The sequence below is a fragment of the Trachemys scripta genome, chromosome 14 (assembly GCF_013100865.1).
Source record: "Trachemys scripta elegans isolate TJP31775 chromosome 14, CAS_Tse_1.0, whole genome shotgun sequence".
NCBI classification, from domain to species: domain Eukaryota; kingdom Metazoa; phylum Chordata; order Testudines; family Emydidae; genus Trachemys; species Trachemys scripta.
The window spans coordinates 19,074,630-19,216,170 of NC_048311.1; the positions used below are offsets into that span (position 1 = coordinate 19,074,630).

Sequence of the window (141,541 nt, forward strand, 5' to 3'; positions counted from 1 at the left end):
GCCTTCTCTGCGGTGAGCAGCCGAGGCATGCTGGAAACAGGCTTAGCAAAGACATAGGGGGCACAGTGAGTTTAGGGGTGGGAGGGGCTCTCATTCCTGTTTGGGCACCACAATAAATATCCAGCCATTGACACAATCAACAGGGCTGGTGCAGGCCCCGCCTGAGACCCCAGTTCTGGAGCAGCAGGGCGGGTGCTGCATACCTGGATTAAGGTGAACAAGCAGCTGTCCAGGGGAAGCTTCCACAGTATCTGCCCAGCCTGAAGCCAGTGCAGTCGGCCCATCATTGTACCCGCAGACCTTTAAAATAGGTGTGCACAAATGCAGCTGGGGTCGGGCCCAGGCAGCAAATGTTGGCGTGCACCTTGATCACTATAAGCTGCAGTCTGAGGACTGTCACCTCCCTTGTTTTCTGTGTTAAATGCTGACCAGAACGGATGCTGCTTTCACTGTTGCTCGTGACAAGCTGTCCGTGATAACTTGTATGTGTGTTCCAGGGCACAGAACGGTGGACCAGCAAATCCAGCCTTCTCCAGGTGCTCATCTCTATCCAAGGTAAATGCAGCTGCAGAGCGGGTGGGGGGTGGAGGGACACTGAGAGACCCCCCTGCCTTGCTGGGCTGTGTGAAGGAGCACACTTTCCCATCTCAGAGCAGCAGGGGCAAGCTGTTACCCATCCCTCTGTCTTTGGCTGCCTTCCAGCCCTGTAACTTTCCCTCACCCTGTTCCCCTCTGCAAGAGCAGGCCTCGCTAGCCCTTCGCTTGTTGCCCTGTGCCTGGGAAGGTGAACCACAGCCGCCTCCAGCCAGCTGCTAATGCCTAAAAAAGCTCCTAAGAGGCAGGTCCGGAGGTTGCTGCTGAGCCTGGGTCCTTCTCTTTATAGGCAGTGAGTCACCAGCCTCACCAGCATCTGGTTTATTTTTGCCCACGTCAGTTGTGTTTACACTGGTTCCTAAACTGCTCTGTGGGCTTTTGAAAGGAAGCACAGGTATGCCCAAGCCCTGCACCACTGACTTGCCTGACCAAGACAGCGGGTAATGCTAAACCCTGCTTGGAAACTCTCTAGCAAGCAGTCTGCTGTCCAGAAAGGCGAGGGCCTGACTTGGGAGTATTTAGTCTATGGTATTTGATCTCTCAGCCCTCTGGGTGTCTCTTCCCAGAACAGAGAGGCTGTTTCTTGTCTACAGAGCCGATAATCCCCCAACTTCTTCTTGCAAACTTCTCTGGATTACCAGAGAGATTTGTTAACGCTGCGAGCTCAGCCTCAGAGCTCTCCTTTCTGTTGCCTGGTCGTGGGAGAAATGTCATGACCCCACCGTCAGGAGCATTAAAGCAGTCGGGGGCATTGCCAGCAGGGTAGCGCTGGCCGAGTCATCACCACACCCAGGCAGAACAACCAGCCTAAAATGTCAACCGGAGAGAACTCGGTGTGGGTGACTTGCCCGCGGCTGTGCCAGAGACAGTGGCTGGAAAGGAAAAGGACAAAAGTAAATGTGGCCCAGTCGGCGCTAAAAGCAGCTTTGGGTGTCACTTTAAGGAATGGTTTGATTGTTACAACACTTTTTTTCATGCGTTTGGCCCTGAAAAGTGGGGAGCTAAACACAGCGCAGGCAAGGCCTGTGAAATATTTCCCCCTTCACCAACTCTTCCGGTGCCCCTCTGTCCTGGCAGTGCACCATGTCCCTCACCCATGCTGAGCTAGCATCTGTACCTGTTACTAGTCCAGTCATGGACTTCTCCCAAGCGGAGGCCATTCACGGTAGGTGTTCCTGTAGTCTGAAAAATGACCACCAGCCCCTGCCAGGAGGCCACCAGACCTGTTCTCCCAAGTGTCCCAAGCAGCGTCCGAGGCCGGATGAAATGCTGGCACAGCAGCTAGACATGCACCTGCCCGGATTGCCACACGTTACCAGTCCAGCATGGCAACCTTGCTCTGCTGCTCCCTCTGCCTGCACCCCTGCTTGCCATCTTTGTGCTGCAGGGGTCGAGATGGCAGCAGCCGAAGCTGGAGGGAGCTTCCTGGTGGGGAGGGCAGTGGTAGATTGAGGCCTCGGCACCCTTCAGCAAAGGCAGACCCCAGCAGCTCTCCCTTTAGGTCAGAGGTCAGCGTGAGGTTTCCGTTTAACTCTTCAGTCTCCCTCTCTCCTGACAGGACTGATCCTAGTGAATGAGCCCTATTACAACGAGGCAGGGTTCGACAGCGACCGGGGCCTTCAGGAGGGCTACGAGAACAGCCGCTGCTACAACGAGATGGCCTTGATCCGCGTGGTCCAGTCCATGATGCAGATGCTGCGCAAGCCGGTGGAGGTCTTCGAGCACGAGATCCGCGAGCACTTCCGCTGCAACGGCTGGCGCCTGGTCTACCGGATAGAGTCCTGGCTAGAAACTAACGAGCTGGTGGAAAGGAGCCACGAGCAGCCCAATGGGGCTGATTCCTCCTCTCTCCTTTCTGTTTGTGGCACCCTGGCCGAGAGCCCGGTTGACAGTATGGGATTTCAGGGCGAGTACAGCAGCCCCTTGGAGCAGGAGCTGGGGGCAGCGGCGGCGGCCGAATTTTCCGACTTGGCGCTAGAAGGGAAGGAGGAGCTGGAAGACTCTGGATGTGGAGCCTCGACGCTCGCGCCCAGCGACGGCCATCAGTATTCAGACTCCGAGAGCACGGGCCACGCCAGAGGGCTCACCCTGGCGAGAGACCTAACGGACGAGTGTAAAGCCGCCCAGGACTCTGCCTCGCAGCCGAGTGTGAAACCAAAGAAAAGGAGAAAGAGCTACAGGAGCTTCCTCCCTGAGAAGAGTGGTTACCCTGACATCGGCTTTCCCCTCTTCCCCCTGTCCAAGGGGTTCATTAAAAGCATCCGTGGTGTCTTGCAGCAGTACCGGGCTGCCTTAGTAGAGGCCAATATCCCTGAGTGGAGAGAGGACAAGTGAAACGTCGGGTTAGGGGCAGACAGATGCAGAAGAGAAGGGGAAAGCAGCAAACGCTGTTCCCAATAAACTGGCATTGCTCGTTCCCGGCTCTCTTCCCCAGTTGGGCGTCTTTATAAAGAAGGCAGTAGCCCAAATAGCTCATTCCTGGCTCTTTACTTCCCCCAACCCCTCCCCCATTCCTCATGTTCATTTGATCCTGAAGTGTAAGGAGTTGTGAGCCTACCAAAGCAGACTTGCAGCTGGGCCCCTCTGTGCACAGTGGGCTCCCCGGGCACCTCTCTGTGCACAACATGTCAAAAACACTGGCTGCTGTGTCTGACCCCAGTTGGGATTCAGCCCTAAAGGTATGGTTACTGTGGTATCCGGTGCTGAGAGGCCGTGTCCTCCCAGTCCTTCCATTTCCCTTCACTACCACGTCTTGTGGCTTTCATGAAGTCTGTTCCAGCTTCAGAATACTTTGACATTAGACTCTGGTTGCATCAAAGTCTCCTGCTCCCTACAGGGGTGCCTTCCCATAGCTGGTCACTGGCCGATTCTCAGCTCACCCACTCCTTTGTTTGGTACTTAGGGTGCAGAGATGAAGTGCTCCACAGGCTCCTGGTCAGCCCTGGGCAATACCCTGGGGTTTCCCTGTGGTCCTAGCCCTCTGATCTCTCGCCTGGAAGTAACTTCTCCAAAACAGTAAACACATTTCCACTCCCTGTTCTCGCCAGACCTGCTTGCACTTTGCAAACGTACACGAGTCAGCTTCCTGCTGGCACTATTGCATCCAGCAGGAGCCTGGGAGCCCCATGTGCACTGCTTCAGCTCATGTCCAGTTGATCAGCAGCAAAGGTGGATTTAGGGTAGATGATGTAGCTTCTGTGTGGATGTTAAACCTAGTGCCGCTGATGCTTCTGCACCACTTCAGCTGTTACATTTCTCAGGCTACAGCTGTTCCTGAGGCTAGATCACAAGTATAGACCTGTACCTGTGGGGGTGTGACTTCACTCCTGCTGTGGCAGCACGGGCTGCAGTAGGACACCGCATCTTTAACAATCACAGCTTTCACTGTGCGAGCCACTACTCATCCCCAGCCCTGGAGCCAGCAGCATTGGAGACCTTGCATGTACATCCGTAATGCCATCTACGGTGCTGCCGGGTAACTATAGGAAACGGCTAGTGGGACATGTGTGCGATAGCGGAGAGGGGTTTACACTGAGTACTTTGAAGGGGGTATGATGAAAGCAGTGACTATCTGGGGGCATCCTATTCAGGGTGTCTGCAGCTTGCTTTTAGTGCTTTCTGTGCACTGCCGGAGACCCCCGATCAAGCCCGGCTAGATTTGTCAGGAGTCGAGCCTGACAACAAGCTCCCATCCGCCGTAGATGAGAGAAGCCTGTTTTCTGCCACAGAGGTGGGCCAGCTGTGTCCTTCCCAGCCGATGCTAGGCTTCTCATTCAGCGTGGCTAGTAAAGATGGGAAATAAGGCTAATTCCTCCTTGCCGGCTCTCCCGCCACTGTTACCCCTGCCAAAGCCAGGGGCTGTCAGGCTTCTGAATTCAAAGCTGAGGGCGGAAGCGTCAGCAGGCTGTCTCGCTGCGTTTGCAAAGTGCTCCCAGCTGCCTGGATGGGTTTAGAGCTCGATTGCCCATTATCCACTGGAAGAAGTTTGATAAGGGCCATCTCCCGGTCCCATTGAGTACATCCAGCCTGGGGTCGGACTTCCCCGCTGGAGCAGTGTGCCACTGGGACTGGGTCTCTCACACTCTGGTCTCCACCTCAGCACTGCAGAGTCCTCCGCACGAGCTGCCACGATGGATGAGGGAGCTGTGGGGGTGGCTGCATGTTAGGCTTGAGCAGCAGTAGCATGGCGGGGGTGGGGGTCTGATGCAGTAGTTCCTGGCTGTTCTCCAGGCTAGCCAGCATTTCATGAGCAAGAAAACGGACTCCAGTGGCAAAGGGCAGGGGTGGGACGCTAACTGACGTTGTCCTTTGGGGGTGAGTGAGGCATCGGGTGCAGGGGGTTGTTCCACACATTGCTAGACGTCTTACTCATTGTACTGAAGGCCAGACTACGACTTACAGACTCATTTCCTTCGGTGTGTCACTGCATTCCTCTCTCTGCAAAGGGACGGGGGAGGAGGAGTTGACAAGCTGCTTATTAGAAAGACACAAGTAGAGAACAGAATCTGCTCACGTGCCTGGGGGTCTCTAGCCTTGCCCACCCACACAACACACACACTCGCTAGTTGTTTCTCTTTATCTTCTCCTGGAAGGGTGGAGGGGACTAGAGTAGCCATAGCAAATGCCAGCTGTAGGAGCTGATCTTTTTGGAGGAAGGTGGTGGGAGAAGAGGTGCCATTTGTGAGAGCCAGCCTGACTATGCCAGATGAGTCCTTCCCCCTCCCAAGAAGTCTGCCTCTAATCATAACCAAGAGCTTTGCACAGGATGCTGGAGTTTTCAGCTGGGAAAGCTCTTGCTTATTGGCCTTGGGGAGGTGGGGGGTAGGGGGGAGCCTCTCCTGTCCCTTCATAGCATTGCTGGAGTTTTCCTAGCTCTTCGGAGCTGTCTGTCCCTAACTGAGATGCGCACAGAGGTTTACAAGTTTTCTACGCTTTTGATCATGTGAAGCTCCGGGGCCGAGATTGCTGTTGAGCACACTGCAGCGATGTAATTTTTTTGGGTGTACGTATGTAATATTTAAAGGTTAAAAACAAAATTTAAAAAGGCAAAACCTTAAAAAAAAAAAATTAAAAAAAAACACACACAAAGCCAAAGCATGATGCATATTGTTAGCCTTAAAACTGGCTACCTGACACTGCGATGTACAAATAACAACAGCCTGTAACTGTTTGAAGTGCTGGGGAGGGGCGGGGAAGAAATATTACAAAATCAGTTTGTAGCCTTGATTCTGTACAGTATTTAAAAACAAACAATGGAACTGCCTATTACCGAGGCCATGCTTAGAGGTGTGTTGTTCACGTGCAGATGTGAATGCCGGGTTGCTTACCATATATGTATAAAGTGCTGTGTGACTTACTTTTTTTTTTTTACCTGCAAAATTTTTTTTGGTTTGGCTAATTAAGATGTAATAAAGGAGAAAAAGGTGATTTGCCATTAAATTTTGCCTCTGTGAATACTCTGGTTGTGCTTTTTTTTTTTCTTCCCTGTGTGGTGAGTATATCGCATGCAACAGAACTAAAGATCCTGCCACCTTTATTCAGACTGAGGAGGTTCTTCTTCTGCTCTCGAAATCACCACCCCTGAACTGGGACTCGGGAGACCTGAGTTCTGCTGGCTCGCTCACTGGCCTGCTTGGGTGACTTCGGGCAAGTCATTTCCCCTCCTTGTACCTCAGTGTCTCCATCTGTGAAGTGATTTGAAATCTACTGATGAAAAGTGCTCTCTAAGAGCTGGGTTTTTACTATCCTTGGTGGAGCCAGTGTGAGGAAAGGTGGCAGACTCTAGCCCTGAGGAAGCTCTGTAGCTGACTGGTGCACCTAGGGGCCGATGGAAAGCCCCCTGAGGACAATGGGCGTCTTTCGATGGGCTTTGGATAAGGCTCTTCATTTATACAAGGTTCAGGAAGAGCCACTTTTCTGTCCAGTAGTTAAGGTAACACCAGGATCCAGCAGCCTCACACAAGTTCAGCTAGTCTGGTGATGGGGTCTGAGATGCCAGCTTGTTACCCCTACCTAGCTTGTTCAGATCTAACTTAAACTTGCAGTAACCTGAAAGCTACCACGTCAGCTGTTTATGGACTGATGTGAAATGAGTAGGTTTGCCCAGCTGCCAGTGGACACATGCCCACATCCTAAGCTACCATTGTGGATAGGCCCTTAGCTGGCAACCTTATCAGAGAGGCCAAGGACAGAATGTCCATAGAGCGTGAGGAGGCCCTTCAGAGCAGTGAGATCAGGAAGCAGTCGGTGGAAGCTTGCACCTTTTTGGAAAGAAGGTTTCAGCCGCCAGTGCTGCTGTTGCAACCCTTTCATGACCCCAACAATCAACTTGCCCTTGCCGAGCTTATCTTTCAGTCCCTAGGACAATGTAGGAGCTGTGTTTAGAGACCTTGGTACTGCTTGGGCACAGTGCGGTGAACTGAGGCTGAACGACTCAAACCTTCTGACCGAATGGAATGGGGTGACGTCTTGGCTCCCACCACCAAAAAAGGGAAGCTGAGAGGGGCTCGTGGGTGGTGCCCAGGCCTGGAATTTAGGAAGTCCCAGGTTCTAATCCTGGCTCTTCTGTTGATTCTGTGACTTTGGGCGCAAATCCCTGAATCTCACAAGGCTTCAGTTTCCCCCATGCTGCAGAATGGGAATATGGCGTTCTGCTCTGGGACGATGACGGACTTAAGTGTTCTGTGTAAGTACTGTTTTTTAAAGGGCGATGACTGAACAGGTGTGCTTAGAAAGATTTAAAGGGACAGTCAGGCAGCAGGGACAAGTGTCAAGGACGTGAGGAGAAACCAAAGCAGAAATGAAGTACGTGTGAACCTTAATGACTGCCATGAGAGTTCCGAGCACCCTTTAACAGCTCTGCAGTCTGCTCAGATCACCTCAAGTGTAGGATGCTATGGCAGGAGCTGGACTGCTGTGGTTTAATGGCACTTACTGTAGGCTGTAACTGCGGTAGCAAGACTAGTTTAGTTTTTATATAGTCATCTTCGGAGAGGAAGGAGGTCTGTTTCTAGGCAGCTATTGCCAGGGGCCTCCCTTCATGAATGAACCATGGCCAGGTTGGGTGTACACCCGCACAGGCACACTGCAGGAAGCAGAGGGCTCAGATGTAAAGGTAACACGAGGGGTATTACGGGGTGGGGAGGGGGGGAAGGCTACTCAAGGGAGGCCAGGAAACCTCCAGGGAGTGGGTGGGTAACTTTGACATGCAATAGGACATGAGCCTCCCTTTTTCTGTGCTGCAGTCTGACAGCTCCGCTCTGAGACAACGAGCTGCTGCTACTGGGGGTTAGGAGCTTTACCCTCCTGAAGCAGAAACCTCAGAGTGGATGCAAACAGCTGGTTGTTCTTAATGGGCACATACAAATGGGGGACACAATGCTGATGGCCTTAAGCCTCATGGCTTTGCCTGCACTTCCATTTCCTCAGCAGGGACCTACCATTTAAGAGGAGTTTGCACAGTCTCAATTGCCAACTTCATTGGTTACCAAATTCCAGACAATTGACTCTGGGCTAAAAGATGAGGGTGCTAGATTAGCAGGCCTAGGGGACAGGATGGCTGCTGTAAAACCAGACTCAAAGCACCTGGGGCAAACTTTGGAAACCCTAGGACCTGGAATGCCATCTGCAGAGAAGCGGCAGCTGTAGAGTTCTAGGCCAGGCAAGTGCCCATGCAGGGGTCCCTTGAAAATCAAATCAAGGGAAAGATCAAGGGTTTAGGAATCCAGGAACTTCCTGGAAAAACTTGTGGATTTACAAAGTAAAATTCCAGACCTGCTGGAGCTGGCCATGCAGGAAAAGCCTGTATGTGCCTATGTGGTGGAATTCTCCAGAGAGAATCTTTCAGACACTAAACCAGCACTAAGCCTGCAACAGTGGTGTAGGAGAGACATTTCTACAGGCAGACCTGATTATCTGCTGTAGGGCACATGCTATTGATTGTTCCTGACAATCTAATCACCCAACAATGGAGGAAGGAATTAGACACAGTTAAAGTGTTTAGACCAGAGCATCACTGCATCCATTTGTACACCTGGCCCAATGCCATACGGAAAGGTACCTCTCCACACCCCCCCCCCCATCCCTTATTTTGGGATATGGGTCCTGTTTGTTGCCTGCCTTGCTGGAGTGAAAATAACTCTGAGCTCCGTTTGATCATGACTGGCTGGCAAACAATTAGACTTTTCTTTCCCTGCTTTAGGATCCTAATTGCATAATTTGCAGATGAATAAATGTGAACAGCAGCTGCTGTCTGCGGTTCCTCAGTCATGGCTGAACATTCTAAATCCGGGTTTGTCACTGTCGCTTTAGATCAAAAATTAGCGGCGACCAAAAAAAGTGGTGTCACCATAAGAAATGGGTATAATCAGCACTTGGTCGCTGCTCAGTCTGCCTGCACAGCCAGCCCCTTCCCACAAGCGTTTGTCTGTTTAGATCACATACCTGCACAGTGCTGAAAGTCACAGCGTGCTTCAGCTGGACTGTGGATGTGATGAGTGTATTGCTACCTAACCCAACCCAGGCAATGTGGGCCATGGACATGAATGCTGTCTAGGTTTTCATAAGACTGCCCATCACTGTGGTATCTGACCTCCAAGGAGTGCTACGCTGTGTGACTATTGTAACATTTCTGATTGTTTTTAGCCTACTCTTCCAAAATGTTTCTAAAGAAACAGCTGTTGGACTAGAGTGGTGGTTTTCCCCTCTACAGTTAAAACATATAAACTCAATGGACCCTGCAAAGTTAATTTTTTTAATACCTTGGATTTGGATGACACAACCTCTCGGCCCACCATGAGTCATCCCAGCCTGTCCCTATGTCGGAGAATAAAGGGATTTTCTAGAGGCTGACTGGGATTTTGTGCAAATGCCAAGAGGCAGTGCATTTTGGAGCAATTCGCCCACAGCCCCTTGCTGGCAAAAGCAGACAGCAATAACCCCTGAGCTGCTGCTGCTCCAAGAAACTTTATTGCTTATTACACCACAGCAATCCCAGGGAGGAAACAGTCCAACCTGGGAGTTCCAGGTGCTTAGGTTTGCAATGAAAGCAGAGTGCCCACCATGTAACAGCCAAGGCCACCTGTTTTGGAAAAGCTAGATCTTTATTGTCTCATTTTAAGAATAAACTCTGTCTCCATGGAGCTTTTGGTAGAAATATTTTCTTTAAAAAAATATTGGTTCATTGTAATAAATGTTGGCCCTAGAAGTTTATAGTTTATGGTGGAGCCAGTTCTCATTTCCTCACTGGCCCCAGGGGCTTGGTGCCCACTGTATTTGCTGGTGCTGAAGCAGTGCTCTGTCTCCGTGGCACTCTGCTCCTGGGGGAAAGGGTAGCGCTCTTGTGCCTTCAGTATATAGGTGAGCTGTGGGAAGGGAGCAGACTGGCTTTGTCCTTGTGGGGAACCTAGGAACAGAAATGCAGGGGAGGCCTGTACTGCGGAGAGCCTGGGTTGGCGAGTCATCTGCGGAGTCCCTTGCAAAGATAGGCTGATCTGGAAGCAGAGAAGAGAAGCAGCCCAGCACTTAGACTGGGGGTGGGGGGAGAAATATCCTTGCAGCTGCTAAGCTACCTGGAAAGGGCTGTACCTGTATTTGGGTACCATCATGTGCCACCCACTGCTCAGGAGGCACCTGTGTCCCATAGGAGCTTCCTGACACAGGGGGCAGGCCAGGCTGTGAGTATCCCTCCCGCACCCTCCAACTTATTAACCAAACCTCTTAGTGCTTGGCCCATGGTGCCTGCGATCAGGCAGGAAAAGGACTGCGGTGGGGGTGGGACTCGGGAGGCTGGGCAGAGCAAGGGGAACAAGAGACCACTGTGAACTATTCCAGAGGAGGAGAGAGGAGTGAGCTGGAGAAGACACGGAGTGGCAGGAGGTGTAAGCATTCTTTGCAGTGGTCCTTGCCTGTCCTCCCTCACTGCACCCCAGGGATGTACATGGTCAAAACCCTTTTTGAAGTGGTTTATTTGGCAGGTGGCTCAGGAGCCACTGATGATCCTGCAGAGTTGGTCGTGCACCTGGCCCTGCACTGGCTCACACGCCAGCGGCTCGCCGTCCACCGTCATGAGCCCGGTGGAAGCAAAGGGCTCCAGCCGGAAGGCCCTCACAGGGACGTAGTGAAGGTAGGGGCAGTTCAGGTCCAGGTGGGTCCCCTTCTCCATGGCTAGGAAGAGTTTGAGCAGCCCCAGCCGGGAGACCCCGGCTTTCAGGTAGAAGAGGTGCATGGAGCCATCGTGAAGCTTGGCCGTGGGGGCCATGGTGAAGTCAGCGCCCAAGTGCGACTGGTAGATGGCGAAAATGGAGATAAACTCCTCCTCAGGCACAACGGTCCAGTGCTTTGGGACTGGCTGGTCGAAGGGAACCAGGAGAGGGTCCTCTGGCCAGGACCCTTCGTGAGGGGGCCGTGGCACTCCCAGCGCAGGCTGAGGGAGGATGTGGAGGGGGCGACCGTTGCTGCATGGCACGTGGTGGCTATTCTGCTCTGAAGGGCTGTCGGGGGCTGAGGAGGACATCTCTACAGGCAGGTAGGAGAGGCGGCCCTTGTAGACCTTCAACCCGGCCAGCTGCTGGATGGTGCCCACGGTGAAGCGGGCGTTGCCCAGTTGGCGGTACTTCTCGCTGGCGATGTCCACGTCGGAGATGAAGCCCCAGCCGAAGCTGAGGAAGGAGTAGAGGCGCTTGCCAGAGGCCGTGCTCAGGGAGACCAGGTCCATGGGGGCATACAGGCCTTTGCAGAGGAAATAGGTGCAATTGGTCAGCAGCTCCTCCTTGAAGGCCCGCGTGTTGCTGTAACAGAGACAAAAGCAGGCAGATCTGTTGAGCTGGGACCCTCACCTTGTCCGAGGCACGCTCCAGTGGTCGGAGTGGGGGAGGGACTCTCAAGGACACCCCTCCCCCCCGGGGGACTGACGCTGACTCCCTGCAGCTCCAGGGTGCCCCCTTTGGCTGAGGAAGACATTGCAAAATGTCACTAAGTATCATTGGAACGTGACTAGACCCAGTGGGGGTTTCAAAGATCCCCACCTGCTTGGAATCAACGCGATCCTCTGTCTACCACCAGAGGAAAAGTCTCCCAGAAACTCCACGGGATGGGTTTAAAACCCAGCTCCCCTGGCTTGTGCCCCTTTGCTCAGACTCAGCCAGTGTTGCCAGCCAGAAGAACCCCTCTTGGGCTGACCAGCTCACAATGCCCCACAAACGGAAGCATCCCTGACCCCCATTTGCTCCCCTTGGAGAAGCCGTTCGCTGTAGGCTGCGCCCTGCTTTATTAGAGACTCCAGCAGCGGGCGGAGGGGGTGGGGGGGCAGTTGGCCAAGCACAGGGTTTGCTTGGTGCCTTTGTTTGCAAGGCCCTGCAGCCCAGCCTGGCAGAGGCATGGCCCTAGATACCCAGATGCAAGAGGAGCGGACAGCAGCGCACCGCTGGTGTCAGACTGTCAGGAGCGATCTGCCAGCACAAGCGAGAGTGGCCCGAGCCAGGCTCCGAGGCATGGCAGACAAGAAGCCCCATGGGGCTCTGGCATGTGTAACCTCGGTCGTCGTTAACACTGTCCAGGGCACTGCTTTAGTCTGGCTTGAGGCACCGAAGGGCCTGTCCCCCAATGACACAGCAACTGGGAGTGCATCGTTGGCATGGATGGATTTGTAGTGGCAGCTGCCCTGCCTAGAACAGCAGAGCTCTGCCTAGCGGCTCTCATTCGGGCCCTCACACCACGTCCAGGACATGCCCTGGCCGCTGGAGAACAAGGGCGCCTGGCTCAGGAGGCTGGGCTATTTGCACACGCCACGGGGGCTCTGCAAGGTCTCGTTTTAGGTATCCTTTGCTCCCCTCCACGCTGGCCCAAATCCACGTTGTTAGGGGCCCAGTGGCCGCTCTGATACCCCAGCGTGGCTCACCCAGGAGCTAACTGCCTGCCAGGGGGCAGAGGGGGCTGCTTAGAAGGAAGGTGGGTTTGCAGCTCCTGGGAGCTGGAATCAGCTCAGAGCCAGTAGATGGAGCAAGTCACATCCACCCTCATTTCTGCTGGGAACCCCCTTCCATTAACTCCTGCTCCTGCTATGGGAGGCCGGGCAGAGGGCATGGAGCTCAGAGCAGCTTTGCACAGGAAGCCAGCCCAGGCAGCAGCAGAAAAAAGGTAGATGGGGGTGTGTCCCCCCTTCCCTTACTGGTAGTGGAGAGGGCAGGGTCTTACTTTGGGAATGCAAGTGGCTCCCTGTGGGGTCTTTTGGCCCTATCAGCTCCTGGCTCCCATTACCCTACTGCTGGCTGTTCTGTCTCCAGGTGCAGCTGAGGGGGCCTGTCAGAGGCTTTGTTCTTGGTGCTGATGTAGAAGGCAGGCAGGGCTCTGGGTGACCGGGAGAGGGGGGCTGGTGAACGCCAGAGGGGTCAGGGGCTGAGCTCTTTGGAAGCTCAGGGTCTAAGCATTACAATGGCGGGTGCTGAGCACCTTGGCAAATCTGGCCTTTATGCAGGTGTCGAGTTCGGAGCTTTGCTCGCCGACGGCCGCCCATGAAGGGAACCCCAGGGGAGGGGTTTGCCGAAGGAAAGCGGCTGGCTAGGAAGTGGTTTAGATTGGAGTGAAAGCAAAGGGCCCTTTTCCATTTTTAAAAAGGGATTTTAATTGGTTTTGACCATTTTAAAAACCACTATTGAAATGGCAACGGCCACGCTTGCTTTGGGCTTTGTGTTCAAAGGGAGCTAGTGCTTGGCCCAACCCAACTTGTTATAAAACTTCTGCCCAGTTTTATCTCAGCCCCGGCACGGCCTGTGTTTGTGGCAAGCTCCCCTCAGCTACTGCCGCCACAGACACAGCTTAGCGTTGTTCTTGAAGGAAAACAGAACTTGGCCCAAACCACTATGTACTCTGGTGCAAGCCTAGCTCGGCCTGCTCCAGGCAGCAGCTTCCCACTGTCTCACCCAGTGATGCCAAGCACTTTGCATGGCACAGGCAAATATCACCTCCAGTCTACTAGGGGAAACTGAGGCAGAGAATGGTAAAGTAACTTGCCTAGGATTCTGCACAGGGAACACAACTCCCCTGCCTCCCCCAGTGGGGGCTGGAAGGAAAGTCCAGATGGGGAAACAGAGAGAGCCAGGCCTAAGGAGGGTGGATCCGTCACCACACTAGGCTGAGTCTCCTCTCTTGGGGACCCAGCTGCGCACTCAGCTAAAGCCAGTGCCAGGCTGGGAATTGCTCTGTGCAGGGGCGAGAGCCATTCCCAGATGTGAGGAGTATCTGGTCTTCCTCAGCCCCTGCACCCCCTCTGACTGGAGGGAGCAGCCGGGGTGGGGGAGGGGACCCATGTGTTCTCAGGAGCACCTATCTTCAGAGACCGGTGAGCTAGGGCCAGGCATTGGCTGGGAGCAGGCAGGTGGCTGAGCAGCCTGGCTGTGAAAGCGAAGCCGCCCGTTGGTGCCCCCACCCGTAGCGCTGTGCAGCGGGAGCTGGGATTAGCCTCGCAGGAGGAGGGCCAAGCCAGCTGTGCAGGGGCAAAGGTCAGAGCTGAGAACGGTAATTTCATCACGAGACGAGAAACATGAGCCAAGGGCTGCCAGTTCAACTGCCTCTGCGTGCTCCTCCCCCTGCCCTTCTCTCTACCCCAGCCATGCCAGGAGCCAGCGCTTCGCCACCCCATCGGGCCAGGGCAAGCAGTGCCCCGCAGCTGTCAGAGTGGGCAGGTGAGGCTCAGGCACAGCTGGGTTTGGTCTCGGCCCTGGTGCTTCCCCAAAGGAGACATTCACGGGGGGAGCCGAGGCAGGGTCAGGGAAAAGAGGATCATAAAACAGGGGGGGAAAAGGAAAAGGGTGAGTGGAAGCCATGAGAGCTGGGCTCTGCCCCCACGCTGCTGTGTGACCTTGGGCAACTCACTTCCTCTCTGGCTTCTGATCCTCCCCCTTGCCATTTTTCTGTGCTGCCTAGATAGAGTGCAGACTCTCTGGGGCTTGTTGGACTCTCGCTGTGCACGTGGGTAGCACTGAGCCCAGCAAGAACAATAATCCCAAGCTCTCTTACCCCACTTTTCATCTGTAGCTCTCCGAAAGCTTTTCATTATCCTCATTTTACAGATGGGGAAAACTGAGGCCCGGGGCCGTGCAATGACTTGCCCAAGGTCACCCAGCAGGTCAGTGGCAGAGCCAAGCATAGGGCCCAGGTCTGTTGAGTCCTGTGCTCCATCCATGTGGCCCCATTGCTTCAAAGGCCCCCTGCTCTGAATGGGGACCTCCCTCTAGCTGCTACTGAAATGCAAATAATCCTTCCGTCAAAGCCACAAATTGGGGTCTGCTCCAAAAGGTCGCCAGCGCTGAAAGGGTGGGGGGGGGGGTACTACCCCCAGCCGACTGTGGTATTAGGAGTGGCAGGGAGGTTGAAGCATGCAGCCATTCTTTGATGCTGTTAGCAGAGCAGGAAGGGCTGGGTGACTGCGCGGGGGGGAGTTTGGATGGTAACGTCTCTCCGCCCGGAGCAAGCCCTGTCTGTGCTCTCCTTGCACGTGGGGACAGACAAATAGCGATCACACCCTGTGCGGGAGCCTGCGGCTGCTACGTAGCTCTTGGCTGTGGCTCTAACCCGGCTTTTCTGTCCCCGCAGGCCCCAGGAATGCCCAGCTGGGCCACCCGCCTGCGAAGCTGGCAATTGCTGCAGGGGGCCTTAGCTTTGCACTTTGCTTTTCGCAGGGGCAGAGCTAAACTCCGCCCTCTCACCCACCCACACAACCTCACTGGGCAGAATCCAGCCCTCACTAGCTGCCTTAGCCAGGCTCCAGCAGCCCGAGGCTGCTAGGAATGGTGCCAGCTACGTGGCAGATGGCACCAGAGGCTGGGGCCTGGGGGTAGCTCTTGCCAGTGGACAGTCCCTGTGGTTAGACAGGCTGCCCTTGGGGGAAGCCCTTTGCAGTCATTTCAACTAGTTTCCTGTCTGCTGAAGTCAGCTTCAATGGTGTAAGGAGGTTTACAAGGTCTCGGGCGAACGTGACTGCCCCTTGGTCAGCGGCTTCCCTGCCAGGGGCCTGCTCCACCTCTCCACGGTGTGCCCCTTCCCCGAGTAGCCAGCGGTGAGAACTCAGCGAGCAGGGCCTGGGCTGGCGGCTGAGAAGCCCTTACCCAGCGTAGTGGTTGATGGAAGCGGCCAGGGCGTTCCCAGAGCCCCCGGGCAGGGTGCAGAGAGGCTTCTTGATGGCGGCCTGCCAGTCCTGACGCTCCATCAGGCCGTTCACCACCTGCGGGGACAGAGCCACACAGCTGGCAGCTTCCCAGAGACAGCAGCCCCATCCTTGCCCTGGCCGCTCTGGGGGAACGGGAAGGGGAAGGGAATGGACCAGAGGGAGCCAGGGGCTCTCCACTCTGGGAGGGGCAACACAGCCCCCTGCTCTAGCTGCTCATGCCCACCCAGGCCAGGGCAGCCTGAGAAGGTTTTGGGTGCCACCTCCTCTCCTTTGGTGCCTCTGGCAGCTGCCCAACTTAGCTCCAGGGCACAAGCAGCAGAACCAGGAGCTATTTGTCCCTGGTGTCTTTTCTCCTTCTTTGCCATTGACAGTGGTGGGGAGGGCAGCATGAGAGCGTGCCCTGGCCAGGTACAGTGACCATCCAGCCCATGTCCCGCTGCTGCTCCTCCGTCCCGCCCTGCAGTGCCACCTGCTGTTCCAGCCATGTGCCCCACATGCACACAGCCTCCCCCCTGCCCCCCTCCGGGCCTGCAGCTCCCTCTTCTTCCAGGCCTATCCTTCCCTGCCACTGCCCTTCAGTCCTGACCTACTTCCCCTCCCCATTCCAGGCCTGGGGCTCCCAGGGGAGACAGGGCCACCTGTGCTGTTTGGGCCTGAGGCTGCTGCCCAGAGACTCACCGCTCCCCCATCCCCCCAGCATCTGAGCCGCCATCCACGCCCGGCTCTCTGTTCTCCTACGCTCCCACGTTGAACTCTGAGAAGGCACAGAGCCAAGCTCTGCACCCCCAGCCTCTGCCCGGTGGCAGTGGCCGGAGACAGCCACACTCCCTTTGCCCAACTGCCACAGTGTAAAGGAAGGCCAGGCCCAAGGGACTGGCTCGTCTCCTAGTTGCCAGCATAACAGCTGCCCTTGCTTCCTGGCCGTCTCCTCACCTCATACAGCAGGCCATCCCCGGCCAGAACAGCCACAGCGTCCCACTGGGATAAATCTCCGGCCCGCACCAGGTCACGGGCGTGATTCGGCCTCTCTGGGGAGAGAAATACAGAGCTGCTGGTAGTGGGGGCAACCATGGGCTGCCGGGAATCGGCATGGTTTCCTCTCCTTGCACAACCCTTGGAGACAGGAGGGCCCAGCCTTCCCTGGAACGAGAGGCCTCAGCCACAGGATGTCACTTGGGCTTCCCAACCCAGGCTCCCAGAATCGGAGCCAGCTGGCAAGAGCCTAGCCTGGCCTGGGAGCCAGGGAGAGACCCACCAAGCCAAGAGGAGGAGTTCTCATGGCCAAGGGCACACGAACCATTGCTCCTAAGCTGTGGCCCCCAGGAAGGCTTCATGGGTGCATGGGAAAATGACACTCCCAGCATCTCCCCCTGCCTAGCTCTCCTCCCTCTGCTGCCACCCTTGGGTTCTCCTTGCTGCCAGGTGGGATTGCAACACCAGAGGGGAGGGTTCCCCCTTCTCCTGCTTCTTGCCACCTTCTGTTCATTTGAATACTGTGCATCCATTGGTCAAATTTAAATGAGTTGCACTGTATTTCCATATTACAAGGCAGGACTGGTTGAGACACTCCCAGCTGGAGAGTTCCTGGTGTTACCTGGCAGGGAAGTGGGCAGCGAGGTAGAAAATGAAGGGCCATCAGCTCCTATCCCAGGCTACACAGCCAGCCATGCAGGGAGAGCTCAGCCAGACAGAAGTCCCCTACCCAGCGAAATGCCCTCCCCTCCGCCTGGCAGCGAGGGGCCCCTAGGAGGCAGCCTGGGCAAGGCAGAACCCGCCGGGTGGCTGCAGCGGGAGCAGACTTACCGGTCACAGAGAGGGTGAAGGTTACGTCGGCCTCGGCCAGCATTGGCTGCACTAGGGAGCGGAACAGCTGCAGCGCGTGCCCCGTTCCGCTCTGGGGGTTCAGCAGCACCAGGACATGGCAGGGCCGTGGCAAGAGTCCCCACGTCACCCCTGGACAGAGACAAGAGGAGAGATTCATCAACGCTGGCGGTGCCTCTCCTGAGCTTGCCGCGTTGGCCAAACCCGGCACAGCTCCCATGGCCAGGCTGGGAATGGGTCGGATGGGACCTGAGGCGGCTTCCTCAGCCCCAAGTTGTCAGGAACCCGACAGCTGTCCCCAGCCTGGGGGAGAGCCCTGTGCCTTAGCGGCTCACTAGTACTGCAGCTGAAGTCTGCTCAGACCTGACACCCAGTTCCACAGACCCTCAGGGCTGGGTCGGCAGCTCTGGAGACGGACGTCCTTCTCCACAGCACGGCTGGCCCCAGTCCCACATCAGCCAGCCTGGGGGGTAGTCAGCCCCCATGCACCATGCAGTCCTGAGCCAGCCAGTCAGTGCCAGGTGTTTCAAATCTAGTCAAACTAAATGAGGAGGGAGGTGCTTGTGTTACTGCTGGGAGAGTTTGCTGGCTGGGCTCTGCTTTGGGGCGTTATTTGTTTTCTGCTGGCTGGTTTCCTTCTCCTCTTATCCCTTGTAGGATGCTGAGGCAGATAGAGTCTGTCTAGGCCCATTCCCGGAGGGAAGAGATCCCTCCGCAGAGCCCAGCTGGCTCCCCATCTCTAGGCTTATGCAGTGGAACACGTACAGCTCATCCCCCGGGTAAGAACCGCTGGGCCACGGGCAGGTGAGTAGCGATCAGGGATTCACCATCGGGATGGATTGAGGGTAATGGTTGTGGGGCAGGTGGGTGGAGAGCTGGGACTAATTGAGGTGTGTATGTTACTGTGAATGTCCCATACTTCACAAGAGCTTGGGAAAGGTAGCCACCTCCCTGCAGCACTAGTGCCGGCCAGTGGCATGGTCAGAACATTGATGGCTTGCTGGGGGGGGGGGTGTTTAGGTGCCATGTGATGGGCACCCTCGCTAACCTTTCTGTGCTGCGTGGGGTCTGCCGGAGGGGAGGAGCCACGCGTCAGACACTGTGAAACTGCTGGTAAAAGTTTAAAGAAAACAAGTCTGAATGAAACTTGATGGGATGGCATTCCTGTGCCTTTGCTAAGCTGGGGGAGGGGTGCAGGGCATGGCAGGCACCAGTCAAGTATCACTGGAGCTGCTCTCGGGCCTGTGAGGAAGTGGTTTGATGGATGATGCTCTGAGCAGTCAGTGACTGGTGGGCAGCATGGCTGTGGGATGGTGCTAGGAGCACTGGTTGAACTGGTGCAGCCACAATGCCAGCATTGCTCCTCTGAGCAGGGGTGCAGGCTGGGGGGGGTTAGGAGAGCGGCTGGGGACTAGTGCGTTTGCACCAGCAGGTGGCATGTCTGAACTATTAAAAGCTCTTGTGGGTGAGAGCATCTTACAAGTATGGCAGAGGCCCAAAGCAGTGGGCCAGACCGCACCTGCTCTAGTGTAGACAAGGCTCAGCAGCAGAGTTTCCATGCTCACCCAGGGCCAGGGAGAATAGGGTCCCTTGCTGCATTTTTGGTTTCTTTAAATACAGTCATTTCATATGGAAGCAAAAGGGTGGCCTGGAAGACAGCCTTCCCACATAGATTCCTGGGCGCCCCCCCTCCCCTTGCGCCAGCAACTCTGCCTTCCCCATTTCAAAACCACAGCTCGTTGCCTTTGGTTGGAGCTACAGCGTGAGGGTGTTCACGGCTATTTTATCAGTGGTAGGACTGAGCGGCACAGTCCTCTCCTCCAACCTACAGCGATGCTAGGCAGGGGGAAGTACTGTGCAATACTGGCTGAGCCATCTCCGCGGTGGCCCAGGCGTTTTAGGGTTGTCTTTGATCCCTGCAGTTCCCTCCTTCCACGTGAGCAGCACGCGTTGCCGTGCCCAGAGAATAAAGCGCTCCTAAAACCCTGGAGCTGCTGAATGCAGCCTTCCTGCTGTGCGCACACTCGCTCACTCTCGCTCACACATTTTTCTGTGCATCCTGCAAGAGACGCGACTGGACGTTAGACCAATGTTCACAACCCCGAGTGTTCCCTCTGGCTCAGGGGACAGGTCGCAAATCAAAAGCTGCAGCCAGGCCAGCACTAGACACGCACGTTCTTCTTCCCTCCCCTCGGCCTGTGACCGGGAGCAGCTCCCACCTGCTGCACGCTTGGGAAGTGGAAGAGGAAGGAAGGCGGGAGAGAGAGAAGGCTTTTGTTTGTGCAAAGCTTGCTGGGGGCTGGGCTGGAGGCCGCTCTGGGCCTAGTGAGACTGAAATCCTTGCAGAAAACACAGAGCTCATTAGCCATAGGGAAGAGAGCGGCGACGAAAGCTGCCATTTGGATTCATCCCCAGCAATTTCCCAGTCTCGTTCCCAATGGAATAGGTCCGGAGAGAGAGGGACCCATGGCAGATGCTTATCATTCACCTTGTAGTTACTAGTCTCTTGGCTCTTGCTTCGGTTCCATGAGATAAGGCCCCATCTACACTGTAATTACACCTGAGTGAGGAGATGCCATTGTCACCTGTCCTGCTCATCACACTGTTCAGCATTGAGCCGGACCTTAAACGTGGCCACTAACTAAGCTCAGTGAATAGGATTGACATGGCTTTAACGGGGGTCTCTAAGCGTGTTACTGTCTCATAAGGCCCACACTTCAGGTGCTGTCCTCATTACAGATTGCAACAGCGTTGTAAGCAGGTCTTGTCACTGTGGTCTGGAGGGCTCAGAAAGCCCTCGCTAAAGAAAATGACGCTTGAAATGTGGCTGTGAAATCTGGGCAAGAAAAAGGTGTTAACGTGGCAGGGTCGTGACGAGGTGAACAGGAAAAGAAACTCAGTGGTACAGAAGGGCAGAGTGATATTACAGGCGTAACACCGAGCAATTAGGGCTGTTCAGCTGCAGATCGTAAAGTGCTTTACAAAGGAGTTAAATATCATCATCCGCATTGCACCCATGGGAAACTGAGGCACAGGGAGGCCAAGTGACTTATCAACGGTCACCCAGCAGGCCATGGCAGAGCTGGGACTAGAACCCAGGTCTTTTGACTCCCAGGCCAATGCTGCAGCTGCTCGGCCTCTGGTACTTGTGTGGCACTGTCATAACTATAAAGGGAAGGGTAACAGCCCTCCTGTGTACAATACTATAAAATCCCTCCTGGCCAGAGACTCCAAAATCCTTTTACCTGTAAAGGGTTAAGAAGCTCAGGTAACCTGGCTGACACCTGACCCAAAGGACCAATAAGGGGACAAGATACTTTCAAATCTTGGTGTGGGGAAGGCTTTTGTTTGTGCTCTTTGTTTTGGGGGTTGTTCGCTCTTGGGATTGAGAGGGACCAGACATCAATCCAGGTTCTCCAAATCTTTCTGAACAAGTCTCTCATATTTCAAACTTGTAAGTAAACAGCCAGGCAGGGCGTGTTAGTTTTTATCTTTGTTTTCTCAACTTGTAAATGTACCTTTTTGCTAGAGTGTTTATCTCTGTTTGCTGTAACTTTGAACCTAAGGCTAGAGGGGATTCCTCTGGGCTCTTTAAGTTTGATTACCCTGTAAAGTTATTTTCCATCCTGATTTTACAGAGATGATTTTTACCTTTTTCTTTAATTAAAAGCCTTATTTTTAAGAACCTGATTGATTTTTCCTTGTTTTTAGATCCAAGGGGGTTGGATCTTGATCCACAGGAGTTGTTGGGAGAAAGAAGTGGGGATGGTTAATTTCTCCTTGTTTTAAGATCCAAGGGGTTTGGATCTGTATTCACCAGGGAAATGGTGAAGAGTCTCTCAAGGCTACCCAGGGAAGGGAATTAGCACATTTGGGAGTGGTGGCAGCAGACCAGATCTAAGCTGGTAGTTAAGCTTAGAAGTTTTCATGCAGGCCCCCACATTTGTACCCTAAAGTTCAGAGTGGGGAAGCAGTCTTGACAGGCACCTACTGGGGGTACCCAAAGTGGGGGGGGAGAAGTATTGCTCTCACTTTGGTAGAGGGGGAAACAAGCCAAGTGGGCGAGGGGCTGGTTTTCAGCAGTGCTGAACAACTGCAGGTGACTTCGCTGGGAATGGAGAGGGTTCAATACACCCACACCTTGACTCTGGTGTGCAGTTCTGGTCACCCCATCTCCAAAAAGGTATCTTAGAATTGGACAAGGTACAGAGAAGGGCCACAAATGACTAGGGGTCTGGAACAGCTCCCAGATGAGGAGCAATTAAAGACTGGGACTTTTCAGTTCGGAAAAGAGAAGATTCAGGAGGGATATGATTGAGGTCTATAAAATTATGACTGGTGTGGAGAAAGTAAATAAGGAAGTGTTATGTGAAGGGGTAAATAGCACAAGTCCTAGGGAGTCACCCAATGAAATTAATAGGCAGCAGGTTTAAAACAAACACGAGGAAGTATTTCTTCACACAACGCACAGTCAACCTGTGGAACTCCTTGCCAAAAGAGTTGTGAAGGCCAAAACTAGAATGGGGTTCAAAAAAGAACTAGAGAAGTTAACGGAGGATAGGTCCATCAATGGCTATCGGCCAGGACGGGCAGGGCCGCAATTCCATGCTCTGGGTGTCTGATTGCCAGAAGCTGGAAGTGGATGAGAGGGGATGGTTCACTTGATTGCTCTGTTCTATTCGTTCTCTCCAAACACCTGGCACTGGTCACTGCTGAAAGACCAGATACTGGGCTGGCTGGACTGTTGGTCTGACCCATTATGGCCGTTCTTATGTTCAGTACCTCTGCAAATCAGAGCCTCAGTGACCTTGCTGTAGGTCACACAGTAAATCAGTGGCAAACCATGTCCTGCCTTTCATTTCCTGCTCTTCCCACCAGTCCTTGTTGCTGTGCGGGTCTGGGCTGAGTGTTGTATGGTGTGGAGGCTGGATGGGCAGCCTGCAGGCTCCAGTTCAAGCCCTGCAGAACAGATCTAGTGTTAACTTACGCAACAGCCTCTCGTTTCCTCCCCCCCCCCCCCACAACTCCATCACTGCTGCCTTGTGCCGTCTCTGGCTGCAGGCTCAGGCCTTCGTAGAGGGCCATAAAGTCCAGCGGAGACTTGAGTGATTCAAGCCACAGGCTAGGTCAAGTGCTGGGAGAACCTAGCCGTAGTCGACAGAGCGGCTTCATAGAGCAGTGCACGCTGGAGGAGGGGAAGGTGGTTCGATGTATGAGAATGGCGAGTGCCTGTCAGCCAGGCTGAAGCACAGCTGGGGCTGGCCGCCCTGGATAGGCCAGCTGGGGATACAGCGTGCTTTAAGCCAACAGGGTGAACAAAGCTGGAACGTTGCTTTTAACCTAGCCACGCTAGCTCGCCCAAGCTATGCCCCAGCCCAGTGCCGCCACCACCACACTAAGTCCTGTGGCTGGGGGGGCTAAGCTGTTCATTACACAGAAGTTATCCTCTTCCTCCTCCAGGCAGGCACTACCCTCCTCTCTGTGCCGCATTCTCCCCTCCAGCACAGGAATAACTCCCATGGACCCACTGAATCCTGCAGGAGGGGCTAAGCGGGTCCCTGGGGGTCCAGCTCTAAGATCTAGTTTACAAAGCTGTGACAATGCATTTATCTCTGGGCAGCCAGGGGAGGGGGAGGAGGTCAGGGAAGCTGCTGGTGACGGTGCAGTGCAGCTAAACTTGGGAGCCAGCAAATTCTAGACTGTTTAGGGTGATAAAGTGAAAAGCAGCATAAACTGGGGGCATGTCTTGGCCCCTTTCTCTCCCTTCTCCCTCCTGATAAGCTGCTCAGGAGCCTGTGATGGGATCTGTGAAATCTCCTCTACCCCAAGGGGAGAAATTCAAAGGAAAGAGAGCAACAAGGTAACACCTTCCATAAGCGCCTGACATTTGAATTTAACCCAGATGAACAAGATGCTTGCTGTAAATACCAGTGAATAATTAAACAAATGAAACCAAGCTGAGCTTGGAGATGTGCAGAAACTTCCTGGCTGTCTCTGCCAACAGGTCACATTTCAGAGTGAATTCACTGGAGCTGCGATGGCTCTCCTATTGAGTTTGCTTTCCTTGAACATGGTTAGGGTATGGATGGGGCCCATCTACCCTACAGGCCTGAACTATCTTCAAACCATGTCCCGAGTGAGGGGTAGGGAAACCGGCCATATTGGCCCTGCATCTCTGAACATGGTAGAAGTGGCAGTGTGGATCTATATAGCTAGGTGCTTATATCCCCATTTTACAGATGGGGAGATGAGACAGAAGTGTTCAGAGCTCCTGGGGATTTAGAAACTCCACTTTCTGAAGTTAATAGGAATAGTGTGTCTAAATCCCTTGAGTGGCTTTGGAAAGTCTCAGCCCAACTGACTTGCTCCAGGGCACACAAGGAGTCTGTGGCAGAGCTGTGGGCTGAATCCAGATCTCCTGAGTCTCAGGTTGATGCCTTAACTACTAAGCCCTCCTTTCCCCTCCTAGAAAGCCATTCTCCACAGCAAGCGCTGTAGGATAGTGACACGTGGCTCATAGTTCTCTGACTCAAGCTCAGACCCCACCACCGAGAGAGAGAGAGAGAGAGAAGACTGATATTGCCAGAAATATTTGCTTGGTCATGTTCTGTGAAAGCTAGTCACCAAGGAAGCAGCCCACGTTTGCACAGCTGGGGAACTCAGGCATGGTTCTGTACAAACAAATCCGCCAACCTTATGGACCGGTCTACGCTCCAGACTCAACAGTGTCAGTCAGGGAAGAGTGTGTTTAAAGCAGGTCTGGGCAGCCCTGGCATTCCAGGTTTTGGGGTGGGGTGGGGAGGGGAAGACGGACACTAGACCGAGTTACAGCCGTGTTAGTCTGTATCCGCAAAAAGAACAGGAGTACTTGTGGCACCTTAGAGACTAACAAAAGTTTATGCTCAAATACATGTTAGTCTCTAAGGTGCCACAAGTACTCCTGTTCTTTTAGTCTGAGTTAAAAACCTCACCCTAACTGCAGCACAGTTTAAACACACACGCTGGCTTTCCACCGCAAGAGGAGTCTACACAGCTTTAGGGGTAGAAGGCCTCTTCCCCCGCCCAGAGGAGGCTGGCGCTAGTCGATGCCGTATCAATGGGGTGGGCGTCTAATACCGATTTACAATTTCTCTCTCGTTGCCTCACCCCTGCGCCCCTTTCTCACTGCATCTCCTTAGCAAGACACAACCGCAACCGCGTTCCGGTTGGGGACGAACTCGCGCATGTGGCTTGACAGACGGTGACGCTCCCAGGCGTGGGATTCCCGTACAATGCACCCTCGTGATCTCCAGGGGGACATCAGCTCTGGTCCAAAACACTTGCAGCACATAACTGAAGCCCCTCTGTGGCAGCAGGCCCACCGGTCAGGCCAGAGCTGGGGCGGTCTGCCCCCCCGGCTGTGTCCGAGGTGCCTTTCGTTTCTATGCCGTGGGTGAAATCCTGGCCCCACTGAAGCCTTAGGGAGTTTTGTCGTGCGTCTCACTAGGGCTAGGATTTGACTCTGGGGCCTTCTCTACAGCGTGGCCCTGTTCACATAGGAGAGTTTTGCTGGCGTAGCTACACCAGCAAAACCCTCTAGTGTGGATGTGGCTCTATTGGTATTAGAGTGCGTATACCAATCCAGCTTGTGCTGGCTCAGGGCACTGGCATAAGCGTTGCCGGTAGAAGTTATACTGGTATAACTGCATCCACACAAGGCTTTTACCAGCATGACTCCCTCGGTAAAGCTTTTTCAGTGTGGCCCAGGTTTGAGACTAATGTACAGACTTCTACCGGCCCAGCTGTGTGGGTCTGGGGCATGTGGGGGGTGATCCCTGACCCACAGAGTGGGGCTAGCAGAAGCCCCTTGGTTAGATGCAGTTATACTGGCAAATTGCTGCCGGTACAGCTTGTTTTGCTCATGGCGATGGCTTTACTAGATGGATATAAAACGCAGCGTTGGCAGCATAGCGGTGTCCACATAGGGGCTCTTTGCTGGGAGAGCACACCCGTGTTCCTGTACCGGTGCAGCGCTCCCGGTGTCGTCATGGGCTTACAGGCAAAGATTAAGCTTTCTGGGATAGGCAACAGGCCCCCCCCCCGTGCAGCTGTACAGGGCACAACGGGGGCATCAAGCTCAGTTAGCGTCTCTCGCCACTACAATCAAAGGCTGAATGTCTGAGTGCGTTCCTCAGTGACTGGGGGCCGTGTGTGACAGCCTGGGGCTGGGGCTGCCAGTACCCTGTGCCGACAAAGGCAGAACCAGAAGGAGGAGGATAGGACCCGCCACTGTGCACGTGCCAGTCCTCAGCTGTGCCGTGGTGGGGGGGAGGGACTCCCTCTTGATCAGCTGCCTCTGCATAACCGGAGACTTGGTGACCCTTGTTACGGAGAGCGCTCTCCAAGGCTGGCTCATAAATAGCGGCCCCACCCTGCCTCCACCCAGCCCAGGCTTGTGCCAAGGGATTTCGGGAAGCAGCTGGTTGGCCCCGCCCTCTGGTGCTCATTATCAGTTCTGAACAGACACCCTTCTGCATAGAAGAGGTGCAGGGACCAACATGCTTTTCCCTTTGCTGGGGCCCCTCATCAGCCTCCGCAGAGCAGAAGAGAACCCCAATCAGAGTGGGAAGAGGACTCTATTGCAGCTAGTTGAATACACTAATCTATGATCCCGGCTTGTTCTCCCCCGAATTTGATTTTGCTTTTTCCTCAGAGGGGTTTTGCTTCGCCTCTCTTGAAAATGAGGTTCCATTAGCACTGGTCCAACACTGCCAAAGCTCATGATATTTGGGGTCTTCATAAAGCTCCAGCTCCTGGAGTCAGGTGATTGAGAATCTCTAATTTCATTGACAGAGTGAGAGTTTAGCTCCCGTGGCTGTGGAGAAATGCCAAGAAATGTGACGCGACGACACCGTAAAGGCTCAGAAACCAGAAGGCCAAGAAAAAGAGCCCAAATACTTAGAATCATAGAAGATTAGGGTTGGAAGAGACCTCAGGAGGTCATCTAGTCCAACCCCCTGCTCAAAGCAGGACCAACCCCAACTAAATCATCCTAGCCAGGGCTTTGTCAAGCCAGACCTTACTTATCATGGTTTTAAAAAAATCTCTGGCTTAAAAAACATCTCATAATTTTGGGGAGGCCTGACTCATGCTTGTTGAACGCGTGGGTTTGGCAATGCTGCTGCTTCGATTCAGGCATTCGGCTCCATTAGTCCAGCCCTCCCCCCAGCACGGGGTGCCCACCTGTGCTGAATCGTGGGTGGTATGGGGACGTGCCTAGGAGGAGACCCCATAGGTTTTGAAGAAGTGGCCCTGTTCACAATTGGCTCTTAGGAGTCCAGAAGGGAAAGCTGGGCAATGGGGGTAAAAAGGAGGTGGCCACTATCCTAGGCAGCCTACGTTCTGACCTTGCTGTGGTTGTATTTATGGAACTTGCTTTCACCCCGACCGCGGCGTCCCGAGCCTCTTAGCACTTGCCTGGGGGAAAATGCAACAGCAAAGCCCCCATGCTGGCAGAGGAACGGCCGAGGTGGCCAGGATCCCTCTGCTGAGCCCTTCCAGGGCATGAGAGAAGAATGTGGCCATGACAAGCAGCTAGAAGGTACTTCCAGAGTCACTGGCATGGGGGTCTGGCTATTGATGGGCCTTGCCAGCCCAGCAGTAGCAGACCATGGAGGGACATTACAGGTGTATCGGACTGTGGAGGCCTCTGTTTCTCCCTCCCCTCCATCACTCAGAAGATGGGGTGGTGAAAGATGCCAGGATTTGATGTGAAGATACTACCCCAGCAGGACCCTTCGGCACACCAAGATCTAAGAGATGCTCACAGGAAACTACAAGATTTCAACAGCCTTCCTTTCTCTTGAGTAACTCTGGGACAAAGGGCACATCTGACGTCCCAGCAGGAGAGAGACATACATCTGGCAGCCTGGTTCCTCTTTCAGGGATCAGATTAGAAGAACAGCCGGCAAGCTGAGTGTGCATCAGCAGACAGCGGCTGAGTCAGGGGAGGTATGTCTGCCCTTTCAGAGAGCCGGCTGATTTTCCTTCACCCCCTTCCATCACAACCGTCATACTGAGAAACCGCTGGGTGCAAAGTTCAGTCTGACTCCCTTTCTCTGAAAGAAACTGGCTTCTCTGTGTAAGAAAGAAATGAACTGCTAGGCTCACCAGCGAGCAGCAGTGCCCCTATTGAGATCCTCATGTGACCCCATCTCCGCAGTAGGAGAGCACCAGTGATCTAGCATTTAAAGTATCTACCACAAAAATAGCTCCACAACAGAGTGTGAAACTCTGCAGGGTGGGGAATGAGAATCGAAGCAACAATAAGGCACGTCAATATCACAGCGATGGCCGCGGTGAGGCTCCTGGATTAGATGGGAACTGGGAAGAGAGCATAGATTGTTTCACTTCTCCATTGCTGATTCCAATCCATCCCCAACCAACACTGAATGTTGTTACCATCTCAAAGAGTAATGAACCTTGTTACTACGGGTGTGAATAGAGCAGCTGGTCTCCGCTCCGATCCCCGGCATGCATCACATTAGAAATCACTATCACAACTGGCAAGTTTGAGCAAGGATGGACTAGATCCCAGAGACGGAGCTGCCATCTACTCTTTGAGGTGGCCTCCCCAGGCTAAGCAGGAGGCAAGCTTGCCCTGTTCATGCCTCTGCTGTCTCTATGCTGCGGAGGGTGTTGGTCTCCACTCCAGCATCCTTCATTAGTGCAAAGTTCATGTTCTTTTTAAAGGAGGGTAAGACACACCATGGCCACATTTAATAGAGACCTAGTGTTAAAGCAACCGTGTAAGCACCCCTGAGCAGGCGGTCTCCATGGCCTGCTCAGTCCTTGGTCGCTCAGGAGAGACAGACTGATGTGGGGTTGGTTCTGTGATGTGGATGCTTGTCCACCAGAAGCTGATGGTGACCCATCAACTCATTTCACACAGGTCAAAGAGCAGCCCTGCTGGGGATGACTCAGATCACACATTAAGGCCATGTCTACACTACAGGGACTAGTGGAATAGGTACGGCCCTGTAGCTCTGCCAGCATCGCTCCATTGTGTAGCTGCAGCCTACAGCAGTGGAAACGTTCTTCCATAGCTGTAGGAACACCACCTTCCCAAGCGACAGTAACTAGGTCAACAGAAGCATTCTTCCACTGAGCTTGCCGCATCCAGACAGGGGATGGGGTCCGCATAGCTATGGCACTCTGGGTGTGGATTTTTCACATCCCTGAGTGCTCTAACTAGGTCAACCTAAGTTTTACCGGCCCAAGCCAGTAACCTAGAGGTGACTGTCCCCATATCCTGTTACCAAGTCCCTGAGCCGCCCAGCCCCAGTTAAACTCCGGACACTTTCATAAGGAACAGCATGCGCAGGAAGTGCCATCAGCCAGGAGCTCACTCCAGCCGACAGAATGATTCTCGGGGGCTTGTGAAACGTTTTTCTCTCTTGGGGGTTTTTGGCCTCCGGCAGCTCCCGTGCTGCAAGCCAGCAAGTCCCATCTGACTGCGCGACGTGCTGGGGGAGGCTGTGCTAGAGAATAAGATCAAAGACTTTCTGCTTCCCCCACCGTCCTCCAGAGGCAGAGGGCAAATCACTCAGACGGGGCTCCGGCTGCCACGCTCTTCCTTCCCGTAGTCTCCCACCGGAAGCCGAGTGCTGGATGCAATGCAACACTAAACAGGACCCTGCGCCTACCTGCGGGCAGGTGGCATTTCTAGGAGTTTGTTCTAAACAGCTGGGAAACAAAGTGCTAATTATAATCAAAACTTAATTAGCATCTGAGCGCTTCATGGGATTCTTGGATTGAATACACAGCCAGGCACAGCAGGGGCTGATTAAAGCAGGACGCTTGGAACTTTAGGGCCCAGGCCCTGTAGTCCGAGTGGGCCTGGAGGCACCAATGAAGCAGAGCCCAGGTAGCAGCTGGGGGAGGCCATCTTCTCCCTCCTAGCAGAGAGCCCATGGGATTAGGAGGAGGAGGAAGGAAGGAAGGAATGCTGGGCACTGGGAGGAAGGGGTGATGGGGGGGGGAGGGAGAGGAAGACTTTGGTGTCATTGTACTTAAGATGGGAAAGGGTGGATGCAGCAGGTCCTTTCACCTGACTCCACTCCCCCAGCGAAATAAGAACCAAGCAGGCAGGTGAGTGGTGTTCGGAAGCTTTCTCCCGCCTGAAGGAGAATGCGTCCATCAGCGTAGCTACCATCGCTCGGGCAGGGGGTCCTACAGTGCCGAGAGGAAAAAAAACAACCTCCCTTCTCTGGAGGCTGCATCTATGCTATGGGCTTGTGCCAGCTTAGCCACATCGACCGAGCTGCGCTGCTGTAGTCTCCGTAGTGTAGACGTGCCCTGAGGCCATGACGACACTAGGCTCTCTCTGAAAGTATCCTCTTGCCCCCGGAGCGGTCACGTAGACCAGCCCCCGGTGCTTTCATCACCCTCTCCTCTAGCCCTGCTCAGACTGTTCCTCCCAGCACCCTGGGCTGGACTCTCCTTCCAGGTTCTCCTGATCCCTGGAACTTTCTGCCAAGTGAGAGAGTGTAGCCTCCCCCAGCAGGCAGGTCTGAGTCAGCTGGGGGTTGCACTGCTGCTCCCCCCCCAGCTGAACAGGGTCACATGGCACAGTGGTTATAATGCTGGCAGGTAGTCTGGTACTACTTTGTATTAGGAGCGCTCCTAGGACCACATTATGCTAGGCGCTGCATGAACACAGAACAAAAAGACGGGCCCTGCCCAAAGTCCTTACAGTCTACTGCCAGTGGCAGCTGGAGCAATGCCAGGGCAAAGGGGGGAGACTTTCTGGGGCCCTGGCTCAGCAAGGGATTTCAGCACACATCTAAGCACGTGAGTCATCCCCAAAGCCACATGCTTAAATGCCTCGCTGAGTCAGCTGTCGATCCTGGCCAGCGTTTTCAGGCATAACTAGTGATTTGGGAGGGCTCTGTTTCCTGGGTGCCCAACTGGAGATGTTTTAAGGGGGGATTGGCTTTCAGAGCAGGTGGGTGAGCACTCGGCATTGTCTGAAAATCTGGCCCCATTTCAAGTGTCCAATTGGGCACCCAAAGTCACTGGCCACCTTTCGAAACCTTGGCACCTGTATTTAAGAAACGTGTTAAAACGCAACTCAGGCACTGATCTAGCAGGGGGCAGACCGGGCCAAATTCTGATGGAAGGGGATTCAGAGGGAGCCGTGTCTCATGAACTGAGCTTGGGTGCGGCTTTGAGCCCAGCTCCCTTGTGTATGTAGACAGGGCTGCGGTGGGAATGTGCTAGAATAGGGAGCACCGCCGAGTGGTTTCAGATGCTGGCCTTAGGCCAGGGGTCTCAATGCGAACACCTCCAGGTTGTCAGGGTGGAGTTTGCTCCACTAGGCAGTGCAGGATGATGGCACTCCCGGGGAACATGTAGTGTCATTATCGAAAGCTGTTTTGTCAGAGGACTTTTGTACTTGGAGAGATTTTTTTGAATGGCCTGTTTTCTTTAACAATAAAGTGCACCCTTGCCCCTTCTGCAGCCCTCAGTTCCGGGGGTTGGGGGGGAGGGACAGGTCTGTGCCACGTCTGAAGAGAGCAATTAAAAGGAATTATAAATGTTGGAAATGCCAGTTTTGCTCTGTGGGGGTGAAGTTCCCCCTGTGCTGAGAGTGAAGTGCTGGCTTCCTGCAGGGGCGTGGGAGGTAACCTCCTCCTGAGAGAGCCTCATGGGCTCCCCTGACAAGAGGACAGCTGTCCAGTCATACCCCAATACTGATCAGTGCAAAAATCGCACACTGCTCGGGAGTTGTGTGCCACTATCCTTATCTCTCCCAGCTCTCCAAGGTGCAAACTTTCAGGTATACATGTGTGCGTCTGTGAATGCAACATGTTGTAGCATGGGGCACCATCTGCCATTTGTAGATGGTTGTTCTCAAAGTGGCGAGGTTTGCAACTCCTAGAGGCTCTCGGCAAATGGGCTAAGAAATCAATGGATTTTTAAATTTTTTCTACACATTTCCCTTCAGCGTTTGACACTGAGCCTCTGCTCCTGCAATGATCTCCACGCAAGCCAAACAGTATCACACTGGTACACAGGAACCACAAACAGGCAGGATCATGTTACTTCTTAGTACAATGGGGCCTTCAGCCCTGTTTGGGTTCCCTAGGTGTTGCTGGAACAGTGAAATCGGCCTATCTGGTTTCTTTGTCCAAGCTGGGTGAAAGATGCAAAGTAAATAAACAGCACAAATAGCAAGAGGTAAATTACCTTTTTGAAAACCTTATCTCTAAGAATAAGGTGTTACAGAAGGAATGGTTTTTAAATGTGTTCTAATTTGAAAATGCCCTCTTAAAAATATTCACACTTTTAAAAAACACATTAAACACACTTTCCCCTTAGGCTACTAATGACACCTCTAATTATTAAGAAGGAGGAAAAAGTTTTAAAACTTCTACTCAGTTTACTTTGGGCTGTATAAGCCAATGAAATCTGGTTCTTAATGCTGCAGCGTTTGGACAACAAACAGCAGGGGAACTGCTTTAACAAACATTTCCATTGGAATTTTATGTATCTGTTTTTAGAGCTCAGGAAATATTTGCTTTTAGCCTTAGGTTTTGGAAAAGATGCTTTTGGAAATACAAATCTAAAGAGACACAGTCAACTCACATTTGGCCCAGTGGTTAAACACACTAATGATAATTTCAAAGTTTGATCATTGTGACTGGATATGTAAATAAATGAACTGGTGCATATAATTGAATCTCTGATCAGTCAGATAGATTTACACAAATCTAGCCAAATTCAGCCCTGATGTAACTTCACTGAAGACAATGGAATTAAGCCAGGAATGGATGTGGCCTTTTATATTCCTGAGATTTGGCTTTAAATGAATCCAGCACCCATCACGTTGGCATCTGATCATCATAGCAAACTGAAAACAAAACCTAGGAATATGTTACCCGCTGCTCACATGCTGCTAGCCATCCCCAGGCACTGCCACACAGATCTCACCCAATGGCATGCCCGTTCATGAGGGAGATGCTTGATTAAATACATATCTCTTGACATGCACCGAAAGTCCCCAAATTTGGGAGCGGACAGATCCGGAGCAGATGACCCTCCCTTGAGAATCCCTGGCTACAAGCGCTTATGCGTTTAACACTGGGATCTGACTGCAAGAAGACCCCAGGCCATTGGGGTGAAAAGAAATTCGCTGGGAAAAAGAATTAAAGCCCCTTTATGGCAGCAAATGCTAAGTTACAGCTTACAGAGCAACAGTTACTTTACCACATTATTTCTACCCATTAAACCTATGGCATGTGCAAGGAAAGACAAACCCTACATGTGCACAAGGGATGCAACATACATCTGTTGGGACAACCAGAGCCAGAATAAACCAGGCCTCACCTACTCAATCCCTACACCTCCAGCTTTGGAGGGTGGGAGACACTTCAGAGAGACAGAAACAAAAGGATCCCACCCCTATCACCAGCTCCGAAGCAGTGACTACGTTTGGATTCTCTCGCTTTCACAGCAGAAAGGTCAATGCTAGCAACCTCCTCTATCCCCCAGTCTGTCACTTCATGAACTGAATTACAGCCAAGTGTTCTGGGCACAGAGTCAGCTGCCATCTCTCTCTGTCTGTCGCTCCCTTTCACCATCTCCCCTCGCACACGCTTCCCCTCGGGGAGATCTGTCGCAAAGGCCAAGGCAGTGATAGCATCACCGCCCACGCAGGAGGGGAGGCAAAGCTGGGGCCTCCTAACTAGAGTGCCTCTCCACCACAGCGGAGCAAGAGGCACGTCTTAGACACACCAGCCAGTCTTTCCTTCTGGCCCCTATGGAGCAGGGGGAGGGGCAGTGCTCAGAAATACGGAGTCATGAAACGAAGAACTGGGACGCGCTCTTTAAACAGCCGCAGGATTTCAGGGATTCCTCTTGCTCCGTCAGCTTCTGCGGGGTCTTTCAGCGTGGCTCTGTCCCACGTTGCACCCTTAGATAGGTGGGCTCGCCGATAAACAGTGGCACCAAGCTAGCCTTTCATCGGGGACAGCTCTGGCACCAAACAAGCAGGTCATTTAACCCGTGATAGGTAAGGGCCCCGATCCTGCATGCTTTTAAGCACCCCTAACTCATTCGACTTTAAGTGGAGCGTGGGAGGCAGCCTGGCACCTTTCAGGATCAGGGCCTGATTTCTATGTGATTTCTGCTGTACAAACTTCAGCCAGCATAGCTCACAGAGATAATGCTCGCTTACATTCTACAGAAATGTGTTGAAACGTAAGTAGGCCCAAAAATCTAGCTCTTAACAATATGCTTGACAATAGTTGGTAAAATTGGAGTGACGTGAAATGAGATAATTCAGAGGCCAGCTACAGATAAGTTCGGCGGTAACCCCAAGGCTCGTCGTAAACATGTTTTGGTCCTCGCTGGTTATTACAAGTGTTTTGGAAAGCGCTATCTGTATTGATAATTACTGGTCTGGCTTTTACGCAGATGTTAATTAAGACGGTGCTCAATGTTAAATAGCCAATGAGGGAGTAGCAATATTTAATGATGGCAGCGGAAATACAGATATGGTAAAAGGTGGATTTAATATTAACTCATGGGGAGCATGATTAGAATTGATTATGCAAAGGGCAGCATACTGATTTGAGATAGGCACGCCCGTCCACCATCACAGAAAGGGCTGTACTCACTTTCCATCCAGGGACTGATCACCCCTGGGTGCACTGTTTATCTCAGAGTGGGAGTATCAAGCCAGTTTGTGGGGACACTGCGATGCTTGTTTGCTTTATTTTATTTTAAATAAGGTATTTAAATTTAAATCACTCATCGTGTCAGGCTCAGTCCTCCGCTAAATTTAGTTATCTGGAACCGCCTAGAGGCTCAGATGCTAAAGAATTCAGGTTGGTTTCATCCCTTATCTTTGAACTACGAACACATAAACCAAGGGTTATTCGTGGACCCTGGGGGAAAAGCTCCAAGAGCAGAAGGAACCTGCTCTGTGTTGGCTTCCAAACTCCCTCTCTGGAGGAGGTTTCTGTGTTAACTAGCTGCAGAGCCGCCTCATGCCCCCGCTTCTTTAAGTGTTGGTGGAAGGTGCTGGATTAGCAGCCCTGGAAAGCCAAGGCTCCTCTCCCGACAGCACTGATGGCAACAGCCTGGCTTTTCCCTCACTGCCCCTGCCCCTCAGCCACGCTCCCTGGTCCAAGAGAGCCAGCCAGGCAGCCAATTGCAGTCATGGTGTTGGGAGGTGGACACTTGCCCATTAGGAATTGGCCTGAGACCACGAATCTGATTTCACCTGGGCCACTCAACAGCCTTTGTACGTCTTGATCGCTGCTAATCTGGGCTGGATTTGTGCCCATGACCTAGAACGGAGAGGCTCGTTTCTATTAATAGCCCTGAGCTAGTCACCGTGCCCTTCCCCCTCCCAGCAAGCACGCAGTTCGCAGGAGAACGAGACCGTGACAGATCCTAGGGAACTGGATGCGAAAGGGAGAGCCCTGGAATTCGCACCGTGAAGTGCAGTGTATGGATGGCTCCGTGGGACACCCCCTCTGGGGGGGAGGATTTGCTGACACTGGCGAAAGGCAGCTGATTTCCCAGGGCTGGCCTCTCCCTTTCCAGCCTCGTCACATGATGGATGTCGTACAAAATTAGACCCTGAGGGACATAAGATAGGTGAAAGCCCAGAAGAACTAGCTGAAAGCAACGTGTCTCAATGTCACAACTAGCATTTAGTTCAGTGCACCAGACAAGCCCACTTAGACAGATGGAGGCTTCCAGTGGGCCCCAGCCTCTCGAGAGGGCATCAACGTACGTGGTGTCCCGCGAGGAAAGCAAAGGTGCTTGGAGAATAGCCTTGCGGGGCAGAGGAAGGTAGCCACGTGCGGTGTTAGCCCAAGGAATTTTGCTGTAATCTGCACAATCATTCAGCCCATCTGCAGTCACTAGGTAAACACTGCACTGCCCTGGGTAGATTAGCAATTGCAACTCTTACAACTTTCTACAGTGTCTGAGGTGCAGTCGGTTTGGAGGCTCTCGCTGTGGGTAGCTGATAAGACTCAATATGAGGGTGAGGACCTGCCACATTTCCCAGATCCGAGAGGGGCAGGAAGGTGGCTGGAAGATCAGGCAGCAGCCCTTTTTCCAGAGACTCTCGCAGAGCTTTTAACTGTCCTGAGATCATGGGGGTTACTTTAGCCCCTTAAGTCAGGTGGAAATGGGGACTCGGTTCCAGGACAGCAGAGCTCACTGCTGCTCGCTCTCTACATTTCTAGAACACCTGTTGTCCGAGGGGATCCCAAAGCATCTGACACACATGCATGAGGCGATTGTCCAAGCACATATATTGAACACAGGCCCGAGCTGCAAAGTTTGGAGGTGGATCCAAACTATTCCAAATAGCACGGACTCCCTCAGGCCAATGCTATGCGCAGCGGTCTCTGTACTATTCAGTGTGAAACCTGGATCCCTGAAATAAGACTCTTCCTCTTACCCCAGCCCATGTACTTAAGTAGGCGCAGCACAACTTTGAATCAAGCAGGGGCAAGAGAAGCGGGGGGTGGGGGGTAGTTTTTCTCCCTCACTAATTTCCTGCAGAGGAAACCAGCATCGCTTTAAACATGCCCCTGCAGCTGGATGCAAAGCACCAAGTGATGGAAGCCTAATAAGTAGAAACAAGAGGACAAGGCAAATTGACACCCACGGCCCACTCATCTCCTGGGCACGCTGGCTAGGCTGGTCAGACAGGTTTGGGGCTGGGAGAGGACAAGGCTGTGGCTCCCAGGAGTTTCTCTCACCCATTGGGTGTTACACCTCTTTCTAGCCCTTCCTTCTCCCCCCCCGGGGGAACCCAGAAAATGGGCGGGGCTTACACCTGTCTGTTCCCTCAGCCCCCAGACACGCCACCTGCCAGGCAGACGCGGAAGTGAGTTGCCAAGCGACACACTTCGGGCTTTGCTAGTTCATCAGGCCGGGGCCCCACTTCGCAAGCCCCCGGGGGCCCCTGTCTGGGCAGGCCCAGCTGCTCGGGCGCCCTGTACCGCCAGCCCCAGAGCAGGGCAGGCAAAGCCCAGCGGGACACGTGCTGGAACCAAGGGGGAAGAGTTGGGGGGAAGCCAACTTCCTAAAGGGGCGCTGGAGCAGCCGGCAAAGTCCTGGGGCCTGCAGGGGGCTGGGAGAAGCTCCCGAGTGCAAGTGAATTTACTTTTGCTCAATTCGGAGTCAATTTTACAAGCGATAAAGGGGGGGGGGGGGGGAGAAGAGTGCATAGAAACCCGCGCAGGGAGCATTGATCACTCATACTCCGCACGTCCCTAGAAAGTAGGGTGACCAGACAGCAAATGTGAAAAATCGGGACGGGGGTGGGGGGGTAATAGGAGCCTATATAAGAAAAAGACCCAAAAATCAGGACATCTGGTCACCCTACTAGAAAGTGGGGGGTGACTTTGACTCCCCCTCCCCTTGCTCGCCTTCCCCAGGCACTTACCTTCCTGCCGGGGTACCCTGGGCGCAGCCAGCTCCCTAATCTTCCCAGCCCACGTCTCCGCCAGCTTCAGATTGTCCTCCGGCTCCTGGGACACGCACACGCGGAAAGTCCTGGCGAGGCGCTGCCTGGAGGGCGAGGCGTCCCACCAGCCCTTGCGGAAGGGGTAGCAGAAGACGGAGAAGTAGGCGGCCGGCTCCGGCTGGGGCTCCCGGCCGGCGAAGGCAGAGCAGCCGATGCAGTCCGCCAGCTTCAGCGCGGCGCTCGGGCCGGCCGGCGCGGAGCCGACCCGCTGCATGCGGAGCTCCCGGCCGCAAGTGAGACTCAGCGCGTAGCTCATCTTGGGAGCGGGGTCCAGCAGCGCGAACACCCCGTGGAGCAAAACTTCGGCGGCGTCACTCTGCGGGGAGCTTGTCCCGGGGCCCGGCTGCCCGCCCTCCATCGCTGGCTCATTTAGCGGCTGGTCCAGCAGCACCTGATGGGGCAGAGAGAGAGACAGAGCCGCCGCCGCCGCTGCTGTCACTTGCAGGGACTGCCCCTGCTGCTGGAGCGCGAGCGGCTCTGGCACCGGGCGGGATGGCTCTGGAGCCCGCGGGCCCTGCTCTCGGCTGACACCTGGCGGCGTCTCTAGGGCACGGCAGCGTCTCTGGGTTCATTCATAAAGAACTAGGGACTATCAACTATTGACCAGGCCAGGAACTGATTCCCAACAGCTGCTGGACAAGTTGCACCAATAGCGGCAGTAGGGTGACCAGATGTCTCGATTTTATAGGAACAGATCCGATATTTGGGATTTTTTCTTATATAGGCCTATTACCAGCCACTTCCATCCTGATTTTTTACATTTGTTGTCTGGTTACCATCCTGCCTCTTAAAAGGAGTGGAGCAGGTGTGATCCAGGGGGTTAGGAGAGCCGGGCTGTCTTCCTGCTTCAGATTTGCTGTGATACCCTGTTCAAGTGACTTCACTGCGCCGTGCCTCAGTTTCCCTATATGTAAAATTGGGGAGAATATTATTTATTAATGTATTAGTGTTGCAGTACCACCTAGTAGGCACCCCAGTCAGGGACCCCCATTGTGCTAGGTGCTGTACAAAAAGACAAAAATCCCTGCCTCCCAAAAGCTTTCAGTAATACCCCGCCTTTGTCAAGTACTATGAGAAAGTGCAGGGCACATTTTAAGAGGTTCAGCATGTGGTGCATGTTTGCGGGCACTGGAAGGGCAGATGTACGCATGGCAGAGAAAAAAGACCTTGGATGGAAGGATGTGGTATCCTGAGTGGATCAAAAGGACTATTCATCCACAAACAGATTAGCAGAGGATCATACAAAATGGGTTACCATGGCTGCAAACCTCCAGTAATGGAGATGCCGCATAAAAAGATGAGATTCTCACCTTTCTGTAGACAAAGAGCAACCATAAACGTTGTGGTCTATTGCTTTGATTTGACATTAAGGGGACCAACAGTAAAGTCTCTCTAGAAGAGAACAAAATGTGAGTGTCTCCTCTGCAGCCTTCTGCATAGAACTGCTCACAAAACAGCTGCCAGTCTCAGGGCAAGTCTACACTTAAAATGCCGCATCGGTGCTTCTGCTTCTGTAGGGCGTTCATGAAGATGCTCTAAGCCGATTGGAGAAAGCGTAGTTAATCCACCTCTCTGAGAGGCGGTAGCACTCTATCGGCTGTGGGGTGATCAGACAGCCAGTGTAAAAAATCGGGACAGGGGGTGGGGGGTAATAGGAGCCTATAGAAGAAAAAGACCCCAAAATCGGGACTGTCCCTATAAAATTGGGACATCTGGTCACCCTAGCGGCTGGAGAAGTTCTCCTGCCAACATAGCGCTGTCTATACAGCAAGGAAGGTTGGTATAACTATGTCGCTCATCGCTGTGCAATGTAGTTAAACTGATACAGGGCTGTAGTGTAGACCACACCTCAGAAGACAGCAGAGCCCTTATTGATTTAAAGGTGCAGTACACAGAAATATACTCACAACAATGATGCCTCTAAAATCCTCACAAAGGCCTCAGGTTAGGAAGCATTGTACAAATGACATAGAATTATTATCCCCTTCTGTGTCTGTGCAGTGCCTAGAATAACGGGGTCCTGGTCCAAGGGATCCCAGGCACTACCACAATACAAGTAATAAACAATAATGGTGATGTCAGAGACTAGGTCCTGCATGGATTGGTTGGTGCCCTGGAAATACCTAGGATAGCAGGGTGAGTGAGTATCCCAAATAGCTGTGGAACAATATGACCCTTCTGCCTTTCACTGGGTGTTCCTCAGCTGCTGGGCAGAGTTTTCGCTGTCTAGTTTTTGTGGGACTTGGCAGTTTTTAATCAAGGAAGAGTTTGTGAAAAGCGTTGGGGATTTGTGTGCCCTAAGGAAGGGAGCTGACATGGTTAGCTGAGTTTGTGAGGCCTTACACTCAATTCCAGGGCATTTCTATTTTTTTTGTCTGTCTGTCTGTCTGACAATAACATTTGAATGCTGCATCCGATCACGTCCAAATTTTCAAGGATTGTGCTAAGCATTATTAGCCAGAACTCTACTGGTTTGGGGGATAATTGGTACATCGAAAGAGAGGAAAATGGGAGCCACGTGGAGCCACTGTCCTCTGTTAACACCCTCCAGCAGAACAATGCTCCTACTCATCCTCCCAAGAGAGTTTAACAGGTTGACACGCTGACTGACAGAAGAGAAATAATAGCTCTCCCTGCTGAGAAAGGGATGGGCTCCATGCTCCGCCAGAAGGAGAGGAGGCTTCATTCTTTTCTGCAAAAGAACAGGAGTACTTGTGGCACCTTAGAGACAAGTACTCCTGTTTTTTTGCGGATACAGACTAACACGGCTGCTACTCTGAAACCTGTCATTCTTTTCTGCCTCTTCCAAGCCTGTTCCAGGTGAGGCAGAGAGGGCACCAGCCATCCACCCCCACACTCCCCTCCAGTCTAGGGGGAAGAAAGGTACTTTGGCACACGCAGAGCACCTGGTGTGATGTGCACGATGGGGGACATTGGCCGGGGGAGGAGGGAAGGAGGGCAATGGGGGGGGAGACAGAGCCCCTGGCTTGGTGGGAAAAATGGGAGAGCTATCTGGGGGGGAAGGGAAAGGGGGAGAAGGGCCCTGGTGTGGTGGGGAGAAAGGGGATCCAGGGGGGCAGGGAGAAATGGGGGGAACGAGGGTGCTCCCTGGCTCAAGGGAGAGAAGAGGGGACCCTGGTGTCGGGGGTGGGGAAGAGGGGCATACAGAACCCCTGAGAGATTGGCAGGAGCTGCAGGGAGTCCAGCAATGGGAGGGTGGCCCACAGGGCAGTGGGGGGATGCAAAGAGCCTCTGGTGTGTGCAGGGAGCTTGGCCAACACAGGCTGCGAAGTGTGTGACACCCCCAGGAATAATAATACTGCTGCTGGGGGAGGCGTCTCAGGCCGAGCTTGGGGTGTCTTGTCCAGCAGTGACTGGGCAGGGGGGCCTGGCTGAGCACGGCTGTTGCCAGGGAAGAGGAGAGCAGGACAGTTGAGGCAGCTGGAGCTTGTGAGGGTCCTGAGCTGCTGCAGGTTGGTTAAGAGCCCATGTCACTGAAGGGGGCGTAAAGAACGCTGGGGAGTGTGGGGGTTGTTACTGAGGCAAAGGGCTTTCTCCCACCTGCATCTTCAATCCTCCCGTTCCCATGGCAGCTCCTTCCTTTCTATGCAGCTGCCTGTTTCCTTTTCCCTATAGAGCCCCTCTGTCGCATCCCAGCACTTTCGGAACTGCAGTCTATGGGGCCCCTCTGATTCTGATGTGCTTGCGCATCAAAACCCTGGTTTCAATGCATTCCGTCGGGACCCCTGAAAAACCAGGACGTTCCTGGGGAAGTAGTGTCAGCGTCCAGAGGCCGGAGAGCTGTGGATTTCCCCCCAGTGAAACCCACTCCAGGGAAGGCGTGTGCTCGGCTGGTACTGCTAATAACAATACAGGAGACGTTTAGGACAGAGCAGAGACAGAGAGTTGGCACAGAAGACCTCAGCAATTGGGGGGGTGGGGTGCTAGTGATTGACAGATTAAAAAAAAGCTGGAAAGAAGCAAACTTCCCTAAAAGGAGGCGTAAGGGCGTGGCCCAGAGAACAGCGTGATGGGCTGGGATCCTGCAGCAAGAGGCTATACCCCGATCCAGATGGGTAGAGCACAAGTGCTGGTGACCAGGAGAAATTAACCCAGGGCAAGCAGAATGAGACTGGATGGAGAGAGTGACTGAAAAATGATCAGGACTAGTTTGGGGAAAGAGGTAACACATCTGAGGAATGTGAACCCATGGTGGTTTACCCTGCCCTGAGCTGATATGCTAATTGTCATCCCAGGCACCCATCCCTCTAATTATTACCTGGAGGAGGAAGGCGAAAGATTGTCAGTTGGCCTGATTCTGATCTCGCCTACACTTTAAATTTAAATAAATTAAATTAATGGAGATATCCCATCTCCTAGAACTGGATGGGACCTCAAAAGGTCATTGAGTCCAGCCCCCTGCCTTCACTAGCAGGACCAAGTACTGATTTTGCCCCAGATCCCTAAGTGGCCCCCTCAAGGATTGAACTCACAACACTGAGTTTAGCAGGCCAATACTCAAACCACTGAGCTATCCCTCCCCCCTTATAACTCCACTGGCTCCGTGATGTGCACAGATGTGAGAGGAGAACCAGCCTCATAGAATCATAGAATATCAGGGTTGGAAGGGACCTCAGGAGGTCATCTAGTCCAACTCCCTGCTCAAAGCAGGACCAATCCCCAACTAAATCATCCCAGCCAGGGTTTTGTCAAGCCTGACCTTAAAAATCTCTAAAGAAGGAGAGATTCCATCACCTCCCTCGGTAACCCATTCCAGTGCTTCACCACCCTCCTAGTGAAAAAGATTTTCCTAATATCCAACCTAAACCTCCCGCAAGGAGTCTCTGAGGCAAGTGTGTGAGGGCATTTCTGAGCTTAGAGTGAGGATATAGAGTGGGGTGCTCTGTTTCTGCTAAAGGGAGCTCACTGTATCATCAGAGCAGTATGGGCTTTAAAGGAAGAATGGACAGTATTGTAAGACTGGTGGTCACAGGGTATTCTACACTGCAGTGTAAGCCCACAGTTAGTGGGACTCGAGTCAGCTGACTTGTGCTAGGGAACCCTGCCCTTGCGCGTCTACATTGTGTTTTAACCCTATGTTAAGACTTTTCTAACCTGTGCTTGAATCTAGGGCTCTGGCATCCACACTGCAGCACGCAGACCAGAGGCCCTGGTGCCCCACCACCACCCCAAATGTGGCCACTCTAGCAGTGCACTGTGGGAACACTTCACTGCCTGCCCCGCACGCTACAGGAAGTTGGAAGCAGCTGGCTTTGCAAAAGGCTTGATGGTTCGCTCTCCCTTGCAAACCCAGGAGGCTCGCTGATAGTGTGCTTGCAGATCAGTGATCAGAAGAGAATGGGTTAACCCGACCTGAGCTGCAAAGGGGCGTGGCTTCCATTGGGGAGTGGATTGCAGATTGTTGGGATAGAGAAGACTGAGGAAGTTATCCCACAATGGGGCATTTCCAACTGACTCCTGGGACTCAAGTCAAGCAGAGCTGCATCTACACTGCAGAGAAATAGGGCTTGGACTCCAGGTCCCAGCTTAACTCAAGCTTGGACACTCCAGTCCTGCAGGGTCCTTGGACCTTGAGCCTGAGCTCTGGGTTAGCACAATTGCAGTGTAGACACAAAGGGGGGTAGGCTTTAGCCTGGGCTGAGGCATGGGCGTACACTGCAGTGTAGACATACCCTAAGGCTCTAGAACCTGCGAGGTAGGAGGGTCCCAGCACTCGGGATGCAGCCCACGCCCAGAAGTCTACATAGCAATGAAACAGCCCTGCAGCCTGAGCTTGCAGGTGTCTAGTTGCTGTGTAGACATAACCTAAGACTCCTATACCCAAGTCTCATGGTTAGTGAGCTCTCTCTCTCCTGCCCCCCAAGGCCCAGATCCCAAGGGCATTACCTTTCTAAATACCTTTGCGGATATGGGCCTCAGTCCGTATGAGAGATGGATTCTAGCTAGCCCTGGGCCTCTGACCTCCTTTAGAGGGAACAAGTCCTATGTGCTTAACATGAAACTGCTCCAATTTCATTTTGATCCTAATCTCTGGCTGCAGTTCCCACCAGGAAGATTTTCCAGCCTTTGCAGGCTATTTGATGTTAACAGATCCTCTGGCTAGTTACACTTGGGGGATTTTTCCCATGTTAAAATTGGAGCAGGTTATGCTGTCTCACTGCTCTGGTAGGAAAATGTGCTTGGAGGTAGCTATATAAATATAGGAGAGATTCGCTCATTTGGAGGACTACACTTTAAAAATAGCCTGTTTGGTGCCATGAGGCAAAGTATCAGCAAACTTAATACATAAATAAACCAATCCAAGGTAAGATAAAGATAGGAAATCTCTCCTACTGATCTTCCTCTGTCTGAGGGAATATGAGGGAATCTAGGCTAGCGATTAAGTGCAGACAACTGGGAACCGTGGCTTCTGTGTTGCATTCTACCCCCAATTTAGTGTGACCTTGGGCATGTCACTTAACCTACCCATCTGGTAAATAAGGGATAATGTTCATCTCTAAGGAATGTTGTCAGGCTTAAGTGTTTGTCAAATACTCTGAGATCCTCTGTAAAGTCTTAGCAGCATAAACTCTTGAGAAAGGAAACCTCCTAAGAATTGATAATGCAGAGAGACAAATTTTTCCTGGTCCCTTAAAAATGACTAAACGGCTATTTGCTTCCTCTCAGGAAATTCTCCAGGCCTCACTGGAGGAAACGATGTAACCTTTATAACTATTTCCAGCAGGTGTTGCACTGTGATTGAGGGTGTTTACTTTGGTTTTGGTTTTTCTCTTATTACCATTTTACGTACATATTTCTGCAGCTATGGAATTCCCTGTTTCCTGTCTGTGCCAGTACTGTCCCTAAAAGTAGCCAGCCAACAGTTAAGTCTCTATTGATTTGCTTGTTTGTTGTGTTCTGGCACCAGCTCCCTGTGTGGGGAAGGAGAAAATGTCATTAGTGACTTCACCACTTATCCTGTCTAAACAAAGTCTAAAGATGATTAGGTGCAGTACAAACTTCTTAGTGATCAGTTAGCAGCCTGATGTGATTTAACCAGATACTGTCATTGGGGTTGAACCAGGGTTCAAAATCCATCCTCTAGTCTGGGTTGCTTCTACCTAGAACAAGGTGAATTTTTTTGGCTAAAAAAGTCAGATTCTGGTCACCCGAAACATTTTGTAAATTCATGTCAAATTCGCCAAATTGTTTCAGTTTAAAAAAAAATGGAAAAAATCAAAATGTTTCATTTTGACATTTTCGAAACAAGATGTTTTGATATTTCGATCTGAAATGACTTTTTGTTTTGAAATTTACTTCCATTTTTTTGAGTTAAACTCAAAAATGAAACCAAACATTTTGTTTCAGGTAAAGCAAAATGTTCTGTTGGACCCGAAACAATTCTTTCCTCCATCGTCAGTTTCCTGAAAAATCCAGGAAACAAACCTTGTTTCTGGTTGACCCGAAATGAGGTTGGTTTGTTTGGGCAGCGAACTGAAAATCAGTCATTCACACTGCTCTGCTCTGACCTGGAATTGCTTTAGGAAAGGGGGAGGGGACGGTCTTATGGCTAAAACACAGGACTGGGGATTTGGATTCTGCCATTGACTGGGTTTTGCCATGTGGCTATGGGCTGCCCTGTGCCTTACATTTCCCACCTGTAAAATGGGGTTAATAGCTTCCTCTAAGTATTAATATAAGGCTTTAAAGTGACCTGCAAAGGGTTTTTAAAAACACGGAGCTTGTATTCTTTTTTTGCTGCTTTATAGGAGAGAAGTTGGAGGTCAGGCAGGCATGGGAGGGGTTCGGAAAAGGACAGGCAAGGAGGAAAAGGAAGTAGGATGCAGCAAATCAGTGAGCCAGTGGAGGAGAAAATGGCCACACAGAGGCAAGAGAAGACAGGAGGCAGTAGCCAGTTTGCTGCAGCCACGTCCCAGCCAGTGAAGAAGGCTCAGCAATGCGAGGGAAACAGTCTATATGGGCATAGAGACCTTATTCAAAAGTGAATTATTTTTATTCCTTAAGTGAGTTCCATCCTGATAAGCTTTTAAAGTAAGTTTTTTTTTTTATCCAGATGAAAACTCTCAAAGAGAAGCTGTCTGACTTATGTCTGCCTAGTTCCTAAATATGAAGATAATTAAACTGTCTTGTTTGTGCGATGAGATTACTAAATTGTCTCATCTGTGAGACAACGATGACATCTGGCTATAAACTGTCCAACTGATTTTTAATTTTGCAGGTGAATTAATGTTGAGTGGCTGCTGGTTGCTAAAACAACGAGGAGTCCTTGTGGCACCTTAGAGACTAACAAATTTATTTGGGCATAAGCTTTCGTGGGCTAGACCCACTTCATCAAATGCATGGAGTGAAAAATACAGTAGCAGGTATAAATATACGGCATATGAAAAGATGGGAGTTGCCTTACCAAGTGTGGGGTCAGTGCTAACGAGGCCAATTCAATCAGGGTGGATGTTCCCAACAGTTGACAAGAAGAGGTGAATATCAGCAGAGGGATATTGCTAGAGTCTTTTAAATCCATTACTTTTCTAGGATTTGCGCTACATTTGGGGTAAGCTGGTGATATAATGTCATCTCGAGACCTTTACACGAAGGCACGCTCATGCCAGCTTCCTTAAAAGTGATCTCCAGTCTGCATTTTTGATATTTTGTGGGAGAGTTCGCAGACATACAGTCTCAGTGTGCAAACATCCAATACTGTATTTAGTAACTGCTGGCTTAAGCAGGACTTTTCCAAGGCGATACTAGCTAGTGATGATTTAATTGGACCCTGATTGGACCAAGTTGCCTGGTTCCAAGGTCGACCTCACACCTGACTTGTCGGAAGGCCGAGGGAGGTACTGCAAGGCAGGGTGACCAAAGTTTGCAAACCTGAAGAGCCGAGGGTGAGGCTGAGAAGCCTTTGGGGTCAACGAGCCCCCTACGGGACGCTCTGGGGCAGGAAGTCATGACATCCATGAACGGGCCATGCCAGCCTTTGACCAGTCTCCCTGCCCCCAAGATAGCCAGCTAGTGAGAAGGGCTGTGCCAGCAACATCACCATCTGGCTCTTTGATTGTAGTCCTAGCTCCTAATGTGCGCAAGTGCAGAAAATTGCGAGAGCTGAAGCGTTTGCAAACCCTCCCTCCTCTCCTCCCCCCTTAGCTTAAGTATCTTATTTTTCCTTTTCTTTTCTTTTTAAATGTGTATCTTTTGTTTGTATTAGCTGGGAGACGTCCCAGCCTTTTTACTCCCTAATTGTGTGAAAGTGTGGTTGTGTGCAAGCTCCTATAGAGTCTCCAAGGGGAAAGTGTCAGAAAGAAGGTGCCCCCGGTTTAAACAGCCCTGAACCGTCTGACAAAGCTACTCAGGAAAGCGTCCGTGTTCCATGTTCTAACAGTCCTAAGAAACTCAGACTGTCTCATGCACATTTTGGTCTGTGAGAGCTGTCCACACTCTGCTTCTCCAAGTTCTTTAGGGCCTGTATTGTGACATCTCTGTTCCTGGGCGGGGCAGAAGGGTTAACCACCACAGAGGAATTGAAATTGATGGAGGCAGCTTTGTAATTGGCTGGGAGGTTGTGGTGCAGAGAGTGAACAATCGTTTGGTTTTGGTATCAAACTACTTTACTAGCTCCAAATGGCAGATCTGACTGACTTGGGTAAACATTTTTAATTGGGGGTTATTAACAAGCGGGCGGCCACCTCCTTAAATCGCTTCTTAGGAGCCGTACAGGTTCTATACTACATAGATTCTTACACTGCGCCCATCACTATGGTGTCTGAGCGCCTGCCAGTACTGCGTTAAGCAATGGGACTAATGTCTGTCACAAGTTTGTTGTTCTGAATTGATAGTTGTTTGTAATGATTTAATTCCAGCCCACTATGCTGCTAACTGGTGGAATTGACCTTGATTCATTAGCTCCATTGTTTTAGTCTTAGTTTAGATCGCTTCTCGGCTCTCTATGAGCTGTGGCGCAAACGTAGTATTGTGAGCGGTATCTTAGCTTGGGTGAAAAGTTCTCGAGTTTATTTTTGTTTAATAGCTTTAATAAAACATGTTTCTTTCACTACTGGGCTAAGGATCCTTGAGGAGCCAGGTAGGTATTAGCCAGTCAGCACAAAAAGCCCAACCAACCTCCATCAGTTACTCTTTGGTTCTCCCAGCATGCAGCAGGGCAAGTGGGGGCAATTTGCCCCGGGCCCCACAGGGGCCCCCATGAGAATATAATATTCTATAGTATTGTAATTTTTTTTTATGGAAGGGGCCCCCGAAATTGCTTTGCCCCAGGCCTCCTGAATCCTCTGGGCGGCCCTGGCATGCAGCTCCTCCCAGGCCCTTACTCCCCTAGCAAGACAGCAATAGCAGACTTCCGCATGCCAAGGCAAACAACATGGGGCACCTCTTCCTCACTGCCCTAGACTGTGAGAGCACACCAGGCCAACCCCATGGCATGCCATCTGGCCCGGGGAACATCAACTCTTTCTGGGCCCAGTCCTGCCAGGGGCTGAGTGCCCGCGGGAGAGCTGCTCAGAGCTTTGCTGTAGGTACTTGGCGCCTTGCAGCCTTGGGCGCATGACTCTCTGCTGCTTGCACCTGTTTGCAGCCCTGTGCAAAGTGGGTGTAAAATGCTTCTGCTGGTGGGAGTGAGCAGAAAATTCCGACCTGCTGGTGCGTCATGTTCTCTTTGCTCTGGGGTAAATAGCAATGCACAGTGCAAGGCAGCACAGAACCCAGCCCATGGGCTTCTCCTCCCTGCCAGCTGAATAGAGCAGTGGAAGGAGATAAACAATTAACTAATCCCTTCTGGAATGCAGCACCTCCCACTGGGATCATTGCTGCATTCCTGACAGAGCCCAGCTAGGTTCCACTTTAGGCTTGGAAGATTAGCTACCTTCGATGACATTGTATCTACTAGGGCTTCCCTTTAACCCATGGCACAATGGTGGGTCAGAGGAGCGGACTGCAAGTAGCAGTGAGTGGTCAACCCCTGGCTCCTCTACGGGGGGCTTTCCCACGCTGTGCAGCAGCAGATGTTGAACTCAGTGGATCCTGTCCACACCAGTGAGAACCCTTTTAAATGCAGATTGAGGTGGGGAGCTGGGGGAAAGCCGTGGTGCTGGCCATGGTCACATGGGGCAGGATTTTCTGTTGTAGCCACCACCATGGAAGACCAAAAGTCCATTGAAGTGCACTGAATCATGCTGGGGTTTTCACTGCCATCACTACCGGTAAAATTTCTCTGTAGTTTCACTGTGTATCATCTGTAAAGCCCCATAGGAAGGAACGATGCTCTAATGTGGTGTGTGTGGTTGCCCTCTCGTGGGTGGGCCATGTAGAGGATACGGGAGATAGATCTCTTCTAGCTCAGGTGGCAGGCTGGTGGTTTGGGAACTGCAGGGCCCAGCTCCTCCAACAGTGTAGGTTTATAGAGCCGTTGTGTCTTATCTGCTGTGTGCGGTATATGTAAATGTAAGATATTGTATAGAAGAGGGAGTTTGCAAAGGTCAGAAATTATTTCCAAAATAAACTCTGCCTAGATTCTTTCAGTGGTAGCTCTCAAAGTGCTTTACATAGGAGGTGAAGTGTCATTTCCATTTTGCAGATGGGAAAACAGAGGCATAGGGGATGAAATGACTTACCCAAAGTCATGCAAGAGGTCAGTGTTACAGGTGGAATTTGACAGCTCCTTCCTCCCCTGTGTCTCCTAACCCCCAAATCCGGTGGATGGGACACTGACCACAGTGCCTGCCAGTGACAAACTGACCCCACCCCGTGGAAGTATTCCTAGGTGTGGGTATTGAATTCACAGTTCTCTACAGGAGAATTCAGAGGGGCATCTCTGGCTGAGAGGGCTTTCTACGGACTCCCCTTGCCACTGCCTTTGCTCTTAACCCCTTAGCGTTCCAGAGAGTTCAGCCTGCTCTGACAAAATCCATCTGCTGACGCATCTCGGCTCCTCTTGTGACTTGTGTCTCTCGCTGTCCAGCTGGGTGCCAGATTGCTGGAGACAGTTGATTGTGCGATTGCACGCTGGAGCCGGGGGCAGGGTTGCCCTAGGGGAAGAGGTGTGCATAGGGACAGGGTCCCTCGTGCAGCCTGCTTCAGTTTAATATGGAATGTTTCTGTTGCCTCTGTTTTGAGCAGGGAACTGGGATCGCAAGCACTGTAGTCATTTTTTTCATGCTCGGTAGGGCTCTCAAGGTAGAGCCTAAACAATTTTGAATGTTGCCTTGAGAATTTGGTGGCTGGGGAGGGCTTGCAGGGCTGAGCTGGAAGCAGAAGCCAGCTACAGTAGTGGAAACTTTCCAGCAAAGATTCTGCTGGAGCAGGCAATACTGATTGGAACCCTTCCCACAGCTGGCCAGGACCTAGGTAAGCTCAACAGGACTGACTGCCCCTCCAGAGGGCCTGCAGCTTGGGTCTGTTGGCACACACCCATGAATAGCTGATTCCATTCCCTGCTCTCTATGGGCCCCCCGGATCTTTTACCTACCCCGCCCCCCTTAGTCTTGGAGTCCCATACCTCTACTCTTTAGACGGAGTAACAGAGAAGAATCATAGGCGCCGACTCCGTGGGTGCTCCGGGGCTGGAGCACCCACAGGAAAAAAATGGTGGGTGCTCAGCACCCACCAGCAGCCCCCCTATCAGAACCTCCCCTCCCCCCGGCGCCTCCTGCCCACCGGTGGGCCCCACCGATCAGCGCCTCCCCCTCCTTCCCAGTGCCTACCACCTGTCGCAGATCAGCTGTTTTGTGGTGTTAGGAGGCGCTGGGGAGGAGATGGGAGGAGCGAGGGTGCAGCGTGCTTGGGGGAGGGGACAGGGAAAGGGTGGGGTGGGAAGAGGCGGGGCAGGGGCAGAGTGGGGTTGGGAAGAAGCAGGGTGGGGTGGGGTCATGGGGGAAGGGGTGGAGTGGGGCGGGGCCTGGGCAAAGCCAGGGGTAGCATCACCTGGCAGATTAGAAACTTGGGGCCTATGCTAGGGTGACCAGATGTCCCGATTTTATAGGGACAGTCCCGATATTTGGGGCTTTTTCCTATACAGGCTCCTATTACCCCCCACTCCCTGTCCCGATTTTTCACACTTGCTATCTGGTCACCATAGGCCTATCAGAAGACTAGTCTTGTGACTGAGGCCTGGTCTACACTGGGGGGGCGGGGGAGGATCGACCTAAGATATGCAACTTCAGCTATGAGAATAGCGTAGCTGAAGTCGACATATCTTAGGTCAATTTACCTCGCGTCCTCCCGGCACTCCCCCATCGACTCCACTTCTGCCTCTCGCCGCGGAGTACAGGAGTCGACGGCAGAGTGATCGGGGATCGATTTATCGCGTCTACACTAAATCAATCCCTGATAGATCGATCACCGATCCGGTGGGTAGTGTAGACGTACCCTTAGACACAAGGCCTGGAATCAGGACACTTGGGCTCTATTGATGACTCTGCCACTGATTTGCTGTGTGACCTTGGTCAAATCACTTCACTGCTCTGACTCTGGTTCTGCCATCTGTCCAAGAAGGGATGATAGCTCCCTGGAGCAGTGTGAGGTCACTTTGGTGAAAAAGTGCCATTGTGCTACCCAAAGACAATATATAAAATAACTAGTCCATTTTGAATGTGCATAGGGACGGGCTGGGGACAAGGAACAAGTCCTAGGATTGGAGTGTGCATGTCCCAATCAAAGACAGTCCTTGGGAAGCAGAGACGAATGGGAACACTTCTCTGGCTCCCTGCATTGAAGCCAGGTTCTGCAGCTGCAATTGTAAATCCCACCCTGATTTAAGTCATGTCCCAGACACACCCTGCCTAGCAGATTAATTCATTGTGGCTTTGACATTCTCCAGAGCATGAAGCCCAGAACAGGGCACCAGAAGTGCCGGTAGCTATAGAAAGCCTAGCTGGTTCTTCCTGGTTAATGAGTTACTCAGGAATCTTTGTGGGGTCAGTCTTAACCCATGGAAATACTACGACTCAGCGTTCCAAAGCCCAGGCACGTCTGTTTTGTCTTTGGTAACTGGCCTGCGGTGACCTCACACACTCCCATCCACTCATAGGACCCTGCTTGTTAGCCACTGTAGCTCACCCCACACGTCAAACAAATTAATAAACCTTGTAGTCAGAGGCCAGAGCTGCTGAGCCCACATGATCCCTAGAGACATTTTTCTTATGAAAAATAGAAACTTTCAGTAGAGCCGTTGCATGTGATTTCCCTGTAACTGTTTCCTTTTATGGTACAAATCGAGAACTGAACTGTACGTATGGTTCAGGGCTGAATCAGAGAGCAGAGATCTCCAGCAACACGAACCACCTGGCTTTCCCAGGGTTTGTTGGTTCTAATCATGTGTTTTGTACAGCTCGGTTCTTGCAAACCTGAATACTGCTGGCAGTGTTTCTAGTGGAAACTTAACAGCAACGCCCCACTACAGCACTTGTAACCCAGAGGACGAGAGAGACCCAGGTGACTACCAGTCTAGGTGCTGGTGTGGGTGGGTTAGTGTGAGGGAGCAGGGGAATGGGGCGGGGAGGCTGCCAGGTGTAAGTGACGCCTTTTTCTCTTTTGTTTCACATGAGTCCTTTGCACTCGGTTTTGCATTTCAGGATCAAATGATCAATTCTATGTGACACTCAGCCACACCCACTAAGCCTGGGCTGTTTGCAGGGTGACTATAGGCAAAGCTTGTTCAAAGCATGAGCTGGATCTGCTGAAAGGGGTGAGAAGCTGCTCACCGGGAACTTCGCCTGCGTTTCACGAGCGATTCCAGACCCAGGGATCCGGATAAGGTGTCTGCCCTCCCCACCAGGAGAAGCACTAAAGGACCAGCAGCATCTAGGCACCTAGGTATAAAACCATCCCTATACACAGCATAAAAAAGTAAATCCTACAGCCAAACGTCTTTTGACTTCACTGGCAGTTTAGCTTGGGCTAGCAGGGCAAAATTTGGCCCACTGAATAGTATTAAGAGGCGTGGGGTTACAGGAAACTACTCTGCAAGATTCATTCACATGTGAAATTCAATGAATAAGGCTTCCCCCCCCCCCCCCCCGTGAACTCCTTAGTATTCTAAAAATCCAAAAATATCCCCCAACCAGCATGTATCTGTTCAGTAAATAATTCCGCCGCCAACCAGTCAGTGACACAGAACCCACTTAAGCCTTGTTCAAAGGAGCTAAACCTGCTTAAACCCAGTGCTGCTACCTGACCTCCCCCTCCTAATCCGGCCTGTCTGATAACGAAATAATAAACTCTTGTGAATCTCAGCATTGCTATCCATGCTGATGGTGCTGACGAGGAGGTCTCTGCATTGTACAAGGCAGGGAGCTTGGAGAGTCAATAACCCGAAAGGAAACAGAATCACTTCTTGAGTTGGCCACAAAGGTAAAACATGATTGTCCCAATTTCCAAAAAGAAAGGAATGAAGCTGATGTCCTCCCATCTTTTCCAGTGGGCAGCACAAAAGCGACTGACTCTATGAAATGCTCACATTGGCTTTCCCACCAGCGCTCCCACCAGCTCAGCAGTGGGAACTCTAATGTAGGGGACCCACAGGTGTTTTAAAGCCACATCTCACCTGCTCAGAGCAAATCAATACAACATGGTGCTTAAAATGCTGCTGCCCCCTTGTTTATCCTAAGGCTCCTGGCTGTGGAGATGAAGCAGCAGTAGCAATGGTGGGGAAATCTTAGCAAAGAAATCCCAGTGTAGACACCGCTGAAGGTAGTGCAGCCTCTCTGACCCCATTAGTGGCCCATTGGAGCCTCCGCCCTGTACTGAGTCTGCTGTCACAGTGGTGCCAATTACTGCTAGTTACCATAATAGGCTCCTTGGCGTGATGTGGAGGCCCATCCCCCGGGGATTGAAACCACCAATTAATTTCACATAGAGCCTGATCCAAGTCCCACAGGAGTTAATGGGAGTCGGTACATTGGCTTCATGGGATGGAGGATCAGACCCATCCAGAAAGGCACAAAGAAATGGTGATCTAGAGGAAAAATACTACCACAACTCTTAAAACAAACAAAGGAAGGTTCTGAATGTTTTAATTTCCAGTCTAGTGTTCCACTAAACCTTGCTCCCAGCAAACATAAGGGGTATTTAGTTATCATGGCTTTTGGATATGAGAGTCCAGATGGTCCAAACTGATTCAGGAAAAACTTCAATTGGGGTGACATTCATCTCCATTGTTCTATCTGCAGTGGAAATACACCGCTACCTCGATATAATGCGACCCGATATAACGTGAATTCGGATATAAAGCGGTAAAGCAGTGCTCCGGGGGGGCGGGGCTGCGCACTCCGGCGGATCAAAGCAAGTTCAATATAACCCGGTTTCACCTATAACACGGTAAGCTTTTTTGGCTCCCAAGGACAGCGTTATATTGAGGTGGAGGTGTAGCAAGGTCTGCAGTCTGGGGGAGATGTCAGTGCCACCTCTCCTATTGGCAGCCTCTGTGAGATGTGCTGTGCCTGTGGTGGGTGGAGGCAGCTAATCTGAGGGCAAAGTCCAGTGAGTCAGTTGGGAGCCACCAAATCAGACAGTTAAATGAAGGAAACTGTTGGTAGTAGAATGGCTGCCCTGTAACTGCTGCAGGGGAGAGCCCTGGAGCGTCCCGCTGCACTGTAAGTCCCTGTTGCTATCTTTTCCCTATAAGGTTCTTTGAAAGGTCCAGGCCACAAAGGGATGGGGAAAACTGAGAATGAGAAAATTCCCCTGAGAGGAGCAAGGTGTTCTGTTCCTTTGCTGCTCACTGTGACTACCATTACACAAGGCACTGGGGAGACCTCATCTGGATCCTGTGTGCAGTTCTGGTCTCTCACGTTTAAGAAAGATGAAATCAAACTGGAACAGGTGCAGCGAAGGGCTACTGGGATGATCAGAGGAATGGAAAACCTACCTAATGAGAGGAGACTCAAAGAGCTTGGCTTGTGTAGTCTAACCAAACAAAGGCCGAGGGGACATATGATTGCTCCCTATAAATTCATCAGCAGGACAAACACCAGGGAGAGAGAGGAGTTATTTAAGTTAAGCACTAATGTGGACACAAGAACAAATGCATATAAACTGGTCATCAACAAGTTTAGGCTCAACATTAGGCGAAGGTTTCTAACCATCAGAGGAGCGAAGCACTGGATCAGCTTCCCAAGGGGAGCAGTGGGGACAAAAAACCTCACTGGCTTCCAGACTGAGCTTGACAAGTCATGGCGCTGCTGATGTGGGTCGGAATTGAACCAGCAATCTCTGGGGAAAAGTCTCCCAATCCTATAGCCAAACTGCAGCTGTTTTAGCTGAACATACCCCCCGACAATGGGGCCAAAGCGCCCTTGTGACTGGAGAGTCTAAATTTGTTAGAGGTTTCTTTAATCATGAATCTTGGACACAAGGGCCTACGCAGGAGCCACGTGTGCTTAGGAGCTCTTTATCCTAAACTGCCGTTTGAAATGATCCTAAAGAAAACCTCCAGCTGGTACCTAACAGCCAGGGGAGTTTACAGCAGAGAAAGGATTGCTTTAGTTTGTAACAGGAAGAAGACAGAGAGATCCATGTGGACGGACAGCCATATTTAAAATAAGATAAAAATCTGAGCCCATCTTAACCTATTTGTAAATAATTTGGTGGTGCGGTTGGCTTTTGTTTCCACTGAACTCAAAAGGCCAAACAGTTTGGAAACTATGATGAAAGAAATTTGCTCTTGACCAAGAAACAAAGGGCCAGATTCTGCAACCCTTACTCAAGGGAGTATCCTCTTTGATGTCAATGGCACTGCTTGCCTCAGTGAGGGCTACTCAGCATGAGTAGGGGGAGCAGAAACTGGTCTAGCATGAAAAGACGATGACGATATCTGTATATGGTGTAAACAGTATTTGAGGGAATGGAGTGCCTCTGGTATAAAATGTATTTATAGGCACCAGGCGCTGAGGTGAATATAAATAGAGATGAGCTTGAATCACAAAGTTTGGATCTGAAACCATCAGAATATCAACTTTCCCCTAGTTGGTCTGAGGTTGAGTGGTGGATCCAGTCTTGCAGTCCAATGCCCTATAAGAATAAACCAGAGTTGCAGCACTTGGATCCTGAATGAAACTCCCTCAAAGTCCAGGGGATTGGGAGCTCTGGTTTTAATTTGGGGGTTCACCGATTCTGAAGGGAACGACAACGAACCGCTGCTGTGCAGTGCTTGAAGATGAAGGTTTCCCAGAGGGACGAGATATTTGCTTGCTATCACCTTCAATGCCCGTAGGGACTTCCCATCGTCTCCCTTGAAATTACTCTAAGGTTATGTCTACACTATGAAAGCAGGTCGATTTTATAGAAGTCGATTTTTTAGAAGTCGATTTTATACAGTCTATTGCGTATGTCCACACTAAGTGCATTAAGTCGGCGGAGTGCGTCCTCACTACCGCGGCTAGCATTGACTTACAGAGCGGTGCACTGTGGGTAGCTATCCCACAGTTTCCGCAGTCTCCGCTGCCCATTGGAATTCTGGGTTAAGCTCCCAGATGGGGCTGATGGGGCAAAAACTTTGTCGCGGGTGGTTTTGGGTACATGTCATCAGCCCCCCTCCCCCTTCTGTGAAAGCAATGGCAGACAATTGTTTCACGCCTTTTTTCCGGGGTCCCATCTGCCGGACCCGCTCAGCCTGCTGCCTGCCTGGATGACTGGAACCCCAGACAGGCAGCGGGCTGAGCGGGGCTGGCGGACGGAGCCCCAGACCGGCAACGGGCTGTGCGGCTCAGCCCACTGCCGGTCTGGGGTTCCGTCTGCCGGCTCCTGCCAGTCGGGGTCCCGCTCAGCCCCACTCAGCTGGCAGACCTCAGTGAGGTCGATCAGGGGTGCCTGGACAGACATGGCTGTCCTCCTCTTAGAGCACCGAATGGGAGTGACTCCACATCATTCTCTTCTTTAAGTTTCATCTCATGGAGATTCAGTCCTGCCTGGAATATCATGTGAGCTGGAGGCTTCTGCCTCAGGCTGCTCTCCCAGCCGGCAGCACCACGCGGTCGCACCTACCCCAGCCTGCCCCTTGCTCCCATGGCTCATGAAGCCTGGACAGTAGTAAGGAGCAGTTCAACTTATGGAATGACAAATCCAGGACGAAGGATTGCACTCTATGCAGGGCCAGCTTTAGCAAGTGCGGGGCCCGATTCGTGGGGCTTGTACTCACCAGGCGGTGCTCCTAGTCTTCAGCGGCACTTTGGATTGCCGCGCTCCTGTCGGGGTTGCGGGGCCATGGGGTTGCTGGGCTCCGGCCAGCACTCTGACCGGGGAGTGGCGCCGCGGGACTTGCTGGGCTCAGGCCGGCATTCTGGCCAGGGGAGCGGGGCCACGGGGCTTGCAGAGCTCGGGCCAGCGCTCCAGCCGGGGGAGCAGGGCCGCGGGGCTTGCAGGGCTCGGGCCGGCACTCCGGCTGGGAGAGCGGGGCCGCAGGGCTTGCCACGCTTCGGCCGGGGGAGCGGGGCCGCAGGGCTTGCCGCGCTCCAGTCAGGGGAGCGGGGCCTGATTCCGGGGAATCGGCGGAATCGGCCTAAAGCCGGCCCTGACTCTATGGGCCACATTAAGATTCTTTAAGAGTCCTAGATAGCATTTAGTCCCTATAAAAGGCTTCATGAAAATTTTCCACTGCCCCTGACAAAAATATTAATTTCAGAGCAGCTGAAAGGGTAAGGAACCCGGGACTATAACTTAGGCCTGGTCTACACTAACCCCCCAATTTGAACTAAGGTACGCAACTTCAGCTACGTGAATAACGTAGCTGAAGTCGACGTACCTTAGTTCGAACTTACCGCGGTCCAGACGCGGCAGGCAGGCTCCCCTGTCGACTCCGCGTACTCCTCGCGCCGAGCAGGATTACCGGAGTTGACGGGAAGCACTTCTGGGTTCGATTTATCGCGTCCAGACAAGATGCGATAAATCGAACCCAGAAGTTCGATTGCCTGCCGCCGAACCAGCACGTAAGTATAGACAAGCCCTTAGAGAGAGATTTCATATTATTTAACTCATAATTGATATAATTCAAAGTAAAATTTCACAGCACGGTCTATTCTAAGACTAAAAATGCAGGAGGGGAGTCAGAAAAAGGAACAGTGACCTGTTTCCATCCAGTTTTGATGTTTGGGGATGTTTTGCGTGTTAGGTGAACATGATAACCACTATACTACGGGGCTTTCATGTGTTAGGGGAATATGATAACCACTACACTACAGGGCTTCTCTTTTTTTACCACAGACTTTGCCGAATGCACAGGAATGTTTTCTCTAGCTACAGAAGCTACGTAAATCAATGTCTATATCTATGGCCTTCCTGCTCACAAAGCGGTCATGCCCCTGCCCAAGGCTGACACAGCGCGGAGTGCATGTGATATAGCGACCTGGCTCAGGCAGGATCGCTTGCGAGGCATGATACTTTTGCCGTTAAACAAACACAGCAATTCTTTCCTGGCTTCTGCCACTGAATCCCTCCATGCACTGTGCCCTATCAGTGCGGGAGGACTGCATGAGCTCGGACAACATGTCATCACGAGTGCGTTTTTTTCGCCTTCTAATCTGCAATAACCTCAGGGACAGAAATGATGGGGGAGTGTAGAAACATTCTGGGGGGACTGCATGGTGACCTGTGCTGCTGAGGGCTGCTGAGTTCGCCATGCTGGCCAAACAGGAAAGGAAATTCAAAAGTTCCCAGGGCTTTTCCTGTGTACCTGGCTAGTGCATCTGAGTGCAAAGTGCTGTCCAGAGCGGTCACAATGGCTCCTGGAGGCCAATACCATCTAATTGCATCCACACTACCCCAAATTCAACCCGACGATGTCGATTTTAGTGCTAATCCCCTCGTCGGGGAGGAGTACAGAAATCGATTTTAAGAGCCCTTTAAGTCAACAAAAATGGCTTCGTCGTGTGGGCGGGTGCAGGGTTAAATCGATCTAATGCTGCTAAATTCGACCTAAACTCGTAGTGAAGACCAGGGCCAAGAAACAAGGAGATCCAGTGCTCTGTATGTCACCAGCTTCGTTAAATATGGAGAATCAAAGGTGATCTATTAGCGTAGTTCCACTTTGAGGTGGTTCTGGTAGATGTGATACGTGTTCTGATGGGTTTTGCTTTTTAGAGAGAACTTCTGCGCAGAGCAGCGTATTTGCTGAAGTGGCACCCATGACAGTGAGAGTGGGGTTGATGTGGCTCTTTGGATTGCCATTTTAGGGCCATTCAGTGTCACTGCAGACACCGAAGGAGAATGGGGAAAGCAAGGGATACTGGATTTTAGGAGTTGGTGCTCCCAGCTGCTGGCAGTCACTTCTATCTATCACAGGTATTTCTATGGTGCCCATCGATACTGTTGTATCTGAGCACTGTTACCTGTTCAGTGTAATGAAGAGGGAGGAGGCAGGCTTGGGGATGTGTGTGACATCAGACATATAATAGGGTTTCTTTTCCCTTGCTGTGTAGTCTAGCTCCCTTTGGTGGCCGTTGGGGAGAAATAGTATTGCTTGCTTAAGATCACATGATCTGGTTTAAAACCAATGGCATTGTCTAGATTTAAAAAAATAGGGGGTTAAACTACATAGTGAGATAGTGTTCCCTAGTGGATAGAGCACTAGCTGGGACTTGGGGGCTCTAGGGTGTCTTTCTGGCTCTGCCACTGGCCTGCTTGGGAAGGTCACTTTCCCTTCCTGGGCCTCAGTTTTTTTCTCACCTGTTTAATAACAATAATGATGCTTACCTCTCTTTGTAAAGTGCTTTGAGATCTGCTGCTGAAAAGTGCTAGGTATTATTTCTATATGTCTGTTAGCCTTAACCCTTATAGCACTATTCATCTCAAAGCACTTTGCAAAGGTGGGTAGGAATCATTGGCCCCACTTTACGGATTGGGGAAACCGAGGCACGGAAAGCTAAGTGACTTACCCGGGGTTACCAAGCACTCCTTGGTAGAATTGGGAATGGATGCTAGGACTCCTGGCTCCCATTCCTAATCCATTAGACCATGTCACTTCCTATTTTATATATATACACACATGCCAAATCCAGCCCAAGGGTAATTCCACTGGCTTTACAGGTGTTCATTTGGCTCCATACTCTGTGTTTTAAATGAAAAGCGGGTGTCTCTCTTCTGAAGGCTAATTCAGACCCTTCTTCTTGGCTTTTGGGCTAAAATCAAGCCTAAGCTCCATGTGATATGTCTGGGAGATTACGTGACTGTCCTGCCCCAGGGGGAAGATCACCTGTTCATCTTGATGCGTCTACAACCATGATATCCTTTTCTATGTGCAGTTGCTGGGGCCTATTTTTGAGGCATGCTGCTGCCCCCTTGAGGAGGTTCTGTGCAGCTGCTTCTTGAAGTTCATTTCACCTCAACTAGGAAACCCAAAGAGATGACTTCCCCTAAAGCAAGAAGCTTGGTAAGAAAGGGAGTGGATGGGTCCATTACATCCCAAGAATGACAGGTTTCAGAGTAATAGCCGTGTTAGTCTGTATCCGCAAAAAGAAGAACAGGAGTACTTGTGGCACCTTAGAGACTAACAAATTTATTAGAGCATCCGAAGAAGTGGGCTGTAGTCCACGAAAGCTTATGCTCTAATAAATTTGTTAGTCTCTAAGGTGCCACAAGTACTCCTATCCCAAGAATGGGATGCATGAAGCCATCCTGGGGGGTAAAAAACAGCTTTCCAAGAGCTTATGCAAAAGTACTTGCTTTGTTTTCTAATTTGTGTTCCTAAAATAACTTGCTCCCTTCCCCCTCCCCAGAGCTCTTCCTGTTGAAGGTCAACATTTGCAAATTAGTGATGTTCTTAATTGCAGCATCTTGGCCACAAGGTGACCGTGACTGATGTTAGATGATTGTTTCCCTCAGCAAGGGGAGAGGACATTGAGGGTTGTTCCTTCTAAATGAGAAGGTTTGCTATTATTGTAACACTCATGAGCTCAACCCTCTGTATTCAGAAGGGGGAGAATACTGGCAGCAAGGGGGGGTTCTGTGACCTGATAAGCAGAGAGTGCAGTGATTCAGACTGGATTTGAGGGTTCTCATTGCTTGTTGCCCTAAAGCCCAGATTAGTGTAGCATGCCTGGCTGCATTAGAACAAGTTATTAAAAATGCTATTTTCTCCTTCAAGGCAATCAGCAAATCCAGGCAGCTGATCCCATTGGCTTTCTTTTTTTAAACCTAAAATCTGAAAACAAATCAGCGTGTGGAGCCGAGATTTCTGTGTCTCTCTCTGAATATATGGAGGGATAAGCAGGGACCAAATAATCTGATCAAGTGATGCCTGAGTGAAAGACCCAAAACAATATCTTGGGTAAGGGAAGAAAAGGCAGAGGTGCTCCTAGGAAACTCCAGGGGACACAGGAGAAGGGACATTGCTGGAACAATCATCTCTGTTATTGCAGGTTTCTGACTGCAGTGTGAAAGGGGCATCTTGGGCCACAGGCAAGGATGTGACGATCAAGGGCTTCGCTGTACCGCTATTGACGCCTATTTCTGTTACACCAAAGTATTTAAAATGCTAGCGGGTCTGTAACCCCTCAAATGGCTCGAGACAATGTTTAAAGTATTGGTAGGTCCAGAAAAGTGCCTCTATAAAAGTGGGACCTTCTCACTCAGGATCTCTGTTCTCTGTTTGTCTTTGAGTCACATCAACGCATTTTATTGACACAACTAAACTGTTACTCTTCTTAGCATCACAAGGGAAGATGATTTTGTGGTTAAGGCACGAGACCGGGTTGGTCTCCATTCCTGGCTCTGCCACTGACTTCTTGTGTGACCTTGGGCAAGTCACTTTAATCTCTCTGGGCCTCAGCTTCCTATATATAAAATAGGGACGATAAGCCTTCCTTTGTCTGTCTTGTCTGTTTAGACTGTAATCTCTTTGGGGTAGCATTGTTTCCGACTATGTGTCTATACAGTGCCTAGGACAATGGGGCCAGGCCTCCAGACATGGTGGTAATACAAACAAAAAGCTGATGCTGCTAGAGGAAAGTGAGTGAGCTGGAGCCTGTCCTGACTTGTACAAACATAACCCAGCCACTGAGTCCTAATCATGGAACGTTTCTTACCAAGGATGATGGAAGGGGAACAATGAGCCTGACTCGGGATCAGATTCTAGGTTATCTGTCATGGAGCGGTAGTACAGTACATAGCTGGCTGGGATGTAGTAAGCTGGAAAGGGGGAGGCCGTGAACTGGTGCTGTAGTTACAGTTAAATTCCACCAAATGTCACAATGAGGGGAAACGTGATGTAATTGACCAAGAGACCAGTAATCCCACTGCTCTGGGCAGGGAGAAGTGGGGAAAGATCTGCCTTGATTGTCCCAGTCAGTCAAGATACCCTTCCTGCGTGCTGGCTTCATTAGGGGCTGTGTCCCTCAGGGATCACCTTACTGCAACTGATCACACGCCAGTGTCTAGGACCCTTGGGACATTTTCAAGCCTCTATGCACTGTTTAAACCTATGGCTAGTACCATATAGATAGTACCTTATCCTCCCCTTGGGATCCGGGAATGCAGGGGAGTATGGGGCCTCCTCCTTGTACACCGTATTCACATTGTTTCCAAGGAAGACTCAACACCTCTCAACGTGGACTTTAAAATGCTCCATAAAGCCTGTGTCGGGAACTGAGCGCTCACACTCTGGGGAAGGGAGGGTCTCATGTCATGTCACCTTCCAGGTGACTAAACAGTGTTGACAGATGCCAAAGGGAATCCAGCCCTCCTCAGAGCTTCACAAGTCTAGAGCAGGTCCCTGCCCTGAGGAGTCTACAGTTTGGTTCAGGAATAACAGATTGAAGAATGGCCACAGACAAAACGGGGAAACTGTAGCAAAACAACGGTTGCAATGGTAGGAGAGCATTATTATTATTATTATTTATTGTGTGTATCATCGGAGCTCCTAGAAACCCCAGTCCTGGACCGGGACCCCATTTTGCTAAGCACTGTACAAACAGAACCAAAAGACTGTCTCTGCCCCAAGGAGCTTCCAGTCTAACTACAAGACGAGAGATACGAGATGGATATAGACAGACGAGGGAGTACAAGTGGACAACAGGACGATATTGGTCAGCATGGCAGGCAGTGTGATTAGCCATCATGGGGTTACATTACTGTAAAGTCCCGGCACTAAGGGTTGAGGGGACAAAATGGGATAAGAGGGCAGGATCATCAGGGCACAGAACAGACTCTTTATTCTATACAGGTTTCTACACTGCGCTCCTCTGAGCACTTTAGTCCTTGGGGTGGTTTTTCTAGTGGTGGTATTAAGCCCCAGTTGATGGGACATGCTCCCATCCCACTGATAGGAAGGTTAATGAGTGTGCCTGCCGGACATGCACCACATGGCGAAAGCGAGTGTAAAAAGGTGAAACTGGCCTTGGAAAGGGGGAGTTTGCCTAGGAGTAAGAAGGCTGCTGGGGAGCTCCAGTAGAAGGGGAACCTAGCTATAGGCAATGGCTAGCTTTTCCTCCCCATCTCCACTTTGGATTGGGCAAACTGACATTACAAGGGAACCAGGAGGGCTGCTTCCTGCCGGTGACCTGTGGCGGGACTGGGAAGTGCCTCCTGGGACTACAGGCAAAAGAGCTGTAATTGGACTCTGAAAAGACCCTGGAAGTCAGCTGAACTCCTGCGGGGACCAATGAGATTGCCCAGGAGTGGCAAGGGACTCAACAAGCCCATGGCCAAGACCACCCTGACGGTTGGTCAACTTCACCATGCATGGAATGCCATGTTCGAAATCCACAGCAGGAGGACAGAGTGACCAACACTCTGTAAAACTAGAGACAAATGAAGATCAAATGTAGCCTGGATCAACAACAAAACCAAACCCCTCATGTGCTCTTGGGCTGAAATGGGGAGAAGGGGAAGCTCCACAAACACTACAGAGGATTGCAGGTGACATGTATTAGCAGGAGATTTGAGCCAAGAAATGAGCTGGCCTCCCTGGAACATGAGGCCCCGATTGGCTGATCTATCACTCCCTCAGGTTCAAACCCCAGGACTGATGGTACATCAGATAACTGAGGACTTGGCAGGCCACAGGCCTATATATGTCTGAGTACCCTCAACCCCCACAGACTTAGTGGGGTGGAGAGCTCTCAGCACCATGCAGGACCAGGACCTGGACCATGGCTTGGCTTGCAAGGATACATTTAAAAAATGAATTTCAAAGGACCCTGTTGACATTTGTTCCCAACCTTTCCTTTGATTTCTATCATCTGACGCTCTTGAATGCAGGGCCGGCTCCAGGCACCAGCTCAGCAAGCAGGTGCTTGGCGCGGCCAAGGGGAGGGGCAGCATGTCGGGCTCTTCGGCGGCAATTTGGCGGCGGGTCCCTTGACCTGCTGCTGAAGTGCCGCCGAAGAAGAAAGCGGCGCGGTGGAGCTACCGCCGAAGTGCCGCCGATCGCGATCGCGGTCGCAGCTTTTTTTTTTTTTCCCCTGCCGCTTGGGGTGGCAAAAATCCTGGAGCCGTCCGTGCTTGAATGACCAGAAAATTAAAACCATTTAAGCTAGTAAGTATTTTAGAGCCCCTGGCTAGAAATTCATTTGTCCAGGTCTGACAATGAATATTGTAAAATCTAGAGAGACGAGGTGGGTGAGGTTAGGACCTTTGACTGGATCTGGTGAGAGAGACAAGCTTTCGAGCTACACAGAGTTCTTCTTCCGGTCTGGGAAACATACTCAGAGTGTCACAGCTACATAGAAGGTGGAACAGATTGTTTAGCATTTGTAGTTAGCACGTATTTCACGGGACCATTCAAGGTGAAGCTCGGTATAAGCTCCAAAGCTTGTCTCTCTCACCAACAGAAGTTGGTCCAATAAAAAATATTACCTAATATCCTGGGATCAGCACAGCTACAACAACACAGTGTGCATTGGAAAACCAGGGCTTTGGAGCTGTGCTCCGGCTCCGCTCCAGCTCCAGGCAAAAACCTGCAGCTCCACTGCTCCGGAGCTGCTCCGTGCTCCGCTCCAAAGCCCTGGTAAAATCTATTTCTGAATCTCGACTTTTCCACTCATTACAGCTTCGAACAAACTCCAGAGACTGGTTCTCTGTGGGAGATTAATTGCATGCATCCAAATTCTCAAAACAGACCTGACTTGGCACTGGGCCTTGGGTTGCTTCTCGGCCGAGGGTTAATGTCATCCTCTATTAGCCCACAAGTAGCGTAAACAAACCCAAGCTTCCCCTCTCTCTGTAATATTTGATTTAACCATTGGTACCCCTCTCCCCCAATAGGTTTTTAGGTGGAGGGAGAAATTGACTATTACTGATACTTAAAAATCTAATCCAGGCAATAGTCAATAGGGGGACTATGGGCCAAATCCAGACCACCAGACACTTTTGAATGGACCCCAAAATCTTTTTATTTACTTATTATTAATTATCTACCATTATTGTTGTTGTTATCATTTTTTTTATTATTTTATCTGGAGTCCTGACCTTGACTATACCTTGACCAAGACATTTGAACCTTTAGAAAAAATAATTGGCTACCCCGATCTAACCCTTTCCAAGCCCCTTTAGCATGGTGAATACACAATGCCTCCTCCTGAACCAAAGGCGGGTTGTTAGTGGCAGGTGTGGTCACATTTGCAGATGAGGGACCAAACTGAAGTCACACCTGCACTGCAGTGAACTTAGCCTGAGGTTCTGTTTTAAGCCATTGTCTGTGAGAACAGATGCAGCGGCAGTGTATCAAACCGCTCTCCTTGTCATTGACATTAGAGATGGAGCATGCTAGCAGTGTTTGGAGAGAAACAGCATTTAACTAACCAACAGTAATGCATGTCCGCTCCAGGGAACCTGAGACTGGAAGAGACACTGCAGCTACTGGCTAAATATAGTGTTCCTGAAAAGAGACAATGCAGTGGAAAGCAGAGAGACAATGGCCTATAATGGGGCTTTTCTGCATTCTAACCCTTAGCATGCCAGCACTTTCCACACTGCCCACTGCACGAATACTTAGGAGGATGGTGAAGAATTATAGGGATCTGCGTTCTCCAAAGAGTCTTAAAAGAATTCTGGCAAAGTTGGCAGGTCCTGAATGAGACCCCTCTTTTCAATTCTTGTGTAGCTGCAAAACCATGCTGTAACTGTCTGCATGTTGTCCAGAAAAATAGGCCAGGCTGAGTCCCTGGATCTACCCCCAGGGGAGCTGAGGGTGCCTGGTACTTTGTAGTATCTGATGTTTCTCAGGCCAGTTCCCGAGACAGAAACATACCGTCACAGAAACCAATGCCCCAACTGGCAGTTTACGTTGTTGGCAGCCTCAGCACAGAGGCCAAGAATTGAAAGAGACATGGAGACTGGTACGGAGACCAACTGTAGTGCTTCAAGGTTTTGTAGCCTGCAGGTCAGGACTGAGGCAAAAGTCAAGGATAGAGAGAGGTTTTTCTATGGGACCCATGGGACTGGCAACCTTCAGGACTATCCTTTAGTGCCTCTCACAGCACTGATCTCCTATGGGAAAGTGATTTAGAGGAACAAACGCATCATCCCAGCAGGATAGGCCAATCTGCACTCACCCCTGAATTCCTTTATTGGCTGTCCATTACATTTAAATTCCTCAAAGCCCACAAATTCTGCGTGTCTATATCTTGGATACTGTCTCCTATTCCATCCGTCCCTTGACCCCTCTGCTCCTGTCAGTATTTGAACCCGAGCTGCTAGGCCAGGGGTGGGCAAACTATGGCCCGCGGGCTAGATCTGGCCTGCCAGGTGTTTTAATCCGGCCCTCGAGCTCCGGAAGGGTTAGAGTCGGGGTCTGCTCCACGCGGCTCCTGGAAGCAGCAGCATGGCCCCTCTCCAGCTCCTACGCATAGGGGCAGCCAGGGGGCTCCGCTCTGCATGCTGCCCCTGCCCCAAGCGCTGCCCCCGCAGCTCCCATTGGCTAGGAACCACAGCCAATGGGAGCTGCAGGGGGAGTGCCTGCGGACAAGGCAGAGCGCAGAGCCGCCTGGCCACGCCTCCGCATAGGAGCCAGAGTGGGGACATGCTGCTACTTCTGGGAGCCGCTTGTGGTAAGAACCGCTCGGAGCACTACCCTCCTACACCCCAAACTCCTCATCCCCAGCCCCATCCCGGAGCCCTCACCCTCACCCCCACCCCTGCACCCCACTCCCTTGCCTCAGCCCAGAGCCCTCTCCTGCACCCTGAACTCCTCATTTCTGGCCCCACTCCGGAGCCCGCACCCCCAACTAGAGCCCTCACCCCCTCCTGCACCCTAACCCCAATTTTGTGAGCATTCATGGTCCACCATACAATTTCTATTCCCAGATGTGGCCCTTGGGCCAAAATGTTTGCCCAGCCCCATCCTAGGGCAACCTGTCTGTGCTGGGAATGACACAGTGAAGGCAGGGAACTGTCCAGCCTGGGAATACGCCAGGCAGAAGGGCGAGATGTGTGTTTCCACCCAAGAGAGGCAACAGCTGGGGAGCTGAAAGCCAAGAGCAGGTGCTCTGGCTGGACCACTGAGGGGGAGTACAGGTGCAGTTGCCCTGAACTCTGACAAACGTGTCTAGCAGTGGTGTCTTAGCCAGAGATGACACTGATGATGGCTTTGATGGAGAAATGTTTTCAGTCCTATGTGTCAAGGCTAACCTCCGTAGGATTAGCCAATGTCAGTGTCTTTTTTTTTTATGTAAGCAATGCAACCCTGTGCTAAAGTATAATTTAAAATGTTGATTTTTGTAAACATTTTCTGGAATATATCTCTACATAACTGTTCTAGGTTTGTCATATTTGGTACTATTGTGTTTGTGGGAGAAAGGGCTTTCGGGTGATACCCAGCTTGACCCATTTCTAACAACACTGTACTATCAAAACTTCTACCAACCAGAGGACCTGGAGCTGGAAGCCGGGGGACAGCAAGTCTCCGCCATGCAACAGAGGGTGACGCCATTGACATTATGATTCTGTAGATTTTTATTAATTGAATGCCACCCCCCTTACTTGTTACTTGTTCATGTAATAAGATTTTACTGCCTTGTGCTCCCAGACTAAATCCCCCGACTTTCTCCAAAGCCTGGGAGAATAGGTTGACTTTGCAATATGCCTTGAGGGTCAACGGAGGTGGGCTCTATCAGACCAAGAGTGGGGAGGTGAGTTCCAGAGCTAGAGGCTCTCCTCCTTGCTTTCTGTCTCAGCCTCTCTCTCTGGTCTTGTCTGTTCTCAGTTTGTGTCATCCCTCTCTCACGCACAGTCACTGCACCTGTTTAAGTGTTTTAAGTGTGGCCTCCTTAACTGTCCCGGATATCTATCTTAAATGAAGGTCTCGTATGCACACATCAGTTTGAATGTCGTTTCAACTCAACCCCTAACAAGGTTTCACGGGCTGACCAGTCTTCAGTCCCTGTTCTTTCCCTGTCCCATTCCTATCTTCCTACATTTTACCATGCTGTACCCTAGGTGTGCCATACCAATCCCTGTTCAAGACCGCTAACCCCACTCTTCACTCATTTCCTCTTAAAAACCCACTTCTTCTCCAAAGCCTTAAAACCCAGTTCATCGCTGTACAAGGAAGAACCCAAAAGCCCTACTAGGGCTCTGAATTCCCTCTTCTAAATTCCCCAGTATATATAACCCTCAGGGTTGCTGAGCTCTTCGGAGAAGGGTTGGTCTTTGTGTCTTGTACAGCACCAAGCACATTGTAAACACTAAACAGCCATCAACAATAGGGAAATCTTGCCTCAGAGTCCAGTGTGCCACTTTGTGGCAGGACTTCACCATCCAGACTGGCTCAATCTGATCAACTTTGTTTGCCAGGACAAATTATCACTATTTCCAGCCTTCCAGAGTCACCTCTGCTTCTGCATGCCAGGCTGCCAGTGATCAATTTCAGACATCACCTTCCCCATGGGTCCCCCTGCTCTCATCCCCCTCTCATTCACACTAGCATAGCAATAATTAACAGGGAGTCTGCACTCACTCCCTGTGTCTGAGGGAAACAAGGCCTGGTATAGTTTCACAACAAACAAACCCCGGAGTGCAGAACGAGCAACAGAACCCTCTGTTTTGGGCTTGCAAACTGAAGCAGCTGTCGCCGGGAACATGCGCAAGTGTATCATTGCAGCTTTGCTGCCGGTCAACATCCTGCATGCAAATAAAGAGTGCTACAGACGTAGAAGAGAGTTTTGTATAGACTCTGGACCTGTGTGGGACCTGGCTTCCTTTGGGAACGCCTTTCTCCTGGTGCGAATAATAATAACTAGCTCTGACCATGGGCTTTTCAGCAAGAGACGTGCATGACTTCTACACATCTACATTATCAATAACAATACCTCGCTTTCAGAGAGAGTTAGTCAGCAGCAGATCTCAAAGTGCTTTAAAGGAAGCCGAGAGGGGAAGTGACTTGCTGCCACTGACCTGCTGGGTGAGCTTGGGCAGAGCTGCAAAGAGTTCTCTGTAAACAGCTCCATGCTCTGTTTACAAGGTCTCTTCGCCTCCCTGGGTGACACCCTAGCAGTGGAAGCACTCAAGCTGGCAGACCCTTGCTTTAAATGGAAGGGCATTGTCGGGGGAGGGAGGGAGGTTGGCCTTCAACTCTGGAACTCACCTCCCCACTCTTGGTCTGACAGAGCCTGGGTCTGTTGACCTTCAAGGCACACTGCCCAGCCTAGCTATGCTCCCAGGTTTTGGGGAAAGGGGTGGAATTGAAGGAGTCAAGAGTGGGCAATTCCGAACCCTGAATGGGTGAAGAGTTCTTAAATCTCTGATGCACAGAGAGCAATGGTGGCTGGAAAATTCAGAGAAAGCTGAGGCAAGCCATCATTGAAGAGACATTTGAAAGAGCAGTTACTAGAGTCTTTTGCTACCACAGTCTTAGAGACCCATCATTAAAATTACATGCAATTAAGGATTTAAAGAAATAGGGTCAGCACCCTTTGCTACTTCTTTAAGATGAAGGCTGTGGGCTCTGTCCCTTTGCTAACCTTTGCCCTTAGGCCTAGCTCAGGCACAGATAATGAGGGGCTAGAACACCCAGAGACAATGACCCTTCCTAGTGTAGGAGATCTTTGAAAACCCAGTGGTGATGACTTGAGCTTTCACTAGAACTGCATTTCCAAAAATGTAGCTTTTCTATGGGTACATCTACACTACAATAACCCCCCCGGCAGCGAGTCTCAGAGCCCGGGTCAAGTGACACAGGCTCATGGAGCTTGCACCTACAGGCCTAAAAAAAGTAGTGTAGATGTTCCTGCTCGGGCTGGAACCTCCCGAGATCCACCTCCCGTCGCTGGGTTTCACAGCCCGGGCTCCAGCCTAAGTAGGAATGTCTACCTTGTTATTTTCAGCCTCAGAGGGTGAGCCCGAGCAGTTGTCCTGGACTTTGACACTTGCTGCCCTGCGTTTGTTTGGTTTTTTGGCAGTTGCGGTCCCTTGTCAAAGGGACGTTTGCTCAGTGGGAACTTAGTAGTGCTGACAGAAGCCACAAGGGGAGGAAATTGGGCATGCTCTCCTGCAGTAACATATTTGGAGGGGAAGAGCAGTGTGGAGTTACCTAATACCCACCCTCATTCCTGCCTTCCAGCCCTCAACAGTTCCTCCCTGATCAGTGGAAGGAACACCAGTCTCTGTCCTGCCCCAACCAGGCTACTGCTTCTAAAGAAGGGAGGGCAGAGCAGTGCAGGAGAGTGTGGAGAGGAAAAGAGGGTCAAAGCTGCGTAGGGTTGCAATTGTCTAATCGCACAAACCCAAACACCCTTGCCCCGCCCCTTCTCCGAGGCCCTGCCCCTTCCCTCTCTTGCTCGCTCTCCCCCACCCTCACTCACTTTCACCTGGCTGGGGCAGGAGGTTGGGGTGCGGGAGGGTGGTCGGGGTGCAGGCTCCAAGAGGGAGTTTGGGTGCAGGAGGGGGCTGAGGCAGGGGGTTGGGGTGCAGGAGGTAGTTTGGGTGCAGAAGGGGGTTCCAACCTGGGGCCAGTGGTTCGGGGTGCAGGCTCTGGGAATGAGTTTGGGTGCGGGAGGGGGCTCAGGACTGTGCAGGGTGGGTTCGGGCTCTGGGAGTGAATTTGAGTGCGGGAGGAGGCTCAGGGCTGGGGCAGAGGGTTGAGGTGCAGGAGGGGATTCGGGGTGCAGACTCAAGCTGGGTGGTGCTTACCTTAGGTGGCTCCCGGAAGCGGTGGCATGTCCGGCAGTGGGTCCTAGGCTCACGGGCGGCCAGGCAGCTGTGCGCGCTGTCCCTACCTGCAAGCACCGCCCCCACAGCTCCCATTGGTCACGGTTCCCCATTCCCGGCCAATGGGAGTTGCGGAGGCAGTGCTTGGGGCAGAGGCAGTGCGCAGAGATGCTCTGGCCGTGCCTCCGCCTACGAGCCTTTGCCGGACATGTCGCTGCTTCCGGGAGCGGCATGGAGCCAGGGCAAGTAGGGAGCCTGCCTTAGCCCCATTGTGCCGCCTGACTTTTAGCAGCTTAAAATCTACCGGATTGCCTTCAGTAACCTCCTGGAGATTGAGCCCGATTTTGAGAGACTCCTGGCCAAACCGGGAGGGTTGGCAACCCTAAAGCTGCGTGGTGTGGGAGGTAAAGGGAGCTTCAGCTCTGACCCGCCAAGCCTCTCCCCATATCTATGTCCTGCAATGTTTGTTCCCTCTTCAAAATACGCCTCAACTGACTCCATGTTAGTGCCTGCATTCTCTGTCTAGCTCCTCAATCTGTGGGGCTACACCAAAACTAGCTCTGCCCGGGGGATGGAGGAGAAGGATGGGCAGGAAGGATCTGTGCGGGCCAGATCAATGGCTGGGAAGCGAAGGGGTGATGCAGAGGCTAGGGCCGGCTCCAGGCACCAGCCCATCAAGCTTGTGCTTGGGGCGGCACCTGGAGGGGGGCGGCGCAGTGCGGTGCTCCGGCTCCAGCCGTCGGGGAGAGTGGGGCCACGGCCAGGCTCGCCGCCCTCCCCCCGGCGCTCTGACCACCGGGGAGAGCGGAGCCCGGCCGGGCACTCCGCCCTTCTCCCAGGGCTCCAGCTGCCCTCCCCCCCCCCCCGGCGCCCTCCCCCTGGCCACTGGGGAGAGCGGAGCCCCGGCCGGGGCTCACCGCCCTCCTCCCAGGGCTCCGGCCGCCGGGGAGAGTGGAGCCCCAGCTGGGGCTCGCCGCCCTTCCCCTGGCGCTCTTGCTGCCGAGGAGAGCGGAGCCCCGGCCGGGCACTCCGCCCTCCTCCCAGGGCTCCGGCCGCCCTCCCCCCCGGCCAGCCGGGGCTCACCGCCCTCCCCCCGGGGCCCCGACCGCCCTCCCCTGCCGTGCTGGGGGGGTGGGGGGCGGCCGGAGGCTTTTTTGCCTGGGGCGGCAAAAAAGCCAGAGCCGGCCCTGGCAGAGGCAGTGAAAGGACTAACATGCATCCAGTGTCTTCTGTGGGTGGTCCAGTCATGGCCAAGGAGCCAGAGGCAGTTGAGGGGGACACCTGGGCTGTGGTAAATGAACGTGGTGAGAAATTATTTAAAACAAACAAACAACCCCAAGGAAATTAACTGCCCCAGAACTTTGTGAATGCCGAGTTAGAGCTCAAACCTCTGAAACCAGAAAGTGAAGGGTTAAGGTAACGCAAATGTAACCCCCTGAAAACTGGGAAATACAGAGACAAGGCACATATGAGTCCTGCAATTCAACCTTAACTCTGCCCTCCCTGAGCCATGCCCCAATATGCCAGTAACACCCATATTATCACTCTGCCCTTAAAGACGCTACAGCCCATTCTGGAAACAAAGCACTCGAGCACTATAGGACAAAGTCCTTCTCTTTACTGAAGCAAAACTTGCTTCATTCAAACACTCAACACATAAACCTACTCCACACAAACCACCCCAGATTTGCACAGTAGGAGACTGAAGGGAAGGGAAGCCATCTGTGTCGTCCCCGCCCCCCCCAAATGTCCCTGTCTCTCAACAATTTCTCCCCACAACTGCTCCACCAGGGCAACCTCCTTCACCCTCGCCCTGAGGATGTCTTCTGAGACATACATTCCTTTCACTTACCCTCTCATTGATCCCTGGAGACCACTGACATTTATGCCACCAGACTGATGGCAATCCCTGAGGCAAGATCAGCTCTCATCTTTCACAGTAACAACTCTGCCAGTCTGCTCCAACTACTCCCTCCACCTAACAGCAGTCGGAACACACATGCAGGTAAGTGCTGGAATTCAGAGCTGTAGAACACTGGACAAACAATGGAACATTCTCTTAGTCATTCCTTGTGTCTACTTATTATGGCAAGCCCCCTTACTGAGCCTATGGAGGAAGGATGGGCCAGTGGTTGGGGGTCTTGTATAGGAATTGGGAGACCCTCGTTCAATACTGGAGCATGGCAGTTCAGGTTAAGTGGCTGCTTAATTGCAGCTTGGGCTAGAGCAGGGGTGGGCAAACTTTTTGGTCCAAGGACCACATCAGGGAACAGAAATTGTATGGCAGGCCATGAATGCTCACAAAATTGGGGTTGGGGTGCAGGCTATGGGGTGGGGCTGGGGATGAGGAATTTGGGATGCAGGAGGGTGCTCCAGGCTGGGATTGAGGGGTTTGGAGAGCGGGAGGGGAGTTGGGGCATGGGGAGAAGCTCAGGGGGTGCAGGCTCCAAGCAGCGGGAAACGGTGGGGGCGACGGACCTGTCTGGTTTTAAGATTAAGTTGGATAAGTTTATGGAGGGAATGGTTTAATGGTAAAACATAGTAGACGAGGAAAACCAAGCAATGGTACATGAATAGCATAATGGCCAACAAGGGTCAGGCTAGAGACTCTTGCCTATATGCTCGGGGTATTACTGATCGCCATATTTGGGGTCGGGAAGGAATTTTCCTCCAGGGTAGATTGGCTGAGCCTCTGGAGGTTTTTCGCCTTCCTCCGCAGCATGGGGCAGGGATCACTAGCAGGAGGGTCTCAGCCGATTGAAGTCACTAAAACACAGGATTGGGGACTTCAACGGCAGAGTCCAGGGAAGGGTCTTGCGGCCTGCAGCATGCAGGGGGTCAGACCAGATGATCATAGTGGTCCCTTCTGACCTTAAAGTCTATGAGTCTATGAGTCTATGAGCGCTTACCTCAAGCAGCCCCTGGAAGTAGTGGCCTGTCCCATCTCCAGCTCCTACACAGAGGCACGGCCAGGTGGCTCTGCACGCCGCCCCGTCCGCAGGCACCACCCCTGCAGCTCCCACTGGAGTGCCGGAGGGGGCCATTGGAGTGGGTAGGAGCCGGAGTGGGGCCAAGCCACGACTTACGGGAGCTGCTTGGTGCGGCCCCGACCCAGAGCTCCGGCCAGAGTCTCAGAGCGGCAAAAGAGCCTGGGAACCCGAGTCAGCTGGCATGAGCCCATCGCAAGTTTTCATTGCAGTGTACCTGAGTCTCTCTGTGTCTCAATTCCCCATCTGTAAAAGGGGGGTAGTAGCGTTGTCCTATTTCATGGGGCAATGTGAGGACAACTGGATCAAAGATTGTGAGGTGCTCACATACCCAGAGAGGGAACCTTGACAGATAGAATCTCTCAGTGGCCCTGCCAGCTCCAGGGAGTTCTGTTTGTATTGTGGAGGTGATGTGTGTATTTTAACTTTGCATGTCCTGGTTTTCAGAGGTTTGAGTGTAGCTAAACGTGATGTTCTGGAAGGGCATGAAACACCACCTGGCAACTTTGACTCTGGGTTAATGAAACTTTGGGACAGTTTATAACCGGGAGCAGCTAGTACAAACACAATTTTAAAAACAAAGGGGATGGGACTAGATAAGTCAGGGAAGCCTTGCACAATACTTTTCGTGCAAGGTTGAACATTCTCTTTGTACAGGGTTTTATTTTCTGCCATTCTTCCTTCTGCTACAGGCATCCTGGGAGATTTTGTGTCGCTCAGTCTCACGACAGGGTGGGGGAGTGGATCTTTACAGCGATCACCGAGGTGGGAGTACATTTTCTGGAGGGGATCTGGGCTGGCACGTTTCGCAAGAGGATGTAGGGTGGGATGAGGAGCCTGTCCTCTCCCTTCAGTGTTGCTGGTTCCAATCCAATGCAGGACCAGGGCACGTACATCCCTGCCGGGTGGCTCTTTGGTGGGGTGTGTGATGAGTTTGGTGGGTCTCAGGCCAGTCCCGCCAGTGGGCAGTGTTAGCTGCAAGGCAAGCCCCCAGCCAGGGCAGCAGGGCACTGAGACCAGGAACCCTAAGGCAGGGCACTTAGACCAGGGACCCAGCAAGGTCCCCCTCCCCTGCTACCCTAACCCCTCATAGGCGCCTCTGCACAGTCTGCAGACGGTTCCGCCCATCCTGGGACACCCGGCCCCGCCCCCTCTCCCACAGCCCGCTCCCTCTACCATAGAGGCTGCGGTGAGCGTGATTACAGAGCGCCCGCTCCCTCCCGTCCGTTGAGCCTCCAGCCCGGCGGCCATCTTGGCTCCGGGAAGCGAAGCCATAACCACAGGGCGGAGAAATAAACAGCCCCAACTGCGCCGCCCGGAGGTAGAACTCAGCCTAGGCTTCTTCCTATCTTATCCCCTCCTTAGGGGCCGGTCAGGTGGAGGATAACCGAGATCCACTTCCCTCGGTATCGATAATAGATAAATGCCCGCACTCAAGATGGCTGCGCGGAAGGGGGAGGAGGAGGAGGAAGGGCTGGAGGTCTAATTAGAAAATGGCCGCCGAAGTGAGGCGGCGCTCTAGCCTGGCAGCTCGGTGACCGTGCCAGCAAGTTGGCGGAGAGGGGGAGCGGGCGGGCGCGCGCAGTGAGTCGGGGTCGGACGTGATCCTCGAGGCGGTTGCGGCCGGCGGCGGGACGGGCTCGCGGGGCGGCGGCAGCAGCAGCGCCGGATCTGCCTGAGGGGACCCTCCCAGCCTGATCTTAAAGGGATTCACTCGCCTGCCTGCCCCTCGGCAGCCCCCCGAGCCTACGGGCCCCCCCCCCCTCCCGCCCCCCGCCCTTCCCCCGGCCCCCCCCCTCCCCCCCCCCCCCCGGGGGGCCCCCCCCCTATTCCCCCCCCCCCCCCCCGGCGGCCTAAGCGGCGCCGCACCTCGTTGCCCCTCTTAGCCCCACTCCCTGCCCACACTCTGCCCCTTTCTTACCCGGGGCGGGGGGCTCTTGTTCTCTCCTGCCCACGCTTTCGGGGGGGCTGTTCGTGGGTCCCCCGCTCCCTGGGACCGTCTCCCCCTCCCCCCAGGTCCCTTGGCCTCTATTGTCCGGGGGGCACCTCAGTTGTCTCGCCTGAGATTCTCCCCCCCCCCCCCCAGTCCTGTGTTTAAACTTGCTCCCTTCCCCCCTTGCATCGCCCCCCCTTGCATCGGCTTCTCTGAGCTTGCCCCAGGGGACGCAGCCTCTCCCGCTCTTCCCCCGTCACTTGGATTTCAACCCCCGGGGGCTGCGGCCTCTCCCTCGGGGGGCTGTTTTCTCCGCTCCCCCCTCCCGTGTCTTGTTTGATCCAGAGACTCCCCGCTCCAGCCCGCCCACCCAAACTAGAAGCGAAAGGCCGAGCTTTCGGCTGCTCCAGGCGTGCTGAGTTTGGCCCCTGTAGGCTCAGGGAGGAATTCTTTCTTCTCCCACAGGTGGCGGTTTGTAGGGGTGGTGGACAAAGAGTTAATCCTGGGCTGACTGGTCCCTGCTTGAACTCCCTTTGGAGACTGCCAGGTGGCCATCCGAGCCTGCTGCAACTGCTGCTTTTTTATTTTATTTTTTTTCCCCTTTCTTTTCTACGCCAGTAGCAGTGGGCTGTGGAGATCCTCGCTTGCTGAGGGCTCACCCATCTCCCCTCCCACCCCCTAAGGGGCGGTGATAGCGGTTGAGAGGTGGAAAAGGATGCCAAGAAAGCTGTTGTTGCCTTACAAATCTGTGTTTTCTCACTTTCGAGCTCCAAGGGGTTTGCATGATTCCTTGGCAATGAATGCAGCCAGAAGTGGCTACCGGGTCTTCTCGGCGAATTCCACAGCAGCCTGCACCGAGCTGGCAAAGACGATCACAGAGTAAGTCTCCTATTTCAACTTTGTTTCTTTTCCCCCTAGTGCTCGCCATTAGTTGGGAGAGGCTTGCTTCAAATTAGTTCAAAAGGACATCCTGTTAAAAATCATATTACAAAAAATCCCTTCCTTAACTATGTTACTAACACCTCCTTACATGATTAAAACGGCAATCATTTAAAAAATGGAATTTACTTTTCCTTGTTGATGCTGACTGTTGGCAGCTAAGTTTAAATAACGAAAGTAGACCAGTTGGTTTAACTGCTTGTAGTTAATTTCACTTTCAGGTTCCTATCGCCCTGCTCCAAAGGTTGGACTGCCGCAGTGAAATACTGAGAATTTTGTGTAGACTTAAATTGAAATGAGTGATGTATGTAACTGGTTTGGGGGATGCTTTTTAAAAAATATCTACTGAATTATTTTTTCAGATGCATAATTATGATTTTGCTGTTTGAAAGCTTCAGCATTTACTAGAATGAGCAGCTCATTCCTGTTTCTTTACTAAGCCCAGTAGGACACTGGAGTGTATGTTAATAAAAAGTCAGCGACACCCAATTTTTAGGAGGAGTGGAAGAGGTGGCAATGCATGCTACCAAAAAAAAAAAAAAGTTTGACAGGTGTGTGCTTGTTCCTTAAGCTCACTTCCTAGGCAGAATTTGGTCTTGATTCAGTGGAGAAATATTTTTAAGTCCTGTTTGCTGGGATACTTAGAAGCTTATCAAAACCTAGCTACAAAATGTGCTTTTGAGTATGACTCGTTTATAAAATGTAACACACACACATTTGTACTTTTCTTCTTTCTATCATTTGCTTTGAGTTAAGTTGGCTTTAAATAGGATACGGTGCGTGGGAGCATTCTGATATCAAAGTGGCTTTCCTAAGGAGTGGGCATTTGTTTAAAGTTGAGCAGGGTGCAGCTGTCATCATCAAATTGGTTTTGGTCTCTTCTCCACTTACTCTTAGGTTCCATTCCACAATTTATAACCAACTCAGAATTGGGTAGTGGGACCCAGTGTTTGTTTTTCAGTAATAGTGTCTTCACTAATGCACAGAGGCAGCTTATCTCTAGGGGATATATAACACAGAGATATTGGCAAATGCAGGTGTGCTGTGAACTTGGAGTACTGACAGAGACAGCTTGGCTAGTTGAATGGCTTGTCTAGCTTGTTAAATAAACCTTGTCCTGTACTTAACACAAATAATCTCCTTTAAACTAAATGTGTGGTGTGTTTGGGGTCAATGATGTTGGGTGTTCCAGGGATGGGTGGAGATGGTGGCTTGTGTATTTGTGGGTGGAGTGTATCTTTTTAAAAGAAAAAGGCGAAATGCTTAATTTTCTTTCCACAAAGCTGTTTCTAATAGTCTCAAGCACATAATTATACAATTCTGAGTATAGAGGTTTTGAATATGTTTTTTATCCTTACAAACTTCATTTTAGTGCAACAAATGGATCGTGCTTTTACCTACGCCTATTCTGTTATCTTAAAAATCTCTCTCTTGAACATGATATTCTGCAAACAGCTCCTCTAGGGTGAGGAAGCAGCTTCCAAAGTCTTCAGTATTTGGATATTAAGCGTCTGAACTCGGTTCACCAGTTCTTTGGGCTTTTTTTTTTTTTAAATGACTCAACTTCCGCTGAAAGATGTAGTGGGGGATAATATAGGACCTTTCACCTTTGCAGGATTATGGTTTCCAAAGGTCAGGAAGCATAACTGTGTATGTAGCACACACTTACCAAGTTCACTTTCATCGGCTTTCCTATCTTATTTGATCAGGCAGAGACGTATGTGAAGATTTAACGATGTCTGGAACTTCATCCTTGCATATAGGAACATAGCTGCCCCCAGAGAATATATAACCATAATCCACTGGATGGCTTCCAGTGACATTTTGGAAAAAAGCCCCCTTCTTTTGTGCCTACAGCCTAATGTATTAAATTACAAAGCTTGAGCTATTGGTGGTATTAAGTCAATATTCTTATATGCATTCATTGTTTAAAGTGACAATCCCAAAACATATAGGTAACCCTAGGAGGAAATAGGCTCAGAGTAGTTAGAAATGGCAAAGACCTGCTGGAGTTAAGTAATAATTTTCAAAGGCAATTTGCAAGTATTGTGTACTGACTTCCCCCAGTAGGTTATGTGGGACCACTTCAGCATACTTATAACATTTACCTTGTTTTTTCAGGTTGCAAAAGATGCATGACTGCTGGCTTCCCACTCACTGTGATATCCCAGCAGGCAGTCTACTGGGGATGTCAGTTGCACCTTTGAATAGGGTTGGAGCAGGTTTATAAGGGTGAGTTTGTCATCTAATATTGTGTGTTTTCTTTAAAGTTTTTTTGTGAGACCCTTTAGAATAAGATTTAAAAGAACTTTAAAACAACACGCAATATTAAGAAAGAGTGACTTAAATGTACTCCCCATATGCAAGCTCTGTCACTCTTCATTTGTGCAGAGAATGAGCCCAGCAGAATTGATTATCATGCTGGATTATCACACTAAATGGGAGCCAGCAATTAAATGGACTTGGGGGTGGGGGGCGGTAGACGGGCTGGGAAGAGTGTGGAGTCTGCACATTGCAACTGTTAAAAGCGGGAGGTAAGTGAACTTTGGAAATGTGGTGAAATATTCCTTGAATCTGTTGGAGGATTTCAGTACCTAAACTACAAATTAAGCTGTATTTAACCTGCAAATATTAACCTTAGGGTCTCTGTTTTAACTCTTTCACTATGAGTAGTGGAAGTACACGAGTAGACCCACTTTATTCTCTCTTGCAGTTTAGAGAATGTGCGGAATATTTCAAAAGATTAAATGTTAAGCATCTGGCTTTTGTATTCTCCCAAGAATGAAACTCTCAAGGTTCAAATACCCACTTTATGCACACCTAGCAAGTTTAGAGTTTTAAGATCCTCTGCTACTGACACCTACATTGCTAATGTATGATGAGTGAGTAAATGACAGATTTAGCTTTAACTTTGAATTTTCATAATTTTTCATTGGCTTATGTTTGACAGTGCTGGAGATAAGCATATGCTATATCATGAATGATTTAATATCTTGCAAAACTTCCTTTTTAAACAACAAAGATGCTTCAGTTACAGCAGTACAATTCTGCACCCCCCACCCCCAAAGCTACCCAATAGACTCTCCTGTATCTCAGATAAACTTGTGGGTTTTTTTTTTTTTTACTGTTGGGTTTGTTGTTGGTGTTTTTTTTTTTTTTTTAAATCCCTTTTCTGGACTGATGGCTTGTGTGTCACATTGTAGCTTGGAGAACCTGTGTAGCCTGATTTTAAGCCTCCTTTGGAAAATACCAGTTTTTGTAAGAGACAGATGGTTCCTTGACCATTGCAGCTCTAGTGGGCACTGCATTCAGAGGTAGTAACATCTGCTCTACCAACAAAACAATTTAAATATAGGAGCACCACAGATGCACTTGGATCTTGTTCTCTGATTGCAGAAGGTATTTCATGCAGAGGATACAAATGCTATGTACCACTCATCACTCTTTTAGCTGAGAGGAGGAGTTGAAGTCTAATGCCTACCAAATGCATGAGAATGCCAGTGTGTTCTGGAATGAGGTACTACCATTAATCCTGTGCATACTGCAGGGGTGTGTGTGTGTGTGTGTGTGTGTATATATATATATATATATATATATATATAGATTTGGCTCTAAGTATGGAAAATGATGGGGATCTAAAGACAGAAAATTGTGAGCATAAACAGAATGGCCTAATAAGGATAGGATTAAAAATGAGAGTTCTGATCTTTGTGTGATCATAGTGAGTCCTGTACACAACCCCTTTAAACCAGAGAAGTGCTCCTAGCTAGTGAGCAACTCTCTTTAGCTGAAGAAGGAGGCAGTACTGTTGGGTTCCAGAAAAAAGCTGTATCCAGCCCTCCTTGCAGGGGTCTCTTGGAAAAGTCTAAAGCAAAAGAGTGGATGATGTGGGGGAATCAGAGTACAGATCCACAGGGCTGCTAGTTTCATGCTCCCTGGCCTCTGTGTACCATCTGTCTTTATTTGTCCCGAAATAGAAGGAGTGGGGAACAGCACCTACTCTCCTTCATGCTAGAACATGAAGACTCACTGCAGGATGGTACCAAATCTCAGAGAATAAAACTGCATTGGTGCCCTAGGACAAAAGGAGGTAAACTGATAACTGAAGGATGGCAGGCAGTGTCAGGAAAGAATGTAAAATGAGTGCAGCATTGTTCTTTGCTGGAATGTCACTGCCCAGCCTGGAGTATAGGGTTTTGCTGCACCTTGAGAGGGAGTTTCTGGGTGACTTGGATGGAGTTAGTAGCCTTACCAAACAGGAATTTATTTTGCATAATACTTCTCTGCTTGCTTTCTCTCACACAGGGGAACTTCATTCATGAGTAATAGACTGGAAAGGGCAAGGGAGAATCTGCATAACATATGCTAATGGTTCAACTGTTGGATTATCATCCTGACTAGAACAAATGATGCCCATGAGGCTTCATCCTGAGAGGTGCTGAGCACCTGCAGCTTCTGATGACTTGAGTGGAAGTCGCAGGTGCTTAGCTTCTTTCAAGTCTGCAGTTATGTGTAGAGCCCTGTGGGGATACAAAAATTTGGATCCGCACCAGCACCCTCTAGAGCAGCGGTTCTCGAACTGTGGGTTGGGACCACAAAGTGGGTCACGACCCTATTTTAATGGCGTCACTAGGGCTGGCATTAATTTTGCTGGGCCCCAGGGCTGAAGCCTGAGGTTTGGGGCCAAAGCCCAAGCCCCACTGCCCGGGGCGGCGGGGCTGTTATAGGCCCCCCGCCTGGGGCTGAAGCCCTTGGGCTTTGGTCCCGTCACCTGGGGTGGTGGGGCTTGGGTGGGCTCAGGCTTCGGTCCCCCCCTCTCTTGGGGTAATGCAGTAATTTTTTTTGTCAGAAATGGGTTGTGGTGGAATGAAGTTTGAGAACTGCTGCTCTCAACCGGGCATCAGTGGTTTCAGGGGGTCCCCGGGCCCCATGGGCAGAAGCCTGGAGCCCTGGCGCAGGGGTGGGGCTGGAGCACTGCGGGAGGACCCCCTGAAACGACCCCCCCCATTAAGAACTGCTGCGCTAGAGCCCTGCATGGATTTAAAAAAAAAAAAAGGATTTGATCCGCAAAGATGGTAAACAATACAGCTGCATCTGCGGATATAAAGCAGATATCCACGAATTTGCATGGCTCTAGTTATGTGAGGGGAAAAGTCAGGTTTGTATCTTTGAGATAATAGGACTTACTCAGATATGTGAGCTGATCACATGAAACCTAATCTCTGTGTGTATAGTAGGAAAACTATCTACTGTTTGTCTTTCCCCTTTCACCCATTCAAAATCAAGAGAAATCAGACGACTTGTTGCAGGGTTGCTCTTGCACTAGAAAGAATGGCTGACTGTAGACTGTATTTAGAAGTTTTACAGGAGGCAGCTCATGTCCAGGCTATGGATTTCTTTGCCCTCTGCTATCCTGGTCATAGGGCATAGTCACTCCTATTCAGTCAGCCCAAGCATGGTCTACAATCCGTAGCATTCCAGGCAATTTTGAACAAACTGTTGCCTTTTTTGGTGTCTCACTGAGTAGAGGTTAACGAAGAGGTGTTGTCACCAGGAGGTCAATGTCAGGATGAAATTATATTCTGGTTGGGAGGTTTCAGCTGCCAATATAAACAGCATTTTCTCTTTAATTTCAATGTTAAATCCTGATTTACATTGAGGCTTGAATGTAAATTTTCCATGCGCATTTGGTGTGTCTGTCAGAGTGGAGGAAGCAAATGCAGAAGGTATAATCCTCCCCATGCTAACTCATCTGTGAAGAGTCTTTGTACACCTAATTATAAAAAATGAAGAAAACTCCCAAACTAACCTGTTGCTTGTGGTAAGGATCTGTATGGTTTTACCTGGTCATATAGATGGAGTACCATCAAGCAGAGGCTGTACTGTCTTCTCTCAGTTGTTACTGTTTTACGGGGCACAGAATTGTGCAAGGTGCTTCACAGGAGACAGATAAAACCCCTACCTGAAAGAGTTTAAAATCTGAATTGTAAGTAGGACTTGACAAATAAAAATGACAGGTTGTAGGAAATGTGTGGACAGAAGCCCACCATGCTGTTGGTTTAAAATATCTTCAGTATAATCTAGAAAGAAAGGAAAAGGTGTATTTTACGGTGCTGCGGAATTCACCCCATGCTGCAGAGTTGTACTCCAGAATATCAGCTCTCACTTTAAAAACAAAACAAAAACCTCAAACGTGAACCTAGCATAAACCAATGTGGTGGTGTCTGCCTGAGTTTGGAAAAGGCCGGAATCAGCTGAGAGGTGTGAACTGCCACATTCTATCTCAGTCAGGGCTCCATGGACTCCATGATACTTTGGCTGTGGAATTCAACATTTTCCTGCAATGCCACAAAGATCAGTGTCTTTGTTGCAGAATTTGCCATTTTGCTGTAGCCAGGCATCTGACATCTTCTTGTTTGGCGTGTCCGCCCTTCTGGGAGCTGTTCTCCATCTTCCAGCACAAGGTGGAGTTAACTGGATTAGTGCATGCTCCCTGCACTGTTCCATGGAGCCAGGCAGCAGAGGTTCACCTTGTAGCCAAGAATTGGGGAGCCAGAATTGTAGGCTGATGAGTTGAATTGCTTGGAGAACAGTGCGGCGGCTAAGGCAGGGACCCAGAGAAGTGAGCTGCTGATGCTACAAGATTCTTGCTTCCCTGACACATCTGGGGAGGGAGGTTGTGAGACAGGTAACCAGGATAACACTGGGAAAGCTGATGCCTGGGAAATGGAGCCAGGCCACCTGCACAGCATAGTGAAGAAGCCCATTCCTGAAAATAACTTTACATCAATGAATATTTTCAATTATGAGCTGTTGAGGATGAGATGAGAATGGAGGGTAATCCAGAGTATTGGAATAAATTCACATTGCCACTGAAAGTAGGGGTTGCTGTCACAAACTTGTAGATGGGGGATTTGGTACCATCTTGGCATGGAGTTAACAGGGCCTTGACTGTAGCACTTACACTGCAATTAAAAACACCATGTCTGTCTTGTGTCAGCTAACCTGGGCTATGGGGACTGTAAAATTGAAGTGTAGATGTTCAGGCTCATGCTCATGCTCGTGCCTCTGGGACCTCAACAACCTTGCACCTCCAGGTGCTTTTCCCCCTTATGACTGGAGGGGTGTTAATGGGCTACTTCACCTTGAATGGTCCCTTAAAATGTATTATCTACTTATGCTAAACAATCTGTTCTACTTTGTATTTAGCTGTGACACTGAGCATGTTTCCCAGGCCTGAAGAAGAGCTCTGTATAAGCTCAGGAACTTGTCTATCTCACCAACACAAGTTGGTCCAATAAAAGATACTGCCTCACCCACCTTGTCTCTCTAACTATAAGTTTATTCCGTAAGGCCATATTCTACCCTGGACCTTTGTGCAAACCTCCTGTTGACATAAATGATAGTAAGTAATTCTGTGGAATTCAGTCCTTCCAGAGGGAGTCTGACATCGCCCTTGCCCCACCTCTGCCTTTAAGGGGTAAACAAGCAACTGATAACAGCCTTGAGTAGATCAGGATTCTATCAGCATCCTTTTAGGACAGAGTTGAAGACTGAGGTTTTAGCTACACAAGTGTGCAGAAACTGATTTTACGAAATCAATATAACTCCTTTGTGTAGAAACACTTAAGCCAACTTAGAGTACTTTATATCAACTCAGTTTAAGTAATAAAGGCCTGAATCTGCCTGAACTGCCTGGATTTTATGAAACCATTGGTTGGTGGGCTCTGTACAGCATCACTGCAGATCAGGTGTCTAACTACTGAGAAAAAGCTGTACAAATAATAGTCTATGTATTAAAAAAAGGTAATTTGAAATGCAACTCTTGCCTTCTCCAGTGTTTCCCACCAGTCAATGCTTTAGGTAGGGTTTGTGGGCTGATGACAGTATCCCAGTATTCACAAGTGTGTTCTCAATACTTTTACTTTCTCTTGTCCTGTTGGCTAAACCCAGGCTGCACCAGTTCAGTTACACTGAAAGTTGACTCTCTGGCCATCATTTGTTCAGGGAGCTAACTTGCCTTCTTTTAGCCTCTTATTTCAGCAGCACAGAACCTAGCTTGCATCGTCTACTCTATTAATTCTGAAGCAACCGGCTCTTGTTTCCTGCTCTGCGTAACTGGGCTCTTGCCAGTGCAACCTCTCAAAGCATGGCAAACCTTCTCTTTATTTCTCTTACACTATGCAGTGTTGAATCTGCCACTTTCCAAACGGCATTTGGCTAAGATCTTTCCAGCTAAAGTATTTTAAAGGCTTCCCATATGCTTAGATTGCTTACTATCCTTAGATCAGTGGTTGGCTACAGGTCTGGGTGACAGTCTCTTTAGCAGAACACCTTTTCCAAATGGAGAAAGTAGAATAAATTGCCTGTTTGTGAAGTCAGAATTCATGCATCTCCAAAAAATGGTTGTGTGAATTTCTGTGCACTCATGGAAGAAAGAGCTTGCATCTTTTTTCCAATGCTTTGGGTTTTTTTTGTTTTTTTTTCTTGTTTTTTTTGTTGTTCTCTAGATTTTGAGTTGAATCTCTCAATAGCAGGCCAAACCTCCATAGTTTTAAGTTTCTGGCTTTGTCGTCAGGAGGGCTGCAGAATCCCGTCAGGCTACAAAATGGAAGCTAATGCTCTACAGGTCTTTCAACTGAAGGACTTGCATTTGCTGAGACAGCCTGACAGCTCTCCATTCAGGTTTATCAGAGCTTGGCTGTGCATAGCAAGCTGCTGGCTTTAGGTTGAAGCAGTGATACTTAGAAAGGAGCTACCTTGTTATTGGGTGACAAACTTTGCTAGGTCACTGCAGGCTGCTGTGTCCCTTCCGCTAGGAGTTGGGACCTATGTCTTGTCTGCCTGCACTCTTAAGCAGTTAGCATGCTCCACTGGACAGGACACAGAACTGGGATTCATCTCTGGATTCTGTTCCTGGTTCTGCTGCTTACTAGTACTAAGAGTGCAATGGGAAAGTTACTTAAACTCTCTGCCTCAGTTTCCCACTCTGTAAAATAGAGATAAGGGATATCTTCCTTTGTAAAGTACTTCAATATGCGTGGTTGAAAAGCAATATAATAGCAATACATGTGGACCCCGGGCAGTAATAAAAACTGGAGACATTACCTTCCTTTTCTACCCTTTAATAATACCACAGACCGATAGTACCACCTAGTGTTGTCCTTCAAATGAGACAGTAAATAGAAATCCCTTGTGTCCAATGCAGGTGGCAGTTCAAAATCCAAATAACACCCACAGAGTAGGCAAAAACCACAGTATCCTAGCCACCAGCTCCTTTTCAGTACATCTCTGGCTATATGTGACCTTTTGAAGACGAAGCCATTTTTAGACACTTGAGCACCTTATAAATGAATGTCTGCCCCATCACTGCACTTCACCACTTCACTCAGAGAGTTGTTATTAATGGTTCCCAATCCTGCTGGAAAGGCGTAACGAGTGGGGTACCGCAGGGGTCTGTTTTGGGACCGGCTCTGTTCAATATCTTCATCAACGACTTAGATATTGGCATAGAAAGTACCCTTATTAAGTTTGCGGATGATACCAAACTGGGAGGGATTGCAACTACTTTGGAGGACAGGGTCATAATTCAGAATGATCTGGACAAATTGGAGAAATGGTCTGAGTTAAACAGGATGAAGTTTAACAAAGACAAATGCAAAGTGCTCCACTTAGGAAGGAAAAATCAATTTCACACATACAGAATGGGAAAAGACTGTCTAGGAAGGAGTACGGCAGAAAGGGATCTAGGGGTTATAGTGGACCACAAGCTAAATATGAGTCAACAGTGTGATGCTGTTGCAAAAAAAGCAAACATGATTCTGGGATGCATTAACAGGTGTGTTGTGAGCAAGACACGAGAAGTCATTCTTCCGCTCTACTCTGCTCTGGTTAGGCCTCAGCTGGAGTATTGTGCCCAGTTCTGGGCGCCGCATTTTAAAAAAGATGTGGAGAAATTGGAAAGGGTCCAAAGAAGAGCAACAAGAATGATTAAAGGTCTTGAGAACATGACCTATGAAGGAAGGCTGAAAGAACTGGGTTTGTTTAGTTTGGAAAAGAGAAGACTGAGAGGGGACATGATAGCAGTTTTCAGGTATCTAAAAGGGTGTCATAAGGAGGAGGGAGAGAACTTGTTCATCTTAGCCTCTAAGGATAGAACCAGAAACAATGGGTTTAAACTGCAGCAAGGGAGGTCTAGGTTGGACATTAGGAAAAAGTTCCTAACTGTCAGGGTGGTTAAACACTGGAACAAATTGCCTAGGGAGGTTGTGGAATCTCCGTCTCTGGAGATATTTAAGAGTAGGTTAGATAAATGTCTATTAGGGATGGTCTAGGCAGTATTTGGTCCTGCCATGCAGGCAGGGGACTGGACTCGATGACCTCTCGAGGTCCCTTCCAGTCCTATAATCTATGAATCTATGAAAACCACCACCCCCTCATCCTACACAGCTAATTATGGTATCTTATTTTGGCTATAGGCCATTGGCAATAAAAATTGTGGCTAGAACAGGCTTGTTACACAAGCATGAAGATAATTGTGTTCTCAAAAATAAGCTTTATTTTGAGGTTTGTTTCCTAACTGCAGTATTTATGCAAAAATCCATGAAACTAACAGGAAAACCTATGTGTTAAAAGAATGTATTTACTAGACACAAAACTATAACTGGTAATTCAGTGAATAATCCTTTTCATTGAAAAGCCTGAAAAGGCCATGAATATTCGGGGCTCAATCTAACTACCCTGTGACTCAGCTGAGCTGAAACACACACTTGTGCCGAATAGAGCATCTACATGTCATTGAGATATCTTAGGCCTTGGCTACACTGGCGCTTTACAGCGCTGCAACTTTCTCGCTCAGGGGTGTGAAAAAACACCCCCCTGAGCGCAGCGAGTTACAGCGCTGTAAAGCACCAGTGTAAACAGTGCCTCAGCTTAGTGCCTAAGCTAATCCCCTTGGGGAGGTGGAGTACCTGGAGAGCTGGGAGAGCGCTCTCCCAGCGCTGGCACCATGACCAAACTCGCACTTCAGAGCACTCCCGCGGCAGCGTTTTGGAGTTTCGAGTGTAGCCAAGCCCTTAGCTGAGCATTCTAGATGAATTATACCTGCAATCAGGTATCTTTTAAACAAATTATCTTCTAGTATAGTTAAATTTTAAATGCAGCAAATTAATTTGGAAATATGTTAAATACACACACAATGTAATGAAACCTACTTCATAAAATAATGGAGTCCTTCTACACTGCAGTAAAAACTTGCCACACAACAGCTGCTGGTTTGGGTTAGCTGTCTTGGGCTGTGAGGCTGTAAAATTGCAGTGTAGACATTTGAGTTTGGGCTGGAGCCCAGGTTCTAAGACACTGACGGGGAGGGTGCCAGGGCCTGGGCTCCAGCCCAAGCCTGAACATCTACACTCCAGTTTTATAGCCCCACCGCCTGAGCCAGCTGGCCCAGGCCAGCCCCAGGTCTTTTACTGCAGTGTCAACATACCCCTAAGAGCCTTGTTAAAAGGATCTTTATATAACAGTAGGTAGAATTCTGACAGTTACGTTTTGTATTCTGTGTATCTGTACATAAAAAATAGATGCCTTTAATTGACTTCTTGCTAATGGACGGTTTTAGTTTTATGTATTTCTGACATCAGAAAAATGTAAAAAGTAATCTGAAAAATCAGAAAACTGTATTTGAAAATGAAACCAATCCAAACAGGTGAGTGGGACCCTGAAAGGATGGCAAGGGAAGATGGGTCAGTGGGGTGAATTTTTAAAAGTGTGTTAATGTGTTGCGAAGAAGCACACACTCAATGTACAGTTCTATTCTGAGATTGAAATCTCCTAACTCTGGGTTTTTTCATAGACCCCAGTGTGGGTATTAATCTTATGTGCAGTTGGGGCAGGTATACTAGGTCAATAATAAGAAATGTGTACAAGACTCTTGCAGTCATTTGGATTCTATCCCATTTCATTTTAAAATGTGTATTTTCTGGCTGAGAGTACACTTCATTCTGTACCATTGGAGATACAGAATCTGATAAATCTGAAAAGACTATTCTTGCTATATCATTAATCTGCAGCCAAATAGTCTGCCCCAGCACTGCTTCTGCCTCCTACCATACTGTTTATAACACTAAAGTAAACAAGTAACTTGGCAGGGGAATGATGGTAGCATTCATGAAGAGACTAGATAATTTGTATGGCCTTTTTGAATACCTTCACAAGTAAAGAGCTTTGAGAGTCCCATTTAATACACATGGCTTTTAAAATGAATAAGTCTTAAATTGAACATTGCAGCTTGCATTTTTTTTAAACTAAATTCTCCATTTGGTAATAAATGATTTACACATGCTGTAATTTTTATTTGATACTATGTTGTATAAGGCTAAACTTCATGTGGTGAGCCACTTAATACCTCAGAACATCAGTGCTTTAGAAAACAAACCAATTTAATCTATTTTTAACCCTCTCTTCCCCCTTTTTATCAGGCGTCTTGGTGTTGAGTTGGGAAAATCTGCGGTGTACCAGGAAACCAATGGAGGTGAGTCAGTGTTACTGTGCTTGCAAGCCTGTCTCACTATTACGTTTAGAAATTAACTAGTGGTAAATCTGCTAACCAAACTTGTGTAATAAGGGACCAGGTAACAGAAACATTATAGGGAAAAGGACAATCTTGTGTTTTTAAGTCAGGAGATCATTCCTATTCCTGTCTCTGCTAAACTTCCTGTGTGACCTTAGGCAAGTCAATAAATTGGTCCATGCCTCAGTTTCCCCATCTATAAAAGACTGGGTGATCTCTCTACCAGTGCTGTCGTCTCAGTCTAGAGAGAATGCAAATTCAAAGAGTTACTCAGAGGGCTCTAGAAGTTGCATATGAATGGCCATACTGGGTGAGACCAATAGTCCATTTAGCCGAGTATCCTGTCTTCCCACAGTGGCCAATGCCAGGAGATTCAGAGGGAATGAACAGAACAGGTAATCATCAAGTGGTCCATCCCCTGTCGCCCATTCCCAGCTTCTGACAAATAGAGGCTAGGCACTAGGAATACTTTAGAGTCATCGATGGACCTATCCTCCATGAATTATCTAGTTCTTTTTTGAACCCTGTTTAACTTTATCTCTCATTTAAATGTATTTGGGCACCTGTCTTCAACCATCTGAGGGCTTTGTTGAAACAAATGTGTTTATTAGCCAAAAAAAAGAGCTCAGTGGCCTAGCTGCAATTTAGCATTTCAGTTCTCCACTGCCATTTGTACAGAGGAGTAAGTAGAAACAGGAGGAATAATTGAAGTGGAAGTCTATACAATGAGTTTTTAAACTGGCGAGGGACTCTTATGGACAGTTACGAAAAGGATCCCATTTGAAGAATTCCTTATCTGTTAGTGAGCCGGGCCCAAACCATATTGAAATGGAGCAAGGAACACCCAGCTGACCTCAGTTGCCTTGTGGTACATAGAATGATGTACACTGTTATAAGTACCTCCAGTCCTAGGACAATAAATGTTTTATATGTCAGCAATATGACCTTGCAGTATATCTGTTGGCTTACTTATTTGCCACAACAGTGTGGAATGTTCAGCCAGTTTTGCATTGAAACACCCCAAGAAGAGGTTATCATCACTGGGTGCTGATTCAGTCCTGAGCAGTCAAAATATGGATATTTTAAGCTATTGGGATTTCAGTTGCTGCCCTTATACAGTTAGAGCATCATCCATAACTCCTTGTGCTTTCAGGTTTTGCTCTTCAATCTGTGCAGACTGCCATTGTAACGTATGGTGACTGATTGACTCTTTCTGCATGAGTTTTGGCTCATGCTCGCTGTCTTTTGAGTTTACTGTGATATAACCTTTAAATTGGGACATTTGCTTCAGGGTACAGATTCATCCTTCATCACTGTACAGCAAATCATTATCTCTTTGAGCTAAATCCCTTTAAGTTGTCACAATTGCCCAAATAATTGGACTTTGAATTTTGCAACCTGCTAAACCTGCCCCATCTTTCTCTCCCCTTCCCACCAACTTAGCCTTTTATTTTATCATGAATGTATGGAAAAAGAGTGCTTGAAAAGCCTTCCTACACTAGTAGTATTGTTCTGGCTTGCAGAGCTGGCTGGCTTATTGTAACTTGAAATTTGAGTGGCGAGGGAGAGATGGTTTAAGTGGAGACTTCGATTTCTGACCTGAAACTCTCTCTCTCCAATTGGGGGGGAGTGTCTGCTTACTTCAAAAGCAAAACAAAAGATGCTTTGAATTCTGCACTGCATTTTATTGTGTACTAGCCTGTAAGCACAGTGCTGACCTCGCCCTAAGAGATAGAAGGGCTTATTCCCCATTCATAAAATGCTATAGGCTGTTACATGTTTGATATTTCTTTGTTCACTGAGTGTGGTGTTGACAGCTATCATCAGCAAGAGAAAGGAAATAGAAAACCTCCGGACAGCTTTATGCTTCTTTGGAGGTAAAACGACCTGTAGGAGTTGAGTAGTTCTCTGCCTCCCCCCACCCCACCCCATGTAAAGTTATTGCAGTTCAGCCTAATTCTCCCTCTGTTTATTACATCCCATTGTAACTACAAATATCTCAATGCTCCATCGTGCAAACTCCTTGGTTCCCGAGAGCAGCCTTGTGGAAAATCCAGCCGGCTCACTTGTTTTATGATCTGATATGTAAATTTTCTCTGTGTAGATTGGGTGGGTTTTAAAACTCCATTGCTTTATCTGGCCCTTATTCCTGACCTGCTGGAAAAAGTTGCTATTAATGTGCTGCGTTATCTGCGTCATTCCCAAGCAGCAGCTTAGGGCTGACTATTTTTCTGTCCTCTTCAGAAACAAGAGTTGAAATAAAAGAATCTGTCCGGGGCCATGATATCTTCATTATACAGACAATACCCAGGTAGGTACTTTCTGGCTTAATTTAAATCTGTGATCGTGAGGATCCCGTCCACTGGAGTGTGCTTTGAATGTCCAGCTCAGTAGATTTTGTTCTGAGGTTTCGTATCTACTTGCTTACAATAATAGTGTGTTTTTACCAGTGCTGCTGCCTTGATGTCCATTTCTGTTGGGAGGGTGGTGTTTCGCTGACAAAATTCCCAGTGGATCGGTTGATTGTACCACAATCAGCTGAGAAGCTTTCCATCGGATAGGCTAAGTGTGCCACTTCAAGCAACAACAAATAAAACTGATGGCTGTGAATGAAAACTTGTCTGTTCTGTGCTATGTTGTCCTTGCAGACTCTATTGCTCAGTGATTTTGATTGGCACTTCCATTTCAGGATGTGTAATTTTCTCTGCCTTCCAATTACCAAGCAGCAGAGCTAGCAACAATAGGGGCTGTTGCTTTCATTACAGGTTGAATTACTCTTTCCTTTCCTTTGATTGTAATGATATGAAACTGAATTAATGTTGAAGCTCTGACGGCTTCCTGTGCTTCCACAACATTGTACCATTCCATTCTGCCCCTTGGGTAGGCCTTAGGGTAGGGGTGGGCAAACTACGGCCCGGGGGCTGCATCCGGCCCTTCAGACGATTTAAACCGGCCCTCAGCTCCTGCCGGGGAGTGGGGTTCAGGGCTTGCCCCCGCTTCGCGCAGCTCCCAGAAGCAGCAGCATGTCCCCCCTCTGGCTCCTATGCATAGGGGCAGCCAGGGGGCTCCGCACACTGCCCCCGCAGCTCCCATTGGCAGCCGATGGGAGCTGCAGGGACGGCACCTGCGGATGGGGCAGCGCACAGAGCCGCCTGGCTACGCCTCCATGTAGGAGCTGGTGTGGGGACATGCCACTGCTTCCTGGAGCTGCTTGAGGTAAGCGCTGCCCGGAGCCTGCACCCCTTACCCCCTCCAGCGCCCCAACCCCCTGCCCTAGCCCTGATCCCCCTCCGAACCCCTCAATCTCACCCTCCTGCACCCCAGAGCCCACACTGCCAGCCGGAGCCCTTACCCCCCCCGGACCCCAACCCTCTGCCCCAGCCCAGAGCTCCCTCCCACACACTGAACTCCTCGTTTCTGGCCCCACCCCAGAGCCTGCACCCCCAGCCGGTGCCCTAAACCCCTCCGGCGCCCCAGTCCCCAATTTTGTGAGCATTTATGGCCTGCCATCCAATTTTCATACCTAGATGTGGCCCTTGGACCAAAAAGCTTGCCCACCTGTGCTTTAGGGCATTCCTCCTCAGGTGGGTCTACTTGTTTTCTAGGTTGGACTATACTGGCTTTGGGTTAGGAGGGCAAAGAAATACTGAAAGGCATGATGGGCTTAGAAAACCATCCACTACCCTGAGAATCTTGCTTGATTCCAGTAGAATAGGTGGATAGATGAAGTGTCAGCAAAGGCAAAGAGCTGAGTTTGAAGGTGTGCACTTATTGCTGGTTTCTTGTCAAGTGATTAGTGCAGTCAGTGAAAATCAGTGCTGGAGTATTTAAAAAAAAAAAAAAAAGGGTAGTTAAAGTTAGGTCTCATACTATTCTTAAAGATGCAAAATTACCAGAGGTGAATATTGCGTTGTTATTGGCGAGCAAAGTGAAAAATCTCATGTGCTTTCAGGGCTTTGCCCCAAGTTGTACATTCTGTTGTTGCATTGCTCACCAGCACTCAAGAACAAATTAATGGTGGAATATCATATGAGCAGAAGCCTTTTCCAGTCTGCTCTGCAAACACAGTCCATATACTAAACAAGTCCAAATCATCCCCTTCCTAAGGCTTGGCTTCATTAATAAAAATATAAATGACAACATAAGATCAGCTTGAATCTTTTCCCCAGGGTTGGCTGCTCTGAGGGTTCCTTTCTCAAAACTATTCAGCCTATACCTTAGATAGTCTATTCCCAGAAAAGCCATTCTCGCATCACTTACCTACAGGTGAGGAAATGAGTCTCCTCCCCGATTGATTAACCAGACCCACTATTTTTCCCCAGCAGAATCAAAACCTGCTAATAGAATGGGGGTGTTCGGGCAAACACTGCTGATTATGTAAATCTGAGACAGATGAGGGATTTTAGTCGGGGAAATGACAACTCAAAATTTGAGCAGGCAGTAACTTAGGAGAAAACACAAATGTCTCACTAATTGTTGTCAACTTGTCAAGAATTTTGCCCTTCCCCAGACTTGACTTGATCATTCCAGTCTAAAAAATCTCTGCTCTTTTATCTTTGAATGAGTGTTGAAAGGACTTGTCCTCCAAATGAGCAGCCACTGTGATGCAGACAGGGTTCTTTATTCTTCAGCTTCACTTGTGCTTCACTGCGTGGCTTAGAGAGGACAAGCTGAAGGTTGTCTCCATTCTGCAGTAGATTTTAAGTCCACCAAGCGGGAGTGTGAGGAGAGGAAGTGAATGGATTATTGTTTAGCAACTTCCCATCTTGACAGACTCCTCAGCAGCACAAAACTTCATATTAAAATATTGTTCAAATACTATGTAATCATGCTGTAAGTAATAAAGATGGAAGAGTTGATAGTAAATCGAGATACTAGACGCTAAGGTGAAGTTAGTGGGGTGTGAATGGAATGAGCTGCCAGGCTCCAGGAGTGTTGTTCAGTGTTGCATAGTAGAATTTCTCTTCTGTTGAGCTAGTTGTTTAACCATGTCACTGGGTGCTCTACCCACCTTTGGAGCGCCTCCTTCTGGCTGCATCTGAGGATTAGCTCTGCCAGGCTGACACCCCTTTCTGCAGTTGTACTCTGTGTTTTGGGACACAACTTGTCCAGCTTCGTGGCTTGGCTCGCTGGCCAGGTCCCTGTAGTTTTCCCTTCCAGGGCAGGCTGCGTTCTCAAAGTCTCTTGAGATCCACTGTCCCAGACAGTCTTCCCTTTCACTGCCCCTTAATGGTGCCACTTCTCCAGTGTCTGGCAAGGGAAGCCAGGCCCGCCGTCTACACTGCATTTCAGCCTAGGGACTCTGCACAGACCTCGACTGCTTGTTGTAATCTTAAGCCTTGCTGCTGTATCCCTGGGCTGCTTCCTACTTTGCTTTCTTTCACCCTGAGTGACTGCACCCTCTCTCTTTCTGCAGCCCCCTTTTACTCTTAGCTATCGGGCTTTATACAGGCTCTCTGTACAGCTGAACGTTCTCTTTATCGCTCCCTGGCTCCTCCTCCCGGTGCAGCCTATGCAGTTAGTTGACCCACCTTAACCCCATCAGGCCTTGTGTGGGATGGACACCCCATCACAAACCGCTAGAATAAATAACTTGGTGAATTTCACAAGGAAAGGTTGGAAAATCGCAAAGGCTCCAGACTGCAGGAGTAAGGGTGAAAGATAAAATATACTGTAAACAGGGAAACTGTTTAGATGCAGAGGCCATTCAGGAGGAGGTATGTAGGCTAAGGCGTAAGAGCTGAGTGCGTAAATATGATTCATGGTGATAATCAAAAAATCCAGGGGTAATACAGTTTGTTGAACAACTTTGGTGCAGGCCCTTAGGGAATGAGTAGTAGTGCAGTACTTCCTCCAGAAAGGAGGGATGGCATAGACATAAGGAGGCAAAGGTGACAAGCCACGTAAATGAGTTTATTGCTTTTGTGCAATCTACTAAATTATTTACTCACCACAGTAGTTTCTCTTCTTCTTCCTCAGTTCTGTTCCGTTTGTCATATATGGGGTGGTTTCCTGAAAAGGAGAACCTAGCCACTGTCACGGAAGCCTTCAAAATCAGTGGTACTCAACCCTCATCTGTTTGTTTTTTTTCCCTGTGATGTAAGAGTATAATTCAAGAGAAGGTGGTATAAAACATAAAGTTCCAAAGTGACCTTTAAACATGGATTTTGTTTTTGTTTTTTAAAGCCAAAAATGTAACACCGATAGCATCTTTCTCTCACCTCCCAGCCCCACTGACATGGCTATGCCACTGAAGGAAATAAATGGTTCTTTGTTAGTTTGCCTTTCTGAGAGGCAGGGGGTTGTTTTATATAATTCTTGGCTGGATGTTTCATCGCAAACAAAGCTTTCTTGTGTCTAAGTACCATTGTATATGCAGGCTGATGGAGCCAGCAGGCTAACGAATACTCAGAATGTTCACGAAGAAACACAAATAGAGGTTCATTTCTAGAGGATGGGGGAAGTAATGGAGGTAAAGAAGTGGAACTAGTTAGTTGTATAACACTTGACAAGCAAGAAACAAATCAGAAGTTGAATGGAATGTCACTTTGACAACTCTTGGTCTCCGTGCTCTCAGGGACGGTACCCTGGTGTTCAGGGGGAAAGTGGAACTCAGTATGGGCAGAATGCTGTGACTGGATGAAGGGCGGTAATCAGTAGCCTGAGATGCCTGCAGGGGCTTCTGTGGAGCTGCAACAGACTTGTGGAAGGCAGAACTTTATGAGTAGAGCCCTGCGCAGATACAAAAATGTGGATCCGCGTCCGCCAGGATCAACCCACAATCCGCTAGCCGGCTTTTACCTGTATCCACAGTAGCAAGCTGTCTCACAAGGGCTAGTGAGGGGGAGAGGAGGGAGCAAGTGGGGGGGGCGGGGTCTTGCAGGGAAGAGGCAGCTTGAGGTTGGCGACCGTAAGGGGCAGCACAGAAGTGGGGTCTCATGGAGAAAGGGTGGCGCGGGGAGGAGGGGCTGGGGAGAAGGGGCATTGCATGCTCCTGCCGGGGGGTTCACAAGTGATAGCACATGGCAGCAGCAGTGCGTGTTGCAAAACAGTGGGGCTGCCCAGGAGCTGGCAGGATGGGCCTGGGACTGGGAGCACAGCCAGTGCTCCCAGGATGGGTCATGATGGGGACGCTGGCGCTCCCCGAGGGGCCTGAGCTGCTGGACAGGAAGCAGTGTGGTGAGTGGGTGCAGGACAGCCCCAATTCTGACCTGCCTCCCAACCCCAGCCACTGGCTCTGCCGCCAAGCCCGAGCACCTGCGCCCCCCCCCCCCCCCCCCGGGCTGCCCAAGCCGGATGCTGCAGCCCAGGCACCGCTGGTGAGTAGAGCCCTGCGCAGTGGTATCTGCATCCTATCCACTATCCGCAAAAGTGGTCCATGGATATGACATGGATATCTGCGGATTTGCAGGGCTCTATTCGTGAGAGTCTCAGAGTTGAGTTTTTACCATGACATTCCTCTTGCCCAGCATAGCTGCAATGTGCAGGAGGTCAGACGATGATCATGATAGTCCCTTCTGACCCTAATGACAGCTGGTTCACTTTACTTGTTTAGGCTTTGTCACCAAACGACTACACAACTGTTCTGTACCCCACAAAAGCAGGCATATATGGGGTGAAGATTGGTGACCTACTGCAGGACTTATTTATAATTTGAGAATTTGCCCATGATAGCTGGTATAATAGGGTAGGTAAGGTTGTCTTTGTTCTAAGGATATTACTGGATTTTTCCACCCTGTGGTGCATATATTTTCCACAAGGCTCTAAATTGTCTTTCAGTCCTGAGTAGCTGAGTCAAAGCTTATTGGCAGGATAGGATAGAATGTTTGGTGAACAAGCCCACCATATTCAGTTGAAAGCAACACAGTGCTAGACTGTCTCCTCATCCAAACTGGGCTCAAGGAAAGATTTGTGTAGTTAAAGCATAGCTGTCCAGTCAACATGGCACAAGTTAGGCAAGATGAGTCCTTCTCACAGACCTCTGTCATGATCTGTGAATATTTCACATACTGTACACCACTTTTTCTATGGGTCTACCCAATAGAAGCTGTTGCTTGGGGGGTTTAGCACTGATAGGGTGATTTGATGCAGCCTGCCTCTCATTTCCTGAAAACCTGAGTAGCACAGCGATGCTGGCCTCCAAGCAAAATATCACGTCTGCACGGCTTGGAGCTGGGCAAGGGAGGGGAAGTCACTTGTTTCCTTAAAATGTTCAATGTAAATGTAAAGTATTCCATGATTCAGATCCCAACTTAACTATACAGGCTGCTAAGGATGACATATTAGTTACAAAATCATTGCCCTCCAAAATGTTCAGCGTGAAATGTTAATTGTTGCAACAGTAATAGAATACATCTGGTTTCTGGGCAGTGATGGAAGCGAGAGAAAAATCCCCAAAAGGATGTATTACAACAGGGGTATTAGACTAGAGATAGAAAATCTGATCTGTAGAACTTGAGATTCAAGGTCTTGTTCCTTGCATGCATGTTAGTTCCTGTGTGTAGAGCCCTGCAAATGCGTGCATATCTGCTTAATATCCGCAGACCATTTTTGCGGATAGTGCATCAGATGCAGCTACCACCATGCAGGTCTCTACTCACTGGTGGCACCTGGCCCGCGGCGTCTGGCTCGGGCAGCCTGGGAGGCGCAGCAGGTCGGGGTCAGGGCTGTCCAGCACCCGCTTGCCATGCTGCTTCCTGTCCAGCAGCTCGGGCCCCTCAGGCAGCGCTGGCTGCATTCCCAGGCCTATCCCGCTGGCTTCTGGACAGCAGGGCCCACACCCGGCCGGCCTGGCATCCCTCCGCTCCACTGTGATGCAACACGCACTGCTGCTGTCGCTCGTGAGCCCAAGGGAGCAGAACACGATGCGATGCCCCTTCCCCAGCCCCTGCCCCCGCACCACCCCTTCTCCTCGAGACCCCACCCCCGCGCTGTCCCTTACCCCCCCCCCCCCCCCCTGGGGGGCCCCTTCCCCGCAACCCCCCCCCCCCCCCCCCCCCCTCGCTAGCTAGCCCTTGTGAGGTGTGAGACAGCTTGCTGCGGAGGGTGCGGATGTGGATACAGGTAAAAGTCTGATTGCAGATCGGATCGTGATTGATCCTGCTGGATGCAGATCCACTTTTTTTATATCTATGCAGGGCTCTACCTATGTCCTTTAGTTCTTAGGAAGTAGCTTGTAATTATGACCCTGTTCTTACTGTGTATTCTGCTGGCACACTCTCTCTCTCTTTGGTGGAAAAATGGATATTGTAGATACCAAGGCTAGATGAGACTACCTTGATCATCTAGTCTGACATCCTGTATAACGTAGGCCATAGAACTTCCCCAAAATAATACCTGTTTGAAATAGAGCATATATATTAGAAAAAAATCATTTTGGAGGGAGTTTGTTAAATATATGCTGTCAGAACCTGTGGCCTAAGATCTGATCTCTCTTCTTTGAGAGTATCTCAAGAGGCACTGGTTCATGGGATCTATACACACTGCTGTGGCCAGAAGATCCAACTTCTTTATCATGGTCCTCTGTAATGCAATTTGAGCCTTCAGAGCTTCCTGTTTCTCACAGTAAAGCTCATTTACATTTTCATTGCTAACAATGAGCAAAACAAATACTAATGTAGAGATCAATGAAGTATTAGAGAAAGATATCGCTTTGATACTTTCTGGAAGAAACTTTTTCTTCCAGACAAAGTTACAGCAGGGTGTGTTGATCTAAGATAGTTTATTTCTATGTAAAACCAACTGCCACATGTAGAACAAATTCCCTCCTTTTAGGCACCTTGACAAGCATTGAGTTACTATATCACTAAGTTCCATAGCAAAAATAGCATAAATAGTAACGATGAACTTCTGCGTCAGAGAGCTTGATTTGTTGTTAAAGTTGATTGAAGATCTATGGTTTTAAGTATATTTAACTCAATAAATGCCACAAGAGCAGAACCTCATTTTCTCTATAGCTGACAGCCTGAGCAGTAAAAGGTGTGGAAGGCTGTAAACAAAAACAAACAAAAAAAAAAAAGGAAGGGATAAGTGTTAAGTGTGGGAAGTGGTAGCTCTCAATTTGCCTTTGGTAGCTCAGTGGGCTACTGAGCTACAAGCAAATCTGTTTAGCTTTATCAAATCACATGTGACAGTCATAGCAACAAAAATTGAGGGTTTATCCAAAAAAGGCTCAAAGCAAATTACTTTTTGAACACTAAGCAAAGAAGCTAGAGACTGTGGGAGGGAATTGTTATCAGAGTTCTTCTACACTAATATTTGGAATGGTTTTCAAACCTCTCTTAGAGATGTGAACACTGCTGTAATGGAATTGTTGATAATGGCTTATGCACTGAAGACTTCCTGCGCCAGGAATATTATTGGGGTCATCCCTTACTTCCCCTATAGCAAACAAAGCAAAATGAGGAAGAGGGGCTCCATAGTCTGCAAACTGCTAGCTTCTATGCTGGCCAAAGCAGGTGAGTGTGTCGTGCAAGGAGGCAGCAGGAATTTTAGCCTCTATAACTTGTTCAACTACCATGCACCCCTGGGAATCAACTGCCCTTCCCTACCTCCCCCCTCACACTTGGGGACTTGTCCCCAAGTCCTCGGCCTACGTTGGGGGAACTAACATTTGTTCAGCTGTCTTTACAGTTGTATCTGGGGATGAGTCACAAATATCTGTTTAGGAATGCTGTATTGACCTGCCTATGCTATGCTCTTTCTGGTGCTGTGTTTTTTATAATAGTGTGGCTGGTTCTCAGTACTTGCTTCAAAGCTTTTTCTTCTACCAGCTTATACATCTGTTAAAATGTGGCATACAATATATTGACATAGGATAATTTAGAGACCATGAAATTTGGAGACGCACAGATCATATATTCCAGAAATTGTATCAGAGGATAGGAGAGGCTATTTGGTGATTCACTCTTTTTTGCGTTTTTAGGTTTAACACACATTATCACTATGGATCTTCATCAAAAGGAAATCCAAGGCTTCTTCAGCTTTCCAGTAGACAACTTAAGGGCATCCCCTTTCTTGCTTCAGTATATACAGGAAGAAGTAAGGTTACTCTAGTTTTCTCTCTACTTGTTTGCATTTAACCTGTACTTGACATGATATAGCATTGTTCATTCCGTTGCTTACACAAGAATTGTTTTGTTGGGCTAGACTGATGGTCAGTCTGGTCCTGTAGTCTGTTTCTGACGGAGAACAATACCAAATGCTTTCCAGGAAAGTGTGAAATAGACCAAATTGTGCAATACTGTAGCAGGCTGGAAACGATTTCCTGATCAAAACTGGAGATAAGGCCATGCTCTGAAGTATGAATTTCATTGTTCTAGACAATTGTTTTCTTGGTGTCATTTGAGATACTGTTCTTACTCATGCCTTTAATCATTTTTAAATCCTATGAAGCTGTTTCTCTCACTGTGAAGTGGATGTTTTGGTGAGCTGAATTATAGCTGGACTTTATGCTATACTGTTTCCAGCAGTGCTATGCAAAGGTGGGGAGGCAATGTGTTTTATTTAGATATTCAGAAAGTATGATTTGGATCCCAGCAAAATCATGCAGACTGCAAGAGTGACTCTTTTTAGTAGAGTGCCCAGGATCTCTGGAACAGCACGTTTAAATGCTGGCAGAATCAACTCATCCCTTCATTCAGGATCGGTAGAGTACAGTGCATCTTCCGTGTCTGGCCTGTTCCTTAAAAAGTGGGATTGATCTCGGTTGTCTTTGGACCAAAAAAAATCTTTTCCCATCTCTCCTCCCCGCCCAGTTCTCATGCATTATATGCTGTGAACCACTTGGCTTCTGCCCTCCATTTCAGGGTATGTCTACACTGGAGCTGGAAGTGTAACTTCTGTCTCTGGTTGTTACACTCATGCTTGCTCTGATCAAGCTAGTGCACTTCTGTTTCTAGTGCATCTGCTTGTGCTGGGCCAGGCTTGCCAACCCTAAGTATTCAAGCGGTTAGCCTATCTTGCCACTTGTGCCACCATGGCTACACTTCTGTCATTAGCACGCTAGCTCAATCAGAGCTAGTGTAGGTATGTCTGCATCCAATGTAGATGTACCCAAAGAAGTACAGTGTGCACTTTGTACAGTTGTCTAAGCCAATAAAGAAAGGTGGTGTAGAACTACAAAATGTCTTTTTAGTAGTGAGTTCCGTGACCTAATTGTATTGCATGAAGAATTCTGAGTATTTAAACTTTAATTTGAGTACTGTGTTCTATTGTGGGGCAGGTTATATACAAATGCCTGACTGCCCTTCTTTATATCACTGGTGTTAGCATGGCATTATCTCCTTTTATTAGTACTACAGCGTGAGGTTCCCCAACTGTTGCACTTGATTGTAAAGATGTGTAGACAATTGTTGTTCACCCAAATTATAATGAGTTAGGAACAAGTACTGTACCTAGTACTAGACTCACTACTTACATGTTGGTAACCTTTTTCTTTTTAATCCAGATTCCAGATTACAGAAATGCAGTTATTGTCGCCAAATCCCCTGATGCAGCGAAAAGGTAAATAGACTCTTCCTGACTGTCGGGGTGTACGTTTGATAAAACCTGCTGTGATCTGGTAGTATGGAGTGCATGTCGAAATGCAGAGTCTCCTAACTGAGACGACAAACTTGTCTGTCAAACTGTTTTGCAGTAAAATGCTGGATTCAAACTTAGTGCTGCCAACCTTTGAGGTGCAAGTGTCTGGATTGTCACACAATTGACCCTTGCACTTGGCGGGAGGCGGGGAAATGCCCAGATTTAGAGCTCCCAACAGCTGGCGTATTGAGCAGTTTCTATTTACCTGGGTATTAGAGAATGTCTGAGCTTCTCACACGTTTAAGGAGTCATAGAGCCAGTACTGGGCACAGTCAGATTACATAGTCACACCTGTTGCCTCTATCCAATGCTAATGTGGAGATTGCCATTAGGAGGAAGTCGCACCTAGCCCATGACCCACACCATGGTACAGTGGTGGTTGCAGTAAGGGTCTGTGTTTGAATCAGCAGGCCTGAGAAGGCAGTGGCAGTCAGCTTGTCATAGGGAGAGGATGCGAAGGAACACCAAGAACCTCCTGGTGATGGAATGGCAGGTTAGAGAAGAGGGGAGGTACTGGGTGTTGGGTTATTTGAAGAAGATGGGTTTGAAAAGGCAGTTCTTCCTAGCAAAATGTGTAGGATTGGTGCTAGGGAAGTGGAAGGAGCTTGTCTGGAAGTTGAGTGGCACAATGGTAGAGTCCTAAATTCCCCTGTTGATTGTACGCAAGGATTAAACATGTGTGATTAAAAAGTATACCAAGCCAGAGGGCCTTTCCAGAGGTGTTCTCATGTATCCCTCTAACCTGTTCTGGTTTTCATGCAGGGCTCAGTCTTATGCCGAGAGACTGCGTCTGGGACTAGCAGTGATCCATGGAGAGGCTCAGTGTACGGAGCAGGACATGGATGACGGCCGCCACTCTCCCCCAACTGTCAAAAATGCCACTGTGCACTCTGGCCTAGAGCTGCCCTGTAAGATTAGCACTCCGTCTCCATTTAACTTTTGATCAATGGGGGAAGGCATGGTGATGGGAGCTTGCTGCCTGCTTCATTTTACTGATATAAAACGGGTTCTCAAATTGGGGGTCAGGACTCCTCAGGGGCTTGCGAGGTTATCACATGGGGGGTCGCGAGCTGTCAGCCTCAACCCCAAATCCCGCTTTGCCTCCAGCATTTATAATGGTGTTAAATTTATAAAAAAAAAAAAAGTTTTTAATTTATAAAGGGGGGTCGCACTCAGAGGCTTGCTGTGTGAAAGGGGTCACCAGTACAAAAGTTTGAGAACCACTGATATAAACTATACCAGTGCAACTTCTCATGTAGACAAGGTTGAAGTTAGATCTGAAGACCTTGTCTACGCTGAGGTCTTTTGTCAAATCTCCCACTATTACACTAGTCCCAGTGCAGCTTCAGCTGGCGTTAGTGCCGGGAGAATGTGACAAACATCAATGTAGAGACAGCATTTATTCATCAGTGAGTGGCAAAATTATTCATGTTAATGAAATAAACTTGACTTCTAACCATCTTATTGAAATACCAAAGGGAAATTTGCAAGGGAATAGCCACTGAGCTGAGAAATTGTTGGGTGGGTAGCCCTTTTCTCCTTTTGGGTGCAGTCTTTTTTTTTTTTTTTTTTTGTCTGCTGTCCTCTGAATGTGGAGACTATGCCCTAGAACTGCAGCAGCCTTTATAATAGCCTTGTCTGTATTGGGAACAAAACCTTGCTAGTTAGTGTCATTTAGATATTGTTTCTGGGAGCATTCTAATGTGACTTGTTTGGTCAGTATGAATAAAGGTCTTTCTAAGAACTTTTGGAACTCAGAATGCTACCTTGTATGCTCTCTCTATCCTCACCCTTGTATTAGCCGGCAGCACAGTTTTATAATGTTGTTTTTAGGTCCAGAATCCTAAAAAAACTGTTCTAAGGAACTATGCTACTATCCTGCTAGCAACATCAGGATTCAAACAGTGGTAGCAGTACTGATAAGGGAAAAAGAATCCAACTGTTTCCCTTCCCTCTTAGCTGTCCAGGTACATGTTTTTGGGCCTAAGGTTAGGGTTTAAAGTCATGGATGCGTTGTGTATGTATGTGAGACTAGAGCAAGGTGGTGGGTGGGGAGGGAAGCAGGGGAGGAGACATGGACAGGTACCTCAGCTGCAGAAAGCAACGTTCCATCAAGCAGATTAGCTCAGTGATATCTGTCTTTGCAGAGGTTACCAATAGCATAGATGGTCCAGTGCTTGCAGAATGATAATGAACACATAACCAAGAGTGTGTGTTCCTCTCTTGTCCTTGATGTGGTGATTAGAGATCAATGTCCTTCATGCATTAGCTAGTTACGATGCTGAGACAAAGTGGGTACAAAGGAAATTGTCATTGTCACAAGTGTTAGTATAACAAGTACACACTTAAAGGACATATTGAAGCTAGCAGGAGTCTCTTCTTGACTTCTGACAGCAAATGTTAGTCTTTGATTTTTGTCCTCTTGCAAGCATTTTTCCCTCCTGTTTCTAAAGGAAACTGAAATTTAACATAGGTGCTTTGGTCTGTTTCCTTGATTCCGAGGTATGGGTGGAATATCTCATTTTTTGCTCGTTAGTATAACTAGAGTATTATTCCTGAGGGAATTTAGTGCCTAAAAATGATGCGCACATTTTAAAATTCTGCAAATTTTATTTGTCAATAAATAAATGTGGCTCCAGCATAGCAGTGGGGCGCACAGGCCACTGGCTGCATTGAGGTGGGAGATCACCCTGAAACCCTCACCTCCCACGGTATAGGGACTTGGCAGTGAGGCTGCACATGACCCTGACACAGTGCAAGGGCTGGGCCTGCCCCAGAAACACCCCAGGACCCTGCCCCTCTGCACCAGGTATGGGTGAGCAGGATCCAAGTATGGAGGGGCTTAGTGTGGGGAGATCCAGGTGTGGGGTGAGAGGTTTCTGTGTGGGGCAATCTGGGTGCAGGCGCTTCAGTGGGAGATCTGGGTGCACAGAGGTTTGTTGTGGGGTTCTGGGTGCAGGGGATCCAGGTGAAGGTGGTTGGGGCTCGGGGGGGGCTGGGTATGGGGAGATGGGGCTCGGCAGGGGTTCTGGGTGTGTGTGGTCCAGTGGGGAGTGGTGGTCCTGGTGCTGAGGGGAGTGGGGCTTGATGGGGTGGGGGTCCAGGTGCAGCTGGTCGGGGGTCAGTGGGGTGGTGGTCTGGGTGTGGGCGGCTTGTTGGAGGGGTCCGGGTGTGGCGCTTGTCAGGGTGAGAGTTCAGTGGGCTTGCTTAATGGAGGAGCCCCAGCTACTGCTGAGGAGATGCCACATGCTGGGCTCCCACTTCCCCCTGTGATGCCCCTATCCCCTTTTCTTCTCTATCCCCTTCCCCTCACTCCCACATTCCTCTTCCCTTGCCCTATTCCACCTCCTCTTCTCTCCCCCCCCCCCCCCCCCAGCCCCACTGCAGAATAGAAAACAGGAAGGCTCCCGGCACACAGAAGGGAAGCACCACTGGCACAGGACCCAGGAGGCATCGATCAGCTGCAGAGTCAGCTGTGCGGGGACCGAGACAGCCTCTGTCACTGGGCAGCTCTCCGCTTGCAGAATGAGGGGGGGCAGTGGCATGTAACCCTGTGTGCCCCCTAAAAAACTGCACTCATGGTCCCCACCCACCCCCACGTGGCTTCCCTTTGCTTCCCTACCGTTTTCTGCAGGGAAACATAGGAAATCTGCAGGGGGAAGTGGGGGTGGGTGGGTTCTGCAGGTGGCACAGTCCCGCAGAATCCCCCCAGGGATAGAGCATGTAGATCTTGCGTCAAGGCTTATGTTGATGGTGATTGCAGATTTTAAAGAACTTGAAAATCCAGAAGAGATTCTTTATCGGATAATTCTTCAAATACATTAAGGGCTGTAGTAAACAGGACTGTGGTCAGTTGTTCGCCATGTCCACTGAAGGTAGGACAGGAAGTAATGGGTGTAATCGGTAGCAAGGGAGATTTAGGTTAGATATTAAGAAAAATTTTCTAACTACAAGGGTAGTTAAGCTCTGGAATAGGTTACCAGGGGAGATTGTGGAATCCCTCTCATTGGAGGTTTTTAAGATCAGATTGGACAAACACCTGTCAGGGTTGGTCTAAGTTTTTTACTTGATCTTGTCTCAGTGCAGGGGGCTGGACTTGATGACCTCCCCAGGTCCCTTTCAGCTCTACATTTGTGATTCTGTAACAGACTTAAGGTAGATCAGATTTGGGGCTTAAATTGAGGGCTCCTTACTGGTAGCCTGCACATAAGTTTGTCCAATCCAGTGTAGTTATGGTTTCAGGGGAGAAATGTTTTCAGTCCACTGTTATCAAGACATGAGCTCAGGTGTTGTCTCTCACCTTCCTCCTTATTTATCCATCCTAGAAATTTGATGCCTGACTAATTACCTTGCATTCTTCAGTGCCTGAAACACAAATGTAAAACAATCAAATTATGCTACTCTGAAGTTGACTAAAAAGGAGAAACACAGGGTAAATTTCTGGGGTGAGCCTTGCTCCTTGCCAGTAGTAGTGCTATGTAAATTATTTGTTGATTCTCTGCAGCCTTTGAGTCTTACTTGCTACCTGGTTTTGAGCAAGTGCTGGGCTCTGTTAGGTAGGCTACAAAACAACAAAGAAGTATCTGTTTCAAGAAAAATCCATAAAGTCTGTAATTTGTAGCAAGTACCATGTATTTGCTCTTCGCTGTGCTAAAATTAAAGTGCAGTTGGAGTTAGGAAAAGTGGCATATTGCGGTCCTGTATCGATCCTCTGACTCTTCCTGATCCAGTTAGTTCTGTTTACAAGTCCAGAGGTTTTTCCAAAATGCCACTTTAGCAAAACCTTAGGTTCTGAATAACGCTGGATTTTTTTTCTTCCTCTTGCACCAGTAACAAAAATAACCGGACGTGGAAGTTTCCTGCTAGTTTTGATGGTAAAGCAGAATAGACTCTAACTAGCTCTCCTACAGTCTTATAAAACATAGCATACACTTCTAACATAGAACTTGGGTTCCCTTGAGCCAGAAGGGTCAGAAAATTTCCTTAGTTGCCAAAGGAGGGAGCAAAGTCTCCAGAATTACACGGAGGGAGCAAAGTCTCCAGAATTACACCCTTGATTCTGTAGAAGCCCCTCTGGATATAAGGTAGGCACTAGAAAGTTGGGGTATTCTGGGAAGGAGCCGCTCACCTGGACATATGCTCCTTTCTGTAGAGCGTGGATTTCCCACCAGAAATTGGTGCCAAACTTCCAGTTTTGTGAGCTAGAGTGGTGGTTGAACAGACAGAATGGTGTCTGTGTCCAAGGCTATATCTACACTGCAGCTGGGAAGTATAATGCCCAGCTCCGGTAGACGTACATAACGAGCTGTGATAGAGCTAGTGCTCTAAAAATAGCAGTGTGGTCACTGCAGCTCAGACTAGCCACGCAAGTACAACCCTGTCTGAGATACTGGATATGTAGTCGGGGCTAGCCCAAGCTGCTGCCTTTGCCTCCACAGTCATGCTGCTGTTTTTAGTGTGTGAGCTTGAACAGAGCTAGCGTGTGACTGTCTGCCCAAGCTGTGAATTACGCCTCTCAGCTGCAGTGTGGATGTGACCTAAGTGGGAGTAGGACTCAGAGACCTACATGGAGTTGCATGGCCTTCTGCAAAGATAACTATGGTCCATGCAGTTGTGGGTGGGCTTCCTGGTGGGTCAGCTGGCCTTAGCCATATTTACTCTTGGCCCAAACACCAGCTCCTATGGGACTATTTGCCTTTAATTCATGGGTCCTGCTCCTGGTTCATGTTTTACCCTCCTGCCAGAGCGCATCGCAGGACCCACTGTCTTTTTGACTCAGCGACACATGGGAAAGTTGAATTGTATTAAAGTGCCATAGTTGGACACTTTTAACTGCACTTCTTAAACTGCTCTGCTAAAAATTCAAAATACCAGAAATCTTTGAGCCCTTAATACAGGACATCCCTATAAGGCTGTTCTGTTTTGTATTTGTAGCTGTTTATGGAGCCTTTGTGTTCAAGCTTGTTGTGCTTTAACAAATGCACATAAGTTTGTGCTTGCTGACTCTCCCTTCTGAAAACGTGTGTAACATGTTAAATCGTTCAGGTAGCCTTTTGGCTTGCTACCAGATGTATGTAAGCAATATGCCACTCAAACCAACAACCAGGCTGTCATAAGCAAAGGCACTAGGGCAAAAAAACTGAGTGAACTTGTGGGGCTTTTTCCTCTTCTGTATTTAGAACGGGGGCATAAAAGAAAAATCTGTACTTATCTAGATGCATCACTTTGCATAACTATTTGTCGTTGGTTCTTCTGTTGTCCTGTTGTAAATACAGCATTATTTTACTTGGTGAATGTAAGTGTAACACACACAAACTGTGATAACTTTTTGTTGCCTCTGAACTGAAGCCACCACAATATTCCTTAAAAAGTATTGGCCACTGAATGAGAACAGCAAGTTTGAGCACAGGTTAACTCCATTTCCTTATGCCAGATGAAATGATTTTTTTAACTCTTAATGAAGTGTGATAATTGTATCCAGCACTTAAATCAGAGGAATAAGCCTTTACAAAGATTAGGACTTTTTGCTGAGCAATTGGGTTTTTCCACATATTCTCTGAAACATTTTTCATGTTCCTATTTATAAAAATGACTACTCTTCATTTGGTGTATGACCCTTTAAAAAAATATATATACTAGAAACGTTAAAACCAGCTTCCTGACTCTTCAAAAGCAGTTGCAGTCCTTGGACCAGATTTTGATCTTGGTTACATCCCTGTAAATATAATTAATTAGAGTGACTCTGGGCTTACACCAGAGTAACTGATATCCAAGTCTGGCCTACTTTTTTTAAAACTTTGTTTGCCACTTTCAGCTACATAGAAACAAAGGTTTTGTACCTGGGAGGAAAATGTTCACTTACTATTTAGAGCAATTTTTCAAGCCACCATCTCCCAGCAGTTCTGACTTGTAAATGTCACTATGACTAAGGTTTTTGGAGAAGGAGAAACTGACCACAATGACTTCGGCATGTGTTTTACCTCACATTGGAGCAATCGAAGTTCTTTTGAGATTTGATGTGGTTATGGGTGGATATTGGCTTGCAATTTTTTTTTCTTTTCTTTACAGAGCTAATTGATCAAGAAAAAGGGAGAACAGCTCTTTAGGAATCGGGTAGGTCTACATGCTGCCTACCCTACTTTAAAAAAAAAAAAAAAAAAGCTTAAATATAGCATTTAAATGTAGGGAAGGAAGGAAGGACACTAATTGCTGCTAATATTGGTAGCTGACTGTCAAAACTCTGAGCATAGTTTGGAGATGAAATTACTGGTAAGGAATACTTCATTTGTTATGCGATGCAAAGGTGCAAACTCCAGATGAAGAGTTACATGTTTGCCAGTAAAATAGTGCTGAATTTCAACTCTAAGATCCATTCACCATCCTTCTGAAAGGAATTCTCCCTGGCCTGTCTGCTGTAAGCAGAACCCTGTTCATCTGTGGAATGTATGTTAAGGTTGGGATGGAAGCCAGATGTAATCCTTTGGGCATTTGATAACTCAGTCCTTCCTACCAAGAGTTTTGTTATCTAAACTAGATTAATAATTAATCAAAACTGGTAGGTAGGGCCTGCAGTTGAAATATTTTAGCCTACTTATCTCTTGTGAAGTTTAATCCTGGTTTATTAAAAGTACCCTTCCTCCTGCCCTCCCCTTTATATGAGAACTGTGTTTTTTCCCTTTACACTCTTGTCTCTCTATGTATTGGCAAGCAAGCTGTAGAAAACAATTCTAGAGCGACTCTGGAATCTCTGCTTCAAAGAGCACTTCAGTTAGGACTCAGGCTAGCTGCCTAACTGAGACGTTAAACTAAAATTCAGCACTGATTGACTTATTCTGTTCAAAACATAAATCTTTGGCTTTTTAAAATTTGAGTAAGGTTTAAAGGAAAATGAGTCCTTTACATGAGACTCATTACGCTGTACTGTTTTATATGCTTCATGTAGTAGCCGTATAAATTTGAAACTGTGGTTCCCATAAATTACATTTATCGTACACCTAAATCTACCTCACCTATACTCTGCCACATATCCACCTCTTCCAAAGCTACTAACATTCCAAACTACAGAGTATCGTAGACATCATTTTAAGACTATTCTATTAGTCTGTGCAAGAGGGGTATTTTCAGTCAGTTTAAGGTGAGATATCCTGATCCAGTATTACTAAAAGTGATTTCCTTACCATTAGCTTAAAATCCCTTTTTTTGGTAATAGGATAAGGCTTTTCTTTCTGCCCTGGTAGAATGCTAGGTATTAGACAAGTGCATACATTTTGTAACAATATATTCAAAAACATTATTTTTTAGGTGTCTGAAAGTTCTTAACTTTTCTGAAGCCTGTACAATTGAATCATAGTAATTGAAGCACCTATCTTTACAGTGGGAGGCTATGAAAAAGTATCAGTGAAGTTTATTTTAAAATACTCTAATCCCCTCAATCATTTCTAAAGGAGTTATGTAAAAGGTGTTGCATATGTAGAATTTTAAATGGGGTAATATGAAAGTTTTCATGATGGGTTTGCTTGGGCTGATATGTATCACTTCCTTACTACTGCATTTGAGCAATGATTCATGCCATTTAAATCCATTCACCAGATTCATGCAATGTACATACCCTTAGATATCCTTTTTGTGTCCTACACATGCCCTGAGACTTGTTATAAATCAAAATGTTCATTGTCAGGGGAGGGACTTCTTAAATGTACTTGGCTCAAGGGTGGCCAATCGTTGCTCAGGTGAGGGATTTATTAACAACTTGCCAGCAGTCTGAGGGCCACATCCAGTTTGTGGAGCAGATGGCTGTCTGGCTTGTCTTTAAATCCAGAATATAAGTGCAAAGTAGACAGTACATATCAGCATGTGATGCTCCACCTTGATATTGACACTGCTTGCCTCAAGATGGAGCGTTTCCTGTTGGTACATGTAGTTTCTGCATGCCACAGATCCATATGAAAGTACAGCTCTTTGAAGTGTGTCGGAGGGGTGGGGGTGGGGGGTGGAGAGCGATTGGCACCTTCTTACTCAACGCATCTGATCCTTTTATATGTCATCTACAGAATTTAGTAATAAGTGTATTTAGTGCTTTTTACTCCTGTGTTGGGTTTGTAGTGCTAAGATTGAGCTGGATTTTGTTTGTCCTTCTTTTGAATACTAATTACAAAATTCCAGTCACCTATGCTACTGAAAGCAATGAACATATTCAGGGGCGTCCTTAGGATTTATGGGGCCCTATGCAGTATTATTAAACTGGTGCCCCTATGCCCAATGGCATCCCAGGCTCGCATGTGTATAAGGGTGGTCTTTTGAAGGATTTATTTAAAAAACGATGTCTGAAGATCCAAGCATTTAAAGCTAAAGATGAATACTCAGATTGTGCATCTAAAAATCTATGCAAGGATTTCTTAGAGACGTGATTTTTATAATCTTCAGCAACACACTAATTTTAAACTAAGGTCCTGTAGACTAAGATGTTCTGAGTAAATATTACAGTAATGCACAACTCTTATCAGCAAAAAGAAGAACAGGAGTACTTGTGGCACCTTAGAGACTAACAAATTTATTAGAGCATAAGCTTTCGTGGACTACAGCCCACTTCACTTCCTTCACTTCACTAAGTGAAGTGGGCTGTAGTCCACGAAAGCTTATGCTCTAAGAAATTTGTTAGTCTCTAAGGTGCCACAAGTACTCCTGTTCTTCTTTTTGCGGATACAGACTAACACGGCTGCTACTCTGGAATCTTATCATCAGTAAATTCAGAAACTGACAGCATATACCTGCGGGTTGGCAAATGCCTGTTAAATGGCTTCATTACCACTTGAATGGCTCTTTAACAGTTTTAATGTTGTGCTAATAGGTCTGGCAGTCTGGAGGCTTTTTCACTTTTAAGTACTAGATCCCCTCCAGAGGAAGACTCACCAGGCTGCAGCAATCAGCTGTGGTGGAGCCTGCAGGAAGGGTAGAACCGGGATAGGAAGAGGTGGGAGCCTGCAGGAAGGGTAGAACAGGGATAGGAAGAGGCGGAAGGGTGGACACTAAGACCCAGGGGTGCCCCAAATTTTCGGGTGCGTATGCCTAAGGATGGCCCTGAACATATGCAGGTGTCATAAAGGGTCTTTTCTGGTCTGCAGGACACTCTATTGGGGATAGAGGAGAAGGAAAGAACCCAGCTTGAGTGTCAGATCCCCAGATCAATTTGCATGGCTAGCAATTAAAAAACTACCTCTTGCAACCAGGGACATTTGATATCATCCTTTAAGGAAGCTAAATGTGGAAGCCCACAACACCATTTTTAGTCACTTTTTGGAGCAGAAGTGTGCTTTAAGATGAGAATAGCACCACTGCTTGAGCTGCACTTGGACCAGCAGCTGCATGACAGCTGCCTTGACAAGGAATTTTAAGACGTTTAAAGGGAAAAAAATGCTAAGCACCAGCTGGCTGAGTTGAAGTGAGTGTGAGATGCAGGTGCTTGATGCCTCTGGAAATCAGACTCTTAATTTCTTATTAAGCTCCCTTTTTAGAGTGATTTATAAAATTGAAGTTCTGTGGGGTCTTATGGGGTATATACATATAACTTGCAAGAAGTGATGCACATATATATTAAACTTGATGCACCAAGGTTTAATTGAAAAAAGTGGGAGCCTGTCCTGCAGTGCAATAAATGGATATATGCATGTAGCAATACTGCCATGTATGGAATCTAACTAGGCTTTGCTTTGTTTTTAGTGATGATGGCCAAAGAGAAGCCACCAATAACTGTAGTCGGAGATGTTGGGGGAAGAATCGCCATCATTGTGGTACGAGACTGAAAGAGCAGTGGGGTGGGATCTTTTTCTCCAGCCCATCTCATATATTTATGCCTCTGTGTAGCTGGGATTTCTGTTCTGGAGTAGAAATGACACGACACTGTCGTGTCAGAACATGAATGTTCACATTCCATCCTCTCCTCAACTCTCTCCAGCTTTCCTGTGTATCTAAATAGGAAAGACAGACAGACCCTGTTAATATCCAGTGTTCAGCCCTGTGTTCAAAACGTGGGGATGTGGACCCTCAAATTTTCCTGCCCAGTTACACCAGAACCCAAAAATGAATACCTCCGAATGGAAATCATTTACTGCTGGTCTCCATTCATCCTGCTGAACTGCTGTTGAGATGGGTGGCATGGGGTTTTGGTATTGAGAGGATGGATAGTTTTCTCCTTTAGATACAAGACTGAAAGTCCAAGACCCTTCTGGGTTCTAGTCCCAGTTCTGCCACAGATGTCCTGTGTGACCTTGAGTAAGTCAGAATCTCAGTGCCTCACATTTTCCTTTCATTTAAAATGGGATTCCTTCTATACCTCACATGGGAGCTGAGATTTAAGTCATTGTGTGAGAGGCACTCTGATACTACAGTGGTGAGAACTATAGAAATATCTGCAAATAAATAAAATTACATTAATTATCAGAGCTGGTGTATTCTGCCTGGGTGTATAAAGGATCTTCAGCAGTAGTCAAAGTAGACACTAACTTCCTCAAATATATACAGACTCTGCTGCTATAGATGTGAAGAGATCAAAGTCTGTCTTCTTTCAAGTGGTAACTTCCTGGTTCTGATTGTGGGGTTTGTTTCTCTTAGGATGATATTATTGATGATGTGGAAAGCTTTGTAGCAGCTGCAGAAATTCTGAAAGAGCGTGGTGCTTACAAGATTTTTGTGATGGCCACTCATGGAATCTTATCTGCAGATGCACCCCGTCTAATCGAGGAATCCGCAGTTGATGAGGTATGTCACTGCTGCTTGTCTTGTGGAGATGGGAAAAGGTTGGATGGTGGCCACATGGATTCACGCACTAGCTTTTTTGCCTCTAGACAGCAAGGTTCCAGGTCACAGTTGTAAAATGACTTTCATCACAGACTGTTACCTAGTAAAAATTGTATCACAAAACCAACCAACATACAATTCAGCATGCAATTAATGTTACCTATTCTGACTGGGACTGGGATGATTTTTCAAGGCTTTATTTGGGGTAAGTTTAGCCTCTGCTTGCACTGAATAGCTTTTACCTGAGACTAATGTTCATTTTTCCGTGAGTGAAACAATTCATCAAATTTACATATATTTGAGAGGAAAATAAAGCTGGTCTTTGCTAGATGACAAGATAGATCCAGGAGTGAAAGTAATGGGGACATTAAATGAGGCTTCTTTCTAGTTATCAGAAATGGGTTGTTATCCATTTTTTTAGAAGATGAGAATGGAAAATCTCATTTAGCTCAAAGGCATATGGCCCCTTAAGAGTCTGTCCTCTATGTAGCAAAGAGTCCTGTGGCACCTTATAGACTAACAGCCATATAGGAGCATGAGCTTTCGTGGGTGAATGCCCACTTCTTCGGATGCATGGGTATTCACCCATGAAAGCTCATGCTCCTATATGTCTGTTAGTCTATAAGGTGCCACAGGACTCTTTGCTGCTTTTACAGATCCAGACTAACACAGCTACCCCTTTGATACTTGTCCTCTATGTAGATTTCCCATCTACATATAAACTTATTAATACCTCTCTGGATGGAGGGTCTAAAGCACAGCCACCACTGGAAATTATGCTGAGTTGCCTTAATAAAGGAGCCTTTGGCTCCAGACTCTCTGGGAGAGAAACTCTGTTTAGGGGACAGTCCCCCCTCTGAATTTTATGGCATTTGTTTTAATAGCCACACTTCTCCAAAGGGCAGACTTCACCTATTTTATTGGTACAGTGAGCTGGTACAGTGAGTCTGCATCCTTTGCTATCCTCTAGCAAAACCGTTCACATGGTTGCTTCTCCATCACATGCCATGTGCATGTGTTTGCTTTCCTCTGCCTCTCCTGTCTGGCCATGGACTTTGTGGGGTATTATTGGATCAAGCCATCCAATATTCCACCCTGAGTGGTCAAGAACCTCTGATGTAATCAGACTTGCTAGTCCACGTGGAGGAACTTCATGCAGAGCATCACTGATGTTGGCCCTTTCTTCAAATGATCAGCCTTGGAAAATCTGCCATTTCAATCATATAATATTAGTGATATTTACACCTACCCCAAATCCTCTAACTACCCAGATGTAAGAGGAGCGGACTCACCCCTGCGGCGCCTCCTGCTGGTCGTCCAGGGAATTAGCTCACCAGCCTCTGGAGCGCCCTCTGCAGGCCTGTGATCTGCCTTGTCCTCTGTACTAGCCCCTGTGTCCCTCCCAGGACCCCGGTGCCCCTTGCTCTGGGTGCTGCCCCCTGGCAATACCCACACACGCTGGGTCTCCCCTCCCTGGGGAACTGCCACCCACTATCCCTACCTCACCTCAGAATAAGGCCACTGCCAGTCACCACTAGCCCCCACTCCCTGGGGCAGACTGCAGTATAGGCAACTCATCACAGGTAAGGTTGGGTTTGGACCTGCTGCCTTGGCCTACCCCTGGGCTGTCCTCTGCAACCCCCCAGTACCCCTTGGCCTATTACCAGGCCGCAGCCTGGGGCTATTCAGGCTGGAGCTCCCCAGCTTCTCAGCCTTTCCCCAGCCCTGCTCCACTACAGGTACCCTGCGTCTATTTCTCTGCAGTCAGGCCCTTCTCTCTCTGAAGGCAAAGAGAGACTGAGTGCCTGGCTCCCAGCCTCTTATATAGGGCCAGATTGGGGCATGGCCCAGCTGTGGCTACTTCCCCAATCAGCCCAATAGCTTTTAGAGCTGCAGACCTCTGCCAGGGTTGTTTTAAGCCCTTCCAGGCAGGAGCGGGGTAAGCACCCCGCTACACCAGAGAAACTTCAGATACAACTGATTTTCAGAGTTATTCTTAGGTAGCTATTAAATCTGAATTGATGTGTTGGTGGCAGTTTTAATGTTCTTTCCTTTCTATCTCTCTGCAGGTGGTGGTGACCAACACAGTTCCTCATGAAGTTCAGAAGCTGCAGTGCCCCAAGATAAAGACTGTGGATATCAGTTTGATCCTCTCTGAAGCCATCCGACGAATCCACAATGGGGAGTCCATGGCTTATCTCTTCCGCAACATCACCGTGGATGACTAGATTGCAATGTTGCCCTTGTCCTGGGTTTCCTGAAGAGAAGGGAGAAGGAAATGTGCATGAAAATGCAATGCCATAAATTATAGACATAACACAACTGTTTCTTCTGCTAGGGGGAGGGTGTAGGATGTTTAAGGACTGAAGCCACGAGATTGAATAGCAAAAGTAAAATTGAACAGCCCTGATACCTGTAGCCTCTTCTGTTCACCTTGCAGGGAGGATTACGTTTTAGTTCTGATCAGGAAATAGAGAGGCTTTGAACTGTAAGTAAAAGTTGCCTGAAAGCTATTTAGTGTCTGCCTCTCACCCTTTAAAACAAAGCTGTAGTCTCATGAGAGGGGAATCTGGAAGTCTTGTTGCTGCACATGGACTGATGAAGTAAAGATTTTGATGCTGCTTCTAGTCTGTGGATTGACTATAGAATACAGAAGGGAACACTTCATTTAAGCTGCCTGGGCAAGTAGGGTGCTGCCTGTAGTGTTGATGTGCAGAAAACCCGCATGCCAACTTTTGTAGCCTTTTCTAATTTCATTTATTCAGCATAGGTTTATTTTTATGAAGTTATTGGCTGTAAGTATATTCAACAGTGGCAGCCTAGAATGACCCAGTGGCAGTTTAATCCTTAAATAAATTAGATTTGTCGGTGTTTGTAACAACTTAAATATATTTATCTCAGCAGGAGTGGGAACGTAGTAGTAGAATATGTCAACCTTTATCTCTAGAGCCTTGGATTTTTGTCACAACTCCATGGCAAGTAATGTGAGTTTGATCCCTGCTGGAACACTTGTCTACATTGAAAATTAAGCACAATTTGTGATTTTTGGCTGTTGGCTCAGAAGTTGCCTGGGATTGATATACCCTGGCAGAATTGTATGAGGGAAACTTTGCATGTCTGCCTCAGAGATGACTATACTTTCTGAAACTCTAATGTTCAAAAAGCTAAAAAGCCTAGTATTTTTATTTTGGACCTTTTCCCTGTGGACAGCTGCCGTTTTGGTCTGTTGTTGTAAATATGTTAAATACATTGATGGGGCAGCCCTGTAAAGTAAAAGAAAATGTAGATGCTTTAAACCTGTTTTCTGAAATACTCATTGAACTCCTGCCTCTAGACAGAGAGGCCTTGTTGCTTGCTCCTTTTCCAAGTGACGCACATCCTTGGCTGTTGGCAAAGAGAATATGGCTGGGAAAGCAACCCTAGTGAATTGTGATGAGTTTTGCTGGGCTGTAATAAGATCCAAGGGCATATTCCAAAAACATCCACCATGTAGGAGGACAGGTCAATATGCACACTACCAAAACCTAGAATATTTTCAACTTGGCTCTGTGATCAGTAGTTTGAGGCTATTGCTTGGGAGAAGACAGTGCAGATTGCTTTGTCCAGCAGGGGTTTGTTTACAGTATTACTTGCCCTTCAACTTCTAGCTACATATTTCACTCCCACTTCAATGTACAACAAATTCTAAAAGTGTCAGAGCGTGTGTTTATGCTGGGAGTCCTGGAAGAGCCTTGAATGTTCAGCAAACAAAAGGTCCTCAGTAGAGTGAAGTGCATATTATAGAACTAGCTTCCTATCTCATAGCCACTGAGCATGTATGGAACTATGGATTCAGGAGCACCTTGCCTTCTCTCTGGAATCCAGCTGCTGATCTGTACCTCCAGACTGAATCTTCTCGTAAGCCATATACAGGACTGTTCTTAATTTAGTGACTTTGTTCACTAAGTATTAGAAAGTCACAACTATACTCCATTACCATGACTTTATGTATGTGGCTCCCCAGGGCTGCTGACAGTTATATTTTAACATGGTACTGTACTTTAAGTATTATTGAAGGGATTGACTGACAAGCATGTATGTGAAGAAATCCTAAATACTCCTGTCCCATTGTTCTTAATTAGTACTAGGCTACAGCTGTTCCTAGTGATAGCCAGTTTTACAAACATGAAAACATTCTGTCCTCCTATCCCCTTTTAATTACTTTAAGGTAGACCCTACCCTGGGTGAAGTGGCCCAGTTCATTAGTCGGCTGACCTCTCGCCTCAGATTCGTCTCTGTTCAAATCTTGTCGTGGGACACAAGTCAGAATGAATTTGATTGGGCCATAGTCATAAATCGGTCACATCACAAAATCCCAACCAGTTTGGTCCAATTGGCAGCCTGTGCTCACAAGGCCGAGAATTGCAATCTGAGAGATTGCAAATGAGGATTACAATGCATCAGGAGAGCTATATGGAAGCTTGCAGTGCATCTGCCTGAACTATAGCTGGCTTGGCATTGAACTTAACTGAGTCTTTTTTTAATTTCATGGAATCCAGCCCTGGTGGCTGCCATCATTACAGGGTGTGCTGTCAGTTTTTTTAGATGAAGGCCTCTCCCACCCAGTTTCCTCTGCCTTTTGAAAGACTTGATTATTGTTATGGCTTTGCCAGTTATCAGAGTTGGGGTTTAGGGGGCCTTGTAGGATTTAGTTTCCTATAGCAGTGGTGCCATTCAGAAAGTCTTGGTCTATCTGCCCATGTCATTTTTATTCCCATACCATCTCCTGTGTTCGCCCTCTAACTCAATCCTGATATTAAAAAGCAATAAAATTAAATTTCCTGTTTTGGTTTTAAACTCCTGAAAATTTAAATGTTCTATTCTTGTAAAACAGAAAATTGGCCTATTCTTTTCTCAACCCACCATCTGCCACCTTTCTCAGAAGTTGTCTTGGCCGAGGGTGCATGACTGGGGAGAGAGGTTAATGATCTAAATAGCTACATGATGGCATTACTTTAAGAGCTGATTTTAAGGTGAAGGAGGCTGGGGGGAGGGGGAGTTCTCATTTGTTTGTTTGCTGATAGATCACTCAGGTTCTAAACAGTCTTCCCAAGTTTCTCGGAGTATTTTACTTTTGAGAATTATTTAGCAGCATGTGTAAAATATATGCATTTATGTTCCCCTCCTACATTTTACCACGTTGACCTGGCTTTTTACTTCAGGACGTCATGGAATTCCTAGAAGTCCATTTAGTAATGTGTTTAGCATCCACTTTCTGAAACCATCCTCAGCTGAGGCCATAGGAAGAGTGAAGATCCTTCATGCCCTTGTTTGAGATCTCAAAAAACGGAGAGAAGCTCAGTTTAAATTGCACAGTACTGGAGAGGAAACAGTTTAAACTGAGCTTCCGTTATCTCCCAAATTCAAACTTTCAAAATGGTCTTGGTGGCTTATAAATGTCTGCTTTCTGCACATGTCTTAAATTTCCATTAGGGTTGTAGTTTAATAATCTCAAACGAAGAGGAGCCTTTCCAAATTGAATCTCTCAATGTGCAAGCTGGTTTAGAATTATACTCGTCTTTGCAGTCTGCATTGAAGTGAGTAAAGGACATAGGAGAAGGTAATGAAAGCCCTGGGGCACCTCTTTCTTACAGATGTATTTATGTTCATGCATTTTTCCTGTCCAGGGCAGAGTGAAAACAGCTGTGTGGTTGGCATATGTGTATAGAGTTCATAAAATCTGCTTGATCTAGATTATGCTGTTAGCTAATTTCTTTGGAAAAAGTGACATGAGCACTCATGCCTGTGTCTGTTAGAAAGCCGTAGAGAAATTCCCAGAGTGGATGCTAATAAACTCTACATTTTCAACTGAGCGTTTCTCTGAAATTTATTGCAAAAAGCACTCCAATGACCCAGACACAAGCCTGCTGAGTATGCACAGTATCACTATTTGCATTGGTTCCATTACACCTTTCTTGGTCCTTTAGCTCTGTGACACACGAAGCTTATGATCACCATAAGGATTTGATGCCTATGATACTCTAATGCCATTAGAGCTCCTTTGAGCTAAGGCACATCATAGTGCAGAGCAATAGGGGACGATTCTTACAAAGCAAAACGTTCAGTAACAGATCAAATTCAGGAAGACCATAGCGCGCATATATATATATATATATATATAATCCCTTACTACATTTCATGGTCACAGCTGTCTAATCCTCTACAGGGTCAAAGTCCAGCTAACTTATTTTAAGTCCATAGGGTGGAAAGTATTTTCTACATCTTTTGTGCCTTTGCAAAGAATTGTACTGCCCTCCTTGCAGATGGTGCCTGTATTAAGTCATGTGTGCTAGCAGGTGTAATGCCTGTCAAATGACTGAAATAATTTATTTCGGTTATGACTTTTCTTTTTGATCCTAGAGCAAGGAATCCTGCCCGAGGTTTTGAGTCTCCAACCAATCAAACTTCTTCATGTTTATGCTGGATGAGCTGCCCGACATGGAAACTGACCTCTGCTACAGCCACAACAGCATTAGTAGAGACAGTTGCAGTTCAGGGTTTGTCGTCTTCCTGGTGCTAATTTTAATCTCTACGTACGCCCATGCAGATCAGCCTGGCTGGGTCATGTGGGCATGATTCTGAACCCTTTACTTGCACTGAGTAGTGTTTACTCAAGCAATAGTCCCTTTGACTTGAAGGGGGACCATTCAAAAGTTCAGTATACATAATGGGTTGCAGAACAAGGCTCTTTAATGGTACAGCAGCATGGCAAGCAGAAACCCGCGGCAGCAGGTCTGAGCCTCAGGCTATGCACTCAGGCTCCCGCTCTGGTGTTAAAAATCGCTGTATAGACGCATGGGCTCTGAGGAGCATCACATGAGCCGGAGTCTGTAGACCCATCTCTGAGACTTGCTTGCTGTAGATTCACACCTTGGCTGGCTGTGTACTAACTCACCATATAGACAAGCCCTAAGAGTTAGTTACCCCAAGGACTAAACACCACTTAAGCTTTTAATACAGACGTTATATGGTGCAAAGGGCCCTGGGTAGCTTCTTTGCACTAGGTTAAACTTCACTCTAATGTTGACAATCACTTCTGCAGCTTTATTTTGATTTCACTGCTAGTAATAAGCCTATCCTGTACCTGCATGTCTATTGGAAAGATGTGTGGCTTTGAGTAATTTCCATAAATATGTGCAGGAAAAAATAACTCAGGGTGAATGTATATGGTTTATACTATACGATGCTGAGGCTTGTGTAACCTCCCCAAGGGCCTCCTGCGGTAGAGCTATAGGTTAAACTGATATGGCATGATCCTGCATTTGTTAGTATACCTGGGTTAGGAGCCTTAAGCCTTTTCCGTTTTTAAAGTGGGGGTCCTGTGTTCTCTTTTGAACGAGACTTGGCTACTGCTCTCTCCTACTAATGGTCGTCCTTGAGAACTTCCAGTTCAGTGACTAAGCAAATACCAAGACCATGGAAGGGAAGAGGGAAGGATCTCACTGCAGTAATTCTCCCTGTTATAAAAGAGGCTTTGTTTAAATGAGTGCGGTAGCAGAGGAGCCTGCCTTGGGCTTGTCTCCCCAGCCATCTCTGCAGTATATGGAAGTGGTGAGCCTGGAACTTCAGGAGAGGAAACCTGGCTTATTTTAGTTTTTATTAAGGCATGGCAATAGTGATGCCTAGAACAGAGTCAGATATTTGGGAAGGTGATGGAAGCAGTATTTTATCTCCACAGGCTCTGTGCATGATTCCTGAGCACCTGTTTCTGCTAAAATTACCATGATAAATGACAGTTTCAGAGGGGTAGCCGTGTTAGTCTGTATCTGCAAAAACAACGAGTCTTTGTGGCACCTTAGAGACTAACAAATTTATTTGGGCATAAGTTTTCGTGGGCTAAAACCCACTTCATCAGATGCATGGCGTTCACTCCATGCATCTGATGAAGTGGGTTTTAACCCACAAAAGCTATGCCCAAATAAATGTTAGTCTCTAAGGTGCCATGATAAATGAGTGATATTGAGGCTCAAATTGTTGTCAGTAAGGTACAGAATTAATACCCTCTTCAGAGGGAGGTACTTATTTTATAAACTGCACCAAGAGGCCCCAATCAGGAGCATGGTTTTGCTGTGTTACACACCGTAAAGAGGGTGTCCTAAAGTTCTTATGATCTTGGTTAATGACAAGATGCCACAGGTGCATGAAACAAATGGCAGTGGGTGGGGTACTGGAGGATGAGGCAACAATATGAGCATGACCAGCTGTTCCTGCAATGCAGCTCTTTGCCTGCCTAGCCACCAAATGGCAGTAAGGAGACTTTGCTGTGCCTGCAGATCTACTGCATGGAGGACGTGCAGAAAAAACAACACCGTAGGGCTTAGGGGTGTGATTTATACTGAATGTTACCTTGTGCTAAGACACAGGCAAGTGGCAGAAGTCTGAAGTCAATCGCACCTTCTGAGTGTTTGTTCCTGGCAGGTTGGCTTCCATCTTAGGAAGAGGACTTGGTGTTGGATGACTGGAAAGTTTTCTACAAACAGCAATGCCTGAAAAAAACTTCTAATGAAAGTATAAATTGTATAAAAGCAGATGGGGCTATCCCCAAAGTGGTGGTATACGTATTGTGAGCTATCCTTTCAATCTGCCCAGGGAGATACGCTTGGGGAAATTTTCCTAACCAAAACCCCTGAGTTACTGCTTTTTAATGACTGCACGTTAGATGGTCCCTGCCCCAAAGCATTTTATTTTTAACTTCTGTAAAGCAGGTTAAAACAGGGGAAGGCTCATCCTGAGATTTAGGGCCCTGCGCTAAAACTTGTGACCTTGGGCAAGATACTGAGTCTCTGTGTCTCCATTACCCTTTGCTGAAATGAGGATTTCCTTACCTGTGACTGCTGTGAGAACCAGTTCATTAACATTTGGGTGGTGTTCAGATACTATCGTGACTGGGGCCATAGACCTACTGTGACAGTGAAATTCAGATCAAATGTTTGAACCTAGCAAAATCTCGGTTGTAGGGGTGGGAGAGGAGACACCCAGATGGCAGTTGTTGGCTCAGCCTGTTATAACCCTGGCCAGGGGTTTAGAGCATGCACACACACACCCACACACCCATCACTATGAGGTTTGTTCGCTGTTTTTTTAAATATCCTTAGTATAGTCTCATTAGTAGAAAAGAGATTAGTTTCCCCTTCTACTTTTCTGCAACCTCTCTGTGCTATGGATGACCAGTCTTGTTAGAAGAACAGAAAACACAGAAGCCTCTGTATCCCTGTCCCCTCTCTTTTGGGAGGGCTGCAAGCAAGCAGCTGTCAGAACTCAACATTACTCTACAGTGGATGTTCGTAAGTGGAGGTAAGTGCTTTCCCTCACTGAGTATAGACTGTCATGGGGAGATGTTCACCTCCATTTCATGTGGTGTGCTGACATCTGCTGGATGTTGAGGCTCTGTCCTGATAAAACCACTGACTTTTTTTACTTTCAATGCATTGAAAGTAATAACCCAGCTGGGATCCATCTTAGCCTGGAGGGCCTTGATACAATATGGAAATGAGATTTAAAGAGCACTTCATGTAATACCTTTATGTAGGGGAGTTACTTAAGCTAGAATCTGGCTGGCTCCTCGCATGTGCTGTAGGGCCAGAATGTTTGGCTTGCATTCATTTCCTAATACTCCATGTGAGTGAGGCTGGCATCTGTGCATCTTTCATTCAGTGTTGAAGCTAATGGGTTCTAGTCTTGGGGAAAACTGAAAATGGAAGTCCCTTTCCTATCAATATTTAATCCATGTGCGCACAGAATAACTGTTCCCTGCCTTGGGCGTGGGTGGAGCGGTTGTAAAAACACATATCCTCTCACAACTCTCCCCTCAGCTTTGCTCTTATCTAGCAACCCGAAGGGACGATGACTCATGGAAGACTGTCGTAAGGTTAAAATGACGACAAGTGGGATTGGAGCCAGGAAAATAGTTGGAATGTCTGAAACTATTTTCCCCCATCACATTACTAAATACATCATTTTCACTGTCCAAGAGAACAGTCCTGCTTGAAGAAACTGAACTACACTGTCCAGCCGTGCGTAGGAAGGTCCTGAGCCAAAGCTCATGGAAGTCAGTAGTAGGACTTCAGTTGACTTCAAGTAGTATAGGATCAGGCCTCTACCCTTGATGATTCCCATCCATGGAAATAACCGTTGTTCTGGGGTTACAAGTACAGGAACACTACCACTGACTGAGGTTTGGGAGCATTATCGTAAAAACAGGTGCCAAGTTATAGCTGGTGCAGACCAATACGTTAACAGTCCTCACAGTGCCCAGGGGGGAGGCCATGGCTTCTCTCATAAGAGTAATGGATGAACATCACTGTCCTGGCCAAATTCTAATTTTGGTGATTTCAATCTGTTTACCTAAACTAAGGTCCTGTGCTTTCAAATGGATACAGTTACAGCATTTACTTTCTGTCCTAAATTGATCTGCACTGCTCAACAGCTGCTGTGGTCTAGTGCAGAGCTGACTGTACTGCAGCAGTGGATGAAGTGATACTTTTACCAGTGTAGAAAATACTTTGAGACAAAATACACAAGTTTGAAGGATGGATACTGATGTGATGCTGTGAATCCTATATGCCTGTCGTCAGGGAGAAACTGGCAAAGCACGTTCTCTGATAATACAGTATATTCTTCACTCAGCACAAAATTACTATGGGACTCATTGCCACAAGATCTCATAATGCCAAGAGATCAGTAATAGTCAAAAAAGCACTGCACATTTATGTGGTACACAGGCCTAGTTACAATATTAAAAAACAAACAAAAACCAACAGGATGTGTAAAGAACATATAAACACTTAAAGTGGGGGGCATAACCCAGCCTCTTGGGGACAAGGAAGAAACTTTCCCTGGGGGAAGAGTTAATCCCTAACTCCTTACTGTATGGCTATTTCCTGTGATGCAGCTGGTACTGGCCCCCATTGGAGACAGTATGTTGGCCTAGATCAGGGGTTCTCAACCTTTTTCTTTCTGAGCCCCCCCCACCCCATCCCCCCCCCACACACCATGCTATAAAAACTCCACAGCTCACATGTGCCACAGTATCTGGTTTTCTGCATATAAAAGCTAGGGCTGGTGTTAAGGGCTAGCAACCAGGGCAACTGCTTAGGGCCCCATGCCACAGAGGCCCGCACGAAGCTACATTGCTCAGGCTTTGGCTTCAGACCCAGGTGATGGGGCAGGGCCCTGGGCTTCAGCTTTCTACCCTGTGCCCTAGCAAGTCTAATGCTGGCCCTGCTTGGTGGCCCCGGACCACAGTTGCCAACTTTCACATAGTAAATAAGCATCCCGACTTTCACAATAAGCAGAAAATCAAGCTAATCCTATTTCAAAACAAGGCCAAAACAAGCCAATCCCTAAGAACCCCAACACTCTATGTGACTAGATCCCCCCGGCATGCAGTCTGGGACTGTAGTGGGCCCGCTGTGCACCCCAACTCTCTCCCCTGCTTGCCCCCCCCAGCCCCCGCTTGCCAGGAGCCCATCAAAAAATAAAAAAAAAGAAGCTACAAGCCAAAAACGAGCCAACAAGCAACACACAAGCCAATTAAGCCAAAAACAAGCCCAATTTTTGCATTTTTTTTCACGAGTTTGGCATGTCTGCCCTGGATCCCTAGTTGAGAACCACTAGCCTAGATGAACTGCTGGTCTGACCCAGTCTGGCAATTCCTATTTGAAACAAGGTTTTCATTAATTGGATTTACATTTGCAGAATTTCTACACTGCTGCACCTGAGAAACATGCACCAACCTTCCAGTTTGATCAAATTAGCTGATGGTGAGTTATGTGATTACGCCCACCCCCACCTCCATGCTTAGTTTTTAAAATAGCACACTTTAGGGAGGAAGGGATGGTCTAGTGGTTAATGCACTGAACTGGGAGGCAGGAGACTGGAATTTTGTGACCTTGGGGTAGTCACTAACTTCATCTCTCCTTCCCTCTGTTCCCAGTCTTACGCTGATATTTTGTATCCCTTTTCTCCACCTTCTGTTGTCTCTTGTCTAATTAGACTATAAATTCTTTGAGGCTGAGGCTCTCTCATTGTGTTTGTACAGTGCTTAGCACAATGGGGTTGGGCTCAGTAAATTCTACTGCAGTGCAAAATAATAAAAATATTTTAAACATACGTTTTTGTTTGTGTACGAATAACCCTAGCTTATTGACACACCAAGTATTTCTAGAATGTATTTTATTTTTCACTCATGCTCTTTGTTTACTTCTTGCATTTCCCTCCATGTGGGTAATAAGCCGCTGCCGTCACTATAGTTGGGTTCCCAGTGCTGCAAGGTCTGGGTTGCAAATGAGCCAGGATTGTGTTTTACGGAGTAACAACTAGCTTCCATTAATTTGGGGGGCGGAAAATCAGCAGACCAAATTTCTGTTGGTCTTAGGCTGTGTGAATTTGTCACAGAAACTGAACGTTGGGCCATCGATGAATGTACTGTGGCCTTTTTAAGGCTAGTTCCTTGAGTTTTGTTTTTGCAAGCTCACACCGAGCCCTCTGGGCCATTCAGGAGGCAGTTCGTATTGGGGAGCCAGTATGGAGGAGTTCTATGGGTAAAGTCTGACGTGCTCAGCAATTTCAGGCTAAGGTCACCCTCCATGACAGCCTGCTGTGCTGTCCCTAAAATGAGGAGAGGCTGATGAGTTTTACCGAAGGGTGGCCCTGCAGCTAAACCAGTGTGGGCCCAGCCTCCTGCAGCCCCAGCTAGCCCACTCCCGTGGCTTGAAGCGGTTTCCCTCCTCGACAGGGTTTACAGTTTGGTTTAATGGCTCTTAGCACCCCCACTCTAAAATTGCTCCAGTGCCCCTGCCCACTCCTCCAGAGCCTCTCCACTGCCTACCCAGCACCCCTGCCGTCCTCTGGCAGCCATGGCCCATTCTTCCCAGCTCAGCACCCAGGCTGCCTCCCCATCACTCCAAATCCCAGCCAGCCCTTTCCCCAGCTTAACTCCCTCCCTCCCTCCCCACGTGTTTCTGGAGGCAGGCAGAGGCAAAGGCCAAGGCCCACTGCAACCCCCTAGCCCTAGCCTTTCAAATCCGGCCAGGAGTGGGGCCAGGATCCAGCTCTTTTCCCTGCCTTTCAGAGCCGCTTCGATTCAGGTGGGGGGGGGGAGGGACTACTTCCCCAGGCGCAATGAGCCACAGAACGTCTAGGGGGCGCTGCGTCCCTGCCTAGCAACTCCAGACGCTACAATGTAGCTATCAGAACCCACTGATGTAAACAAAGGCACATGGGCAGCCGCTGTGGCCAATCCGGCGGTGGGGCGGTGTGTTCAGTAGCCAATGGAAGGGCGAAAGGGGCGGGTCCGAGCCAGAGGGGTTGGTGTGTCCCAGTGGAGATGGCTCTGCTGGGCTGCCAGCAGCCTGCTCCCTGCTTCTGCCCGTAGTCCGGCATGGCAGCGGCAGGTGTCTGAGACAGGGGCATTAGCCCAGGAGGGAGGGGGCGGGGGGCAAGAGGATCAGGCCTAGATAGGTCGAGGGAAATTTAAGTCAATAAATAAATAACTTTAAAAAAGGCTGGGGGAAAATCCCTGGAAGGAAAATTCCCCGGGAAATTGCTATTCGATGGAGTGTGCAGCTGAGCTCGGCTTGTGGGAAGATCGAGCAGCCTGGATTGATTTTAACTGTTTGCTTAATAACTCGCCAGGTGAAGAAGAGAAACTTATTTGAGCCCATGGGCTCAAGTCATTAGATCTATTTGGGGAGGAAAATAGCTTTATATTTGAATGAGAAGGTAACGGCATCAGATACCGGGCAGGAGTTAAAGTCGGGGGGCAATGGCTCTGATCAGCTTGTTGGAATTGGCTGATCTCTCCATAGGGACGCCGGAGATCGGGGTGGTCAATTTTAATGCCCTCCACACTTTACTCCATGCCATCATTAAACAACTCAACCTGCAGGATGTCAAAGCCGAGATGCATGAGGAGAAACCCAAGCCCCCGGAACCTGTGCCTCTGCAGGAGAAAGAGAAGGGCAAGCGTGATGAGTCAGAAGACTTGCCCTATGCTGACTTAGAGAAGAAGGTCATTGGGGTAGCGGCTCAGGTGCATGGCGTGGAGGCCAAGGTGGTTGGGATGGCGGCTCAAGTGGATGGAGTGGAGGCTCAGGTGCATGGGGTGAAGTCTGAGGTCCATGGAATAGGGGAACAGGTTCAAGGTCTTGAGAAGCAAATGGCTGCCCTAGAAAAATTGCCTTCTGGAACAGACTTGCTGGAGAGGACCAAGAGTGGCTCTCCGAATGGATCTGCTGTGGCTGACATGTGGCAAATGATGCAGATGAAGAAAAAGATAGAAGCTAATGAGAATGGCATCTCCAAGGTAAATCTTTCCATTCTTTAAGTTGTGAGGAGGCAACATGTCCAGTGGCGAGAGCCCAGATCTGAGAATCAGCAAATATATGCTATAGCCTTGCCTCTGCTACTGACTTGCTGTTCAACTTTGAGCAAGTCACTCACTTTACCCCTTTATGCCTCAGTTTCCCCACCTAGAAAATTGGGTTAATATCGACCCTTATAAAGGGTCCTGAGCCATTTGGAAGAAAAGTAGTAGATAATTGCTCTGTTTTAAGTTCCTTATATAGCACTCATTACCAGACCTGTGTTCTGTATTAGTGCTTGGTGGTATTATTTTATTTATTTTGTTGTTTGATAGAAATAATTTCCAATAATAAGCAACAAGACTCCAAATTTGTGCAAAATGATGGTAAGTTAGGGTCTGAAGTGAAGGACATTGAGAAGTCTGTGGGCGTCTGAAAGACACTTGGAACTCATGACCTGAAGAAGAGCTAGCGTAACTAGAAAGCTTCTCTTTCACCGTCAGATGTTGGGCCAAGAAAAGATATTACCTCTCCCACCTTGTCTCTCATGTAGAAATCAATAATTTTTAAGACTCTCACTGTGTTAGAATTAGAGCTAAACTATAAGAAGGGAAATATTTTCTGAATCCCCAGGGCAGCCTCCAATTATCTTTCACATGTTTCATCCAGTGTTATTTACGTTGCATGTTGTTATGGAGGTTGTGATCTGGCATGTATTTTCAAGGCTGGATAACAGGGAAAACCATGACTAGGTGTTACGCAGTTCTTATTACAGCTGTGACTTGTTGCATGAATTTTACAAGAGCATCTCTGCACTGATTCCTCTAAGGTTGCAAGAGAAATAAAGTCCTGATTGCTGCTACTCGTTTAATTAAAGTGCTGGATGGGGACGATCAGGGGGTTGCTCATTTATCACATGCCATAATTTTAACAAAGGATGTATTCTTGTTTTCATTCATCTTCTCTTCAATCTAGGGAACGTAGAGCCCGTGTTCTTCTTTGTGACCTTTTATTGTCCTTTGTCAGTGATCTGTGTAGACCTCCGTTAGACACTGCTGACAAATGAGCTACTCCTGAATTGGGAGCAGGCCCATCAAGAGAAGTTTGGGGGCCTGGTACATCATGTTTGTTGGGGCTCCACCCCTCCCATTTTTTTATTTACACAGACGTTAGTCATTTTGGGGGGGCCCCTGAGTTTGGAGCCCCAGTACAGTTGTTGTCCCTCTTGTCAGCCCTGATTTCCAGTTGCGCTGTATGCTTTTAAGGGGCAGAACGGTTTAATGCATTGAGAGGTGGGATCTCTGTGCTCTGTTTCCAGCTCTGCTACAGTCTTCCTATGTGACCTCTAGCAAATTTTCAAGGATCTGATGCTTTCAAAAGTGCTGAGAACCTGCAGCTCCTCTTTACTTCAGTAGGACTGGGTTCTCAGCACCTCTAAAAATCCAGCCCTTGGCTGCTCTGTGCCTCAGTTTCCCCATCCAGAACCCGTAGGTGATCTCACTTACCTACTTCACAGGTAGTTGGGGCGCTTAATTTAATGTGGTGAAATGCTTTGATGTCCTTGGTCACAAGGACACTAAAGAGGTGCAAAGTGGAAGGGAGGGAGAAAAGCTTCCTGCAAATGGGGGGCAGAGGGACAAGAGGGGGAGTGAGGAGAGGTACTGACACTTGGCAGGGTGGGGGCAGGCAGCTGGCTCTAAGCTGGGAAGGAGGGTCCCAGCCCAGGGGTTCCTACCTGCTCCCTGACTCACTCCAGCCCCGATGGGTCCCACTACCTGCTTCCCGGCTCCCAGGCCTCATGGCAGCTGCCTCCACAATATTTCCCTGTTCCTGCTCCCCACCTGCACCCCCATTTCTGCCGCCCCGGTGCAAGTGGTATTTTCTATTCCAGGACTCCAATAGCGTTCAAAGAAATTGGACCTGTGTCTCTCTGAGGGGTCATACCCTGCGGTCAGATCACATACAGAGTTTCCATTGGAGTCGGGGGGAGAGGGAAGGGAGGAGTTACATTGAAATCATGGCAGATGTATTGCCAGATATGCTCTGGCCTGATGAAGTTAGTGCCATGTGATGCTGTCAGTTTACGAGCGAGGGAGTAATATTTTCCCCCATCTCTGTCCCCTGACTTACATCTGCCCTCGGATCCTTTCCCCACTCCATGTGCATTAGTGGTAGATCTACCATGGCACAGATACCCCAGGGGGCTGCCTGAGACCGTATAGCTGTTCTGTCGGACTTACTAGGCATAATGTAAATGCTGTAGTTTGTACCCTTCCTCTTGTAGGTAAATAGCATCATCTCCAGGATGTCTGCTATCTCCCTTATAGCCTGGGGCTCCCTGAAAGCGGTTTGAGTTCAGAGTCTCACTCAGGACGCGTTGTAGTGTTGCCAAGTTAATTCTTGCCACTCCAGGAGGCGGGAGGCTGGCTAAGGAGCTGAAGTGGTGTGCCAGAGGGACCCGTGGTTCTGTTCTAAGATCAAGGATACCAGCATGTTGCATAGGCTCATTAGGGGAAAGCCCTGGGGATTTTCCCCACTGGAAGGGGAGCATCTGTACTGCAATCGAAAATCAGGACGGGGGGAATAAAAAGAGGGGAGAAAAGTGGGCTCTTTTGGGGGCACAAGGAATAACTTGTTCTTCTTAGAGCAGCCTCTCCACATTCCAACTCATGGGATGCACTGGCAGTGCAGCCTGGACCAATCAGTATGATGTGACCATAGAAAGGACAAAGGTGTCATGGAACAGGGCAGTGTAATATTCCCTCCCTAGGCAGCAGTAGTACAACCACATCTGGGATAGTGGGGTCACTTTGGGTTCCTTAGTACCAGAAGGACAGTTACAAACTAGGGGGAATTGGGAGATGTCAGGGTTCCCTCCCCACTCTGAACTCTGGCGTACAGATGTGGGGACCCGCATGAAAGACCCCTAAGCTTATTTCTACCAGCTTGGGTTAAAAACTTCCCCAAGGCACAAATCCTTTCCTTTTCCTTGGATGGTATTGCTGCCATCACCAAGTGATTTAGGCCAAGATTCAGGAAAAGGACCACTTGGAGTTCCTATTTCCCCAAATATCCCCCCATGTCCCTTCACCCCCTTTCCTGGGGAGGCTTGAGAATAATATACCAACCAATAGGTTAACCAAGTGAGCACAGACCAGACCCTTGGGTTTCTAGGACTTTAAAAACCAATCAGGTTCTTAAAAGAATAACTTTATTATAAAGAAAAAAGTAAAAGAAGCACCTCTGTAAAATCAGGATGGAAGGTAATTTTACAGGGTAACAAAAAGATTTAAAACAGAGGATTCCCCTCTAGGCTCAGCTTTAGAGTTACAAAAAACAGGCATAAACCTCCCTCTGAGCGTAGGGAAAATTCACAAGTTAAAACAAAAGATAATCTAACGCATTTTCTTGCTTTACTTACAATTTTTGTAACCTTAGATGCTTATCTCAGGTAAGGTTTTAGGAGATTTTTTTTTCCTGCCCTGGTCCCTCTCTGTCCGAGAGAGAACAACAAAGAGACCACAAACAAAACCTTCCCCCCACAGATTTGAAAGTATCTTCTTCCCTTATTGGTCCTTTTGGTCAGGTGCCAACCAGGTTGTTTGAGCTTCTTAACCCCTTACAGGTTAAGGAGGGATTTTATGCTACCCTTAGCTGTATGGTTATGACAGGAGAAGAACAAAAAACTGACCCGTAGCCTGGAGGAGCTGACTCAGAAGGAAGATGTATAGAGCTAAATGTGTAGGGTTGGCCAAGTGATAATTAAATGTATGTGGAGTGGTGATGAAAGGGAGGTAATATTCAAATGGGGGAGGGTGATTGGGGGCGTTGGGTCTGCTTTGCTTCCTTAGTATGGATAAAGAAGATCTGAAGGGTTGGGGAGGAGGGTGAAAATGTGTGAGTTTTTCTGCTTGCCGTCCTCTTAGAAATCTCAAACATGTTTAAGTCCGTGCTTTTGTGAGAGGATTCACTGGAGGGCCTCAGTGTGAATTATGACCTTTCTAAGTCCTTCATCAAAGGGTTTAAGGGTTTGACTCTTTAGCAGAGACCTCTTGTTCCCCCAGGTATTTCTCATGCATCTGAGTTAAACAGATATTGACAAAAGATGGACAAAGGTGCTGTGTGCCCTCATTTCCCATGGCTTTCCGCGTCTCACAGGATCAGGTGCTGGTTATCCTACTGCTTCTGTCTTGCACATTCAGCAAGATACTACTGACTATTGTAGATTGGAGGTGCTCTGCCCTTCCAGCTCCCATCACAGTCCAAAATTCATGCAGCATGAGTCAGGGTAGGATTTAGGGCTTGCAGGGAGCTCAACAAGGTTATTATTGCAGTCCCTACATTCCATGCCTCCCCCCCCCCGCCCCGTCCCCATCCCTTCTCCTTTTCTCCACCTGTGACTGGACAGTGGATTTTCCCTTCCTTTCTCCTGTACAGAGTGCTTGGGAGGGGGAGGACCTGGTTGCTAGGTCTCATCCCAGAGTAGGTCAACAGGGCCCTCCCTGTTCTGTGCTCAGCTGGTTCTGCCTAGGAAGCAGATTGATGCACCTGGATGGCCCTTGGCCTCACAGTCCCATGTTATGCCTAGGACCGTTCCACAAAATTGGGACTCTTCCAAGCCCTACACTGAAACTGGGCTGTGGCATTGGCAGGTCTAAACAAAGCTCTGGCATAGGTGAAGACGGTGTGACACCATGGGCTGGTGGGGGCAGAGGGGGGCACATTAATATCCTAGGTTCTGCCTGTTTTGGAGAGCTGTGAGCGTTTGCCACAAAGAGGGAGCTCCTAGCGCAGATAGTGTGTCTGCAAGGATAACACATTGTGACAGGTGAACCTCCCTCTCTGTTCCCTGCCATCTGTTTGTGTGTTCTAAACACAGCAGCCGTTCCCGGATGGAGAAAGTTATGAACGTGCTCTGAGGAGGCAATTGGCCCTTGTGCAGCGGGACTAGCATCACTTATGTTGAGGACGTAGGTGATGCGTAGGCCTCGTGCGGCATGGGGAGGAGAATGCCGCCCCTACTTATTAGCAGAGTTTGCTGACAGAATGGTTGGCTGAAATTGACAGTCTCAGAAGCGGCAGCGGGGACTGTCTGCTCTAGACCAGCATGGGGAGCAGACCTTGTCATGGGGGCCAGGCAGCATGGATCTTCCGCGTACCCAGCAGAGCTTAGTGAGCCGTGCTTCCGGAGCTAGCTGGCTGGCTTTAGGACAGTGATCAAATGTGGTGAAAGGAAAAGCCATGCCCAAAGAATGCCTCCGAAGCAGGAGCAATAGCAGCGGTGATAGGGGAAGAGTTGAACCACAAGATTAAAGCAAGTCCCGGCTGAATTATTCATCCCTTCGTGTAGCATATTGGGAGGGAAAAGGAACTGCTTTGACGAGATAATGAGCCTTTTCTGTGGCTGATACACAGCTCCTTCTCCGAGCATTAAATCAGCACCCAGGCTCATGTCGCACAGTTATTGCAATCCAATATGGCAGGCTGTAAATGTTTAATTATTCGTCAGTGCTGCCTCGGGAGGGTCATGTTAAATAAAAAACCAAAGCATTCCCCATTGTGATCTGTGGGAGCTGGGCTCTGGTTTCCAATTCATCTCCTGAGTGATCTAATATTTGTGAGAGCATCGATGTTCCCCATCAGTTTGAGTACAGCGCTGACACCTAAAGCCATCTGAGTGTAAACCAGGGTTGCCGCTAGTTTTTATCCAAGAGCAGCATTTCAGCTAGGAAATAAGGGCCCCATTCTGTGAGGCACAGAGAGCCTGCAGCTGGCTGCTGAGTGAGCATCCGCGGTGAAGCCAACGAGAATTGAGAATGCTTAGCACCTTGTAGGACTGGGCCTGACTTTTTCTTTTTTTTTTTAAATGGTTTTGTGGATTGATCTTACTTGTGCCGAGTTAATGGAAATAAAACATCAGTGTGAGCTGCTGACGGGTGACAGCACAGAACCCCAAGATAAAAGAAAACAAATTTTCTGGTCAAGAGATTGGAATTTCCCGGTGTTGTGTGTGAGGCCAGTTTGTAAGCCCCATACAATAGGGCGGAACTCAATCCCGTGCAGCGGACCCAGCACAAGACCTATGCACAACTTACGTTTTATTTTGAGAGTTTAAGTGGGACTGCAAAGGATGCATCATTTTTGTGCTGGCTCTGCCTTGGGTGAATTGGCTACCCACGTGGGTAACTGCTCACCACTTTGAGTAAGTGGATCTCCCTCCAGCCCTAGTGAATGTAACTCTCCAGTTGCTCCTGTTGTTTAATCATTGTTTTTGTCATAGGTGTGTGTGACGCAACAGGGAGCGGGGCGGATTTGACCTGGAATGTTGCAGGGGAGTTACATTGGGGATGGGGGACTTCCCTTGAAGGAAGATACCTGAGCTGTAACCTGAGCCAGGATGGGGGTTGGGAGAAGTGATACCTTCTGGCCGGGAGACTGAACAAAAGAGAGGAGGAGCTGGGGGGAGAGGGGAGAGAGCTGCTGGAGGAGTTTCTAGTTTCAGTTTTGTGCTGGGTGGTGGAACGTGGGGAACCCCAAGGCTGGGGTCTAAGCTCCCTGCCCCCCAGAATGACTTGACTGAGGGATCCTGGTTGTACCTACAAGCTCTGTTTTAGACTGCGTTCCTATTGTCCTATAAACCTTCTGTTTTACTGGCTGGCTGAGAGTCACGGTGAATCCCAGGAAGAGGGGTGCAGGGCCCTGAATCTCCCACACTCCGTGACAGTGTGTATCTAATACCTGGCCATTTTAATCTTCAGAAGTGCTCAGCATTAATTGGGAGACGGGGGGCTCTAATAGTTAGAACATGTGTCAGGACACCTGGGTTCCATTCCTGCTTTTGCCACGGAGTCATCATGTGACCTTGAGCAAGTCACTTGACCCTCTCGGTGCTTCATTTTGCCCATCTGTAAAATGGAGGATAATATCCTCTGCACTTGGCAGGGATGAGACGAGGCTGTTTGTAAATCACTGGGAGACACCACACTGAGCAATGCTTTGTGCAAAAAGAACAGGAGTACTTGTGGCACCTTAGAGACTAATAAATTTATTAGAGCATAAGCTTTCGTGGACTACAGCCCACTTCTTCGGATGCATACAGAGTGGCATCCGAAGAAGTGGGCTGTAGTCCACGAAAGCTTATGCTCTAATAAATTTGTTAGTCTCTTAGGTGCCACAAGTACTCCTGTTCTTTTTGCGGATACAGACTAACACGGCTGCTACTCTGAAACCTGTCAGAATGCTATGTGGATGCACAGTGTTGTTGTAGAACTTTGCTTGTTAATAAGATGGCCAGCGGAGTGGTTGATCCCTGATCAATGTTCTACTAAAGATCTGCACAGCTGAGAGCCTTGGTTAATGGGATTCAAAGGGAAAAACCCTCTAATGCTGGAGCTCCAAGGAGAGGTGAGCATCCAGTCCACTGGCAGGGGGAAAGCGGGACAGTGCCAACAACCCTGTGGCCTGGGTCATTTATTATCCGCGTCAGAGGTGGTGAGGTGAGGGCAACTCATGTAACTTGGCATATCTTATGCTGAGAACAGTTTCCAGCTGCAAGCAGCTTAGCACAGTCTGCTTTTATACTTTGCAATGTCCCCAGCAGCTTCCAGCTGATCTCAAAGCGCTTTCCGAACATCATTGCCTCGCGGTGGTAGGTCAATATCACTATCCCCATTTTACAGAAGAAACTGAGGCACGAGGCGATTGCGTGGCCTTTGGCAAGCGGTTTGGTGAGTCAGTGGCCTACCCCAAATCTCCTGCCCCCCCCGCTCTAACCATGAGCTAGAGCTACTGTAGCAGATGTTGCCTGTTTACTGCGAGAGCCCCGGTTTGAGTCTGCTATGGTCAAGTGCTCTGTGTGAAAGGCCAAGTCCAGCTAATGAATAGTTAAACCCACTCACTGGTATTTGGCACCAGCTGTTGAGCACAGCATCAGGGAAGTTTTTGATCCCAGTATTTGTGTATCAGAGGCAGGTTTTGGGGCAAAAGCTATAGAATAAGGTAAGGGTATTGTGTGGGCAGGACAACAGTACCAGAGGGAGAAGCGTATAGTACCCAAATCTGGAAGGAGAAGTCTGCGGAGTCCAAGCTAAAATGGGAAGGCAGCAAGCTAATGAACAGTGAATGCTCGCACATCACGGTGTCCTGGCATAGACCGCAGGGCATGTCTGCACTTGATCTGTTCACACTCAGTTAGGTACCCAATGCAATGATATTTACCCCCTGTCTGGAAATGCACTGACGGGGAGAGTGGGGGGAGGAGGGCCAGGCTGGCGCTTTCATTTAACCCTTCTGGGTAATCTAGCAGATCATGGGTCTGCCTGGAGGTGTGGAGCTGCCAGGCTTAATTCATTTATTCATTATAAGCTGTTATTTACTTGGGGAGTAAAAGGAGAAGCTCTGCTGAGCCCCTCCCTGTGTCCAGCTCCCTGTTGGGAAGGATGCTCTGGGGTGGAGCTGCTGTGTTGTTCTGTCCTGGAAGCTGATGGCCCTAGCTCCCACCTGTTTAAGCTGGCTCCCTGGCAAGCCCCTCGGCACCGTCCACACTCCATTGGCAGCTGGAGCTCGCCTAACAGGGTCCATCTGGCCCCTCCCTCAGCCAGATAGGTGGGTATTATTCTCCCTGCTAATGATAAAGCTAAGGAAACAGACAGACAGGGGAGTGCCCTGCCGCAGGTCACACAGCCAGTCAGTGGCAGAGCTGGGAATGATCGCTCCCTGCCCCTTGTCCGATTTGCTAGGCCCCGCTGCCCCTCCGAGCATCCTCATTGGGGTGTACCAGGTGTTCTTGTGGCCCTAAATTCGCTCCCCTGTCTGTTCCAGGCCATGGCTCTGTTCCAGGATCTGCTGAATGAGGTCAATGGCGTGAAGACGGATAATTTCCATATGAACGAGGGCCTCGAAAACATCAAGGAGAAACTTGACTTGGTGAGTGCGGCCCTTGCCCACAGAGCAGAGCCGGCCTGGTCACACTCCCTGGTGAGGGGAGCGCCAAGCCTTCTCCTTCCAGCCCTGAGGCACCGACATCCCCTAGTTTCTCTTGCTGTATGCACTGAGCCCTCCCTGTCCTCCACCCTCCACCACCTGGGAGCGGGGCTCTCCCTCCTGCCACGAGCAGCACTCAACCCCAAGGGGAGTTACTGCTTGAGTGAGGGCAGCAAAGAGAATGAGACCTCTCTCCCGGTCCCGTCCCCTTGATTTCTCTTCTCGCTACTCCCCAGGCCTTTATGAGCTGGTATTCCCCACCCCTGCTGTGTTTTGGGGGTAACTTTGAGTGCAAGCTGCTTGGGCCAGGACTATGCCTGGCTTATGTGCAGCAGATCAGCATGCTCTAATGTCAGTGTCCAATAAGAACACACTGTACTGCACATGTAGGGGAGAATGTCTCCTCTCCCTCCCTCTCTGTCTGTCTGTGGTAATGCTGGTCAGAGCAGACAGAGGGGACTGGCTGACCTTTCCTCTCCTGTGGGAATTGCAGTGAAGACCAGCTTGTATCCTTCGGTCTGCCCCCTATTACTCTAATACCAGGAAAGGGCAGGCGAGGGGTTGCTCTGGGGAGAGAGGAGGGGGGAGACTCCATAGTTCACCATGTAAAATATCTCATTTTGCTTGTATATTGGCCTCCTCAATTAAAATGCCCACGCGGTGTCTGTGGCATGGGACAAGGGGAAGGAGCAGGAGATGCTACCAGAGGACAGTGCAAAAACCGCCGATAGCTAAGCTGGCCAGGGATGGCAGAAGGCATTGGATCTGCTTGCTGGGACCGAGATGCATTGGCAGAGCTAGGAAGGGAATAGGAGGGGATGCTGGGGCTGAACTCCATCGGCAGCGTGGCTCATGGGGAGCCCAGGCCTGGAACAGCAGGGCGGGATGCAAGTCAGAACTGAACTGTGCAAGGACACGGGGGAGCTGGCTATTCAGACAGAGCTGTGTGCCGGCCCCGCACACCAACCGCGTGGTTGAGTCGATGTGCCTGGGGAGTAACGTGTGGGGGAGTCGTGCACTGGGCTCACCTGCACTCTCAGGCCTTCCCTTCCCTAGAGCCTTGTTACTGTTCCTGAGCGCTCCGCCCAGGAGTTAACCAGCGCCAGAGCAGAGGGAATGGGGTTTGTACTCCCAGGGCCTGGGGAAGCCGTGCTGGGTGGCCTGGCCTGTAACAGCAGAGCCAATTGCCTGGTTCAGGTAACATGAGCTGATGCTGCAGCCAGGAGGTAAAAATTCAGCACTTGGGACCCCCACAAGGGATCCCAGCAAGGTGACAAACACGCCTGATGCCAGCTCCTGATGGGTTGACACGAGTGTGAGGAGTTGCCGTCCTCAGGTGCCCATGGGGCAGGTGGGATAGAGAAGCATTCACCTTTGTATCACCGCTGCCTTCTCCTGCCAGTTCCACCAGGGTGGGGCAGCTTTAGAATCCACCCGGGGGCTGGCGGAGGGGCTGAGAAAGAACATTGGAATGTGAGGGGGTATTTAGCGCAGGGAAGGGGTGAGGAAGAGCCAATCCCCTGCTAACTGCTGGAGGAGTTAGATAGATAAAGGAGCCCAGCATGGGATCCAGGACAGGGCAACCTATCCATCACGCCCCTTGAAGGACTAAGACAGGGACCATTGTTCCGTGTCAATGGTGAGCGAGAACGCTCAGCGGGTAAATCATTCTAGCAAGGCCTGGGGGAGCTCCCATCTGCCTCGTGCCGGCCATAGGTCTCTGCCAACCAAGGGATTGTTGCCAGGTGGGGGAGAGTCTGAACCTTGTGATGCCGCCCACAGGGAGGCAGCAGAGCTTGGCAGTGCCCAGCTTACTTCTTGTACCTTCAGGGATCCTCAGGGTGGCCATCTGCAGGCACGCTTGCAAAACACGCTAGCTCCCCCGAGGATCCAGCCAGCCGCAAGAGCTCATTCTTTTTGCAGCTTGGCAAGCCGCCTTTTCCCGTGAGCCTTGGGGGAAGGGAGGGGGGCCGTGGGGAAGCAGTAAACATCTCGTTTCCTAGAGTACAGGGAAACAAAAGCTAAGTGGATGCCAAGGCTGAGCCTTTACTTTGTGTGTTCAGCCCCAAAAGCATGCTCTACCCGAGAGAATAGGTGCTCGCAACCCAGACCCAGGGCCGGCGCGACCCGTTAGGCGACCTAGGTGGTCGCCTAGGGCGCTACAATTTGGGGGGTGGCGACCGCAGCGGTATTCCGGCGGCGGGACCTTCTGTGGGGGGCGGCATTTCGGTGCGGAATCTTCCGCCACCTAGGGCGGCAGAAAAGCTGGTGGCGCTCCTGCCCAGACCCCACCCTGCGTGACTTGGGCCAGCCCAGCCTACCTCTCCGACCTAGTCCCTTATCACAACCCCCTCTGCTTTGCCACTGATGCCCAGCCCCAAGGTCCCCCACAACACAGGACTGGAACACCCTCCCTATTCTGCTTCCCCAGCCCATCCCCTCTTGCCTTTCCAGTCTCTTCCAAACACTCGCTTCTTCAGCTCCAACAAGTGGGGCTTGAGAAACCCACTTTCCTGTGGTAAGTAGAAAACTGATCTGTGGGGGTCTTTCCATTGACTTCAGTGGGCTGTGGATCAGACCCATAGTGCTGGGCTTTCAGGGGTTTTCAGGGTGACCTTTTCCATTTAATTGGTGCCCACCCCAGTCCCCATCATATACAACACAATGAACTGAGGTCAGAGCTAGTTTCAAGTGTTTTACTTGTATGCTGTGCTTAAAGGGATATGACCAAGACAGAAAACCATATTTATAAATATCACACCCTTTCCTGGGTTTTTAATACCACTTTAGATGATCAAAACTGAAATATCTTTACAAATCAGAGGCCCGATTCTGCAAACATTCACTCACATCAGCCCCTTCAGTTGACTGAAGAAGGCTTTGTCAGACTGGGTTCTTAATCTGTTTTTCAGAACATATGCTCCTTAATTAAGGTGAGTGAAGTACAAAAAATAATCTTCTCAGTTTTGCTCTCTGTTTGTGGCCCGTTTGATGCACTAGCACAAAGTTCTTGTGTTGAGTTTTCAGTACTGGAGGAAGAAATATTTAAAGGCACACCATCGACGTAAGCATTCCATACCTGTCTGAATTTTTTGGACCCTTTCCAGTTAACAATAACTCCCAAGATTACTAGAATTGAAATAGACTAGAGCAAAGTGGTTTTTTTTGCTCGCTCCTTCAGTTCGTTTACTTTGCATTTTGTGTAGTCAAACTTTTCCCTGCTGGGTGAGAACAAATAGTCAGTTTCTTCCCATCTTGCTTGCATGACTTTCACAGAGCAACAGCAGAGAGCAAAACATTTAAAAGACAGGAAAATGGCATTGTAAACCTACAATTTGGCAGGGTGACCAAAGGGCATTTCACTCAGTTTCTGAAATTGACTGTATTTCAAGCCGATGCCACTGCCTTTTGAAATAAAAATAACAGGAAAATAGATATTGGAGGGGGGAATATAAATGCGCACACACATTGTGGGTGTGCGGGTGTGGGCTTGCACATGTGTGCTCACACAACCCCCTCTACATTTTGGATCGAAGTCTAAATTGGCCATCTTCCTTTTTAAAGGCAATCACACACACACACCAGACTGTAGGAGATTAACTAAACTCTCTTCTCTTGCAAGAATTTACAACTAGATACCCAGGAAATTGGCAATCAACTGCAGACTTGCATCGCTGATCAGAAGAACTTGGATAATGATGTGGTACGTTTCTGAGAGGAACGATTTGCATATGAATTGCCAAGGCACCCCCGGGGCCCCAATTCTCATTCCTTGACTCCTCCTTTTTGGATGCTGATCTTCACTGAAATCCCTAGCTTCTCCTCCTTTGTTATTTCTTCCCCACGGGACTTCTGCTCTGAGTCAAGATTTCAACTACTTGGACCAGGAAGGACCTGATCCTGGGCATAGGCGCCAACTCCGTGGGTTCTCCGGGGCTGGAGCACCCATGGGGAAAAATTAGTGGGTGCTCCGTCCCACCTCGCCTCCACCCCTGAGTGCCCCGCGTCCCTGCTCCTCCGCCTACCTCCCAGCGCTTGCTCTGGGAGGGAGGGTGGAGGAGCGGGAACATGGCCAACTCAGGGGAGGAGGTGGGGCTGGGGCAGGGATTTGGGGAAGGAGTCAGAATAGGGGCAGGGAGGGGGTGGAGTTGGGGCGGGGACTTTGAGGAAGGGGTTGGAATGGGGGCGGGGCGGGAGGGGGTGGAGCAGAGGCGGAGTCGGGGCGGGGCCGGGGGCAGAGAGGGGTCAAGAACCCACTGGCGGAAGCAGAAGTTGGCGGCTATGATCCTGAGAGCTCACTCCCTGTGACTTCAGTGCTCAGCATGTCTCAGGGTCAGGCCCTAAGCAGCGCAGTAGGAACAGGAATTACACATACATTGAGGGGCAAGGCACATGAGTGTCTTCCTGAGTTTCTGTGGTGTCCTCCTTCCTCCTGACGCATCAGGAAACACCCCAATCCATCCAGCTTTCTCTCTTGCTAGAGCAGGGGTAGGCAACTGAAGGCGGCACGCGAGCTGATTTTCAGTGGCACTCACACAGCCCGGGTCCTGGCCACCAGTCCGGGGGGGGGCTCTGCATTTTAATTTAATTTTAAATGAAGCTTCTTAAACATTTTAAAAACCTTATTTACTTTACATACAACACTAGTTTAGTTATATATTATAGACTTAGAGAAAGAGACCTTCTAAAAACGTTAGAATGTATTACCGGCACATGAAACCTTAAATTAGAGTGAATAAATGAAGACTCGGCACACCACTTCTGAAAGGTTGCTGACCCCTGTGCTAGAGGATTCTTTAGGGGCAGGAAATGCCAGTGCTTTTATAGGAGGAGTTAGAGCCTCCGCTTCTCCACTAGGAAGGCTTAGGTGTCTGTCCCTGATACTCCATGATCGCAGAAGTGGTGGTGTGGGTAGCTGGGGAGTGTCTGTGCCATCATGGAGCCAAGGATGCTGAACTGGTTACCATGCATAGTACTGTTCCTCTTCTCCTCCTGGTGCTGGTTCTGTGCTCTCCCTGTAAGGGGCCCCTATTTTTATTGGTGTGTCCAAGACTAAGTCAGCTGCTCAGTTTGGGGAACATACATTCTCTGTCAAGCTACCTTCTTGGGTGATCACTGGCCTGCTAGTCTCTGAAGAGTTAATGGAGGAGAGAATGAAGTCCCTTCCTAGACATGCCCCGTAGAAGTACAGTCATGTC

At 49.1% G+C, this 141,541-nt stretch overlaps 4 protein-coding genes across 7 annotated transcripts in view; 3 read left to right on the plus strand and 1 right to left on the minus strand.

Annotated features, from left to right (window-relative positions):
- UBE2O (ubiquitin conjugating enzyme E2 O) overlaps window positions 1–3,210 on the plus strand; it is an 84,697-nt gene extending 81,487 nt beyond the window's left edge. Inside the window, exons 17-18 of the mRNA XM_034789761.1 lie at window positions 498–555; window positions 2,153–3,210. Coding sequence (XP_034645652.1) covers window positions 498–555; window positions 2,153–2,928 — 834 coding nt within the window. The 3' untranslated portion in view covers window positions 2,929–3,210. The remainder of the gene's footprint in view (window positions 1–497; window positions 556–2,152) is intronic.
- A 6,334-nt stretch (window positions 3,211–9,544) lies between these two features.
- On the minus strand, window positions 9,545–37,890 carry SPHK1 (sphingosine kinase 1). The gene is made up of 5 exons (XM_034790404.1): window positions 37,038–37,890; window positions 17,561–17,710; window positions 16,691–16,785; window positions 15,696–15,811; window positions 9,545–11,381 (listed from the first exon to the last, which is right to left on the minus strand). Exons 1-5 carry the CDS (start codon window positions 37,474–37,476, stop codon window positions 10,574–10,576), a joined length of 1,608 nt encoding a protein of 535 aa, XP_034646295.1. The 5' UTR covers window positions 37,477–37,890; the 3' UTR covers window positions 9,545–10,573.
- A 15,832-nt stretch (window positions 37,891–53,722) lies between these two features.
- PRPSAP1 (phosphoribosyl pyrophosphate synthetase associated protein 1) lies at window positions 53,723–118,870 on the plus strand. 4 transcript variants are annotated; one of them, XM_034789312.1, is made up of 12 exons: window positions 53,723–53,734; window positions 73,894–73,966; window positions 75,902–76,013; window positions 88,553–88,605; window positions 90,889–90,955; window positions 98,929–99,101; window positions 99,569–99,684; window positions 101,093–101,148; window positions 101,989–102,134; window positions 111,943–112,013; window positions 112,834–112,980; window positions 115,089–118,870. In XM_034789312.1, the coding sequence occupies exons 3-12, from the start codon at window positions 75,931–75,933 to the stop codon at window positions 115,245–115,247; spliced, it is 1,071 nt and encodes a 356-aa protein (XP_034645203.1). In that variant the 5' UTR covers window positions 53,723–53,734; window positions 73,894–73,966; window positions 75,902–75,930; the 3' UTR covers window positions 115,248–118,870. The 4 variants fall into 4 exon arrangements, with proteins under 4 accessions (XP_034645203.1, XP_034645201.1, XP_034645200.1 ...); XM_034789310.1 differs by lacking the exons at window positions 53,723–53,734; window positions 73,894–73,966 and adding an exon at window positions 74,683–74,785; XM_034789311.1 differs by lacking the exons at window positions 53,723–53,734; window positions 73,894–73,966 and adding an exon at window positions 78,195–78,305 and having other exon boundaries at window positions 75,881–76,013.
- A 7,519-nt stretch (window positions 118,871–126,389) lies between these two features.
- Window positions 126,390–141,541, plus strand: part of QRICH2 (glutamine rich 2) — a 59,593-nt gene continuing 44,441 nt past the window's right edge. Inside the window, exons 1-3 of the mRNA XM_034790264.1 lie at window positions 126,390–127,363; window positions 136,182–136,286; window positions 139,966–140,046. Coding sequence (XP_034646155.1) covers window positions 126,824–127,363; window positions 136,182–136,286; window positions 139,966–140,046 — 726 coding nt within the window. The 5' untranslated portion in view covers window positions 126,390–126,823. The remainder of the gene's footprint in view (window positions 127,364–136,181; window positions 136,287–139,965; window positions 140,047–141,541) is intronic.

Bases quoted from the DNA above. Each gene is read 5' to 3' on its own strand.
- SPHK1 (XM_034790404.1), bottom strand. From the start codon at position 37,476: ATGGAGGGCGGGCAGCCGGGCCCCGGGACAAGCTCCCCGCAGAGTGAC. The intron at 17,711-37,037 runs GTAAGTGCCTGG...GTCTCTGTCCAG, and splicing joins CAGGGTACCCCGGCAGGAAG to GGGTGACGTGGGGACTCTTG. The intron at 11,382-15,695 runs GTAAGGGCTTCT...TCTCTGTTACAG, and splicing joins TCCATCAACCACTACGCTGG to CAACACGCGGGCCTTCAAGG.
- PRPSAP1 (XM_034789309.1), top strand. From the start codon at position 75,850: ATGCCAAGAAAGCTGTTGTTGCCTTACAAATCTGTGTTTTCTCACTTT. The intron at 101,149-101,988 runs GTAAATAGACTC...GTTTTCATGCAG, and splicing joins TCCCCTGATGCAGCGAAAAG to GGCTCAGTCTTATGCCGAGA. The intron at 112,014-112,833 runs GTACGAGACTGA...TGTTTCTCTTAG, and splicing joins GAAGAATCGCCATCATTGTG to GATGATATTATTGATGATGT.